Source organism: Hypanus sabinus, unplaced genomic scaffold (genome assembly GCF_030144855.1).
Source record: "Hypanus sabinus isolate sHypSab1 unplaced genomic scaffold, sHypSab1.hap1 scaffold_436, whole genome shotgun sequence".
In the NCBI taxonomy this organism is placed as follows: domain Eukaryota; kingdom Metazoa; phylum Chordata; class Chondrichthyes; order Myliobatiformes; family Dasyatidae; genus Hypanus; species Hypanus sabinus.
In genome coordinates, this window is record NW_026781311.1 from 2,746 (window position 1) to 146,924 (window position 144,179).

At 43.7% G+C, this 144,179-nt stretch overlaps 1 protein-coding gene across 1 annotated transcript; it reads right to left on the reverse strand.

The window, feature by feature from the left end:
- Positions 1 to 17,403: 17,403 nt before the first annotated feature.
- LOC132388931 (NACHT, LRR and PYD domains-containing protein 3-like) lies at positions 17,404 to 75,010 on the reverse strand. Its single transcript, XM_059961338.1, has 16 exons — positions 74,934 to 75,010; positions 68,548 to 68,607; positions 64,446 to 64,538; positions 61,404 to 61,496; positions 57,194 to 57,286; positions 56,169 to 56,335; positions 55,100 to 55,271; positions 54,952 to 55,002; positions 38,479 to 38,645; positions 36,410 to 36,581; positions 36,242 to 36,307; positions 20,100 to 21,837; positions 19,056 to 19,142; positions 18,730 to 18,900; positions 18,407 to 18,574; positions 17,404 to 18,242 (listed from the first exon to the last, which is right to left on the reverse strand). The coding sequence occupies exons 3-16, from the start codon at positions 64,504 to 64,506 to the stop codon at positions 18,125 to 18,127; spliced, it is 3,324 nt and encodes a 1,107-aa protein (XP_059817321.1). The 5' UTR covers positions 64,507 to 64,538; positions 68,548 to 68,607; positions 74,934 to 75,010; the 3' UTR covers positions 17,404 to 18,124.
- Between the last annotated feature and the right edge of the window lie 69,169 nt (positions 75,011 to 144,179).

The following is a 144,179-nucleotide window of genomic DNA, read 5'->3' on the forward strand; positions in this document are numbered from 1 at the left end:
ATTCTTACTTTGACTATAGGGTTAGTAAAGAAAACAAAAAAAAAGAAACAGAGCCCACTCTCTCCATTCGCATCGTCTCATCTCTCCCCAGCAAAAGACCATGAAAATCTCTCTTCCAGACTCACAAGAAGGAACATTTCTCTCATTGGACAGACCCACAATCCAAATCCCTGTTTGCTATAGTCGTAACCTAAACATTGTTATACTTGTGACAGACTACCGGGTTCACACTGGGGAGAAAGTTTCAATGAGCTGCATGCTGGATATTTGTCCATCACTGTTGCTGAATGCAATTTGGAGAGTGACTGTTGGTGCTGAACTCTGCAATTATTGCTGCTGCTCACCACACCCAGTTCTGCACCCTGATCACTGGGCATGGGAGGAATTTCTTCTGCTGCACATTCATCTTTAATGGGACTGGAGTTTAATATTCTGGTTCTGAGACAAATAAATCAGTTCTATTTTAAACTCTGTCTCCGGTACGTAATGAATTTATAACACACCTTGTGCACAGTGGAGGGTCAACTCATGCCGGCTGGACCCTGCCTGTGATTCTGTTCCAGGACAGTCCTTTTAAGTCCTCCCCTGTTGTTCACCTCTTGCTCTCCCTGTGGTGATGGGTTCCAAACAGTCACCATCCTGTGGGTGAAGTGGTTTCCCTGAATTTTCTGCAGACTGAAGAAATTGAGCTGACTGCAGTTCTGTCTGAGATGTTCTTTACCCCTGAAATCTCTGAGCTGAGGAAGAATGAATTTGGGAGTTACCCTCCTTATTCATGACTCATTTCCACATTATGGGTCATTTCCCCTGCTTCTAAAGTGTTGTTGAAAACACACTGTCCTCTAAAGACTGAAAGCAGAATGCGAAACCATTGTTTGGATGTTCAACGGAGCAGGGTCAGAAACCAGAGGCGGGTCTGCACAGGGCAGAGTTTGGGGCTCTGGACGACGGTCGGGGTAAGAACGTATGATAAGGAGAAGGGAATCAGCAGCGGGGCGTGTCAACAACATTTGGAAGCTGATTGATAGAGAAAATCTTTCGGTTGTCTGACTGATGACACAAACAATGCCTGTGGTGAGGTGCTCCACTGGTTGAGGAACGTATGTGTTTGGAATGGTTTTATCTATTGGGGGAGTTGTTCCTGCTTATTAATCCTGTAATATTATATCCGAATGGTTCGTATGGATTGTCCTATCTGAAATAATGTATTGATTATAAAACATAGAATAGTACAGCACATTACAGGCCCTTCGGCCCACAATGTTGTGGTGACCCTCAAACCCTGCCTCCCATATAGCCTCCCACCTTAAATTCCTCCATATACCCGTCTAGTAGTCTCTTCAATTTCACTGGTGTATCTGCCTCCACCACTGACTCGGGCAGTGCATTCCACGCACCAACCACTCTCTGAGTGAAAAACCTTCCTCTAATATCCCCCTTGAACTTTCCTCCCCTTACCATGTCCTCTTATACTGAGCAGTGGTGCCCTGGGGTAGAGGCGCTGGCTGTCCACTCTGTCTATTCCTCTTAATATCTTGTACATCTCTGTCATGTCTCCTCTCATCTTCCTTCTTTCAAAGAGTAAAGCCCAAGCTCCCTTAATCTCTGATCATAACCCATACTATCTAAATCAGGCACCAACCTGGTAAATCTCCTCTGTACCCATTCCAATGCTTCCACATCCTTCCTATAGTGAGGCGACCAGAACTGGACACGGTACTCGAAGTGTGGCCGAACTGGAGTTTTATAGAGCTGCATCATTACCTCGCGACACTTAAACTCTATTCCTCCACTTATGAAGGCTAACACCCCATAAGTATCATGTATTACCTACATATCTCTATGCACTTTGGGCTTAAGCACAATTGAAACATATTAAAAAAAAAACAAGACTACATTGAATAAAGTAAACTACGTTTTCCGTCATTGTCAGGCAGCAAAGATGGAATACAAAGATGAGCTGGCCCGCAATATTAAAGAGGATACCAACTTTTTCTTCAGGTACATATATTGTAAGAGAGAGGCTGAAGTGGATATCGGACCACTGAAAAATGATGCTGGACAGCTAGTAATGGGGTGGGGGTGCAAGGTGATGGCAGATGAACTGAATAAGTCTTGTACATCACTCTTATCTCTCGAAGACACTGGCAGGAATATGGAAGTCCCAGATGTTAGTGGTCAGAATGTGTAAAGTTACGTTACACGGGAGAAGGTTCTTCGGGAAACAGAGATGGTCTGAAGGTAAATAGGTCACCTGGACCAGATGGTGTACACCCCAGAGATCCGAAAGAGGTGGCTGAAGTGATGTGGAGGCATTAGCAATGATCTTTCGAGAATCGTTAAGGAAATAAAATCCAAAGAAGATTTTTCCTTCACTGCTCCCCGTCTCCCAGTTTCACCCATCACCTACCACGTCTTCCACCCCTTCACCCCCACACTGCTTCCTCTGACGTCTCATCTTCTTTGTTCCCAGTCCTGATGAAGGGTCTCGGCCCGAAACGTCGACTGTTTGCTATTTCCCATTTATGCTGCCTGGCCTCCCAGGTTCCTCCAGCATTTTGTGTATGAGTTGCTTGGATTTCCGGCATCCACAGATTTTCTCCTGTTTTTGATAAAAGCAAAAGCGGGGTCACGTAATATAGCAAGAAAACAGTGGGAAGTGAGAGGAATGGAAATCTTTTACATACCCAACAGGAGACAACAAAAAAACACACACACACACACACACAGGAGAGACATGATGAAAAATTACGGTAATTGAGCCAATAATATCAGGTATCAAGAGTTGTTCAGATATATAAAGAGTAAAAGAGAGGGAAGAGTTGATATTGTACCACTGGAAGACGATGCTGGCGTGTTAGTAATGGAGCAAAGAAATCGCGGCTGAATGTAATAAGTATTTTGTGTCAATCTTCACTGTGTGAGACACTCGCAGTATAAGACTATCAGACATAGGAGCAGAATTAGGCCAGTCAGACCCATTGAGACTGCTCCGCCGTTCTATCATGGCTGATCCCGGTTCTCACTCAACCCCATGCACCTGTCTCCTCGGCATATCCTGTAATGCCTCGACTGATCCATAAACTATTAGCTTTTGCCTGAAAAGTACCCACAGACCTGGCCCCCACCGCCGTCTGTGTCAGAGAATTCCACAGATTCACTGCTCTCTGACTAAATAAAATCCTCCTCAACTGCTCTAAAAGGTTGCTCCTCAGTTTTCAGGCTGTGCCCTCTGTTATGGCTACCCCCACCATAGGAAAAGGCCTCTCCTCATCCACCCTATCCGGACCTTTCCACATTCAGTGGGTTTCAGTGAGATTCAAGATTCAGGATGAGGTTTATTACCACCGGCATTTGGCTTGAAATTTGTTGACAGCAGCAGCAGTTCAATGCAATACAGATTCTGGCATAGATAATAATAATGAATGAATTAAAACAATAATCAAACAGCAGTTCAATGCAATTCATATTCTGGCATAGATAATAATAATGAATGAATTAAAACAATAATCAAACAGCAGTTCAATGCAATTCATATTCTGGCATAGATAATAATAAATTAATTAAAACAATAATCAAACAGCAGTTCAATGCAATACATATTCTGGCATAGATAATAATAAATGAATTAAAACAATAATCAAACAGCAGTTCAATGCAATTCATATTCTGACATAGATAATAATAATAAACTAATTAAAACAATAATCAACAAGTAAATCAATTATGTGTGATGAATATTTTATTAAAATGTGTAAAAACAGAAATACTGTATATTGAAGAGTGTCCAAAGCTTTCAAAGTCCATTCAGGAATCGGATGGCAGAGGGGAAGAAGCTTTTCCTGAATCACTGACTGTGCGCCTTCAGGCTTCTATATCTCCTACCTGATGGTAACAGTGAGGAAAGGGCATGTCCTGGGTGCTGGAGGTCCTTTATAATGGACGCTGCCCTTCTGTGATATCGCTTCCTAAAGATGTCCTGGATACTTTGTAGTCTCGTACCCAAGATGGAGGTGACGAGATTTACAGCCTTCTGCAGCTTCTGAACCCCTCCACCCACATTTACTAAACATAAGTCAGTGCAGGAGTACAGGCCCAAAGCTGGGAAACGCTTCTCATGCTAAACCCCTTCATTCCCGAAATCGTCTTCTTGAAGATCCTCTGGACTCTCTCCAATGACAACGCACATTTTCTAAGATAGAAGTCCCACATACTCTAACTAACGGAATGTTAGCCTTCATTGGTAGAGGGATTGAATTCAAGAGCAGGGAGGTAATGCTGCCACTATACAGGGTACAGGTGAGGCCGCACCTGGAGTACTGTGTCCAGTTCTGGTCTCCGTACACGAGGAAGGATATACAGTACTGGCTTTGGAGGCAATGCAGAGAAGGTGAACCAGTTTGATTCCAGGGATGAGGGGGTTAACCTATGAGGAGAGATTGAGTCACCTGGGACTTTTCTGTCTGGGGTTCAGAAGAATGAAAGGGAATCTTATAGAAATACCTAGAATTTTGAAAGGGATAGATAAGATAGTAGGAAAGTTGTTTCCTTTGGTAGATGAGACTAGAACTCGGGGACATTGCCTCAAGACTCCGGAGAGAGGATTTAGGACGGAGATGAGGGGAAACTGTTTTTCCCGCAGAATGGTGAATCTGCGGACTTCTCTGTCCAGGGAAGCAGTTGAGGTTTCCTCACGAAGTATATTTAAGATACGGTTAGATAGGATTTTGCAGAATAAGGTAATGAAGGGTTATAGGGAAAAGGCAGGTAGATGGACCTGAGTTTCCTGACGGATCAGCCATGATCTTATTGCATGGCGGGGCATACTCAGTGGGCCAATGGCCGACTCCTGCTCCCATTTCTTATGTTCTGACGTGCGGCCTGAGGAGTGTCTTGTAAAGAATCAGCATTATCTCCTTGCTAATATATTCTACTTCACTTTAAATAAAGCCAGCGTTGTATTTGCCTTCTTTACCACAACTCAGCCCGGAAGTTAATCTTCTGGGAGTCTTGCCCAAGGTCCTGGTGTCGTAGTGACGTCAGCGCCGGACTCCGTAACGGAGGTCCCCGGGTTCGAATACAGTCGGGCCTCTCCCTTGTACGCTTTCCATCCGTGCCCGGTTGAGTGTTGAACTCGCAATTCGACCTCATAAAATAAAGAAAAATACTGTAGGAGAAGCGCCCTACACAACCTTCCGATTCTCGCCTAGTAAGGCATGGAAATGCCCGACGCTGCCCTGAGTCAGTCCTGAGTCGAGGACATCATCATCATCATCATCACGCTTCCTTCTGTACTTCTGTGGCTTGAACCTTCTCCCCAATCACGTAACAGTTCACTGTTGTTCCTTTTGCCGAAATGCACTACCGTACTTTTCCCAATATTGTATTCCATCTGCCACTTTCTTGATCGTTCTTCAAATTTGTCTGTGTCCTGCTGCAATCGCATTGCTTCGTCAGCACTACCATCGCCTCCACCTACCTTTGTATCATCCACAAACCTTGTCACAAAGCCATCAGTTCCATTATCCAAATCATTGACAAACAATGTGAAAAGTAGCGGTCCGAATACTGACCCCTGAAGACCACAAGTCACTGCTGGCCAACCAGAAAAGGCCCCTTTTATTCCCACTCGCTGCCTCTTGGCTGTCAGCCAATCCTCTATCCATGCCAGTATTACTTCTGACTTTTATCCTGTTAAGCAGTTTCATGTGTGACACCTTATCAGAAGCTTTCTGAAAATCCAAGTAAATGACATCCACTGTCTCTCGTTTGTCCGTCCTGCTTATGACTTCCTCGAAGATCTGTAACAGACTTGTCAGGCAAGATTTCCCTGTACAGAACCTATGCTGGGTTTGACATTATATCATTAGTCTCCTAGTACACCAAAACCTCAACTGTTATCATGACTCCACACTTTCCCAGCCACTGAGATTAGGCTAACTGGACTATAATTTGCTTTACTTTGCCTTCCTCCCTTCTCAAAGAGTGGATTGACATTTGCAATCTTCCTGTCCTCCGGGACCATGCCAGAATCAAGTGATTCTTGACGTGTCATGACCAATGATTCTGTTACCTCTCCAGCAACCTCTCTCAGGACTCTGGGATGTAGTCCATCTGGTCCAGGTGACTTATCCACTTTAAGAACCTGAGTTTGCCCTGCACGTTTTCCTTTGTAATTGCAATGGCACTCACTCCCGTTCGCTGACAGTCATGGATCTCTGGCACACTGGTGGTGTCTTCCACAGACAAGATGGATGCAAAGTATCTATCAAGTTCACCTACCATCTCTTCCGTATTTGTACCCCATGAGCATCATTTTCCAGTGGTCCAATATCAACTCTCGCCTCCCTTTCGTATTTTTTATAACTAGTTTTTATTATTGTATATTTTGCTGACTTATTTCACCTTTCCTCTTATACCTTTTATTTTAAATTTGCCTGTTGTTGGATGTTAAAAGCTACCCAGTTATCCAACCTACTACTCAGTTTTGCTACCTTGTATGCTTTTATACAGTCCTTAACTTCCTTTTTCAGCCACGATAGCCGAGCCCCGCTGTTTGAGAACTACATCTGTGGGACATATCTATCCTGTACATTGTGAACTATTCCCAGAAACGTCAGCCATTTCTGCTCTGACGTCATCCCCACCAGCATCCTCCAATCCACCTGGGGAATCACCTCTCTCACGCCTCTGTAATTCCCTTTCATTCCACTGCGATACTACACATGTGACCTGTGCTTCTCCCTCACAAATTGCAGTAGGAATTCAATCATATTATGTTCACTGCCTTCTAATGGTTCCTTTACTTTAACCTCCCTAATAAGATCTGGGTTATTACACAACACCCAATCTAAGATAGCAGTTCCCCGAGTAGGCTCAACCATCAGCTGCTCTAAAAAGCCATTTCGTTAGCATTCAATACATCCCCTCTTTTGCGATCTCACTCCAATCTGACTTTCCCAATCCTCCTGCAGATTGAAGTCACCCACTACAGTTGTGTCATTAACTTTACTACATAAATGCCAAACTTTCAGCAGTACCTCGGGCAGAAGTGAGGATAAATGCTTTTACAAAGGAGAGAAGGTGTTTTTGAAGCTGAAAGGCCTGAAGGTAGATAAGACACCGCAGAGTTCAGGAAGAGGTAGCAGAAGAGATTGTGAAGGCATTAGAGTCATAAAACACTACAACACAGGAAAATGCCATTCGGCCAGTCCAGTCCATGCTAAAGCATTAATCTTCCGAGTTCCAACAACTTCCACCTGGACCATCGCCCTCCACATGCTTCTCATCCAGTGACCTAAGCAAACTTCTCTTAAAGATTACAATCGGATTCAGCGGGTGACGCTCATGGAGTGAGTACTGTTTTAGATTCGCTCCATAACCTTTACTTTTTTTAACCTTTGATCCCCCTTATCCAACTTATTTTTAACTACACCAAAAGATTTTGGAATTATCGTTAAGAGTTTATTGTGAATTTTTGAAGATATGCAAACAGAAATGTCTCTTAGATCTAAAGGACGACAACCTGGGCGGAACCCGAACGGTAATGGAAAAAAGCAAGCTCATCCACAACGCACTGAATTAACTTATGAGCTGTTTATGGAGGTTCTGGATAAAAAGTTTGATGAACTACAACAAATTTTTAAACATGATATGAAGGCTTTTCAAGATTATATGGTTAAGACGGATTCAGTAATTAACCAGCAGCAAGTTCTTATCGCATCTCTGCAAGAAACGAGCATTTTCTGCTCGGAAACGAGATTTGACAATTGAAAAATTGCAACAGGATTTAATTTCGACCACTAAATTGGAGGAAACTCTTAAAGCCAAGAGTGTCAACTTTGAGAATCGTTCCAGAAGACAGAACCTACGTATACTTGGTCTCCCAGACGGCATAGAAAAAGACGACCCTTCAAAATATTTCGCTCAACTTTTAAAAGAAACGTTTCCGTCGGTTTTTCCAAATAACCCCCTGTTACTTGATCGCGCACATAGAATTTGGCGTCGATCATCGAGTGCTCCAGCTAAACCTTTGGTTGTCATTGTCCGGTTTCATTATGTACACGACAAAGAACAACTTATTCGTGTGGCTCGGCGGGCAGGACTGTTTAAATTTCAAGATTACTATTTCCGTTTGGTTGAAGATTTTAGTCCTGAAGTTACGAGGAAAAGGCTTCTTTTTAAACCTCTGATGTCTGAATGTTATGAGAAAAATCTAAAACCTGCACTCTTATACCCTGCGAAGCTTAGAATCTCTCCGCCGAATGCTCCACGGCAAGTTGTCCTTTCAACATCTGAAGAGAGAAGTTATCTGGATGAGAACTTCCCTACTGCTACAGACACTAATCTCTAATAAATGAGTGATTCTGATCGTGTAAGATGGTTTTCGATTCCTCAAACCGGATTTAGTCTCTGGTTATTGGTGTAGATTTATCCTACACTTTATATTTAAGTTAAAGTGTGTTTTCGTTATTTTAATCGCTCTGTGTAATACACTTTAACCATTATACTATATTCTTGACCATTATTTTTGTTCCTTTGAAGGTGTATTTTTAACCCTGCGAAGGTGAATTTTTTTTATTAAGATGGTGGTTTTTTGAAAAATATTTTTTTGGTTTTGTTTAAGATGGCGGTATTTTTTTTCTCACTTGTCTTCTCCCTACAATGCATCGCTTATCATAGTTTAAAATTGTTTTGATTTGTCTGGGTTATAACCCGATTTATAAGCTTTTAGTGATTATATTCTTTTTTTTACAACTAAGTATATCAAGAAGAGTGGTTTTCGTAGAGTGATCATAATTTTTAAGGTCGGGGTGGATTTCTTTATATATATCCTAAATATACGGAGTGGTCTTCCGCTGATATGGGAGTAGAGTTAGTCTTATCTTTTCCTTTTTCAAGCCACAATTTGGCTTATTCTTGTCTTTTTCTTGTGGGGTGGGGGGTGGTCTGTTCTCTAATTTTATATTTTCTTTACTAGTTTGTTTCAGTTTGTTTTCATTTGGGCTGTTTTCGAACTTCAAATATGTCTACGATGTCGTCACTTCCGGGTCCGCTCTTTATTTTTGTTCCTCTTCCGGGTGCATGAGTTTAAAATCTGGTTAACCTCTTTTTATACCAAAGGGTTGATTTTAGAATTATGGCTCAGACCATTAATTTTGTGTCTTGGAATACTAATGGTTTAAACCATCCGATTAAACGAAAGAAGATTTTCAAAGTATTCCAAAGGCTTAATGCTCATATTATTTTTGTTCAAGAAACTCATGTGAGGAAGGAGGACAAATATCGCTTTTTTAGGTCTTGGCGGGATCAACAGTACCATTCGAATTCGAATGCCAAAGTAAAGGGAGTTTAAATTTTTATTGACTCCTCTATTGCATTTGTTCAACACGATATCTTTTCGGATCCGAATGGTAGATTTTTGTTAATTACTGGTTTGCTTTGTAATAAAAAGGTTGCTATGGTTAATGTTTATGCTCCAAATGTGGATTGTCCTGATTTTTTAAAGTCATTTACTTCTTTACCTAATCTAAATGAATATAAGTTAGTAATGGGTGGTGACTTTAATTGTTGTTTAAATCCTTTGATGGATAAATCTTTATCTATTCAGACTTTACCCAATAAGTCAGCCACCTGTATTAACTCCTTTTTGTCTGATAATGGAGTTGTTGATATTTGGAGATTTCGGTATCCAAATATAAAGAGTTTTCTTTTTTCTCACATGTTTATCATTCTTATTCGAGAATTGATTATTTTTTATTGACTCTTGTTTTATTCCATCGGTAATCGGCTGTAATTATGATATTATAGCTATCTCTGACCATGCTCCATTAAAACTTTCTATTAAATTTACGGATACAGTTTCTAATGTTAGACAATGGCGATTTGACTCTAATGCAAAATTCGGACTTTGTTAAATTTATGAAGGAACAGATCGATTTCGTCTTTTCAACCAATTCCATGGATGATATTTCTTGCGGAACTCTTTGGGACACTTCTAAAGCGTATATATGTGGACAGATTATCTCTTACTCCGTTGGTTTGAGAAAACGCATTAAGAAGGAAACTCTTTTTATTGGTCGATAACATTAAAGAGATTGACAAGAAATATTCGATTACTCCTGGTAAGGAGCTTTAAAACAAAGGTTTGAACTTCAAACGGAACATAGTTTATTACTTTCATCTCCGATTGAAAATCGATTAATGAAAACCAGATCTGATTTTTATATACATAGTGATAAATCAGGTAAACTGTTAGCTAGTCAGTTGAAGAGTGCTTTGTTTAATCTTCAGATCACTAAGATTCGTCAGCAGAATGGGGATTTGACAGTTAACCATGATGAGAAAAAATAAGTTATTTCAAGACTTTTATACCTCTCTGTATCAATCTGAATTCCCACAGGATCGTAATACCATATGTGAATTTCTTGGGAAATTGAATTTTCCAAAATGATCATCTGATGATCTTTCAATATTGGATACTTCTATTACGGACGCAGAAATCAAAGGGCTTATTTCCTCAATGAATTCTGGGAAAGCACCAGGTCCAGGTGGGTATACAGTAGAATTTTTAAAATGTTTTTCCCCTACTCTTTCTCCTTGGTTATGCAGGGTTTTTGAGGAAGCGATTAGATTGGGGAATTTGCCACAATCTTTTTATAGAGCTTCTATTTCTTTAATACTGAAGAAAGATAAAGACCCTACTGACTGTGCATCCTATAGACCAATATCTTAATGTAGACTCCAAGATCTTTTCCAAGTTACTGGCATCCAGGCTGGAAAAGGTTTTACCCCAAATTATTTCGGAAGATCAAACCGGTTTTATTAAAAATCGCTATTCTTTTTTCAATGTTAGGAGATTACTGAATATTGTCTACACTCCTTCACATAGCTCTTCTGAATGTGTTATTTCATTAGATGCGGAGAAAGCATTTGATAGAGTTGAGTGGCCTTACTTATTTAATGTGTTGGAGAAGTTTAATTTTAGTCCGACATTTATTTCCTGGATTAAACTGATTATCACATTCCAGTAGCCTCAGTAATCAAAGATCTCCCATTTTTCGTTTATTTAGGGGCACTAGACAAGTCTGTCCTCTTAGCCCATTACTATTTAACATTGCTTTAGAACCCTTGGCAATTGCAATCAGAGAATCACAAGCTATTTTGGATATTAATCATGGGACAGATATTCATAAGTTATCTTTGTATGCAGGTGATTTATTATTATTCATTTCTAACCCTGAGAAAACTATTCCAGCATTTGTGTCATTGTTGGCTCAATTTAGTGAGTTTTCTGGGTATAAGTTAAATCTTAATAAGAGTGAATTGTTTCCTTTGAATAGACAGGTCCCAATTTATGGAAATTTACCTTTTAAATTAGTTAATGACCCTTTTATTTACTTAAGGATTAAAAGCACAAAAAATCATAAAGAATTATTTAGGTTTAATTTTTTTACCCTTAATTAATCAGATTAAAGGTTTCTTTACTAAATGATCATCATTATCTTTATCTCTGATAGGCAGGATTAATGCTATTAAGATGATTATTTTACCTAAGTTTTTATATATTTTTCAAGCGGTACGAATTTTTATTCCGAAGTCTTTTTTACTAATGTTGATTCAAAAATATCCTCATATATATGGCAGAATAAAAATCCCACGTTAAGTAAAATACATTTACAGAAGACAAAGTAGAAAGGTGGATTAGCATTACTTAATTTCAGATTTTATTATTGGGCAGTTAATATTAAATATTTTTTATGTTGGTTGAAAGATTGGGATAGATCTTCTGCCCCTCATTGGGTGAATTTGGAAATTAAATCGGTACCAGGTTATGCTCTGGGTTCTATTTTAGGGACTTCTCTGCGTTTTGCTCTTTCTAAATTGCTGAAACGTATTGACAACCCGATAGTTAAACATACTTTACGTATATGGTTTCAATTTCGGAAATATTTCGGGTTGACTCAATTCGTTTGAAATAACCCTATTGTATCTAATTGCTTTTTCCACACTTCAATTATAGATCAAGCTTATTTGGCTTGCAAAACTAAGGGATTACTAAGATTTTCTGATTTATTTTTGGACAATTGTTTTATGTCTTTTGAGCAATTATCTAATAAATATAATTATCCTAGATTTCTTTTTTTTTAGATATTTACAGATTAGGCATTTTTAAGTACTGTACATCCTACGTTTCCAAATTTTGTGACTTCAGATATTTTGGAGAGTTTGTTTGGATTGAACCCTTTTCAAAAAGGGCTTATATCAAAACTTTATAGTATAATTATGAAGATACGTTCAGAACCCCTTTATAAGATAAAAAATGATTGGGAAAGAGAGCTTAATCCTATTATTCCTGTTGAGAATTGGGATAGAATTCTTCAATTAGTTAATACATCTTCTATATGTGCCAAACATTCATTAATACAATTTAAGGTTGTGCATAGGGCCCATATGTCCAAGGATAAATTAGCTCACTTTTATTCTTATATAAATCCTATTTGTGATATATGTCAATTTGAAACTGCGTCTTTAACTCATATGTTTTGGTCTTGTCCGCTTTTGAAAAAATATTGGAAAGATATTTTTGATATTATCTCTCCAGTATTAAACATCGATTTACAACCCCATCCTATTACCGCAATTTTTGGTTTACCAATGTTAGACTCACTGCATTTATCTTCTTCCGCCTGTCGAATGATTGCATTTCTCACTCTGATGGCTAGAAGATCTATTTTGCTGAATTGGAAGGAAATAAATCCTCCCACTGTATTTCATTGGTTTTCTCAAACTATGTTATGTTTAAATTTAGAAAAAAAAATAGAAGTGGTGTATTTGATACTTCTATTAAATTTGAAAAGATATGGAGACCATTTATTCAATATTTTCATATGATGTAATATGACCCTGTTCCAGGCTTATTTGATTCTACAGTTTTAATCTTATTTATGTTGAGAGGATTGGAGTTGATGACACTGATGACTATGTACTCTTGTGAGATATTATAGACAGCCCTTTTTTTCCTTTTTTAGTTTTTTTTTCTTTATTTTGCTTTTTTTTCTTTATTAGCTATTAGATTAGGTTAGTAATTTTTGCATATTTTTTTCTTTTTTCTGTGTTTTTTTCTATATTATATATGATGTAATACCTAAATTTACCTTGTTCATATACTGTATGGTTTATGTTTTGGGAAAACTCATTTATATTGTAATTATTGCTTATGTATTCTTTCATGTGTAATGGGAATTTGTATGTTTGTAATCGCTTTATTAATATATCAATTGTATTTTCTACTTATTATTAATGATAATAAAAAGATTGAAAAAGAAAGTAATTTTCTAAGTAGGACTGACTGTGGCTTTTCCATTAAGAATAACAGGATCCAGTAGCACAGAGAGTTGTTGAAATCCAACGAGGACAGTTTCCCTATCAACCTCTGAGCGATGATCTTCTTCAACGCCAAGCTGAAAAGCTGAAGATGAAGAACAGTGTCCTGGCGGATCAGTTACCATTTGGTGATGGCACGGGAAGGAGTGGAGGTGCAGACGCATCATCACTGGATCGAATTGAGCGATAAGTGAACTAGAAACCATGCAATAAAGATCGGAGTTAATGTCATCAATAATGAGCCACTTGAAGCAATTTATTTCTTTTTTCAGAGGTCGGCGTCACTGGACATGTACTTCTGTCAACCTCTTGGGAACCGCAATGATGGTGTCAGCTTAGCAGCGCGAGTGGACAGTGAACTGTTCCAGGGAGATGTTGAAAATATTTCTTAGAACCTGTTAACCGGCTGTCAAGTCTCTCAGAATGCTTCCATGTAAATTATCAGGACCAGCAGCTTTACCTGGAATGATCCTGGCTTGGGGTCTCCCTCACATCAGCTGAGGCCAGACAGAGTGCCTATTCCTTGGGGGTATTGGGGGCATTTGTTCCAGGCACGTCGTTCCGTGTATCAAACTGAGCAGAAAAGACCCGAGAGCAACTTATTTCCCCGATGCGACAGAAGCATCTCGATCTCTCAGCCGTGCTCAGACATCTGTTGCCAGCCATCATCCATGGTTTGTCCTGACGCAGATATGGTTAATAACGGTGACGTCATCAATGCCCTTCAGAGATCTCGCATACTCATTGCTGTTAATGTGGCCGCCTCTCTGAACATGACATCCGTATTTTCAAAACAGTCCCGAAATGCTGAGGTTCTTCCCTCTGGTCAAATCTTTATCTCCCTCTGAACTCGTTTGATTTGTTCCATCAGGGGTTGATATGCAGGAATCTGCAGAACAGATAAGATGTCAGAGAGGAAGACTCAGTGCCAGAGACCCGGCCTCTGCGACTTTTCCCTGTTATGTCGACACTCCACAACAGTATCCAAAGTGGCAACAGGGTTACTCTGCATTGGCTCCTTAAACCCTTTCCTCTTCCTGTTGGTCACACAGTTTCCTGTGTCCTGTACCTTGGGTGTAACTACCTCTCCATTTGTCCTATCCATCACCCCTCAGCCTCCCGAATGATCCGTTCATCCAGTTCCATCGCCAACTGCTGAACACGGTTTGTTAGGAGCTGCATCCGGATGCACCTCTCGCAGTTGTAGTGTTCAGGAACACTGAAGATCTCCCTGCCTACCCACATCCCTGACGAGGACGCACTCAACTATCCCGCCTGGTATCTCTGCTGTCCTAACTGAGCTGATGTAGTGGTCAGAGACACTGAAGATCTCCCTGCCTACCCACATCCCTGACGAGGACGCACTCAACTGTCCCGCCTGGTATCTCTGCTGTCCTAACTGAGCAGACGTAGTGGTCAGAGACACTGGAGATCTCCCTGCCTACCCACATCCCTGACGAGGAGCATTCAACTATCCCGCCTGGTATCTCTGCTGTCCTAACTGAGCTGATGTAGTTTACCACGAGATTTTATTTTTTTTTTCTCTCTCTCTTCTCTGAAACCTCGAAGAGCGAACGCCTCAAGATCACCACTCTCACTCTGTCCACTCAGACTATGGCCACTGCGACAATACACAGACACTGAATTAATTGTACATCCCACCATAGAGTTTTATAAATTTGCAACTTAACTTCCTGGCTTTTTCACTCAGTGCCTCCATGCCATTTGCCTTCTTAACCACCATATCAATCTCTGCAGCCACATTCAGGGAGCTGTGAACTTGGACTTCAATATCCCTCTGCTCATCAACACTGTCAAGACTGTTGCATTTAACGGAGTACTGTCTCTTTACATTTGACCCACCGAGTTGCCGAGGAGCAGGTCGAGAAGAGGTTTACAGGAATGATTCCAGGAATGAAAAGGTTATCATACGATGAACGTTTGATGGCTTTGCGTCTGTACTCACTGCAATTCAGAAGGATGATGGGGATCTCATTGAAACCGGCCTAGACAGATTAGACATGGAATGGATCTTTTCCATGGTGGAAGAATCTAGGACAAAATGACACAGACTCAGGATAGAGGGGCCACATTTCAAAACAGAGATGTAGGGAAATTTCTTTAACCAAAGGGTGGTGTATTTGTGGAATTTGTTACCACATGCAGTTGTGGAGGCCAAGTCTTTGGGTGTATTTAAGGCAGAGATTGACAGGTTCTTGATTGGACATGGCATCAAAGGTTACGGCAGAAGACTGGAAAGTGGGGTTGAGAAGGAGTAAAAAAGATCAGCCATGATTGACCTGGTTTTCTCAAGTCCTGTTGAATTTATTGCCAAATGAGCAAGTACGGGAAGGTACAGGGACAGAGAAACACTGACTTGTGGCAGTATCACAGGCAAGTACATTCAGATAACACACGGAACATAAATTATACAATTCTCTGTCAGTAACAATATAGAAACATGTTTTATGTCATGGGACCAGAAGAAACAGAGGATGAGCGGCAGCACAGGTCAGTAACAATCTGAGAATAGACGTTTTACACAATTTACAATAAATAAATATGCATTTGTGTCGTAATCAATATATAAATATATTTGTGTCATGGAAAATATATTAATATACATTTTGTGTCAATAACAGACTCTGAAATGTTGAATTTGGTCTCTCAGCCAAAGAGTTGGCACAGTTTGGAAACAACAGGGCTCCAAACACTGGTCCCCTACAACACCCAATTGATCACACTGTAGGCCCAAGAAGGGTCTGATTATTCCTTCTCTTTAAACTCACAGACAACAGGAGAAATGAGCAGGCCACAGAAGATGGGATGGTGCAGTTAGAGAATTACGTAATGACTGTCCTGTGAGAGTCTGACCTGGGAGTGTGTGATGTGATGCTGCAGAGGGAGCTTCTCTCAGTGCTTGACTTCCGGTGTTTGACGGGATGGTGTGGTGGGAACTGCTCTCAGTTTCTAACCCAGGGACTATTTGATGGGTCGGTGTCGAGGGAGTTTCTCTCTGTGTTTGAGCGGTTAGTGGGGTCGAGATGGTAGCTCTCCCGGAGATTGTGTAATATGCTGATGCAAATTGGGCTTTACTCTGTGTTTTAACCCCAGGAGTGTGTGGTGGTATGTTGAGGAAGAACCTTCAGTCTGTTTCTGACCTCAGGAATGTTTGACGGCTCTTTGTGGACAGTGTTTTGGTCTGTGTCTGAGCCAAAGGAGTGATTGATGTGAGACACTGAGGGAGCTTCACTCTGTATCTGATCCGGGGACTGCGTGATAGACGGTGCGGTGGGAGATTTACTCAAAGTCTGACACTGTGACTATGTGATGTGTCTGATGCAGGACCTTTGTCATGGTACGGCCCGGAATAATCTTTTCCCAAAGTCTGACCCTGGGAGTGTAACATGGAATTGTGTGGAGGGAATTCTCTGTGTCTGACCCTGTAAGATAAGTGTGTGATTATTTATTTTGTGTCCAATCCAGGGATTCGGAGATAGGACGGTGTTGAAGGAGTTTCACTCTGCATCTGAGCCTGTGAGTGTGTGATGTGACGATGTGGCGGGAATTTCACTCTGTGTCTGATTGAGAAATATTGAAATTCAACGTCCCGGAGTGACAATGAAGGGATGATGCACACCCTATGTTGATTGTTTTTTTTTTCCATTCTCTTGTTCGTGACCTTTGTAGACGCAGGTCAGATATTATACAGCATATGAGCTTCCAATCTCTTTTGTTGTTTTGTCTGTGAGAGCTGGAAGGTAGGAGTCAGGATAGTGCACGTATCTGGGGTGTGAGGAAGCGGTGGTCAGCCTGGATGGCGATGGGGAATGAAGAGGTCCTGGGGACCAGACACTATCAGACTAATATCCCTCAGCCTGGAGCTGAGACGCTGCTGTACCAGTGTGAGGAGCTCAAACCCATTATTGCAGTTCACCGGGTGCGGGGGGTGGGGGTGATCAGTAACCCCAGGTCACTGTGTCTCCTCTAATGAGACTCGAGTCCAACACCAGGACAGGAAGTTACAGTGGTTTATTGATTTCATCATGACAAATGTAAATTAAACAATGTGTGAGCTGCTGACGTGCGGGAATAAATAAGCTGCTCCCGACTCACTCACAGTCACACACAATTAACTGACCGGCGACAACGAGTGACAGTTTGAATAATCAGTCCCGTTTCTCACCGTCACTCTGCATCGGGGAACATCATAGATGACGATGAAATCGCACTTCAGGGCCGTATCCGAGATCGCTGCAGGTTTCTGCTGAAGGATTTGTCCATCTAACATTATTATATGGGTCACACTGCTGAATGCACCGTCCTCAGCAAAGGGAGCAAAAGGATTCTCTCCTGGGATAATCCCACCCCGGGACACTGACGTCCCAAATTGAGCCCTGGGCCCCAGACACTTCCTGCCTGTGTAATTACCAGGTTCTTACGTGAGGGAAGTCATGAACCCGGACATCCGGCGGCTGTTGCGACGCCGGACGACAGGCGGAAATACATCACTACGGAAACACTTCAGATGTCACAGAGCGTGAGACTGGAGCCACGTACGTTAGAATTAGATTTAGAATTAAACCTGGCGGGTGCTCATTAAAGGTAATTGCAGAAATTAAAGGTGAGGCCGGGCATAATCGGCCAAAATGTCGATCCCGCCGGCGGGGATGTTCACAGATCCAATTTCAGTCGGGGTTCGGGTTCCAGCAGAGATCTCAGTTCCTTCCTCCCGGTCTCACTGAACCGATTCACCACATTCAGATGTCCACAGATCCACTCTCAGTCCGGGTCTGGGTTCCTGCAGAGATCTCAGTTCCTTCATCCCGGTCTCACTGAACCGATTCCAGTCCAGCCTGAAACAGATGGGAGAATAAAGATGAAATAAACAGATCACACAACAGTGTCAGTAACAGGGGACTGGCGTTAATGTTTCAACAACACTCACAGACAAATATCACCAGAAAACCCGCGGATCCGCTGATATTTTATCACATTGAACATTAACACAAACACTCACCTGATCCACATCAGACTCCGGAGGGTCTGTATGAGGCGGCGGACAGTGGGGACAGATCGGTCTGTCAGCAAGTTTGATCCCAGGTTTAGCTCCATCAGTGATCTGTTCGTACTGAGAGCGGAGACGAGATCCTTAGTACCAGAATCTGTGAGACCGACATAGTTCAGCCTGGAGATGAGACAGAGTGAGAGTGAGGAACACCGAGAGACAGGAGACAGTACAAATCCACAGTGTTTATTAGTAACAGAAATACTGATCACATTAATGTTCAGTGTCAGACACCCAGTGACTGTAAACACAATCTCCCACAGTCTGGTACTTACTCCAGTTTCTGTATTTTACACTCCGGATTGCTCAGAGCCGCAGACACCAGTTTCACTCCTGAATCTCCCAGGTTATTATAACTCAGATGCAGCCCCATCAGTGAAGGGATCGTACTGAGAGCGGAGGCGAGATCCTCGGCACCAGAATCTGAGAGACCGACACGGTTTAGCCTGGAGATGAGAGAGAGTGAGGGTGAAGGACACAGAGAGACAGGAGACGGTACAAATCCCCGGTGTTTATCAGTAACACAATTACTGATGACATTAATGTTCAGTGTCAGACACCCAGTGACTGTAAACACAATCTCCCACAGTCTGGTACTTACCAAAGTTCCTGTATTTTACACTCTGGGTTCCTCAGAGCCGCAGACACCAGTTTCACGCCTGAATCTCCAAGTTTATTATCCCCTAGGCTAAACACAAATAGAAAAATTGAAGAACAAAGTGATTCAAACCGTGGGTCTGAGGGAATTTCACTCACTCTGATATTTCAGGAAACATTAAACCCTTCAGTAAATCACTGATCAGAGTTCCCATCACTGCCAATGCCCCTCACTGTCCAGCTCCAGGGGATTCACCAAATGTCAATAATTTAATCTGTCGGTGTGACCCTGTAAACTCCACATATTCTGTTTCATTCCCCAATGTTTAGAAAACCTTTCTTGACAGGAGAGGGTCGGAAGGGGCAGGGTTGAAGGATGGGAGGAAGTCCCACAGTGAGGAAAATTTGTGAATGATGAAATGTCAATGGGAAACAGTGGAAGAAACCCCACGTGAAGAAAACGGATAGGGAGACAGAATGTGCCGGAGGAGGGGGAACGGGAAAGGAAAATCCCTCAGGAGGAAGGGGAATGGGGATGAGAAGTCCCCCAGCAGTATACCGATGGGAAAAGATAATCCAATAAGATGAGATGATCCAGAAACAGATTGCAACGGAGTGGTGGATCTGAACTGAGGCCCACAATCGGGAGAGGAGATGTGCCCATCAGGTCTGGGTATCTAGTAGTGAGCACAGTCACACAGGTGGAGTTGATGGTGATAGTTACACATGAGGATAGACAATCTCACTGATGCATTTCTATCCCTCTCGTGGGGAAGTCCGCTGACCATTCTTGTCCCTCACCGGGAAGGGGGTGTGAATCTCTAACCCACCTGCTGCACTCAGTGTCGGTCTGGGTGTCAGTAACATCGAGACGAAACATTGTCAATGGACATGTCACAGGCCATTCCTGTGACTTACTACCATTAAACCAATGGCCGTTGTTCACCAGGTATTTGTCACAATTCTTCACAGTTACACAAATTCCTTTACATTGAAACAACACAATGGAACAGTTTCACAGTTCAGAGTGAGAGATAAATCAAGTTACCCCAACTCCTGGCACTTGTGCAGCCCGGGTCCCAGCCGTTGGATTCCTTCAGACTGAATGCGGCAGTTGTCCAGGTCAAGGTTTTTTATTGTATCACAGAGTCCAATGACATGAGACAGGACCGCGCAGTCAATAGGGGTCAGTGTCATTCCACTGAATGAAAGTGCTTCCACTGATCCCAGAGCAGCCTGAGCCAGTCCACGATTCTGAGACTCAAACAGGTAGTGCAATGTGTTCAGGAGGCTCCTTTTACCAGCTTCACTCTCTGTGTTTCCACTCTGGCGTTGAATCTCCTCCTTCACCCAGTCAATCACCCGGCAGGTTGTTTCATTGGGAAATGGACCCAGAAACTCCTCCAGGCCCCGAGCTGTCATTGGGTAGGAGAGACCAGCAACAAAACGGAGAAATACCTCAAATCGCCCATCTGTCGTGCTGTGGAGTTCAGTGAGGAATTTCAGGATATCCCCGGGATGTGGATTCAGGAATTGTGCGACTGCAGCTACAAACTCTTGGATCGTGAGGTGTGGGAATGTGTACACCACGCTCCGGGCAGAATCCTCTCTCTCCAAAAGCTCCATCAGGAACCCGGACAGGAACTGGGAAGGCTGCAGATTGTACTTGATCAAATCTCCATCTGTAAACACAATCTTCCTCTCCGACACCCCTCTGAAGGCCATCTGACCAACCCTGAGTAACACATCACGGGCGTTCTCAATCTCACGGCCGTGATTTTTCAGGACGTTGTAAATATAGTAGGTGTACAGTTGAGTGATGGTCTTGGGAACTCGCTGCGGGTCCCTGACTCTTTGTGTGAAAAAGGGGCCCAGTGCCAGAGCAAGGATCCAGCAGTAGGAGGGGTTGTAGCTCATGGTGTACAGGATCTCGTTCTCCTTCACATGTTTGAAAACAGCTTCTGCCACTGTCTGATCTTCAAAATGTCTGATGAAATATTCCTTCCGTTCCTCACCAACAAATCCCAGGATTTCAGCCCAGACACTGATATACGCCTTTTCCAATAAATGTAACGCAGTGGGGCGGGTCGTCACCAGCACTGAACACCCTGGGAGCAGCTTGCCCTGGATTAAACTGTACACAATGTCAGACACTTCACACCACCACTCCGGATCTGGACACTGGTGCTTGGGTTCTGTATCTCTCCGACTGTCAGCAAAATCAATTTTGTCTTTGGATTCATCTAAACCATCGAATATAAACAGCAATCCCTCTGGGTTCTTCCAGATCTCTCTCAGGATATTCCCAAAGTAAGGATACTGATCCAGAATCAGTTCCTTCAGGTTTATTCGACAGTTAATGGAGTTTAAATCCCGGAATTTGAAACTGAAGACAAACTGGAACTGTTGGTATATTTTCCCTGTTGCCCAGTCATAAACAATCTTTTGTACCATTGTTGTTTTCCCGATCCCCGGGACTCCAGCCACTGCTGCTGAACTACTAGATTTGGTTTTACTCCGGGAAAAGCTGCTCTGGAACAACTGATCAGTCCGGATTTTTTCCAGCTCTCCACAGAGATGTTTCTTTCTCCATTTTTCATGGTCTTTGCCTCTTGCCAGCAGCTCATGTTCCACCAGTCTCCGATCTCGAACAGTAGAAATGACCGTGAGCTCAGCGTATCGATTAACCAGCTGGAAAACCTTCACCTTCTCCCTCATCAGGGTCGTGTTCACTCTCAGTGTTTCAGTTTGTGCCCGCAGGGTCTCCTTGTGTTTCTGCTGAACATCTTAAATGGCAAAAGAAATAAAATGATAACCAGATTACACTTGTCAAAGACACAACTTGAAAACTGCAACCGGATCACTGTGCTGATATTGCAAGAACTCAACGTTCCTACAGCTGACGGTGTGGACAATAAAACCTGGTTCATGGACCAAGAAAATGTAAGACATAAAATTCAGCGATGAGTAAAGATGAAAGTTCCCACTGCTGATCGCTATCTCCGGGTATCTCTAACCTACCTCAACACCAAAGCTCACATGTAACCTCTGCTCCTTCAGTTCAGCCATTCTGCCTCTTCACACTTTCCAAACCTGCACTGATAGCTCGAGATCTGAAATATAATATCCACTCCCTTTATTTTTGTATTTGTTATCCTTGGTATTGTACGCATCAATTGGGACAGAATATGAAAAATATGGCATAGATTCCCTGAGAAAATCAATATTGAATATGCCAGGCAACTGCGCTCACCGGTTCTCTGGCAAAGGTTCCTGTTGCACTGCAGCTATGGACGGATGTATTGCAAAGTTATAAATAGAAAATGTTAAACAGGAAAAGTGACCATCTTACAGATTGCAAAAATATTTTGCAGGCAGTTGAAACCATGTAGCAAGAGGAGATCATAAGCATGTATGTCCCCCTACTATTAGGTCAACGGGACTCTGGCCAACCATGATACAGTTGATGAAGGGATGTAAAAAATGGAGTTGCTGGGAAGTGAATGAACTTTCATGGATACTGGAGTCTGAGACTGGGGAATATTGAATCGGATTTCTTCACTTGGAAACAGATTTCATTGGACCATGGCATGTTTTTATTCCCCTTTTGATTTCTGTCTCTGAAACTACGCCTGGATCCATAATATCCGTTTTAACTTATTAACCAATGACAAGTTAGAAACATTGAAAGCCTACAGCACAATACAGGCCTTTCAGCTCACAAAGCTGTGCAGAACATGTCCTTACCTTTGAATTTTCCTAAGCTCCATGTACCTATCCAGCAGTCTCTTAAACATCCTTATCGTATTCAACTCCAACACCGTTGCAGGCAGCCCATTCCATGCACTCGCCACTCTCTGCATAAAAATAATACTACTGACATCTCCACTGTACCTTCTTCCAAGCATCTTAAAACTGTGCCATCACATGTTAGCAATTTCAGCCCTAGGAAAAGCCTCTGACTATCCACACGATCAATGCCTCTCATCATCGTATACACAATCACGTTACCTCTCATCCTCATTTGCTCCAAGGAGAAAAGGCAAAGTTCCCTCAACCTATTCTCATACGGCATGCTCCAAAATCCAGACAACATCCTTGTAAATCTCCTCAGCACCCTTTCTATGGTTTCCACGTCCTTCCTGTAGTGAGGCAACCAGGATTGAGCACAGTTCTCCAAGTGGGGTCTGACCAGGTTCCTATATAGCTGCAACATTACCTCTCGGCTCCTAAACACAATACCACTATTGATGAAGGTCAATGCATCATATGCCTTCTTAACCACAGAATCAACCTGCGTAGCAGCTTTGAGTGTCCTATGGACTTGGACCCCAAGATCCCTCTGATCTTCCGCACTGCCAAGAGTCTTACCAATAATACTATATTCTGCCAACATATTTGACCTATGAAAATGAACCACCTCACACTTATCTGGGTTGAACTCCATCTAGCACTTCTCAGCCCAGTTTTGCATTTCATCATTGTCCCGCTGTAGCACTTGACAACCCTCCACACTATCCACAACACCCCCAACCTTTGTGTCATCGGCCAATTTACTGACCCATCCTTCCACTTTCTCATCCAGGTCATTTATAAAAATCTTGAAGAGTACGGGTCACAGAACTGATCTCTGAGGCACACCACTACCGCCGACCTCCATGCAGAATATGACCCATCTACAACCACTCTTTGCCTTCTGCGGGCAAGCCAATTCTGGATCCACAAAGCAATGTCCCCTTGGATCCCATACCTCCTTACTTTCTCAATAAGCCTTGTATGGTATACCTTATCAAATGCCTTGCTGAAATCCATGTACTCTACATCTACTGCTCTACCTTCATCAATGCGTTTAGTCACATCCTCAAAAGAATCAATCAGGCTCGTATAGCACGATCTGCCTTTCACAAAGCCATGCTGACTATTCCTAATCATATTATGCTTCTCCATATGTTCATAAATGTTGCCTCTCAGAATCTTTTCCACCAACTGATGAACCACTGAAGTACGACTCACTCATCTATAATTTCCTGGGTTATTTCTGCTCTGTTTAATGAATAAGGGAACAACATCCACAACTCTCTAATCCTCCAGAACCTCTGCTGTTTCCCTTTAATGATGCAAAGATCATTGCCAGAGGTTCAGCAATCTCCTCCCTCGTCCAGTCCCGGTGACTTATCCAACTTTTCAAAAGCTCCAGCACATCCTCTTTCTTAATATATAAATGCTCAAGATTTTCAGTCTGCTGTAAATTATCCCTACAGTTGCCAAGATCCTTCTCCGTAATGAATACTGAAGCAGAGGATACCTCTGCTATCCTCTGGTTCAATACACACTTTTCCACTGTTGCTCTTGATTGGTCCTATTATTTGATGTCTTATCCTTTTGCTCTTCACAGACTTGAGAATGCTTTGGGATTTTCCTTAATCCTGTTCACTATGGCCTTCTCATGGCCCCTTCTGACTCTCCTAATTTCCTTAAGGTCCTTCCTGTTAGCCTTATAACCTTCTAGATCTCTATCACTACCTACTTTTTTGAACCTTTGGTAAGCTTTTCTTTTCTTCTTGACTAGACTTATAGCAGCCTTTGTACACCATGGTGTGTACGCTATCTCATTGGAATGTACCTATGCAGAGCTCCAGGCAAATATCCCCTGAACATTTGCCATTTTTCTGCCGTACGTTTCCCAGAGAACATCTGTTCCCATTTTATGCTTTCAAGTGCCTGCCTGATTGACTCATATTTCCCCTTACCCCAATTAAACACTTTCCTAATTTCTCTGTTCCTATCCCTCTCTAATGCTATGGTAAAAGAGATAGAGTTGTGATCACTATCTCCAAAATGCTCTCCCAATAAGAGATCAGACACCGGGCCAGGTTCATTTCCCAGTAACAGATCAATGCAGCCTCTCCTGTTGTAGACTTATCTACATATTGTGTCAAGAAAGCTTCCTGAACACACCTAACAAACTCTACCCCATCTGAACTCCTTGCTCTAGGGAGATGCTAATCGATATTTGGGAAATTAAAGTCTCCCATCACGACAACTCTGTTATTAATACACCTTTCAAGTATCTGTCTCCCTAGCTGCTCCTTGATATCCCTGTTACAATTGGATGGTCTATAACAAAACACCCAGTAAAGCTATTGACCCCTTCCTATTCCTAACTTTCACCCACAGAGACTCCGTAGACAATCACTCCACAACTTACTTCTTTCCTGCAGCCGTGACACTATCTCTGATTAACAGTGCCACACCTTCACCTCCTTTGCCTCCCTCCCTGTCCTTTCTGAAACATCTGAGGCCTGGCAGTCAAAGTAACCATTTCTGCCTCTGAGCCGTCCAAGTCTGTGTAATGGCCATAACATCATAGCTCCGAGTAATGATCCATGCTCTAAGCACATCCGTTTTGTTTATAATACTCGTTGAATTAAAATAAACAAATCGCAAGCCATCGGTTGGAGCACATCCCTTCTCTATCACCTGTCTCCTACAGCCTGCTCCAATCCCCCAGCCACGCATTTATCCTCTACCTCATTCTATTCGTCTACTCACTCTCTCGTGGAACAGGCAGTAATCCCGAGATTAATACCTTTGAAGTCCTGCTTCTCAAATTCTTTCCTTGTAGCCTTTTTTTCAGGACCTCCTCCATTTTCCTGCCTATGCCATTGCTACCAATATGTACCACAACCTCTGGCTGTTCTCCTTCCCACTTCAGAATATCGAGGACATGATTAGAATCATCCCAGACCCAGACACCTGGAAGGCAGACTAAGATCCGCGTTTCTTTCCTGCATCCACAGAATCCTCTGTCTAACCTCGTAACTATAGTGTCCCCTATCACTGCTGCCATCCTCTTCCTTTCCCTTCCCTTCTGAGCCACAGGGCCAGACTCTGCACCAGAGGTGCGACCACTGTTGCCACCCCCAGGTAGGTCCCACCTCCCAGCAGTACTCAAGCAGGAATACTTATTGTTAACAGGGACAGCCACAGGGATGCTCTCTTGCCCTTCCCTCTCCTGACTATTACCAACGTATCTGTCTCCCAAGGCCCCGGTGTGAATACCTGCCTATAGCTCCTATCTATCACCTCCTCAATCTCCCTGACCAGATGAAAGTCATCGAGCTGCATCGAAGTCGGATTCCCAACCCCTGTCCATTAAATCTGTTGAAGTAACAAATCTGAGATAAAATCTCAATCAAAGCACCTATATTTTGAAGAGAATGTTCATCTCTTTAACCGTGAAGTGAAAGCCAATTTATAAACAAACTCAGTCCCTTGCAGAAAAAGTGCAACCACTTCAGACATACCGCACACCGCTGAACAGTTCTCAGGAGATACAGGAGTAGATAAATCATACAGAGCTGTTATGAATGGAAGTGCCAACGTAGAAGTGGATTCCGACTTCCCTAAAAATGAATCTAGATTGCCTTTATTAAGGGCTTGAAGAGGATGTAAGTTTTAAAGTGTGTTGAGGAGAGATCCTGTTCTTTCGTGTAGTTAAATATGGAAAATGAAACTAAGCTTCATAGCAGTCATGGAAAGGAGAACAGATGGATTGGACATAGATATCCTGAAGTAGGTGAGAAATTGTATACCACAGCACTGATTGAAGGTAATTCTTCATCCAGTTAGCCGGAGTCATTCAAAAGTGAATAGCGGGAGTATGGTGCCAATGTGGGCATGAAGAGCAAATTGTAAGGAACATTGAAAATCAAGGTATATCAATGGTTTTACTGATAGAAGTTGCTGTACTCAGATTAAAGCATATACAAAAAAACAAAGAAAATGTTCGGCGAAGAGTAGAGTAGAAGTTCTTAAAATGTATTATGAGACCAGTTTGGGACATGACATGATGATGTTTAAGAAAAATGCAAAAGTGCTTTGTAAATATATTACAGGCAAGAGAGGTTCAGTGTATTAGGACACTGCCAAGTGTACATTGGAGTTCAGTGTATGAGGAAATGTCTGAGGGGGAGCATTTGCTACTGCTGTTCAGGAGCATTTAAACTAATGTGGCAGGGGGATGCGAACAAGTGCAAAGAGACAGCGGTGTACAATGAGGGTAGAAGCAAGAAGTAGTAAGTGAAAAGTAAAAGTGGCAGGCAGGCAAATCCAGTGCATAAATCAAAAAGGGCCACTTTTCAACATAATTGTATAAGGGCTAAGAGTGTTGTAAAAACAAGCCTGAAGGTTTTGTGTGTCAATGCAAGGAGCATTCGTAACAAGGTGGATGAATTGAACGTGCAGATAGTTATTAATGAATATGATATATTTGGGTTCACAGAAACATGGCTCCAGGGTGACCAAGGATGGGAGCTCAACATCCAGCGATATTCAATATTCAGGAGGGATAGACAGGAAAGAAAAGGAGGTGGGGTAGCGTGGCTGGTTAGAGAGGAGATTAACGCAATAGAAAGGAAGGACATTAGCCTGGAGGATGTGGAATCGATATGGGTCGAGCTGTATAACACTAAGGGGCAGAAAATGCTGGTGGGAGTTGTGTACAGGCCACCTAAGTAGTAGTGAGTTTGGGGATGGCATTAAACATGAAATTAGAAATGCTTGCGATAAAGGAACAGCAGATATAATGGGTGACTTCAATCTACATATAGATTGGTGGAACCAAATTTAAGGGTTCTTGGAATGTCTGCAGGATGGAAAGCGGCCAGTGAGTGAGTGGGCCAGTGAAGGAGTGGAGATTTGAGGCTTCGACGAGAAGAGGCGTAAGCCCAGCTTGTTCCCAGTTAGTCTTTACAATGCCTCCTGAGATGGTGATGTGCCTCTCCTGTGAGATATGACAGTCTTGGGGGAGCTCCCCTCTCCCGCACAGTCACATCTGCCAGAAGTGCTTGCGGCTGGGCGATCTGGAAGACCGTGTGAGGAATCTGGAGCAGCAGCTAGATGAACTTCGACTAATAAGGAAGAATGAGGCAGTTATAGATGAGAGCTACAGGGAGGTAGTCACACCTAGGCTGCCGGAAGCAGGACGTTAGGTGACAGTCCGAGGGGGGAAAGTGAAGGAGAGTAGACAGGTCGTGCAGAGCACCCCTGTAGCCATTCCCCTGAATAATGAGTCTACCGTCCTGGATTCTGTTGGTGAGGACGACTGACCAGGTGTGAGCCACGGTGGCAGGGCCTCTAGCACTGAGTCTGACCCTGTAGTGCTGAAGGACGGGATGGAGAAGAGGAGAGATGTCGTCATTGGAGACTCTATAGTCAGGGGAGCAGATAGGAGATTTTGTGAATGACAGAAGGAAACCCGTATGGTTTGTTGCCTCCCGGGTGCCAGGGTCCGGGATGTCTCTGACTGGGTGCATGACATCCTGGTACGAGAGGGAAAGCAACCAGAAGTCATGATACATGTTGGGACAAATGACATAGGCAGGAAGAGGGATAGGAAGAGTTTCGGGAACTCGGAAGAGGGCTGAAGAACAGGATCTCAAGGGTGGCGTTCTCAGGATTGCTGCCAGTACTACGTGACAGTGATGGTAAGAATTGGAGGAGATGGCAGTTGAATGCATGGCTAAGGAGTTGGTGCAGGGGGTAGGGTTTTAGATTTTTGGACCATTAGGATAACTTCTGGGGAAGGTGGGACCCGTACAGATTGGATGGGTTGCACCTGAACTGGAGGGGGAGCAATATCCTTGCTGGTAGGTTTGCTAGCATGGTTCAGGAGGGTTTAAACTCATTTGCAAGGGGGATGGAACCTGGAGCGATAGAGCGGTGAAAGAAATGCATGGAGTAAAGCCAGATCCAATAAATAGAGAGGCTTTCAGGAAAGAGAAGCAAAATAAAGGGTGTAAAGGTAGTAACAGGGGGAAAGTGCGTGTACTTCAATGCAAGAAGCTTCAGGAACAAAGGTGATGAACTGAGAGCTTGGATACATACATGGAATTATGATGTAGTGGCCATTAGGGTGACTTGGCTGGCACCAGGGCAGGAATGGAATCTCAATATTCCTGGATTTCAGTGCTTTAAAAGGGATAGAGAGGGGAGAAAAAGGGGAGGAGGGGTGACATTACTGGTCAAGGATACTATTACAGCTGCAGAAAGGGTGGGTAATGTAGCAGGATCCTCTTTTGAGTAAGTATGGGTGGAAGTCAGGAACAGGAAGGGAACAGTTACTCTACTGGGGGTATTCTATAGGCCCCCTGCTGGCAGCAGAGATACCGAGGAGCAGATTGGGAGGCAGATTTTGGAAAGGTGCAAAAATAAAAAAGGTTATTATCATGGGTGACTATAACTTCCCTAATATTGATTGGCTCTTGATTAGTTCCAAGGGTTTAGATGGGACAGAGTTTGTTAAGTGAGTCCAGGACGGATTTCTGTCACAGTATGTTGACAGGCCGACTGGGGGGAATGCCGTACTAGATCTAGTATTAGGTAACGAACCGGGTCGGGTCACAGACCTGTCAGTGGGTGGCCATCCGGGGGACAGTGATCACCGCTCCCTAACCCTTAGCATTATCATGGAAAAGGACAGAATCAGAGAGGACAAGAAAATTTTTAATTGAGGAAGGGAAAATTATGAGGCTATAAGGCTAGATCTTGCGGGTGTGAATTGGGATGATGTTTTTGCAGGGAAATGTACTATGGACTTGTGGTCGATGTTTAGGGATATCTTGCAGGATGTTAGGGATAAATTTGTCCTGGTAAGGAAGATACAGAATGGTAGTGTGAAGGAATCATGGGTGACTAGTGAAGTGGAAAATCTAGTCAGGTGGAAGAAGGCAGCATACACGAGGTTTCGGAAGCAAGGATCAGATGGGTCTATTGAGGAGAATAGGGTAGCAAGAAAGGAGCTTAATAAAGGGCTGAGAAGAGCAAGAAGGGGGCATGAGAAGGCCTTGGCAAGTAGGGTAAAGGAAAACCCCAAGGCATTTTTCAATTAAGTGAAGAACAAAACGATGAGAGGAGTGAAGGTAGGAACGATTAGAGACAAAAGTGGGACGATGTTCCTGGAGGCTGTGGAAGAGAGCGAGGTCCTCAATGAATACATCTCTTCGTTATTCACCACTGAGACGGAACTTGATGACGGTGAGGACAATATGAGTGATGTTGATTTTCTGGAGCATGATAATATTAAGGGAGAGGAGGTGTAGGAGTTGTTAAAATACATTAGGATGGATAAGTCCCCGGGGCCTGACGTAATATTCCCCAGGCTGCTCCATGAGGCAAGGGAAGAGATTGCTGAACCTCTGGCAAGGATCTCTATGTCCTCGTTGTCCACGGGAACGGTACCAGAGGATTGGAGGGAGGCAAGTGTTGTCCCCTTGTTCAAGAAGGTAGTAGGGATAGTCTAGCCAATTATAGACCAGTGAGCCTTACGTCTGTGGTGGGAAAGCTGTTGGAAAAGATTCTTAGAGATAGGATCTATGGGCATTTAGAGAATCACAGTCTGATCAGGGATAGTCAGCATGGCTTTGTGAAAGGCAAATCGTGCCTAACAAGACTGATAGAGTTCTTTGAGGAGATGACGAGGCATATAGATGAGGGCAGAGCAGTGGATGTGATCTGCATGGATTTTAGTAAGGCATTTGACAAGGTTCCCCGTGGTAGGCTTATTCAGAAAATCAGAAGGCATGGGGTCCAGGGAAGTTTGGCCAGGTGGATTCAGAATTGGCTTGCCTGTAGAAGGCAGAGGATCGTGGTGGAGGGAGTACATTCCGATTGGAAGGTTGTGACTAGTGGTGTCCCACAAGGATCTGTTCTGGGACCTCTACGTTTTGTGATTTTTATTAATGACCTGGATGTGGGGTTAGAAGGGTGGGTTGGCAAATTTACAGACGACACAAAGGTTGGTGGTGTTGTAGATAGTGTAGAGGATTGTCGAAGATTGCAGAGAGACATTGATAGGATGCAGAAGTGGGCTGAGAAGTGGCAGATAGAGTATAACCCGGAGAAGTGTGAGGTGGTACACTTTGGTAGGACAAAATCCAAGGCAGAATACAAAGTAAATGGCAGGATACTTGGTAGTGTGGAGGAGCCGAGGGATCTGGGGGTACATGTCCACAGATCCCTGAAAGTTGCGTCACAGGTAGATAGGATAGTTAAGAAAGTTTATGGGGCGTTAGCTTTCATAAGTCGAGAAATAGAGTTTAAGAGTCGCGATGCAATGATGCAGCTGTATAAAACTCTAGTTAGGCCACACTTGGAGTACTGTGTCCAGTTCTGGTCGCTTCACTATAGGAAGGATGTGGAACCATTGGAAAGGGTACCGAGATTTACCAGGATGCTGCCTGGTTTAGATGGTATGGATTATGATCAGAGATTAAGGGAGCTAGGGCTTTACTCTTTGGAGAGAAGGTGGATGAGAGGAGACATGATAGAGGTATACAAGATATTAAGAGGAATAGACAGAGTGAACAGCCAGCGCCTCTTCCCCAGGGCACCACTGCTCAGTACAAGAGGACATGACTTTAAGATAATGGGAGGGAAGTTCATGGGGGATATTAGAGGAAGGTTTTCCACTCAGAGAGTGGTTGATGCGTGGAATGAGTCAGTGGTGGAGGCAGATACACTAGTGAAGTTTAAGAGACTACTAGACAGGTATATGGAGGAATTTATGGTTGGCGGTTATGTGGGAGGCAGGGTTTGAAGGTCAGCACAACATTGTGGGCCGAAGGGCCTGTAATGTGCTGTCCTATTCTATAGTCTATAATCTATGGTTTTCTGAACCAACATGTCAAGGACCCAAATAGGGAGCAGGCCATTCTAGACTGGGTATTGAGCAATGAGGAAGGATTAGTTACCATTCTTGTCGTGCGAGGCCCCTTGGGTAAGAGTGACCATAATATGGTGGAATTCTTCATTAAGATGGAGAGTGACATAGTTAATTCAGAAACAAAGGTACTGATCTTAAAGAAGGGTAACTTTGAAGGTACGAGACGTGAATTAGCTAAGATAGACTGGCAAATAATACTTAAATTGTTGACAGTGGATATGCAATGGCAAGCATTTAAAGATCGCATGGATGAACTACAACAATTGTTCATCCCAGTTTGGCAAAAGAATAAACCAGGGAAGGTAGCGCACCCGTAGGTGACAAGGGAAATTAAGGACAGTATCAAGTCCAAAGAGGAAACATACAAATTAGCCAGAAAACGCGGCACACCTGAGGACTGGGAGAAATTCACAGTCCAGCAAAGGAGGACAAAAGGCTTAATTCGGAAAGGGATAAAAAAGATTATGAGAGAAATCTGGCAGGGAACATAAAAAATGACTGTAAAAGTTTTTTATAAATATGTGAAAAGAAAAAAAAAATATTGGTTAAGACAAATGTAGCTCCCTTACAGTCAGAAACTGGTGAATTGAACATGGGGAACAAGGACATGGCAGACCAATTGAATAACTACTTTGGTTCTTTCTTCACTAAGGAAGACATAAATAATCTTCCGGAAATAGTAGTGGACCGAGGGTCCAGTGAGATGGAGGAACTGAGGCAAATACATGTTAGTAGGGAAGTGGAGTTAGGTAAATTGAAGGGTTTAAAGGCAGACAAATCCCCAGGGCAAGATTGTCTGCATCCCAGAGTGCTTACGGAAGTAGCCCAAGAAATAGTGGATGCAACAGTGATAAATTTTCAAAACACTTTAGATTCTGGATTAGTTCCCGAGGATTGGAGGGTGGCTAATGTAACCCCACTTTTTAAAAATGAAGGGAGAGAGAATCCGGGGAATTATAGACAGGTTAGTCCGACATCGGTCGCGGGGAAAATGCTAGAGTCGGTTATCAAAGATGTGATAACAGCACACTTGGAAAGTAGTGAAATCATCGGAGAAAGTCAGCATAGATTTGTGAAAGGAAAATCATTTCTGACGAATCTTATAGAATTTTTTGAGGATTTAACTAGTAGAGTGGGTAGGGGAGAACAAGTGGATGTGGTATATTTGGATTTTCAAAAGGCTTTTGACAAGGTCCCAGACAGGAGATTAGCATGCAAACTTAAAGCACACGGTATTGGGAGCATGGTATTGATGTGGATGGAGAATTGGTTGGCAGACAGGAAGCAAAGAATGGGAATAAACGAGACCTTTTCAGAATGGCAGGCAGTGACTAGTGGGGTAACTCAAGGCTCAGTGCTGGGACCTCAGTTGTTTACAATATATATTAATGATTTAGACGAGGGAATTCAATGCAGCATCTCCAAGGTTGCGGATGACACGAAACTGGGTGGCAGTGTTAGCTGTGAGGAGAATGCTAAGAGGATGCAGGGTGACTTGGATAGGTCAGGTGAGTGGGCAAATTCATGGCAGAAGCAATTTAATGTGGATAAATGCAAGGTTATCCACTTTGGTGGTAAGAACAGGAAAACAGATTATCATCTGAATGGTGGCCGATTTGGAAAAGTTGGTGGGGGGGGGGGGGGAGTGCAATGAGACCTGGGTGTCATTGTACACCAGTCATTGAAATTGGGCATGCAGGTACAGCAGGCGGTGAAAAAGGCGAATCATATGTTGGCATTCATAGCAAGAGGATTTGAGTACAGGAGCAGCGAGGTTCTACCGCAGTTGTACAAGGCCTTTGTGAGACCACACCTAGAGTATTGTGAGCAGTTTTGGTCCCCTATTCTGAGGAAAGCGATTCTTACCATAGAGGGAGTACAAAGAAGGTTCACTAGATTGATTCCTGGGATGGCAGGACTTTCATAAGAAGAAAGACTCGATCAACTAGGCTTATACTCGCTGGAATTTAGAAGATTGAGGGGGGATCTTACTGAAAGGTATAAAATTCTAAAGGGATTTGACAGGCACGATGCAGAAAGATTGTTCCTGATGTTGAGGGAAGTCCAGAATGAGGGGTCACAGTTTAAGGATAAAGGGGAAGCCTTTTATGACCGAGATGAGGAAAAACCTCTTCACACAGAGAGTGGTGAATCTGTGGAATCCTCTGCCTCAGAAAACAGTTGAGAGGCCAGTTCATTTGCTATATTTAAGAGGGAGTTTCATATGGCCCTTGTGGCTAAAGGGATCAAGGGGTATGAAGAGAAAGCAGGTACAGGGTTCTGAGTTGGATGATCCTCCATGATCGTACTGAATGGCAGTGCAGGCTTGAAGGGCTGAATGGCCTACTCCTGCACCTATTTTCTATTTTTCTATGTTTCTATGAAACCTCCAGGGGTGCATTCAGGAATCGACCATGTACCGGGACAGTCTAGGAACAGCATGGTGCTTCACAGTGTGTTAAGTCTAGCCAGGGCTGTTTGCAGTTTTACAGTGCTTCAACACCCTGCCAGACGTCTGTTCAGTCCATGGTCATAATGTGGATTAAATGAAGTATAGCTTAACATTCGTGCAAATTGTGCTGAGTGGGACTTGAGCTGAAGGAACTGCTTCATTAGTTTTAGGGATACAGCACAGTGACAGACCCTTCCAGCTCATGCGCCCAATTACACCGATGTGACCAATTAACAGAGTGACCTCTACATCTGGATATGGACTGATTAAGAATAGTCAGCATGGCTTCGTGTGTGATAGGTCATCTCGAACCAAACTTATAGAGTTCTTCGAGGAATTTACCAGGAAAATTGATGATGAAGGCCAGGCAGTAGATGCTGTCCAGATGGACTTTAATACGGCAAGGACCCGCATGGGTGCTTTGTGAAGAGGTTTCAGTTGCTCGGCATTCAAGATGAGGTATTAAATTGGACTTGACACTGGCTTTGTGGGATAAGCCAGAGAGTTGCCTGTCTGAGTTGAGGCAGGTGACATGTACTGCAGGAATTGGTGTTGGATCTGTTGTTGTTTGTCATCTATATCAAAGATCTGGATTATAATGTAGCTGACTGGATCAGCACATTTCCAATGACATCAATATTTGGGGTGTAGTGGAGAACAACGAAGTCTAACATGACTCGCAGCGGGATCTGAAACGTTAGGAAAAATGACTGAACATAGCAGATACAAATTAAAGCAGACAACTGCGTGATGTTGTACTTTGATAGGGCCAACCACGGTCTACACAGTGAATGTTGGGGCACTAAGGAATGTGATAGAGCAAAAAGATCTGGGAATACTCGTACATAATTAATTGAAAGTGGCGTCCTGGGTAGACAGGGTCATTAAGAAAACTTCTGGCGTATTGGCCTTCATAAACCAAAGTATTGAGTACAGGAGGTGGGATGTTATGTTGAAGTTGTGCAAGACATTGGTGAGGCCTAGTTTGGAGTATTGTGTGAAGTTTTGGTGACCTGCAGAAAAGATGGAAATACCTGTCAAAGAGTTCAGTGAACATATTGCACAGACGGTGCCAGGTCTGGAAGACTTGAGTTATAACACAAATTTGAATAGATTAGGTCTGTAAACCTTGGAACGCAGAAAATCAAGAGGAGAATTGATAGAGGTATACAAAATTATGGGGGATATAAATAAGGAAAATGTAAGCAAGCTTTTTCCACTGACAATATCTGGGTCTACAACTAGAATCCACGGTGAATGTTTAAGGGGAATACATGGGGAAACACCTTCACTCAGAGTGTGAAACACATTGCCAGCCCAAAGTAGTGCATATAACGTCAATTTCAACATTTAAGAAGGTTGGATAGGTACATGGATGGAGGTTAGTGGGAGTAGGCAGTTTAAGTGGTTCAGCAAGGAATAGATCAGCCGATGGGCCTGTTTCTGTGTTGTACTTCTCTGTGACTCCATCTTCAGAATGTGGGAAAAAACCTGAAAATCCAGAAGAAACCCACACGGTCACGGAGAGACAGTACAAGCTCCTTAGTCTGCCTCGGGAATTGAACCGAGATCACTGATGTTGAAAGCTGTAGTCTAACAGCAACTCCACAATGTCACCCTAACCGTGGAAGAACTTCCTGATTCTCCCACTCTCAAACAATCTGGGATATGCTGCTGTGTTACCAGCCAGCATTGTTGGGATTCACAACACCTCAGCCGACTGCCAGCAACGTCTAGGGCTTTCTTGGGCAGGAGGACCTTGCTGGGTGTAGATGCCTGAGTGACTTATGGCCAAACAGTCAAAATACTGAACTGAGTTATTTTACAAAATATCAGAAAAGGTCTGAAGTGTTCCAACTCAGATACCAATTCACTGATAGAGATTTCCAGTCAAGACCATCCCTTTCCACAAACACTGACAGTTGGATTCCTAGTTTCGGTAATCTATGAACAATCGCTGTTCAACATCATTTCTGTCAAGTAATCAGTTTGAATCATTTATTTCATCACTCACCCTTGAGTTGCGAAGATAACTCACAAAAGCCTCGGCTGACATTCATATGTTCATATGGATCAGGACCTGTTGACATCGAAAAACTTTCATGAAATTGAATCCAACATGCATTGTTAAATCTGGAAAGTTTCAATCTGATTTAGGTCAGAGTGCGTTATTTCATGGTACCAAATTCCTGGATTTCCTTCAGTATCCTTTCCAACTTTGGTAACTCCTTCCTCACTTCCACAAAGGATTCCCACATCATTCTCTGGGCCTTTGCGCCTTTCTCCGTCACCAGACTGAGGAAGAGTTTGGAACTCTCTGTCCGGTTTCCCCACTCCGCAAGCTCCTTGACTTCCTGTGAAGAACAACAGTGAAGATCGGATGGACAGACACAGAACGATGAGGAAAATATGCTCATTGATGGGACATTCAACTAGTCGTCTCATTGCCCAAGAGCACCGGGACAACCACCGGTCTGTCTCCTGGTCTATTCTGAAAATCTATGGGTTCAGGCAACGGAACCGAAACACGAACTGAACACAATTACAAGTCGGTATTATTATTGCAGAGTGACGTAATCACTTTTGCCACATTTCTTCATAATGCTTGTAGAGCTGTTACATGTTTTTGTTGGTGACGGCAATGTGAGGTAGGCATTGGCCATTCACCAGTGGATTATGGCTCGTTACAACTCTACTGTTCCTGCACAATGCATTGTCCCTCTCGCTGCTCTCTGGTCTGGGTCTGTCTCTTTCAGTGTGATGGAAGTGACATGGATGAGCTCAGTGAGAACATTTCCTACCCACAAACATTTGGGCTGATGACCTCTGTTGGCAGATACCACATTTGGAAAGTTGACTATGTTCGATTATATTGGATTGTGTCTTGATTGGTCTCTGGGACAACTCAACAAATCACTGTTCATGATATTGACTGTCCTAAAGGATCCTCCGGGCTGATGTGGCCTGATCTAAAGTGAATTTCCGGAGTTGGTTATCAGATTCTATATCATGAATACATTCATACTGTCCTGGAAAAATGGAGCTGGTGAAAAACAGTGAAGCTTTATTGGCAGCAAAGAAAACTCTAAATACTCATTCAATAACACTTTTCTGTGCTACCAATTATTGAAATGTTTTTCATTTGCAAGTTGTTATTTTTGAACCGACCTGGTGTATGTGTGGTGCTGTGGGGAAATTCGGCAAGCTGGCGTCTTGAGTGTACACTTCCACCACTGTCATTGGTAATGAGAACTTGGGGCAGATCAAAGTGGCAGGGAACGGGCCCGAAAGCGAGTAATCAGCCAATGTTTGGTCGATATCAGTGCTAGACCAGATCAAAAAGGTTCCGATGCCGCGGCTGCGAGCGAGGGTGTTTAGTTCACTGATTCACGAAGTTTACTCACATCTGCGGTACTGGTCTGGGCTCAAGGACTGGCTGCAGCAGTGAATGTGGCTCAGTGGCCGTGGACTCACTTTCCACGTTGGTGGTCTCTGCGGTTCATATTCTCGGTGTTAATTATTTACTTTTAGTGTTCGGACAATCTGTTCTGTTTATCAAACATTGGGTGTTTGGCGGCCTTTGTCATGTGAGTTTTTATCTTTTAAATGGGTTCTATTGTGTTTCTTCAATTTCTGTAAGAAAGTGAATCTCAGGGTTGTATACTGTATACATATTTCGATATAAGTGTTGTTTGAAACTATGGAATGCGGAAGATAATTTGAGAAACAGGTGATAGGAAAGTTTTAGGGTGATATGGCCCATTTTCCTGTTGTGTGATTCTAATTCTAGGGTCACAACACATTGGCGAAATTCCAGGCACCTGGCTGTGTTCGGGAGTAATGTGACCACATCGATGTGGTAGCCAGGTGTCCCGTCACACACGGCAGCAGCGAACTGGACATTTCCATCGTCCATGAGGAGAAATGAAATTAATCCCAATGTGACCAAAGGCCTTGATGGGTATTTTGATCAGGTTTTCATTTCTAATGCTGATTCATTGAATCACATTTCTCTCAGCATTGTGTTGAGCTCAGCCTATTTGGACTGATGAATTAAGTTTGAATCTGCAGTTCGGAATTTTCTAATTCACTGATTTTCACCCTGGTGGGAAGGTTTTGGTCACAAAATTGTTCAGTGATCAATATCATCACTGCAGTGTACAGAAACAAGAGGATGAGCCAGCCTGACCGTAGTCTCTCATCCCTCCTTTCACTAAAATGAACGGGATCCCAGCTGTTACTCCCAATCACCTCGTGTTCCTGTTCACTGAATTGTCCCTCCTGTCTCAACGTCCAGCTGAGTCCTTCTACCCGTTCTTCAATTGCAGGTTTCAGTCTCTCTCGGTAGAAAATAGTCAGGTGGAGCAGCTGATAATCTTCGCACTGCGTCAGGAGATCTGAGATCGTAGATTTGGAATCTGGGAATAGAAATATGAAAATGCAGTACTGTGCAACATGGAGTGGAGAGCGAGTTGGTAAAGATGATGGGGAGCAAATTATGTTGGAAAAGGTGATTATGGAGCATGCGCCGCAGGGAGGGCATGAGACCCGTGGCAAAGATGGTGTGAGGAGTGTGGGGCAGATTGCAGAGAGGGTGGGAGGGGTGTAGGACAGGTAGCAGTAAAGGAGTGCCTGGGGTGGGGTGTAGTGAGAGCATGGACACATTCAGCCCTGAGACACGAGACAAGGTCATTTGATTCCAAACAACTGGATTATTGATCATTACAGAATATCTCTCTGGTGTTCTTTCCCTTCTCGTTTCCAAACCATGATTCGCCTCGCTTTGACCCCTTCCAACATTGTACACAATAAAGACCCATATCAGAGTCAGGTTTATTATCACTCACACATGTCACTTTTTTTTTGTTTTGCAGCTGCAGTTACATAAAATTACTACAGTATTGCGCAAAAGTGTTGGAGACATATATACAGCTAGGATACCAAAGATGCAGCCAGTTAGAATGCCTTGCATGGTACGTCTAGAAATTTGCGCAATACTGATTTTGGTGACATACCAAATCTCCTCAAACTCCTGATGAAATATAGCCTTCTGAATAGCTGCATCGATATTTTGGGTCCAGGTTAGGCCCTCAGACATAGTGACACCCAGGAACTTGAAACTGCTCACTCTCTCCACCTGATCTCTCTTTGTGAACTTATGTGTGTTCCCTTGTTATACCCTTTCTGAAGTTCTTTGGTTTTACTGGCATTGAGCGCAAGGTTGTCGCTCGATCACTATCTAATGTATCTCGCTCCCGTTCGCCCCTCATCACCATCTGAAAGTCTGGCAACAATGGTTTTATTGTCAGCAAATTTATAGATGGCATTTAAGTTGTGCTGGCTACAAAGTCCAATTCTACATAAATCTGAACCCTCCACTCACTCCTCCCCCCTCCGCACCAGTTCCTTAGCTATGCATTCATCTGCCAAGTCATCGTATATTTATCCCCACGCTGGCCAGTAATCCTGAAATTACTACTCTGGTAGTCCTGTTTTCTACCTAGCTCCCTGAAATCTCTTACCAGAACCACCTCAGCTTTACTGCCTGTGCTACTCTCTCCTTCTGCACTTTTTAAATGATGTGGAACTGAACCGAATCATCCTTGGCGCCTGGGAGGCAACATAACATTCGGGACTCTGCATCGTGCCCACAAAATCTCATCTCTGTTCCTCCGACTAAGGAATCTTCCATCATCACTACATCTCTGTTCTCTTCTGAGCCACAGCAGAAGAAACTGTTCAAGATATTTCTGTATTCTCCAGCTAAGCTTTTTTTTTACTGCATATGTAGAAGTGCCAGCAATGATCTTTCAGGAATTCATTGATTCTGGCATGGCTCACAAGGAATGGCAAATTGCAAATTTTGCTACTCTCTTCAATAATGGACTGGGTCAGAAGAAATGAAATTATAGGCTTGGTAGTCTGAAATCACTGGCTGCAAAAGTTTAGATGTCGATTGTTAAGGGTACTTGATACTCTTAAGGGTACCAAGGGTAGTTGGTTTTGGGTACTTGGAGGCACATGATAAAAGTACACCGTGGTCAGCATGGATTTCTCAAGAAAAAATTGTGCCTGACAAATCTGTTGGAATTCTTTGTAGAAATAACAAACAGGATAGACAAAGGAGAATCCGTGGATAATGTGTGCTTAGATTTTCAGAAGGCTTTTGACAAGTTGCCACCCAAGAGGCTGCTGAACATGTTACGTGCCCACGGCGTTACAGGAAAAGTTCTAGCATGGATTAAGGATTGGCTGATTGGCTGTAGGCAAAGAGTGGGACAAAGGGTTTCTATTTCTGGTTGGCTACTGGTGACTAGTCGTGTTCCATAGACATCTGTGTTGGGAACGTTATACGTCAATGATTTCGATAACAGAATTAAAGGCTTAGTGGCCAGGTTTCCAGATGATATGAGGAGGAGAAGGTAGTTTTGAGGAAGTAGAGAGGCTATCCTCGGAACGCGGAAGTACTTGGACTGATTGGGAGAATGGGCGAAGATATGGCATGTTTAATACAGTGTCGGGAAATGTCTGATCATTCACTTTGTTAGAAGGAATAAAAGGGTTGTCCTTTTACTGAATGGAATGAAAATTCAATAACCTGAGGTACAAAGCGGCATGGGAGTGCTTGTGCAGGATGTCTTCAATGTTAATTTGCAGGTTGAGTCGGTGGTGATAAAAGCAAATGCAATTAATTTCGAGTGGACTAAAATATAAAAACAAGTATGTAACGTTGAGTCTTTATAAAGCACTGGCGAGGCCCCACCTTGAGTGATGTGAGGTTTTGGGTTCCTTATCGAAAGAAATGGTGTGCTGACATTGGAGAGGTTTCAAAGAAAGATCATGAGAATGTTTACGGGAATGAATTGCCATATGAGGGGAATATGAGGAGCGTCTGACGGCTCTGGCCCTCTACACAGGAATTCAGGAGAATGAGGGTGACCTCATTGAAACCTGTCTAATTTTGAAATAATGGATGTGCAGAAGACGATTTGTATGGTGGAGGAGTCTAAGAACAGAGAACACAGAGTCAGAATACAGGGACTTCTGTTTACAACGGTCATGAGGATGAATATCATTCACCAGAGAGTGGTGAATCTGTGGAATTCGTTGATATAGGCAGCTGTGGAGGTCAAGTCATTTGGTACGTTTAAGGAAGAGGTTGTTAGTATTCGTGATTAGTCAGGGCCTGAAGCGATAAGGCTAGAAGGCAGGAGACGGTGGCTGAGAGGCAAAATTGATCAGACATGGTTAAATGCTGGAGTGTGCTCGTTGAGCCAAATGACCTAGTTCTATTCCTGTATCTTATGGATCGATTCAAAACAGATTAGTATGAATTTATTCCCTATCGTGACTCCTTGAAATTCTCTTGCACAAACTGTTTAGGACTGGAATCTTAAATACATTCAAGGCGGAAGTATCAAAGATTCTGGAAAAAGAGCAAAAAAGTCATAGTGAGGACAGGTTTCATTAATTGTGATCTTAATCAATGGTGCAAGAGGATCAGCAGCCATTTCCCCACCTAGTTCCTGCTTGCATTCACCCTAAATATTCAAACCCACCAATGTCAAAAAGTACCTCTGGTCCTTGGCAGAAATGCACTGCAGATATTTGCTGGCCAGATTTCAACAGCATCTCTGAAACCCACAGTCAAAAAGATAGCAAGTGCAACACGTGCAGCACTGCCCTCTGCACGAAACACCACTTAGAGAAATAGCCTTCCCTTCCACATTACCATCAAAATTCTGAATCATCTTCGAAACTGCCCCGTTCTCATGCGGTTTGGCTTGATTGGAATCAACAGCTCACTCACCGGGCAACTGACAGACAATACATTTCATCCTTACCGGAGACACAGATCCCTAAATATTTCAATATACAAAGTTCCGATAAACAAAGCAAGAATGATCTGAGATATATATGCCAGAAATTCTTCAAATGATAAACTCTGGAAGAAGAAGGTTTAAGGAAACTGGGGTGGTTTCTTTGGAAATGTGTGATTCTTTCAAGGTATTATTTAGAGCAATTATTTTGAGGTAAATGAATTCAGACATGCCATGCTGAATAACTAGGTGAGACTATCCTTTGGCATTTCAGTCAAATAGCACGAATCAAGAGTTTCAGGCATTTGTGGAAGGATTAATGAGAAAACGAATATTCTGACTTTCCATTTCTAGGGTGGTACAAGTTTACATCCCTCTTTTCCAAGAATGAATATTTTCTATCTGATACACAGCACACTACAAATGGGAGTACATACACCGTCTCAGAGACACCACACTGTGATGGGAGGACAGCCCCTGTCTGAGAGACACCACCCTGTAGATGGGAGAACATTCCGTCTCAGCGACACCACACTGTGATGGGAGAACATTCCCTGTCTGAGAGACATCACACTGCAGATGGGAGAACATTCCCTGTCTGAGAGACACCACCCTGTAGATGGGAGAACATTCCCTGTCTGAGACACACCACGCCGCAGATGGGAGAACATTCACAGTCCGACAGACACCACACTGTGATGGGAGAGCATTCCCAGTCTGAGAGACACCACACTGCAGATGGGAGAACATTCCCTGTCTCAGAGACACCGCACTGTGATGGGAGACCATTCCCTGTCTCAGAGACACCGCACTGTGATGGGAGAACATTCCCTGTCTGAGAGACACCGCACTGCAGATGGGAGAACAGACCCTGTCTGACAGATACCAAACTGCACCTTCTCTATTTCATTCCCCATTTGCCCGGCTCACCTTAATTCATTGCCTGCCCATCACATCCTTCTGGTTCTCCTTCCCCCTTTTTCTTTCTTCCATGGGCTTCTGTCGTCTCCTATTAGATTTCCCCTCTCCAGTTCTGTATGTCTACCACCAAATGACTTCCCAACTCTTTACTTCATCCATCGCAACCCCTTCCCCACCCGATTTGACCTACCTCTTTGTGTTTCTCCAGTCACTACCCCATCCCTCTAACTCTGACTCCTCACATTTTCCTTTCCTCCTGTCCTGCTGATGGGACCCGGCCCAAAACGTCAACTGTTCTTTATTCTTAGTGGATTCTATATTGGGTTTCTGGGAAAAGTTAAGGGAGTGGTAGTACATGGTTACCTCTCTGAGTGGAAGTCGGGACCAGTGGAACGTTACGGTAATCAGTTCTGAACCCTTTGTTGTTTGTCATCTGGATGAAAATGTGGTTACCTAGGGTCACAAATTAAAGCATCCTGACTGAATGCATCAGTGCCTGGTATGGGAGCGGTACTTCCCTCAGTCAGAGGACACTGCAGAGACTGGTGCAGACAGTCCAGTGCATCTGTAGACGTGAACCTCCCACTTTTAATGACATTTATTAAAAAAAAACTGGTGTGTAAAAAGGACCCGAATGATCATTGGGGACCCGACTTAACCTAATGGCAAACTGTTCCAGCTGCTACCATCTGTGAAACAGTACCGCAGCATAAAAGCCAGGACCAACAGGATCCGGGACAGCTTCTTCCATCAGACCATCAGACTGATTAAGTCAGAAACGTTAAATAAACATTTTTACTCCTCTTTTTTCAAGGTAGTGCATCGGGTGCATATGTCATAGGCCAAATTAACCTGTATTTTTTTTCTAATATTAATCCTATTTGTGATAGATGTAATATTGAGGTGGCTATATTAATACATATGTTCTGGTCTTGGATCAAGTTAGATAATTTTTGGAAAGAAGGAAACTTTGTCAAAGGTTCTAAATTTGGATTTACAACCGAAATTACTTACAACAATTTTAGGGATCATTCCTTCGGAACCAGAAGATATTCCTGCTTCCACTCAACGGATGATTGCTTTCACAACTATATTGGCTAGAGAGCCATTCTGCGTAAATGGAAGGATTCTAATCAACCTACTGTTATTTATTGGCTTACCTCCATTATGTTTAAGTTCAGAGAAAGTAAGAAGTCGGTCATTTGATACATCCTCTAAATTAGAGGAAACTTAGAGACCTTTTATTCAATATTTTCATATGCTCTGAATTATAGCCCTTCCAGTTACTTTTTTGAAGTTTTGGATTTGATCAGAAATTATTCTTTTTGGCTTTCACTCAGTTTGAGCTTTCACTCACTTTTGGGTTTACGCCAATTATAAAGGTTTCTTTATCTTTGTTTTCCTTTTATGGATAAGAGGAGAATCAATTACCTTTCTCTTTATCATATACTATTAGATTAATACTTTGTTTGATCTTGATAATGTTTATTTTTCCTTTTATTCGAACTGACATTGATATAGACATTCGTGATCATTGTCCTCCCGTTTATATATATATATATATATATATATATATATATATATACACACACACAGATACATATATATATTTTTTCACTTAAATAATAAAATTGATAAAGAAGATTTTTTTTCACTCCTCATGTATATTGAAATTTAGCTACAAATTGGCATGTATGATGTTGTGGCCATCTCTGAAACTTGTCTAAAGGATAGCTGTCATAGGGATCACAACGTCCAAGGATATATGGTGTATTGGAAAGATAGGTTAGCAGGCAGAGGGGGTGGTGTGGCCTTGTGCATAAAAAAGTTATTGTATCATTAGAAAGGGATGACATGGGATCGGAAGCAGCAGATTCTTTATGGGATGAACTAAGAAATAGCGAGGGTAAGTGGACCCTAATGGCAGTTCTGTATAGGCCTCCATACAGCATCCGGGATATGGTTTACAAATTACAGTAGGAGATAGAAAAGGGGTGCGAGAAGGGCAATCTCATGATAATCATTGGGAATTTTAACATGAAATTGGATTTGGAAAACCAGGCCAGTACTGGACCTCAAGAAAGAGAGTTTGTAGAATGCCTAAAGGATGGTTTTTTAGAACAGTTTATTGTTGAGCCCACAAGGGCTATTCTGGACTGGGTGCTGTGCAATGAACTGGAGGTGATAAGAGAGCTTAAGGGTAAGGAGCCCTTAGGGAGCAGTGATCACAATATGATCGAGTTCACTTTGAAATTTGAGAAGAAGAAACTAAATTCCAGTATGTCGGTATTTCAGTGGAATAAAGGAATTTACAATGTATGAGATGACAAATGGCCAAGGTTGACCTGAAAGGCACACTAGCAGGAAGGACAGCAAAGCAGAAATGGCTGGAGTTTCTGAAAAATGTAAGGTAAGTACAGACAGATATATTCCAAATAAGATGAAATTTTCGAATGGAAGTAAGACACCACCATGGCTGGCATGTCAGAGCCAAAGTAAAAGTAAATGATAGAGGATTGGAAAGCTTTTAAAAATGTGCAGAAAGGAACTAAAAGGATCATTAGGGAGGAAAATATTGTTTATGAAAGGAAGCTGGCAACTAATACCAAACAAGATAGCAAATGTTTTCTTTAAGTATATAAAGAGTAGATATAGGACATTACAAAATTACGCTTGTGGTATTGTAATGAGAGATACAGAAATGACAGAGGAACTGAATGTGTATTTTACATCGGTCTCCACAGTGGAAGACATCTGCAGTTTACCAGATATTCAAGAGTGTCAGGGAAGTGAAGTAGGCGCAGTAAAAATTACGACTGAGAAGGGGCCCGGGAAGCTTTATGCTCTGAGGGTGCGTAAATCTCCTGGACCTGATGGAATGCACCCTCGGGTTCTGAAGGAAGTAGCGGGAGAGACTGATGAGACAATAACTAAGATCTTTCAAAATCGATAGATTCTGGTATTGTATCTGATGACTGGAAAAATTGCAAATGGTATTCTGCTACTTAAGAGGGTTGGGAGGCAGCAGAAAGTAAACTATAGACCTGTTAGCCTGACTTCAGTGATTTGAGAAGTTGTTGGAATCGATAGATAGGGATGACACTACGGAGTACCTGGAGGCACATGGCAAGACAGGCCAAATCCAGCATGGTTTCCTGAAAGGAAAATCCTGCCTGACTAACCTACTGCATTTTTTTTCTGGAAGTTACCAGCAGGGTAGACAAACGAGATGCAGTGGAAGTGGTGTACTTGGATTTTCAGAAGTACTTTGAGAGGTGCAACACAGGAGGCTGCTTAGCAATATGCAGACATCGCATCCTGCAGAAACTCATTTCAAGTCAAGTCAAGTCACTTTTACTGTCATTTCGACCATAACTGTTGGTCGAAATGAGGTCCAATACTGGCATGGTTTTCTCAATCCAATTTCATGTTAAAATTCCCAATGATTACTAAGCTGGTACATAGTAAAAATGAGACAACGTTTTTCAGGACCACGGTATTACAGGGCACAGTACAAAAAAACTAGACTGAACTACGTAATAAAAAAATACAACACAGAGAAAGCTAGACTACAGACCTACACAGGAATGCATAAAGCGCACAAAAACAGTGCATACATTACAATAAATAATAAACAGGACAGTAGAGCAAGGTGTCAGGCCAGGCTTCGGGTATTGAGGAGTCTGAGAGCTTGAGGGAAGAAGCTTGGGGACTGTCACATAGTCTGGTCGTGAGAGCCCGAATGCTTCGGAGCCTTTTCCCAGACGGAAGAAGGGAGAACAGATTGTGTGAGGGGTGCATGGGGACCTTCATAATACTGTTTCCTTTGCGGATGCAGCGTGTAGTGTAAATGTCCGTGATGGTGGGAAGAGAGACCCTGATATTCTTCTCAGCTGACCTAACTATCCGCTGCAGGGTCTTGCGATCCAAGATGGTGACATTTATGAACCAGGCAGTGATGCAGCTGCTCAGGATGCTCTCAATACAACCCCTGTAGAAACTGATAAGGATGGGGGGTGGGAGATGGACTTTCCTCAGCCTTCGCAAAAAGTAGAGACGCTGCTGGGCTTTCTTTGCTATGGAGCTGGTGTTGAGGCTCAAGGTGAGATTCTCCGTCAGGTGAATACCAAGAAATTCGGTGCTCTTTACGATCTCTACCGAGGAGCCGTCGATGTTCAGTGGGGAGTAGTCGCTCTGTGCCCTCCTGAAATCAACAACCATCTCTTTTGTTTTGTGCACATTCTAATACAGGTTGTTAGCCGCTGCACCTCCTATCTGTACACTGACTCATCGCTCTTGCTGATGAGACCCACCACGGTCGTGTCATCGGCGAACTTGATGATGTGGTTCGAGCTGTGTGTTGCAGCACAGTCGTGGGTCAGCAGAGTGAACAACAGTGGACTGAGCACACAACCCTAAGGGAAGGATTCAATTCAGGGAGCAATTCAGCGCGGTAGCACAATTAATTTGCGGTAGACTGCCGGAACTTCCGGCAGAGGTGGGATGTTTGCAATAGAGTAGCTCCTTAGCAGCTAGCCAGCTAGTTTAAATAACGTTTGCTCCGCTAATGAACGAATGACACCTGTTAAACTCACCTCAACAGTGATTTAACCCACCATGGGCAATAGAAAAGTCACTGTTGCAAACAGTGCCGCGTGAAACACTGTCATTATTTCTGACCCCTATTAGGCAGTGTCTAGGGTGAAGTACCTTTTGCATTTTCTTTTTTGGATACTCTGCCATGGCGCTCTCTCTCTCTCGCTCGCGCGCGCACTCAAAAAAAAAAACAATTTCTGGGATATCGTATATAATTTGCGGGCACCAAGAAGCCGCAATCAATATGCGGGACACTTCCAGAACTTCTGGGAGAGGTGGGATGTCTGAATATGAGCCCATGGAATTACACGGAAGCTACTAGCAAGGGTGAGCATTGGTTGATCGGCAGAAAGCAGAGAGTGGAAATGAAGAGATCCTATTCTTGCTGGCTGCCGGTTACCCTTGGAGTGCCACAGTTGTCGCTGCTGGGATTGCTGCTCTTTACGATGTATGTCAATGATTTGTACTATGGTATTAAAGGATTTGTGGCTAAATTTGCCCATGACACAAAGATAGGTGGAGGAGCGGGTAGTGATGAGGAAACAGAGAGCCCGCAGAGAGACTGAGATAGTTTAGGGGAATGGGCAAAGAAGTGGCAAATGAAATACGAAGTTATAAAGTGTATGGTCATGCATTTTGGTGGAAGAAATAATCGGGTAGATTATTGTTTAGATAGAGAGAGAATTCAAAATACAGAGATGCAAAGGGACTTGGGAGTTCTTCTGCAAGATACCCTAAAGATTAACCCCCAGGTTGGTGAAGAAGACGAATGCAATGTTAGCATTCATTTCTAGAGGTATAGAATATAAGAGCAGGGATGTGATGTCGAGGCTTTAGAAGGCAGTGGTGAGACTGCACAGAGTATTGTATGCAGTTTTGGGCTCCTTATTTTAGAAAGGACATACTGACATTGGCGAGGGTTCCGAGAAGATTCAGAATGAATCCAGGAATGAAAGGGTTAACTTATGAGGAATTTTTGGTAGCTTTTGGGCTGTATTCCCTGGAGTTCAGGAGAATGAAAGGAGGATTCCATAGAAATATTCTGAATATTAAAAGCTCTGATCAGATTAGATATGGCAAAGTTATTTTCCATGCAGGGGCGTTTAGGACAAGAGAACACGACCTCAGGATTGAAGAATGTCCATTCAGAACAGAGATGCAGAGAAATTACTTTAGTCATAGGGTGGAAAATCTGTGTAATTGGTTGCTACGAGTGGATCTTCTCTCCAATGTCAGTGTATCCTTTCTGAAATAAGGAGCCCAAAACTGCGCACAATAGTGCAGTCTCACGATTGCCTCAGAGAGCCTCAACATCACATCCCTGCTCTTATATTCTGTACCTCTAGAAATGAATGTCAACATGGCATTCGCCTTCTTCACCACCGACATGGAGATTAGCCTTTAAGGTACCTTGCACAAGGACTCCGATGTCCCTTTGCAACTCTGCATTTTGAATTCTCTCCTTATCTAAAAAATAGTCTCCCTGATTTTCTTCTTCCACCAAAGTGCATGACCATGCAATTTCCAACTTTGTATTTCATTTGCTACATCTTTGCCCATTCCCCTAAACTATCTAAGTCTCTCTGCAGACTCTCTGTTTCCTCAGCACTACCAGCCCCTCCACCTACCTTTGTATCATTGGCAAATTTAGCCACAAATCCATTAATACCATCATCCAAATCATTGACATACATTGTAAAAAGCAGCGATCCCAACATTTGACCCCTGTGGAACCTCACTGGTAACCGGCAGCCAGCCAGAATAGGATCCATTTATTGCCATTCTCTGCTTTCTGCCGACCAGCCAATGCTCCACCCACGCTAGTGACTTCTCTGTAACTCCATGGGTCCTTTCTTGCTAAGCAGCCTCATGTGAGGCACCTTGTCAAAGACCTTCAGAAAATCCAAGTATACCACACCTACTGCATCTCCTTTGTCTACCCTGCTTGTAATTTCCTCAATGAATTTAAGCAGGTTTGTTAGGCAGGGTTTTCCTTTCAAGAAACCATTCTGGCTTTGGTCTGTCCTGTCCCGTGCCTCCAGATATTCCGTAATCTCATCGCTAACAATGTATTCCAAGAAATTCCCAATTACTGATGTCAGCCTAACAATTCCATAATTTCCTTTCTGCTGACTCCCACCCTTCTTAAATAGCGGAGTAACATCTGCAATGTTCCACTCATCTGGTCCAATGCCAGAATTTATGAACTCTTGAAAGATCATCGTTAATACCTCAAATTACTCCAGCTACTTCATTGAGAGCCCGAGGGTGCATTCCATTAGGTCCAGGCCATTTATCCACACTCAGACGTTAGCCTTCTCAGTCATAATTTTCACTGCACAGACTTCACGTCCCTGACATTCTTGAATGCCTGGTATACCACAGATGTTTTCTACTGTGAAGACTGATGCAAAATACGCATACAGCTCCTCTGTCATCTCTGCATCTCTCATTACAGCATCTCCATCGTCATTTTGTATTGGTCCTCTGTTTACCCTTGACTCTCATTTACCTTTTATATACTTAAAAAAACTTTTTAGTATCTTCTTCGATATTAATCGCCAGCTTCCTCTCATAATTTATCTTTTCCCTCTTACTGACCTTCTCAGTTTCCTTCTGCATGTTTTTGAAACTCTCTAATCCTCTATTTTCCCGCCAGCTCTGACTTCCTTGCATGCCCTCTCTTTTGCTTTTACTTTGGTTCTGACTTCACTTGTCAGCCATGGTAGTGTCCTTTCTGCCTTTGAAAATTTCTTCCTATTTGGAATATATCTGGCTTGTTCTTCTCTCATTTTTCGCAGAACCTCCAGCCATTGTTGCTCTGCTGTCCTTCCTGCAAATGCCCCTTTCCAGTCAACATCGGCCAGTTCCCCTCTCATGCCATTGTAATTTCCTTTACTCCACTGAAATTCTGACAGATTGGATTTTATTTTTCCCTCTCAAATTTCAATGTGAACTTGATCATATTGTGATCACTGTTCCCTAAGGGTTCCTTAAACTTAAGCTCTCTTCACCTCCGGATCATTGCACAACATCCAATCTAGCACAGCCAATCCCCTAGTGGGCTCAACAACGAGCTATTCTAAAACACCCTCCTTTAGACATTCAACAAATGCTCTCTCTTGAGGTCCTGAACTGACCTGGTTTTCCCAATCCACTTTAATGTTAAAATCCCCAACGATCATCATGATATTGCCTTTCTGACATGTCTTTTCGATCTCCTGCTGTAATTTGTAATCCACATTCTGGCTGCTGTTTTCAGGCCGGAATACAACTGCCATTAGCGTCATTTTACCCTTGCCATTTCTTAACTCAACCCATAGAGACTGTACACCTTCCAATCCGATGTCATCTCTTACTAAAGATTTGATATTATTTCTTATACACAGAGCCACACCACGCCCTCTGCCTACTAATCTATCTTTCTGATTCTTTGTATATCCTTGGACGTTCAGCTCTAAAGCGATACTTTAGCCAAGTTTCAGAGATGGCCACAATGTCATATATACCTATCTGCAGCTGAATTTCAAGATCTTCCATTTTATTCCTTAAGCTGCGTTCATTCAAACACAACACTCTCAGTCCAGTATTTGATGCTTTCTGTTTTAACTGCACCATGCCTTTATCGCCCTGTAACTCATGGCACTGGCTATGATTAAGGCTCATTCCCTGCCTGCTCTTTCTTTAATCTCTGTTGCACGCTATATTTGATTTATTTCTGTTTTCCCCATCCTCAGCCCAATCACTCCGGTTCCCATTCCCCTGACAAATTAGATTAAACCCTTCCTAATAGTCTCAGAGAGTGTCCGGACCCTGCCAAGGATGTGTTGGGTCTCACACTGTGTCTAGACCTTGCCAAGGATGCACGGGGTCTCACAGTGTGTCAGGAACCTTTCAGGGATATGTGGGTTCTCAACGTGTGCAGGACCATTACAACAGTGTGTGGTGTTTCCCCAGTGTGTCAGGAACTGAAAAAGGAGTGCAGGTAGTTAGGAAGGACGAAAGCTGGGAAGCAGGTCCTCAGTGGTAGTAATATCCGGTTTGCTGTCTATGCCACGCGACAGTCAGGACAGGTATACGATGGGGTGGTAGATAAATGCATGCCTTGAGTTGGGACAGGGATTCAGTTTCCTGGAAAATTGGGACCTCTACTGAGAAACGTGGGACCTGTATAAACGGACAGGTTTCACTCAAATCCAAGGGGTACCAAGATTCTTGTGGCAGGTTTACTCGAGCTGTTGGAAGTGGTTTAAACTAGTATGGCAGGATGATGGGAACCAGTATGAAAGAGCTAAGGATGAGTCAGCAGGTGGATGATGGGTGCAACATGAATGTAAGGAACGACAAGTGCATGACTAAGTACAAATGCAGTCAGAGTAAAGGTTTAAATTGTACCTCAGAGGCAAAATTCAAAAGGGCGAAGAATGCAGGACTGAAATTGCTGTATTTAAATCCGGGTAGCATTAGGAATAAGGTGGATGAACTCGTGGCGCAATTAGAGATCGGTCGGTATGAAATTGTGCGCATCACTGAGTCATGGCTGAAAGAGTTAGCAGCTTAATCTCAAAAGATTAACTTTGTATCGATGGGAAGTCATGTGGTGATGTGTTTCTGTTGGTAAGAGATGGAATTACATCTTTAGAACAAGGTATCATACGGTCAGAGAGTGTTGAGTTTTTGTGGGTTGAGTTAATAAATTGCAGTGGTTAAAATGCCTTATGGGATTCTTACACAGGCCTTCAAATAGTAGTCAATATGGAAATGAAATTGGAAAGGGTGCTGGAAAACGCATGTTATATGGGGAATGACACAATTCTAATGGTGGGCTCAACATGCAAGTGAAAATTAGATTGATGTCAGATCACAAGAGACTGAATTTGTTGAATGACTATGAGGTGACTTTTTAGAGCAGCTTGTGCTTGTGCCTACTTGGGGAAAGGCTATCTTAGATTAGCTCAGATATTTGTAACGTAATGGGACCCATAGGAGGCAGTGTTTACAAGATAATTAAATTCATACTTCAGGTTGTGAGGGAGTTGCATAGCTCACATATATCTGTATCACAATGGAATGAAAGTAATTTCTGAAGCATGAGAGAGGAGCTTGCACCGGAGGATTGGAGAAGGACACTTGTGTGGATGACAGCAGAGTAGAGATGGCTGGAGTTTCTGGGAATAGTTCACAAGCCTCAGCATAGATATTCCCCACAGAGGAATAAGTTCTCAAACAGCAGGGGTAGGGAATCGTGGCTGACAAGGGAAGTTAAGGACTGCATTAAAGCCAAGGAAAGTACATATAAGGCAGCAAAAATGAGTGGAAAGTTCATTTACAGGAAAGCTTTTAATATCTAACATAAGAAGAATAAAAGTTAATGAGAGGCATTGATCACGTGGATAGTCAGAGGCTTTTTCCCCAGGGTTGAAATGGCTAACACGAGGGGGCATAGGTTTAAGGTGCTTGGAAGTAGGTACAGAGCAGATATCAGGGGAAAGATTATTTTACGCACAGAGTGGTGAGTGTGTGGAATGGGCTGCCAATGGCGGTGGTGGAGGCGGATAAGATAGGGTATTCGAAAAGACTCCTGGACAGGTACATGCCGCTTAGAAAAACAGAGGGCTATGGGTGACACCAGATAATTCCTAAGGTAGGGACATGTTCGGCACAGCTTTGTGGGCCGAAGGGCCTGTATGGTGCTGTAGGTTTTCTGTTTCAAAAAGGCTTCTAAAAAAGATTAAAGAAGGGAGGGAAGCAAAAGAAAGGAAATGATCGGCCAGTTACCCTAACCTCAGTGGCAGGAAAAGTATTGTGAAGGATGAGCTTTCAAGGTTGGAGACTAATGATAAAATAAGTAAAGCCAGCATGGTTTCTTAGATGAAGTAACAAGCACGGTAGACAAAGGAAAGACAATGGATGTCACTTCCTTACATTTCCGAAGGCGTTTGACAAGGTGTCAAATATGAGTCTCCTTAACAAGATAAAATTGGAGAATGAGCAAAGATGTGGCACATGGAATGCAGTGTTGTGGAAATTATAAGATTTCATTTTTGGTAAAAACAAGAACAATAGTGCAGACGAATATCAAAATGGGGAGAAGTTTCAAACAGCAGAGGTGCAGAAGGACTCAGGAGTCCTCATGGAAGGCTCCCGGAAGGTTGAGTCTGTAGTAAAGAAGACCACGCAAGCACATTGTCTCAGGAACTTGCCAGGGTTGTGTGGTGTCTCCCAGTGTGTCAGGTTTGCTCAGAGATATGAGGGGTCTCACAGAGTCTCAGGACCGTGCCAGTGGTACGTGTCGTTATCCAGTGTGTAGGACCATGTCAGGGGTGTGTGCGGGGTCCAACATTGCGTCAGGGTGCCTACCAAGGGTATCGGGGTCTCCCAGTGTGTTGGGACACTGCTGGGAGTGTGCAGGCTTTCTATTCAGTGTATTCGGTTGAGATAAGGAGCGTAGGAAAACGTTGATTGTTGAAATAGTTACTTTAGAGAATGTGACAGTGGTAAAAATGATGCTATTCAATAATCAGGGAGAGAAACTGTTCCGTATTCAGAAGTAGGTGTGGGTATTTCAATGCGGTGTCTGATCCTTCAGCAAATAACATAAAGAACAATGCAGAACAAGTTTACAGGTAAATTGCCGCAATCCCACAACACTCAGTTTCTCTGTCCTATTTCTGATCTCACCCTTCCACAGTGTCCATCACACAAACCAACACACCTGAATTTCAGTTTCTATGTACAGAGCTGAGGGTTCTGTTCCCCATCTCAGCATCTCTAACCCTGTCTCCGGATGGACTCCCCAGGATTATTGAGTGGGAAATTAAACTGGATAACTTTAGCAGTGTTTGCACTAAGGGAGTGCAGATGTGAACAGAGTTGGGTTCATTTACTTTGGGGTTGAACAGGGCAGTTGGGTTTTATCAGCTTTTCTCATTAAATGGATGCTCTCATTATTATTCTGTGACTTCAATGGACTTACGGTTCTAAAAATGATAACCTGTGTGTCTGAGGGAATTTAGAACAGTGATCCAGAATGAGGTCTGTTCCACAGGTTGTGTAGCTGTAGGGGAAGGATTTCACCTTTCGGAGTGAAGAATTTCTGAGAACTTCACTCCTCCAGATCGGCCTTTTCTCCACTCTGGCCACGGTTGAGGGGCCTGTCATTGCAGGACTCCGAGCGGAGTGATCCCTTTCGGAAAGCTCCCCAACTCTCCGAGTTGTTCCTCATACTATCCTGTGAAAACATTCCCTCCAGCAAAGATTTACCATGTGCCTTAATATGTTTTGTGTCACGCTGCCAACATTTACCTGGTCAAATCCCCATGGCTCTACGAAGATATGTCCCTGCACAATACTAACATTTGTTGGAAACAGCGGTTTCTTCACTTACCTTTCAGCTCTCTGGGAATCTCCAGTACGGGTCGATGGACCGGAACACAACCTGTTCGAATTTAAACAATTTAAAGAATTGAAATGTGTAAAATTATTAAGTGTATAGTTTGAATCCAAAATTAAATAAATCTCTGATATTATCTCACCATGTTCCTGTATTTCTTTCAGTATTTTGTCCAACTTTGGGACACCAATCCGCATTTTCACAAAGGTTTCCCACATCACCATCCGGGCGCGGGAGCCTTTCTCCATCACCAGGCTCAGGAGGAGTTTAGAACTGTCCGCCCACTCTCCCTTATCAGCGAGATCGGAGATTTTCTGTGAAGAGTAACGGTGAACATATTGGGGACTGACAGATTCACACAGAGAATGAGAAGTAAATGATGCGCTCTGTAACGGGATCACACTGAGCAGTCACCCGGATCCTGTCTAGACATGGACTGTACATTCTGTGTGCAGAGCACACAGAGGGACATTCACCGTGAACCTGGTCCACCAGTCAGTGAGATCCTGGCTCGTCTGTGGCCGCTCCATTGATGTGGCTCCAAATCCATAAATATTTCCTCATCGGATTTGACAGTGTAAAACAGAAATCAGAAAATAATGAATCACAAATGAAGAAAGAAGTCAGGAGGGTTTTTATAACAGAGTGAGCAGTCTCGGAGAAGTTGCAGAAAAGATGATGTGATTCATCTTCTCAGTCCGCCAGTGTCCAACATGACAGCGGATTACCGGCTGACACCTGATGCCTTTCCTTTGCCTTTTCCAGTGGAGGTTTATTCAGTAATTGCACATTACAACATAACAGTAATCACCGATCCACACTGTTTGCAGTTACAGATTGTAACACAATCATCTCCACCCAGAACAGAACACACTCGAGCTCCTGTGACACCCACTGATGATGTCCCGGCTCTCACTGACGTCCTGCCGCCATGATGCACGATCTTTTCAAAATGAAAATTCCTACTGTATTTCCATTTAAACTTTATTGCAACCGCAAACAATTGTTACCTGCTCCCCTCGCTATGAGCCTTAAGCTACCACTGGAATATTTACACCTCTTTCAATCATTCCGTCAGAGTCACAGTTTTAAGAATTATATATATTTATTTCTGATTTGTTTTTATGCTTTATGATCCGATGAGTGAGAGTTCTGACACCCATCAGTCCTGTGATGTGTGAAAATTCAAACCCATTCTCCCTCCCACTCACCCGATGTTCCTCTCCGCTGAACTGATTCTCGGCCGTTAACGCCAGGCTCACTCCGTGCACCCCTCCTTCCATCGCCTGCTCCAGCCTGTCCCGGTAGAAGTCCGTCAACCGCAGCAGCTGGGAATCGTCCCAGCTTGCCAGGAGCTCGGTGATCGCTGTGCTCGGAACTGTGAAGGAAAATGGGGAAAATTAAATAAATTATTGACCCACACTTTCCCTCTGGAGCCTAAAGATCACCAAACACAGTCCGAAATGTATATATATGGTGGGGTAGAGAGGTAATGGGCTTGGACTGGGGATGGGCGGCGCCGGGTGGTGTAAGAGGGGGTATACCTCCATCCGTTGAAGGCTGCTCTTTCGTATCCCCGGGAATATACCTCCCTGTTTTGAAAGGACTCTGCTTATTGCTGAGAATATAGTAACCCATCACCATCACTCTCCTGGTACTGCCCATCAGCACCGCTTTGCTCTGGGTTACTGTCTGCCTGCCTGGACAACCCCTTCCTCAGCAAATCTCTGGAATATCTCACAAAATGCTGCAGGTACTCAGCAGGTCAGGCAACATCTCTGGAGGAGAATAACAACCAACGTTTCAGGCCAAGGCCCTTCATCGGGCTGGAAATGAGGGTCAGAAATTCTAGATATTGTCACATTACTTTCTGTTCCCCGTCGTCCTGATCTGAAATGTTGACTGCTTATTCCTGTCCATGGATGCTGCCTGACCTGCTGAATTCTGCCAATATTTTGTGTGTCTTTTCGTTGCCCAAAACTTTCAGCATCTGCAGAATGTCTTGTCTCCTGGTGTAACTCGCTATTTTAATGCGCATCACAATCTGTCAGAGGAGCAGGAGCAGACGGTAACTGTACTCCTTCCACGTGTGACTGTGTTTCCCCCAGAGATGTTAACTCTCTCTCTAATCACTCTGGTCAGTTTTCACAAATATTTTGAGAATTGCCATTATTTAATTAAACCCAGACGGAGGATCCGCAGCGTATTTATAAATTAAAAAACTTCGCCAACATACCCGTGTCATTTCCTGATGTTGACGTCACTGGAGTTCCTCCCCTGCTTGAACCTTGATCCATTTTGTGGGCAGGAGTTTTCAGTTTTTGCTGCTCTGTAACAAAAAAAAAAAATGACAGGAGAGTAAAACATTAATTGGGTTTAAAGCAGAACAGTGTTTTGTTTTTAAACTGAGTTGAACACTTCCAAACATTTTGGGCCTATCCACTGAACACTTGTCATGTCTGGATCCACCTGCACCCATCCACCCACAGTCACACAATGTCCATCTCCGCTCTACATGGATTGTACACTGGGCCAGGATTCTCCAGGGTATCTACTCGCTGTATTGCAGGCAATTCCCTTTTAGGAACCAATCTTGTGTCTTGGACCAGGAGTGATGAGTCTCCGGAATGGCAATCCAGGTTGAGCAGACAGCGCCCACTGCTTTGGTCCTCCTACCGCTGGTGGCGCTGTGGTGAGTAATGGACAACTGTTCCAGCAGCGTGGGGTGAAACATTTCTGCTGATGATGAGACTTCTATTCCTCTCGTCACTGGATTATACAGATTTCTCAGCCACACCTGATTCTCACCGTCTCCTTTCAGGTTAACATCGCCTGGCATTGACACCTATGGCAATATATGATTTGTGTCTTTTCAGAAACACTCAGACAACCTGAACAATGCAATCTCACACATAGCACCATGACATCTTGTCCTGAACCACTATAGTTTTTCCGGCAGGACTTTAAAACTATTATTAGCACCAAAACTTGGTTAAGATTTCTTTGAGCACATCACCTGGCTATTATCAGATAGTTAGTTATATGACACCTTGTTAAACACAATGTCGACACGCCATACATCCGAAACAGTCAGTTCGGAAAAAATTGTCAATATAATTAAAACAGAATGATGGAGTTATTCAACAAGACGAGAGTATGTTAATATTTCATGTGGAGGACCCTGTATCAGAGCCGAGCCTGTGTGCAGGAGCCATGTATCTGTTCTCTATCAGCATTGTATTCTGCATTGTGTATTTATGATGCTTTTTTATGGTAACAAGTCGCATCAGTGGGGGTGTGATAAATGCAAAGGGAAACAGTTACATAGTTTGCTTTTTCCATGCAGTACACAGCTGGGGACTGACCGATGTCATATATTTTGTTACTATTAACTCAAATACAATTAATTTATGTTTGGGTACAGTTCAGTTTTATCACTTCAAGATTGTATGTTTACTGATTGCTAATAAAGGATGGAATACATATCACCAACTTTTGTAACAATCATTATTGGAGTTGAGGGAGCATCATGCAAGTACAACAAATCCACGGGGGGTCGCCAGCAATGGCAAATTAGCTTGGTTAAATTTCACCGTTACATTCTCAACAAATGTTTCTCAACCTGCCGATCATTGAAATATTCTGAGATACTGAGTATTTTGCTTCAGTTTTCACCAGTGAAAAGGACCTTGGCAATTGCGGGGATGTCTTACAGTGGACTGAAACACATGAGTGTATGAACTATAAGAAAGAGCATGTGCTGGATCTTTTGCGAGGTATTCAGTTAGATAAGTCACCGGGACTGAACGAGACATACTCCATGCTACTGTAGGAATCGAGGAAGGAGATTGCTAAGCCTCTGACGATGATCGTTGCATCAGCAATTAGGTGGGGAGAAGTACCGGAGGATTGGAAGGTTGCAAATGATGCTCTCTTGTACAAGAGATGGAGTAGAGATAATTCAGGAAATTACAGACCAGTTAGTCTTACTTCAGTGGTGGACAAGTTTTGGAGAAGATCCTGAGAGGCAGGGTGTATGAACATTTGGAGAGACATGGTCTGATTAGGGATAGTCAGCATGGCTTTGCAAGGGCAGGTCATGCTTATGAATTTGATTGAATTCTTTGAGGATGTAACAAAATGCATTGATGAAGGTAGAGTAGTGGAAGTACTGTATATGGATTTCAGTAAGAGGTTAGCTAAGGTTCCCCAGGGAAAGCTCATTCTGAAAATAATGAGGTACGGGATCCAAGGAGACATTGCTTTGTGAATCCGGAATTGGCTTGCCCACAGAAGGTGAAGGTAGGTTGTAGATGGTTCGTATTCTCTATGGATGATTGTGACTAACAGCGCTCCACTGGGATCTGTTCTAAGACCTTGATCAGACTCTGTTTGGGAGTACTGTGTTCAATTCTGGTCACCTCACTACAGGAAACAATATGGATGCTATTGAGACAGTGCAAAGGAGATTGACAAGGATGTTGCCTGGATTGGGGAGCAGGCCCGATGAGAATAGGTTGAGTAAACTTGGCCTTTTCTCCTTGAAGCGATGGAGGATGAGAGGTGACCTGACAGAGGTGTTTAAGATGAGAGGCTTTGCTTGTGTCGATAGCCAGAGGCTTTTTCCTCCAGGGTTGGAATGGCTAACAAGAGGGAGCATAATATTAAGCTGCCTGGAAGTAGGTACAAGGGGGATGTCAGGGGTAAGTTTTTCACACAGAGAGGGATGGGTGTGTGGAATGCACTGGCAGTGACGGTGGTAGTGGTGGATAAAATTCGGTCTTATAAAAGACTCTTAGACAGGTACACGGTGATTAAAGGTCTATGCTGCAAGGAAATTGTAGTCAATCTCTAGAGTAGGTTACACAATTGACACAATATTGCGGGATGAATGGCCTGTAACGTGCTTTAGATTTCTATGTTATATCTTCTTTACATTTTACCTACCGAGCTGCCAAGATGATCATCGCTAATCAAATCTCACAGAGATTTCTCAGATCCTGTTGAATTTATTCCCAAGTGCACAAGTACGGGAAGGTGCAGGTACAGAGAAACACTGACTTGTGGCAGCATCACAGGCAAGTACATTCAGATAACACACAGAACAGCAATTATACAATTCTGTGTCACTAACAATATGAGCATACAGTCTCCCACTGTTTGCCCACCGAAGAGGTGAATATCTCTGCTTGCCACCACTGTGGGCTCAGACGTTTCCATAGACGAGCCCCTCATTTCTTTTTCCCGCTGTCAATGGGCTCCTTCCCGCATCCTGCTCCTTGATCCCAAACCGGGGCAAACAACCTCTCAGACTCCATCCTACTCAACCCCTCACACCATATTTATCCTCTCAGTTAATTCACCCTCCCTCCTCCTCCTGCTTGGTTCCTTCCCTCCCCAGGGAGATGGCAGCAATCCAGTGGGACGAGTGGTCTCCTCATACCTCTCAACGATACATCAGACACCAACCGAAGGAGAAGGTTCTTAAAATCCCCCAGCTTCCCTCAGAGGGATATTGAAATAATTCAAAAAGTGGGGCATTTACTTTGAGATTTGTTCGCTTTGACAAATTTGTTCATGGCGGGAGTATGCGATGACCTCAGCGAGGGTAATGACCTCTTGGATGGTCCATCTCTGTTATTGGGTGTAACCAGTGACTGACATCGCTTCGGACCAATGGGAAGAGTGTAACTCCTCTGTAGACTGTGGGGTGGGGTGGATGATTGATGGAATTGTTACCTTAGACGGTAATGTTCAACCGTCTGTTGAAGGCTGTTCTTTCTAGTCCCCGGGAATATACCTCTCTGTTTGCAAAATACTCTGCCAATTCCTGGGAATATAGTAACCATCACCAACACTCTCCTGGTACTGCCCATCACTGCCGCTTTGCTCTGCGCTACTGTCTGCCTGCCTGGTAATCCCCTTCCTCAGCAAATTTCTGGAATATCTCACAAAATGCTGGAGGTACTCAGCAGGTCAGGCAGCGTCTATGGAGGAGAATAAACAATCAACGTTTCAGGCCAAGGCCCTTCATCGGACTGGAAATGAGGGGACAGAAATTCTAGATACTGTTACATTACTTTCTATTCCCCGTGGTCCTGATCCAAAACATCATACGTTTATTCTTCTCCATGGATGCTGCCTGACCTGCTGAGTTCAGCCAATATTTTGTGTCTTTGTGTTGCCCAAAACTGTCATCATCCGGAGAATGTCTTGTCTTCCGGAGTAACTCGCTATTTTAATGTGCATCACAATCTGTCGGAGGAGCAGGAGCAGACGGTAAATATATTCCTTCCACGTGCGACTGTGTTTCCCCAGAGATGTTACCTCTCTCTCTCATCTCTCTGCTCAGTTCTCACAAATATTTTGAGAATTGCCATTATTGAATTAAACCCAGACGGAGAATCCGCACAGGATTTATAAATTAAAATACTTCGCCAACGTACCCGTGTCCTTTCCCGATCCTGACGCCACTGGAACTCCTCCACTGCTTGAACCTTGATCCATTTTGTGGACAGGAGTTTTCAGTTTTTGCTGCTCTGTAACAAAAAATAACAGGAGGGTCAAACATTAATTGGGGTTTAAAGCAGAATACTGTTTTGTTTTTAAACTGAGGTGAACACTTCCAAGCATCTTGGGCCTATCCACTGAACACGTGTCATGGCCGGATCCACCTGCGCCCATCCACCCACAGTCACACAATGTCCACTTCCGCTCTCCATGGATTGTACACTGGACCAGGATTCTCCAGGGTATCTACTCGCTGTATTGCAGGCAATTCCCTTTTAGGAACCAATCTTAAGATATTAAGATATTAAGGGTTTCAGAGTTAAGCAGGAGGAATACAAGATTAACATTTGCTGATGATGTTCTGGTTTTATTTAACAAACCCATTGTACTCGTTGCATAAATTATCCTCTAGATTAGAAGAATATGGGAAAATATCAGGCTGCAAACTAAATTGGGATAAAAGTGAAATTTTACCTCTTACTGAAGGAGATTATAGTCAATGTCGATAAATAACTCAATTTAGATGGCCGATAAACGGTATAAAATATTTAGGTATCAGAGTTGATAATGATATAAAGAACATACAAATTAAATTATTTACCATTATTGAAAAAAAATCAAGAAGATCTTGATAAATGGATGATATTACCAATAACATTAGTAGGTAGAGTAAATATCATAAAAATGAACATATTCCCTCGATTACAATACTTATTCCAATCACTACCAATACAACTTCCCCAGAAGATTTTTCAAATAAATATGTGAGGAAGTTCCTTTGGAAAGGTAAGATGTCAAGAATATCATTGGAAAAATTGACATGGAAATTTGATCTAGGAGGGTTACAACTTCCAAATTTTAAGAATTATTATAAAGCATATCAACTTAGATTTATTGCATTTGTTTTTGAGAAAGATAGACCGGCGTGGATTAGAATACAACCAGATAAAATAGGAGAAAATACACCAGAAGATTTTATATATAAATGGGAATCTAAATGGATACGGGAAAAGAAAGTATCTCCTATATTAAAACATTTGATTGATTTCTGGGATAAGATAAATGTTGATGATGAGATATAGAAATCTTTATTAGCAAAGAGATCTTTAATTCAAAATAGACATTTCTTTAACAATGGTAATCAACTTTTATATAATTGATTTCAGAAAGGGATTAGATATATAGGAGATTGTTTTGAAGGAGGTATATTAATGTCATTTGATCAATTAAAGAATAAATGTAAAATATCAAACAACACTCTTTTTTGTTACTTCCAATTAAGGGCTTATTTAAGAGAAAAATTGGGTTCAAAAACAGGCAATTAAACAAGGAATCCATAAGTCAAGACAAAAATGGGAAATTGACTTGAATATTAAAATTGAAGAAACAAATTGGTCAAGACTATGTCTTGATAGAATGACAACTACAATAAATGTCCGGTTAAGATTAGTGCAATGTAATTTTTTACATCAATTATATATTACACCACAAAAAAATAAATTAATTAAACCCAAATTTATCTGATCAGTGTTTCCGATGTAACCAAAAAATTGGTACTTTCTGACATTCTACTTGGTCTTGTTCTAAAATTCAACCTTTTTGAACAAATTTAAGAGTTTTACTGGAACAAATTATTCGAACACAACTTCCACATAACCCAATAGTATTTTTATTCGGCGATATTGAAGGGATAAAACCAAAACCCAAATTGAATAAATATCAGAAAGAATTCATAAAAATTGCACTGGCAGTAGCCAAAAAGGCTATTGTAGTTACTTGGAAATCGGATTCATACTTAAGTATAGATTGTTGGAAGAATCAAATTTCCAGCTGTATTCCACTTGAAAAAATTACTTATAGTTTAAGAGATATATATGAAACATTTTTGAAAATTTGGCGCCTTTATTAACAAAAGACAGGATTAAATATATAGGTGCTCCGAAGATAAAATAATTGGTTATTTGGGGAAAGAAATTAATATATATATATATATACTAAAGTTATTATGAACTCCGTGGAGCATGTGGGGATCTTCTGTATCCAGGCATTCTTTCTTTCTTTCTTTCTTTTTTCTTCTTTTTCTTTTTTCATTTCTTGGATAGGGATGTTAGGGGGGAGGGGTAGATATTTTTTTTTCTTTCTGTAAACATTTGAAAACTCAATAAATTTTTAAAAAAAAAAACAAAACTCAGTCCGAAATATATATATGGGAGAACGGGTTTGGGCCTGAGGTTAGGGGTCGCCGGGGTGTAGAAGGTGGTATAGTTCCATCTGTTGAAGTCTGCTCTTTCGTGTCCCCTGGAATATACCTCCCTGTTTTGAAAGGACTCTGCTTATTGCTGAGAGTATAGTAACCCATCACCATCACTCTCCTGGTACTGCCCATCAACACCGCTTGGCTCTTGGTTACTGTCTGCCTGCCTGGACAACCCCTTCCTCAGCAAATCTCTGGCATATCTCACAAAATGCTGCAGGTACTCAGCAGGTCAGGCAGCATCTATGCAGGAGAATAAACAATCAACGTTTCAGGCCAAGGCCCTTCATCGGACTGGAAATGAGGGGACAGAAATTCTAGATATTGTTACATTACTTTCTGTTCCCCGTGGTCCTGATCTGAAATGTTGACTGTTTATTCCTGTCCATGACCTGACCTGACCTGACCTGCTGGGTTCTGCCAATATTTTGTGTGCCTTTGTGTTTCTCGAAACTTTCAGCATCTGCAGAATGTCTTGTCTTCTGGAGTAACTCGCTATTTTAATGTGCATCACAATCTGTCAGAGGAGCAGGAGCAGACGGTAACTGTCCTCCTTCCACGTGTGACTGTGTTTCCCCAGAGATGTCAACTCTCTCTCTCTCTCTCTCTCTCTCTAATTTCCCTGCTCAGTTTTCACAAATATTTTGTGAATTGCCTATATTGCATTAAACTCAGGCGCAGAATCCGCAGAGTATCTATAAATTTAAATACTTCTCCAACTTACCCGTGTCCTTTCTCGATGTTGACGTCACTGGAGCTCTTCCACTGCTCGAACCTTGACCCATTTTGGTGAGAGGTGTGATCAGTTTTTGCTGTTCTGTAACACAACAAAACAACAGGAGGGTCAGACATTAATTAAAGGAGAATACTGTTTTGTTTCTAAACGGAGGCAAACACTTCCAAACATCTTGGGCCGATCCACTGAAGCCTTGACATGGCCAGATCCACCTGCACCCATCCACCCACAGTCACACAATGTCCATTTCCGCTCTCCATGCATTGTACACTGGGCCAGGATTCTCCAGGGTATCTACTCTCTGTATTGCAGGCAATTCCCTGTTAGGAACCAATCTTGTGTCCTGGACTAGGAGTGTTGCTTCTACGGAATGGCAAGCCAGGTTGCGCAGACAGCGCTCACTGTTTTGGTCCTCCTACCACTGGTGGCGCTGTGGTTCGTAATGGACAAGTGTTACAACAGTGTGGGGTGAAACATTTCTGCTGACGATGAGACGATGCCGACGATTCCTCTCGTCACTGGATTATACAGATTTCTCAGCCACACCTGATTCCCACCGTCTCCTTTCAGGTTAACATCGCCTGGCCTTGACACCTACGGCAATATAGGATTTGAGTCGATAGAGAGACAGTCTGACATCCTGAACAATGCAATATCACCTATAGCATCGTGACATCTTGTCCTGAACCACTATAGTTTTTTTTCCAGCAGGACTTTAAGATCATTATTAGCTCCAAAACTCAGTTAAGATTTCTTTCGGCATATCACCTAGCTATTAACAGATAGTAAGTTATTTGACACCTTGTCAAACACAATGACAACATGCTATACATCCAGAACAACAAGTTGGGAAAAATCATTAAAATAAATAAAATAAGATGCTGGAGTTATTCAACAAGACAGAGAGTATGTTAATATTTCAGGTGGAAGACCCTGTATCAGAGCTGAGCCTGTGTGTAGGAGCCATGTATCTGTTCTCTATCAGCATTGCATCCTGCGTTGTGTATTTATGATGTTTTTTATGGTAACTAGTCGCATCAGTGGGGGTGTGGTACATGCAAAGGGAGTCAGTTATATATCTGTGCTTTGTTCCATGCAGTACACAGCCCTAACGCCCTTCCTTCAGACAACATTGGTGGCGTGGGGAGGGGAGACTTGCAGCTCGGGCTACTGCCGACCTTCCATAAAAAAACATACCTTGCCCAGGCTTGCGCCCTGGAAACTTCCCAAGGTGCAAATCCATGTCTATCGAGACTAACGGGGGCCGACTACACTACCCAGCTGAGGACTGACGGATGTCATATATTTTGTTATTATCCACTCAGATACGCTGAACTTAAACTTGGGTTCAGATCAGTTTCATCGCTTCAAGATTGTATGTTTACTGATTGCTAATAAAGGATCGAATACCTATCACTGACATTTTTTAACAATCATTATTGGATTTGAGGGCACGTCATGTAAGTAGAACAAATCTGTGGGGGGGTCGCCAGCAATGGCAAATTAGCTTGGTTACATTACACTGCTACATTCTCAACAAATGTTTCTCAACCTGCCGATCATTGAAATATTCTGAGATACTGAGTATTTTGCTTCAGTTTTCACCAGTGAAAAGGCCCTTGGCAATTGTGGGCATGACTTACAGAGGACTGAAATAAAAGTACAGACTTTAAGAAAGAGCATGCGCTGTATCTTTTGAGAGGTGTTAAGTTAGATAAGTTGCCGGGACTGAACGAGATATACCCCATGCAAATGTAGGAATCGAGGGAGGAGATTGCTAATCCCCTGACTATGATCTTCGCATCATTAATGAGGTGGGGAGAAGTACCAGAAGATTGGAAGTTTGCAAACGTTGCTCTTTTGTTCGAGAAATGGAGTAGAGATAACTCAAGAAATTATAGACCAGTGAGTCTAACTTCAGTGGTGGGCCAAATTTAGAGAAGATCCTGAGAGGCAGGGTTTATGAGCATTTGGAGAGACATAATCTGATTAGGGATAGTCAGCCTGGCTTTGCTGAGGACAGGTCATGCCTTATGACTCTGACTGAATTCTTTGAGGATGTAACAAAACACACTGATGAAGGTATAGCAGTGGAAGTACTGTATATGGATTTCAGTAAGAGGTTAGCAAAGGTTCCCCATGGAAAGCTCATTCAGAAAATAATGAGGGATGGGATCCAAGGAGACCTTGCTATGTGGATCCAGAATTGGCATGGCCACAGAAGGCAAAGGGCGGCTGTAGATGGTTCGTATTCTGCAGGGATGATGATGACCGATAGTGTTCCGTTGGGTCTGCTCTGTGACCCCTTCTCTTTGTGATTTTTACAACTGACCCAGATGAGGAAGTTGAAGGATGGGTTAGTAAGTTTGCTGAAGACACAAACGTTGGGAGTGTTGTGGATCGTCTACAGGGTTGTCAGATGTTACAGTGCAACATCGATAGGGTGCAGAATTGGACAGAGAAGTGGCAGATGGAGTTCAATACTGATAAGCATGAAGCGGTTCATTTCGGTCAGATTCCATGAAAATATAATATTAATGGTAATACTCCTGTCAATCTGGAGGATCAGTGAGATCTTGGGGCTAGTGTTGATAGAACACTCAAAGCTGATGCACATGTTGACAGTGTTGATAAGAAAACATATGGTGTGTTGACATTTATCAGTCACGGAATTGAGTTCAAGAGCGTGAGGTAATGTTACAGCTATACAAGACCTTCATTAGATCCCACTTGGGAGTACTGTGTTCAGTTCTGGTCACCTCACTACAGGAAACGATATGGCTGCTATAGAGGGAGCACAGAGGAGATTTACAAGGACTTCCTTTGGATCCAGAATAACAACCATTTTGTTCTCCTTTACACTTGTAAACAATCTTGAATCTTGAACCTTGGGGATAATCCCACGACCAACCACGTTATCTATGCTCCTACTTGATTTCATAAACTCCTACAATGTCACCCTCATTCTCCTGTGGAATAAAGATCCAGCTCGGCCAACCTCTGCCTATGACTCGGCCCTCTAGTCCAGGCAACGTCTTCAGCAATCTCGTCTGCACCCGATCCAACTTGATAGTATTTTTCCTACAGCAGGGTCAACACAACTGTACAGAATACTCTGTGTCGCCACACCAACAATATAACGCCCGAAATCCAGAACTCAATGCCCGAACTGATGAAGGCCAGCATGATTAAATCCTTCTTTTCCACCCTCTATACTTGCACGTCCACTTTCAGTGACTGTACTCTTGTACTCCCAGGTCGCTCTGTTCCACAACACTTGGTGCCCTCCCATTCACTATACCAGTCCCACCTCGTTTGACTGTCCACAATGCACCATCGCTCTCCTGTCCAAGTTGAAAACCACTTGGCATTGCTCAGCCCATCTCCATAACTGACCAAGATGCCTTTGAAATTCATTGTCACCTGTTGCGTGATAAGCCAGTCTCCTGAATTTAGTCTCCCTGTATGCACATGACTGTGTCGCCACCCACAGCTCTCATCTGCTAATTAAGTTTGTCGATAGCACCGCATAGATTGGCCTCCTCTCAAGCAATAATGAGGTGGCCTAAAGGCAACAGGTCATCCCCACTTCTACAACCACCCCGCTATAAACTGCAGTGTGAGGAGTTCTCATAATTTTGCCCTCTCCCAGCAGCTACCTACCGAAATGTCGTAACGGGTAGACAGATAGTGTCGATCCCGCCTGCGATGGAATAAGCAAAGCGAATCCTCAGTTCCCTCGGTCAAGGATCAGGAAATCCCCAAGTCTGGACGGATCGGCTTCCTGCTGTTGCAAGCAGTAGCCCGGGGTCAGTTCCGAGATGTGGGAAGCTCGCACCTCCCGAGGCTTTGCTGATGATTCGGAGCTGGGTTGAAAGTGTGGCATTTCCGATAACACCTCCAACTGCCCCGGTTTCCCCCGGGACATGCACAGGAAGTTGATGCATTCAATTAGATGCAGGGAATTATTAATTCTTTCAAAAGTGATTCGCTACAGTTCAATTGTTGAACAACCCAATAAGTTCTCAGTCTCATTTAAGTGGCTAACTGCCTTTGTGATGTTTATATATCAATATCCACAGCTCCTTACTTTGTACTGCGGCTTCAGGTTCTGTTACCACCCTGTCCCAGTGAGGCTGTGTTACGGGTTCTGTAAGTAATGAACACACCCTGGTTAATGTTCAATCAGCTCTGGGTGATAATCATTAACTAAACCCACAACATTACCAGCGGTTCCCTCCGCCTCCTGTTCCTTAGTACAGGGTACGTTCTGTCTCCAACAAACATCTCCATGGAGATGAAATGTGATCTCAGTGATTTTGAGAGTGGAATGTTTGTCAGTGCCAGAGGGAGCAGTTTGAATATCGCAGGAACTGCTGAACTCCTGGGATTGTCCCGTTCAACAGTCTCAGTTTTGCGGAGAATGGCGCGGAAGATCAGTGAGCGTCAGTTCTGAGAGGGAAAACGCCTTGTTAATGAGAGAGATCGAATGAGAAAAGCGAGATTGGTTCAATCTGCCGGGAAGGCGACAGTAACTCAAATAACCACGCTGCAAATGCATTGTGCAGAGAGGCGTCATTGGACGTGTAACATGTCGAACATTGAAATGGACGGGCTACAGATGTAGAAAACCACGGACATACAATCAGTGGCCGCAGTATTAGGTACGGGACGTGCACAGTACAGTGCCCACTGATATGTGTTTTTGTCAGCCAGAAGTTAGCGATGGGAGATTTGATTACAATAGCATCCCGCATTGACTGTGACCAACGCAGATCTGACTGTGATCTCGGCGCATCAATCCTGCCTCTCACCTGTAACATCTCACTCATTTGTGTATCAAGGGCCACCACGCTGCAGGATTACAATATTAATTGTATGTTGAGGACGGTCATTCCCATGACACACTAGACCCAGAGAGAGAGAAAATATCTCAACTGTCTTCAACTAGCAGTGCCTGGTTTCAGATCCTCACACAAGAGGAACTATTCTGTCCACGTCCCTGTCAAACTCCGCGGGATACTTTATGTCTCATCGAATTTCCCACTCATTTTACCAAATTTCCGCAGAAACAATCATGTACATTGTTATTTTTAAAAAAAACTGTGATGTATACAAACAGGTCTCCCCTGTTTTAAGTCACATCACAAGTCAAGATGACAACAGATTCTTCATAGAAAAACTCACGGGGGCAGACATCTGTCTGGTAATACTTCTTTGTTGGTGCCAGACGGTGCAGTTTTATAGACAATAGACAATAGGCTCAGGACTAAGCCATTCGACCCTTCACTGTGATCATGGCTGATCATCCGCAATCAGTACCCCGCTCCTGCCCTCTCCGCATATTCCTTGACTCCGCAATCATTAAGAGCTCTATCTAACGCTTTCTTGAAAGCATCCAGAGAATTGGCCTCCACAGCCTTCTGAGGCAGAGCATTCCATAGATCCACAACTCTCTGGGTGAAAAAGTTTTTCCTCAACTCTGTTCTACATGGCCAACCCCTTTTTCTTAAACTGTGGCCTCTGGTTCTGGACTCCCCCAACATCGGGAACATGTTTCCTGCCTCTAGTGTGTCCAATCCCTTAATAATCTTATATGTTTCAATCAGATCCCCTCTCATCCTTCTAAATTCCAGTGTTCCGGTGAAAACACTGTCATTCAAGCGTGAAGAAAGTTTAACTCTCTGTGGTACAGGGAAGAGTGATAGAACCAATGACGCAATGTAAACTCCATTAGCTGGGGTCTCGAAGGTCGACTGTTCTTTTCTCCATGGACGCTGCCTGGCCTGCAGAGTTCCTCCAGCATTTTGTGTGTGTTACACAAATTTCCAGAATTTACTGAATTTCTCTTGTTTGAGAGAGATCGGTGACGGGTCACTGCCCCGTTGGATATTTCATATGTCACTACCGGGGTGAAAGATGCTTTCAGCTCGCACTCAGCAGAAACCACACTGGAGAGTAACCACACAAAGACGTTGTTTCTGCATTGTTTCTCTTAATCCGTTTGGACAATAATTCACTCGGTAACATGAACATGTCAGGACTCCCTTCTCCCACTAAATTCTCTCCCGATCCCGACCAAAGCCGAGCCTCACTGTAAATGCTGAATAATAGACAATAGACAATAGACAATAGGTGCAGAAGTAGACCATTCGGCCCCTCGAGTCTGCACCGCCATTCTGAGATCATGGCTGATCATTCACTATCAATACCCAGTCCCTGCCTTGTCCCCATATCCCTTGATTCCCCTATCCATCAGATATCTATCTAGCTCCTCCTTGAAAGCATCCAGAGAATTGGCCTCCACCGTCTTCCGAGGCAGTGCATTCCACACCTGCACAACTCTCTGGGCGAAGAAGTTCTTCCTCAACTCTGTTTTAAATAACTGACCTGTTATTCTCAATCCATGCCCTCTGGTACTGGACTCTCCCAACATCTGGAACATATTTCCTTCCTCAATCCTATCAAATCCTTTAATTATCTTAAATGTTTCAATCAGATCCCCTCTCAATCTCCTCAATTCCAGCGTGTACAAGCCCAATCTCTCCAATCTCTCTGCGTAAGACAGCCCTGCCATCCCAGGAATCAACCTAGTAAATCTACGCTGCACTTCCTCAACTGCCAGAATGTCCTTCCGTAAACCTGGAGACCAAAACTGTACACAATATTCCAGGTGTGGTCTCACCAGGGCCCTGTACAAATGCAAAAGGACATCCTTGCTCTTGTATTCAATTCCCCTTGTAACAAAGGCCAACATTCCATTTGCCCTCTTCACTGCCTGTTGCACTTGCTCATTCACCTTCATTGACTGGTGAACTAGGACTCCTAGGTCTCTTTGCATTTCTCCCTTACCTAACTCTACATCGTTCACTGTTCCTGCTTCCAAAGTGGATAACTTCACATTTATTCAAATTGAATGACATCTGCCAAGTATCTGCCCACTCACCCAGCCTATCCAAGTCTCCCTGTATTCTCCTAATGTCCTCTTCGCATGTCACACTGCCACCCAGTTTAGTATCGTCAGCAAACTTGCTGATATAGTTTTCAATGCCCTCATCTAAATCATTGAAATAAATCGTAAAGAGCTGTGGTCCCAATACAGAACCCTGTGGTACCCCACTAGTCACCTCCAGCCAGTCCGAGAAACACCCATTCACTGCTACCCTTTGCTTTCTATCTCCAGTTTTCTATCCATGTTGAAATCCTGCCCCCAATGCCATGAGCTCTGATTTTACTCACCAATCTCCTATGTGGCACCTTATCGAATGCCTTCTGAAAATCTAGGTATACAACATCCACTGGCTTACCCTCGTCTAACATCCTTGTTACACCCTCAAAAAACTCCAATTGTACAGAAACACAGACAACACTTACCTCTGATGTTGTAACCGGACGGCGTTCAGTGTGGTCCCGGGAAATCACAGTCTGACTACCCGAGTGACCGACAATGTTCCTGCACCGATGTGCTCACCCTGTACGGAGAGTTGAGTCGGAGCTGCTGCTCCCGAGGCCACTCGGCTGTGATGTGTCCGTCGCTCATTACAGATGGACAGGGCTGGGTGAGCCGGGGTAGAGCGGGACTGCCGCAGTCCGGGTCACACTAACTCTCACCGGCTCAGGACGGATCTGACAGCGGGAGGGGGCGGGAGTGGTCACTCATTACAGATGGACAGGGCCGGGTGAGCCGGGGTAGAGCGGGACTGCCGCAGTCCGGGTCACACTAACTCTCACCGGCTCAGGACGGGTCTGACAGCGGGAGGGGGTGGGTGTGGTCACTCATTACAGATGGACAGGGCCGGGTGAGCCGGGGTAGAGCGGGACTGCCGCAGTCCGGGTCACACTAACTCTCACCGGCTCAGGACGGGTCTGACAGCGGGAGGGGGTGGGTGTGGTCACTCATTACAGATGGACAGGGCCGGGTGAGCCGGGGTAGAGCGGGACTGCCGCAGTCTGGGTCACACTAACTCTCACCGGCTCAGGACGGGTCTGACAGCGGGAGGGGGTGGGAGTGGTCACTCATTACAGATGGACAGGGCCGGGTGAGCCGGGGTAGAGCGGGACTGCCGCAGTCCGGGTCACACTAACTCTCACCGGCTCAGGACGGGTCTGACAGCGGGAGGAGGATTTCAGAAGGAAATGGAGATAAATAAAAAAGGGGGACATTTGGTTTGAAGTTTGTTCCACTTTGACAGTGAGTTCAGAACCGGAGCGGGAGACCCGTCTCCCAGTTGGTACCACCCTCTCGGCTGGTCCGCCTCTGCAGTTGGGTGTAACCAGTGATTGACATCTCTTCGCATCAATGAAAATAACGTAGATTGTAAATACTCTGTTGATAGTGACGGTGGGGGTGGAATGACGTGATTGTTACCTCAGCCGTTTACACGACTGAAAGCCCGCCAGGCAGCGCGGTTGAGTGAACTCGGCCTTTTCTCCTTGGAGAGACGGAGGATGAGAGGTGACCTGATAGAGCTATATAAGATGATGAGAGGCATTGATCGTGTGGACAGTCAGAGGCTTTTTTTCCCCCAGGCCTGAAATGGCTACAATGAGACGACATAGTTTTAAGGTGCTTGGAAGTCAGTACAGAGAAGATGTCAGGGGTAAGTTTTTTTTTTTTACACAGAGACTGGGGAGTGCGTGGAATGAGTTTCCGGCAACAGTGGTGGAGGCGGATACGATAGGATTACTTAAGAGATTCCTGGATAGGTACATGGAGCTCAGAAAAATAGAGGGCCAGGGGCAACTCTGTCATGGACAGGAGCTTGCCTGTCGGTCCAACACCGTGTTGTCCAACTCACCGAGTTGGTCATAAATTGAATTCCCTGACGTAGCTGGGGCACATACTTAAAGCACAAAGTTGGAGGTAAATCGTTCATCAATTTAATGCTTGTTTTCAGCTCACCATATAAATAAAATTATATCTCTCTTCGAATGCAGTCATTATACCAGCTTACATTATTTGAATGGTCAGAGCTTTTCCAGTCAACATACGAATACCGTACGTAGAACTGGACCACACATCCCTCAAAACTGAAACTGCAGGTGATGAAATCACAGCTGATCTGATCTGAAATTTCATTCCGTATTCACTCATGTCCATCCCTGTGGAATCTCGGCCTTCAACAGAATCAAAGGCTTTGCTTCCACTGGCCATTGAGGAGAAGAGTTCAGAACACCCTCAGTCAACACAGGAACAATACATGTATCCGTCTGAAATTAGAAATTCTGAAAACGGAACGGTGTTTGCTGCACCGATCCCGCATCCTTGCTTTGAAACAGGTGCCATTGTTCTAGAGATGTTCTTAAACTTTACTTAACCTGTGGAAAATGTCAATCGTGCAAACAAGTAACATTGGAAAACAAGGAACAAGAAAACCTGCAGCACAATACAGGGCGTTCGGCCCACAAAGTTTTGCCGAACGTTTACCCTACCTTAGAAATTACTAGGGTTACCCATAACCCTCGATTTTTCTAAGCTCCATGTACCTATCCAAAAGTCTCTTATATGAGCCTATCATATCCACCTCCACCCCCGTTGCCGGCAGCCCATCACACCACTCACCACTCTCTGCGTAAAAAAACAACTTACCCCTGACATCTCTTCTTACTGAATCCTAAGCACCTTAAACATGTGCCCTCCTGTGGCAGCCATTTCAGCCCTGAGAGAAAGCCTCTGACTATCCGCATCAAATATGCCACTGATTTTACCAAACTATTACGGATGCAATCGAGTACATTGTTATTAAAAAAAAAGAACTGCAATGTATATACCAGCCTGTAAACTTAGGTCATGTCAAATTCTTCTCAATAAATGAAAAAAAGTCAAGATGACAGACGTTTCCTCACAGGACAACTCACACAGTGCAGATTTCACTGTGTTAAACATTCTTTTGATCTCACAGCTATCCACACACTTCTGACAGAAAGGAATCAACAGGTCTCACCAAGCAACTAAATCATGGAGCCATCACATCTTTACACCCCTCCCCCGCTATAAACTGCAGTGTGAGGAGTTCTCATAATTTCGCCCTCTCCCAGCAGCTACCTACCGAAATGCCGTCTAGGATGGACAGATAGTGTCGATCCCGCCAGTGATGGAATAAGCAAAGTGAATCCTCAGTTCCCCCAGTCTGGGATCGGTAAAGCCCCGAGTGTGGACGGATCGGCTTCCTGCTGTTGCAAGCAGTAGCCCGGGGACAGTTCCGAGATGCGGGACGCTCGCACCTCCCGAGCCTTTGCTGATGATTCGGAGCTGGGTTGAAAGAGCGGCGTTTCCGATAACACCTCCAACTACACCGGTTTCCCGCGGGACACGCACAGGAAGTTGATGCATTCAATTAGCTGAAGGGAATTATTAATTCTTTCAAAAGCGATTCACTACAGTTCAATTGTTGAACATGCGAATACGTTCTCAGTCTCATTTAAGTGTCTGACTGCCTTTGTGTATTTTATATTTCAGCAAAAATAGCTTCTTACCGTGTACAGCGGCTCCAGGTTCTGTTACCACCCTGTTCCAGTGAGGATGTGTTACGGGTTCAGTAAGTAATGAACACACCCTGATTAATGTTCAGTCAGCTCCTGGTGATAATCATTAAATAAACCTATACTGTTACCAGCGGGTCTCTCCGCCTCCTGTTCCTTAGCACAGGGAAACATTCTCTCCAAACGAACAGCACCATGGAGATGAAATGTGATCTCAGTGATTTTGAGAGTGGAATGTTTGTCGGTGCCAGAGGGAGCAGTTTTATAGACAATGGACAATAGACAATAGGTGCAGGAGTAGGCCGTTCGGCCCTTCGAGCCAGCACCGCCATTCAATGTGATCGGGGCTGACCACCTGCAATCAGTAACCCGTTCCTGCCTTCTCCCCATATCCCTTGACTCTGCTGTCTTTAAAAGCTCTATCTCACTCTTTCTTGAAAGCACCCAGAGAATTGGCCTCCACTGCCTTCTGAGGCAGAGCATTCCGTAGATCCATAACTCTCTGGGTGAAAAAGTTTTTCCTCAACTCTGTTCAAAATGACCTACCCTTTATTGTTAGCTGTGGCCTCTTGTTCTGGACTCCCCCAACATCAGGACCATGTTTCCTGCCTCTAGTGTTTTCAATCCCTTAAAAATCTTATACGTTTCAATCAGATCCCCTCTCATCCTCCTAAATTCCAGAGTTCCAGTGAAAACACTGTCATTCAAGTGTGAAGAAAGTTTAACTCTTTGTGGTGCAGGGAAGAGCGAAAGAACCGATGACGTGATGTAAAGTACATTAGCTGGGGTCTCGAAGGTCGACTGTTCTTTTCTCCATAGATGCTGCCTGGCCTGTGGAGTTCCTGCAGCATTTTCTGTGTGTTGCTCGGATTTCCAGCATCTGCTGATTTCTCTTGTTTCAGAGAGATCGGTGACGGGTCACTGTCCCGTGGGATATTTCACATCTCACTACCAGGGTGAAAGATGCTTTCTGCTCACACTCAGTAGAAGTCACCCCGGGAGAGTATTTCTGGTTGACGGCAAAGACATCGTTTCTCTTAATCCATTTGGACAGTAATTGACTCGTTAACATCAACATGTCAGGACTCCCTTCTCCCACTAAATTCACTCCCGATCTCGACCAAAGCCGAGCCTCGCTGTAAACGCTGAATAGTTGTGCAGAATCATAGACAACACTTAACTCTGATGTTTAACCGGCCGACGTTCAGTGTGGTCCCAGCAAATCACAGTCCGACTTCCCCGGTGACCAACAATGGTCCTGCACCGGTGTGCTCACTCTGTACGGAGAGTTGAGTCTGAGCTGCTGCTCCCGAGGCCACTCGGCTGTGATGTGTCCGTCGCTCATTACAGATGGACAGGGCCGGGTGAGCCGGGGTAGAGCGGGACTGCCGCAGTCCGGGTCACACTAACTCTCACCGGCTCAGGACGGGTCTGACAGCGGGAGGAGGCTGGAGTGGGGTCGATGTAGCAACCCTAAAGAGGAAAACAAACAGGCTGCGTTAACCTTTCTGTCCGGGTTTCCGTGTGGATCTCTCCTTTTTCTTTCATCGCAACCAGTGGGGCCGAGTTTCTCTGTTTGACGCAGCGAGTCCCAGGCTGCAGATTTGATCCAGCCCGGGTTCAGGGAGGATCTGAGCTCCGCCCTCTGTGTAAGAAAGACTGCCCGGCGTGGATAAGAGTTTCAGTTCAAACCTCCCTCGCCTGTTCAGGTGCAGGGAGCTGCATTTCTGCTGAAATTAAAGCAAACACGTTCAACTATATATTTCCACTAACTGGAAAAAAAAACTGGGAGAGATGTTTGCATTTCCATCCGGACAATTATTGTCACAAGTACTCTCCTCGCCCACGATTTCATTCCACACCCCGCCGGAAATACTTGTTGAATTTATTTCTCTTAAAAGTCATTTATTCCAAATGGCCAGAAGTTTTACCGAGGGAGGGAGTGACGCACTCACTGAAAATCGTCAGATACGTTAAAATGATTGACAGGGAGGGAATGACGCACTGATTGAAATGAGCATGGGGGGGGGGGGAGTTGTTTGCCGATTAAAATGGGAGCCTCTCTCCCTTCTATCCCCTGACCTAACCCTCACTATCCTCATCCCTCTACCCCATCTCCCCTACCTATACCTCTCATGATTTTGTGAATCGCCATCAAATCTGCCCCAAATCTTCCGCGTTCCAAGGAACAAAGTCGTAACTTATCCAATCTTCCCTTATAACTCAGGTCCTCCAATCGCAGCAACATCCTTGTAAATTTTCCTTGTACTCTGTCAACCTTATTTACATCTTTCCTGTGGGTTGGTGATGTAAACTGCAAACATACTCCAAATTAGGCCTCATAACTGTCTTATACCATGCAGTCTCCTGTACTGAATACTTTAATTTATGAAGGCCAATGTGCCAAAGATTTCTTTACTACCTTATCTAGTTGTGCTGCCACTATCAATGAATTGTGGATCCGTATTCCCAGATGCCTTTGTCCTACCGCACCCCTCAGTGCCGAACCCTTCATTGTGAAAGACCCATCCTGGTTGATCCTACTGAAGCGTAACAGCTCACAAGCCTGCATTAAACTCCATCTGCCATTGTCAGACATTTTTACTCCTGGTGCAGATCTCGCTGTCAGCTCTGTTAGTCTTCCTCGCTGTCAAATACACCCCGAACCTTGGTGCCATCTGCAAATTTGCTGATCCGGATAATCTAATTATCATCAAGATCATTGATAAAGTTGACAAACAACAACGGATATCAGCACCGATCCCTGCGGAATTCCACCAGTCACGGGTCTCCAGTCAGAGAGGCAACCTTCTGCTACCACTATCTGCCTTCCTCCTCTATGCTAATGTCTACTCCCATTTACTAACCCAACTTGAATGCCAAGAGAATGAAATTTATAGGTCAACACCCTATGCGGGACCTTGCCAAATGCCTTGCTAAAGTCCATGTAGACAATATCCAGAGCCTTGCCTTCATCAACTTTCCTGGTAACATCCCTTGTAACCTCTTCGAAAAACTCAATTGATTGTCCAGAACACACAAAGTCATATAGGATGTCCCTAATCAGTCCTGTTTATTTAAATACTCCTATATCCAGTCCTTCCAATGTCTTCACACGACTGATGTCAAGTGCACCGGCCGATAATTTCCTGGTTTAATTTTGGAGCCTTTTTTAAACAGTGGATCAAAATTAGCTATCCTCCAATCCCTTGGTAGCTCTCCTGTCTTTGAGCATGACTTAAACATAATGGTTACATCCTTGCAATTTCTGCATCCGCCTACATCGGGGTCCAACGATTGAACTTCGCAGTCACTGGGGATTTATACACTCGAAGTTGCCCAATTTGCCCAAAACACTTACTCATCTGTAATTTGTATAACATCCGTGGCCTCACTTCTCCTTTGCCTCACCTATATAGATTCAATTTCCGATTCAACACAGGAGCAAAGATCCACTTCAGAACTCCTCTATCTGTTTTGGCTCCATGCGTACATTGCCATTCTGATAATCCAGATGATCAATTGTGTCTCCTGAAATCCTTTTGCTTTTAAAACATCTGTATGATCCCTCACCTTGTCTGTTAGGACAACCTTATGCCACCCGATAGCCTTCCTGGTTTCTTTCCTCAATCTTAGCTTGCATTTCCTCAACTCCATAAGTACCTCAAATTTTTCCTACCTGCCTACACCTGTTATGCATCAATTTTTTTTCTATACCAGGGCCTCAATACCACGGAGCAGAGCCATCGTTCTCCATACTTCCTTTGAATCTGATGGCATTGTGATCACCAGATGCAAACAGTTTCCCTACACAGACATCTGTTACATCTGTCCTGTCTCAGTCCCTAATGGGAGATCAAGTAGGACACTTGAGTCTTTGGGACTTCAATGTACTGATTAATGAAACCTCTGTGAGACATTTGTCAACTACATGAGTACATCTGCAGTATGAGAGTTCCAGTCTGTATGTGGAAGGTTAAAATCAAATTATAACAAATTATGTTTCTTGCAATATTCTCTGACGTCTACTAATTTGTTCCTCTAAATCCCACAGACTCTTGGGTGGTCTATAAGGCAGACCCATTAACATGTTTAAACAAATTTTATTTCTCCGATCTACCTATAAAGCCTCACTAGATGAGTTCTCCCATCTGCCCTTACTGCACACTGCCATGACAGTTTCTCTGAGTGAAACCACCCCTACCCCTTTAATCCCTCACGCTCTGTCCTGTCCAAAACAACAGATCCCCAGAATACTGAGCTGCCAGTTCGCTGCAAGCCAGTCTCAATAATGGTGAAAATATCATAATGCCATCTGTTGATCCATGACCTAAGCTCATCTGCCTTTCCTTCAATACAATACATCGTGGGAATTTTCTATGTATTTCTATCGATTTACAGAGAGTGAGGAAGTGGTGGGTGCTGTCGTCACACAGATTTACAAGGGATTTCAGACACCCCAGAGAAACAGGAGTTGTATTCTGTGAATGCTTCAGAGATGGGGTCATTTTTGCTGCAGTTGGAAGTTTCCACATCCCTTAGAAGGCTAACAATTATACCAGTGCCCAAGCTCTTCTCACAGTTGTACCGTAAAAACTGTTTTAACTGGCTGCACGTCGCTTGATATGGCAGGATGGGGGAAGTGGTGAAGCTACAGCACAGGATCGAAATACTCTCAGCAATGTTGTCAATTCAGTCAGCTCCATCATGGGCAGTAGCCTCCATAGCATCCAGGACATCGTCTTGGAGCAATGCCTCAAAACGGCGGCATCAGTCATTAGGGATCTGATTCACCAAGGAAATGCCCTCTTCTCGTTGGTATCACCAGGAAGGTGGTACAGGAGATTGAGGACGCACACTCAATAAGTCTGGAACTGCTTCCTTCCCTCTGCCATCTGATTTCTGAATTGACATGGAACCCACGAACCTACTTCACTGAATTCATTGTTGCAATACTTATTTAACTTTCAGTAACAGATACTTATTGTAATACAGTTTTTTCTCTACTATTATATATTGCATTGTACTGCTGCCACAAAGCCAACAACGTTCACGGTGTATGCCTGTGATATGACACATCCTCCTGATGACTCTACGGGGATTAATCCTGATTGGGCCTATCAGGCTGAAGATCCACTTCCCGTGTACTTCACTGTTTCCCAATAACAAACTGTGCAGACAGACGGACAAAGATCACATCCTCATCCCTGGGACGCAATCACAGCCGTCGTGGGGCAGTAATGCCACTGCTCCACTTGTCAGTGATGGGAAACCATCTTTCTCATTTCACTTTCCAGAGAGCCAGACTCTGAGCATTGCCGATTTGGGGCTGTGTTCACAAGGATACCCGAGGCTTTTTGAGGCAGACTCGCTCCACTGCCCTGAGAGGACACTTGCAGTGTGGACGGTCCTGCAGCAGCCCCGGGGTCATCAGCTCCTGGACTCAGACGCTGGGCCTTGGGCAACAGCGTAGCTCCGCATAATCTCCACCATAACTTACATGGTTAGTTTCTCCCCAGAGCAGTCAAAGTATGCAGCGCAAGAATGTTGTTGGTCAGTTATCAAACTGGAACAACGTGAAGAGAGAACAACGTGGAGAGAGAACAGTTAATTCACTGAATTAAAAATATATAGTTCAGTACAATGTAGCAAGACATTTGGCAGAGTCCCACCTGGGAGATTAGTCAAGAAGGTTTGGCATTCAGAATGAGGTGGTAAATTGATTTGGACATTGGTTTTGCGGCAGAAGCCAGTAAGTGGTGGAAGATGGTTTGACTCTCTGACTGAAGATCAGTGACTCGTGGGGTGCAGTGGGGGTCAGTGCTAGGTTCATTGTTGCTTATCATCTCGCTCAACGTTCTGGATGATTTAATTACTGCAATCGTTGTTTTTTGTTCAACAGTAGGTTATTTGCCGTGGTCCGCACTTGTTAACTTAGTTTACAGTAACTCTGTAGTCGGAGCTTTTCTTGTGCACAGACCAGGCAGAAATTGGCCACTCAGCCCATCAAGCCTGCTGCCCCACACAGTGAAATAATGGTGGTCGCTTTGCAATGCCGCCTGTCGCTTTCTGTAACTGGTCACCACCCCACCCACAATGTTTGTTATGTATCGAGACCTTGAACAGAATCAACGTCTTTTCTTTTAAAGGACGTTGAGGAAATCAGCTCGAAACACCAACAATAAACACAGTCATGAGAAAAACGACATGCATTCATCTGAAGTCACAAGTTTTGGAAACAGAAGCCGTGTTGACTAAACATCTTTTTGCACACTTGCTTTGGAATCGTAACCCCTGATGTAGGAACTGTTTTTAACCTGGACATGAATTGTGGAGAATCTCAACCATGCAGACAGGATAATGCAAGAACACAAATACCACGACCGCCAGAAGAGACAAAATAGAGCGAATAACTTCCTCCAATACACACAAAATGCCGGAGCAGCTCAGCAGGGCAGGCAGCATCTGGGAAAGGAGTCTTGCCGAAGGGTTTCGGCCCAAAACGTCATCTGTTCACTCTCTTCCTAGATGCTGTCTGGCCTTCTGAGTTACTCCAACATTTTGTGTGTGTTGCTCTAGCATCTGCAAATGTTCTCTTGTTTGCAAGCAACTTCTTGGTCACTGATCCAAAACACGGGTAACGTGTCAACTGGAAGTAAAGATCAGAAATAAAGAACAGAAGCTGAATTCACCTCAATTCACTAAGAATGTTCAGTCTCCCTGTGGGTATATTTTCAAGTTGTTTCCTTCTAACTTTACACCAGACCATCAGAGGAGGGTCATTTAGTAACTATGGGGGAGGGGCCGGTGTTGCTGCTCTGTGAGACTCACAGTGCAACTTTCTGTGTGCAAGCTGCTGCCTGTCTGCAGGACAAATTCTGACACGCAGGCATTCTTCGGAGCAGGGAGCGGCTTCTCTGCTGAAAACGAACAAACTACTTCAACATTTTGCGCTCACCTTCAACTGTGAAGAAAACTAATTTAACACTGAATTTAAATATTTCTGTAACATGAAAAAAAACACCGATATAGAAAAGAAAGTTCACCAGTGTCTGCAATCTGAATGCCTACTTATTACAATTGCTATTAGACTTTGAGAGTTTCCAGTAGTTTATTTTACTTCAAACACCCAATATCTGTGGTTTATATATATATATATATTTGCCATTTAATTAAATGAATCGATCTGTGGCATAGTCCACGACGATGTTCCGAATGCCAATATCTTACAGTAGTTCTGTATTCTCAATAGTTTTTCCTGCGTATGTGAGTGAGTGTGTGTCAGGGAGGGCGAAGAGGGAGAGAGACTCTTTCGCTGCCCTGTGGGGACATTTCACATATCACTGCAGAAAGGTTTTTCTGCAGAGTCTCAGTAGAAACCAACTAGAGAATGTTTGTAGTTGAAGGTAATTGTTTCTCTTAATCCATTTGGTCAATAATTAATTTGTTAATTTAAAGATTTCAGAGTTCCCTTCTCCCACTGACTTCCCTCCCGAGCCCGACAAAAGCCAAACCCGATTGTAAACGCTCCCTGGTTCTGAAGAATCGGAGACAACACTTACTGTGATGTTGAAACCGGACGGAGTTCAGTGAGGTGCCGGGTGAACGGTGTGCTCACCATATACAGAGATGTCAGTCTGAGCCGCTACACCCGAGGTTATTCGGTTATATAGTGCCTGTCGCTCATTTCAAAACACTCGCTTTCCCGCACTTTCCTCCCACTTGCCCCCTCCCCGCTCCGCTCTTCTCCCACCCCCCCGTCCACTTTTCCTCCCACCTTCCTTCCCCAAGCTCTCTCCTTCCCCATCCTGCGCTCTGCTCATCCCATGCTCAACTACCATTCCTCTTTCCCCATACCCTTCCCCGCTCTCTCGTGCCTTCATCCCTCTCCATCTCTCCTTCTTTTTCCTGCCCAGCTGCCGCCTGTCAATCCCTGTCTAACAATGTAGACTGTCATCTAAACGGGAGAATGTTCAAACATCAGAGTGCAGAGGGAATCAGGTGTACTCGGGTCTGACTCCTGGAAGGTTAATCTATAGGTTGAGTCTGTGATAAAGAAGGCAAATGCAATGTTGTCATTTATTGCAAGGGGAATAGAATATAAAAGCAAGGAGAAAATTCTCAGTCCTTATGAGACATTAATCAGGACATATTTCAAGTGTCATTAACAGTTTTGGGCCCAATATCTCAGGAAGCATGTGTTGTCGTTGTTGAATGACCGCAGGAGGCTCATGAGGATGATTCCAGCAATGAAGGGGTTCACATACAAGGAGCATGATGCAGCTTTGGGTCTGTACTCACTGGAATTTAGAAAAATGCTGGGGAATCTCATTGACACCTACTGACTGTAAAAAGGACTGGCTGGGGTGAATGTGGAGAGGATGCTCCTGTGGTGAAGGTATCCAAATCTAGGGGTTGCAGCCTTAAAATTGAGGGGCGACCGTTTAGAAAAGATTGAAGAAGGATTTGTTTTAGCCAGAGAGTAGTGAATCTGTCACAGACTGTAGTGGAGGACAATCCGTGGGTGTTTGAGGCAAAAGTTGATTGTCGCTTGATCATTCAGAACATCAAAGGATATGGTGAGAATGGTATAGGGTTGAGTGGGATCAGGGATCAGCCATGATGGAATGGTGGAGCTGAATCGACAGGCTGAATTCTGCTCCTGTGTCTCATGGTCCGGTGACTGTCACAAACTGATTTTTTTAAGGAATCATGAAAAGAATGTTTTAGAAACAAATATAGACAATGTGAGTCTGAAGGAAGAAATTATAAAATTCCAGAAACTCACAGCAAGCAGAGCATCAACTGTAATTGGTAGCGAGGTTTCTGAATCATCGGTAGTGTTCTTTATATCAGCTTTCACATTCATTGACCCTCCCTGCAGCAGAAATAGTTAAGCAGACTAATAATGTGAATGTTTCAAACCCAAATGAGAATGAAACTTCAAAGCAGTTGGATATGGTTTTAGCAGAATGGCCTAAAGTGCTGCTTTAAGAAGAGCTGCCTACAGTTCTGTGGAATGTGCAGGGCCAAACAGCTGCTTACACCAGACCCTGAGCTTTGAATCTCCCAGAAAAACAACCCGCACCTTTTCCCAGTACTCTTTCAACCTTATTTATTTCTCTTATAGATAGATGACCAAAACTGCAGTCAATACTCCAAATTCAAACTCAGCAATGTCTTATTCCTTTTACTCCACCGCACTCTTTAGTGCGCTATCGTTTACTGTGTAAGACCTACATAGTGCAACACTTTGCACTTGCTTACATTAAATTCCATCTGCAATTTTCAGCTCAGTATTTGCAGCTGCGCCAGATCCCACTGTAACCTGCCTCTCTGCCGACTACACCCCTGATATTGCTGTCATATGCAAATGTGCTTATCAAGTTAAACACATTATCATAGATAACAAACAGCAATGGCCCAGCTACCATTTCTGTGGCTCTCAGCCGGTCATAAACCCCCAATCAGGGAGACAATCATCTACTATCATTGTCAGCCTTCACCCAAAGCTCCACTGTCTATGCCAATTTACTTCCTTACGTTGAACGTGGAGCAAATAAATTTTCTGCACCAAACTCCCTTTCTGTCCCTTTCTCTCTAATCATATTCCCTCCCGCTGTCTCCCCATTGTGTCCCATCATCTACCCCCCTTCTACCTACTCCTCTGCCTCACTTTCATCTTAGTTGCTCCCTGTCCACCTCATAGACCTGTTATGAGTGATGAATAGACCTGATGGACAATGGGGTAAAGTTAACCATTCCCCTCCTGAGAAACACAAACTATTACTATTGCTATGCTGACCATGAGAAAGAGAGATGGAAAAACAAGCAGGAACATCAGCGACAGATCAGAGAGAGGGGGAAATTGCTGATTAACCATATTGTGACTCCTTTTTGAATTATTTACTGTTTCACTGCAAGGACAATATTTGCTCATAAACATTCCTCAGTGGATTGAAGGAGTGGCCTGATTTGATGGACACAGTCATTCAGGAGTGATGGATAGCTGAGTCCCCATGAGTAGGAATAAAAGATAGGTCTGGAGAGACACCCTCCAGACACGCCAGTGGACTCTGACTGAGTGTTGGAACCCACAAGAAAGGTGGGGGCTTCGGAGACCGAACCAGGAGGTCGGTCAGTAAGGCTATCAGTGTAAAAGCAGGGCCGGTGGGGACTTGTGTGTGTGTCCACTCATGCCAGAGTGACGAGTCCACCACAGAAGAATGGAGAGGTCATAACTGAATGACCACACCGATATGACGGATTAAGAAAGCAAAGAAAGGTTTGCCTGACTGTAGCTGTTACATCTCGCTCGCTCTCTCTCTCTCTCTCTCCAACCATTACAATACAGCAACTATAACTACATCAGCACTCATGAACTGAACTGAACTTTATCCTTTTCTATGACAATTTATTTACCCCTAGACATCAATAGAGCTTGTTTATTATTGATTATTATTATTATTCCTACACTTTTAGGTTTATTACTGCTAACTGGTTTTATATGTATATTTGCATTATTGATATGGTTTTGCTTATTTTTATTAATAAACACCTTCAGTATAGTACCACCAGATTCCAATGAATTCTTCTTTCTCTGCGAGTTAGACACCCAGTTACGGGGTACATAACAGACCCTCGCCCTGACTTTTTCCCCTCTCCCTGCTCAACCTCTCTCTCTCTGCCCCTCACCTTTACCCGTACATCAACAATATTTTAAGGGTTATTGGCAATTTTGGTAAAGACGCATTTTTCATACACTGTGTCGTGTCTTTGTATTAAGGAATGTCACAGTTGGGAATGGCATGCATCTTTTTTTTAGTATCATAAAAAAAGTTTTAAAACAATTGCAGATAATGAGAGTTTGAAGTAAAAATAATTAAATTCTGCAAACTCACAGCAAACAGGACAGCAACTGTAACTGGTAATGTAGCTCGTTCAAGCCCGTTGGCAGTGTCGTTTATGACATGTTACAGGTTCCTTGCAAACTATTAACAGTTTAGCACATTTGCATATGCAGAAATAGTTAAACAGAACACTGAAGTGACTTTGTTTATGTGATAGAGAGTGAAATGTCAAACCAGTTTGAATTGGTTTCAGCAGAAAGGCTGCTCCCTGTTCTGAGGAATATGCAGGCAGCTGTTTAAACACAAACCCTGAGCTCCGAGTCTCACACAAAAGCAACCTGCACCTTCCAAATCAATCAATGATATTGCCTCTTCGCTCTTCCTTTCCAGTTCCCCTGAAGGGTCCCGGCCCAAAACGTTCCCATTGTATTCAGTTCCATACATACTGCCCGGACCTGCTGAGTTACTCCAGCATTTTGTCTTTCCCTGGTTACGAAATATCCATGACAGGGAGCAGTTTAAAACCATGTCAAAACACATCCAGGCTGTTGAGTATTCTTGGGGAATTAAGGTGTGAATTATTCAAGTCTGATATTAATTTTGGATCTTTACTCAATCAAACTTCTGTCTGTGATCAAGGAGTCATGGTTAGAGAGTCATATCGAAACAGAACACAGTACAGGTGCATTGTCTGAGCCATTTAAACCACCTGTTCCCACCCACCTGCACAGTAGCCATATTCCCCCATCCATATTTTCAAAGGTGAAATCGTGCTCGCATGTACCACTCCTGTTGGCAGCTCGTTCCACATTCTCTCGACCCTCTGATTGAAGACTTATCCACTCATGTCCCACTAAAACTTCTCATCTGTCACCCATGATGCATGATCTCTGGTTGTCGTTCCACCTGACTTCAGTGGAAAAGGCCTGCTTGCATTTACCAATCTTTACCCATCTTCATGTTGCACTGCTCTATCAAATCTCCTCTCAATTTTTAGCATTTCAAGGATTGAAGTCCAAAACTATTCAACCTTTCCTTATCACCCAGGTCCTCTGGAAACATCCTTGAAGTTTTTCCCAGTACACTTTCAAACTTACACCTCTCCTGTAGGTAGGTGACCAAAACTACACACAATACTCTAAATTTGGACTCACCGATGTCATATACAACTTCAAAATAACATCCCATCTCCTGCAGTCAAAAATTTAATTGATGAAGGTCACAATGCCAAAAGCATTTATTAACCACCCTATCTACCTGTGGTGCTGCTTCCAATGAATTATGGACCTCTATTCCCAGATCCTTTTGTTCTACTGTTTACTGTGCAAGACCTACCATAGCACAACACTTTGCACTTGCCTGCATTAAATTCCATCTGCTATTTTCAGCTCAGTATTTCCAGCTGTTCCAGATCCCTGTAACCTATGATAGATAATTTCCCTCACTGTCAACTACACCCCTAATCTTGGTGTCACATGTAAATGTGCTTATCAAGTTAAAAACATTACCATCCCAATCATTGATATAAATGACAAACAGCAACGGACCCAACGATTAATGGAGACAATCATCAACCATCATAGTCCACCTTCTCCCAAAATGCCATTGTCTACTCCAATTTACTTCCTTACATTGAACGTGATGCAAATGAATTTCCCTGACCAACCTCCCACGCAGGATTGCTAAATGCTTGCAAAAGACCATGTAAACAACATTCGCTTCATTGCCTTTATCTACTTTCCTGGTAATATTCCCAATAACCTCATCAAAAAAAAAATTGTGTGTGTTGCCAGGAGTAAACAAAGTCATGCTGACTGTTCCAAGTCAGTCTTGTCTTTTCAAACACTTATATATGCAGTGCTTCGAATACTGATGTCAGAAGCACTGGTCTATAGTTTGCTGGGGGGTTTTTTAAGCCTTTCTTCAACAGCAGGTCTGTATAACCCATGGAGAGCGGGATTTTACATCATATCCCAGGTACAATCTCAACAAAACGCGAGTAATTGTTAATGTCATTTCACTCTTATACCCAATAACTCTTACAATAAATACAATGTACCTTTCACCTCCCTCTCTACCCACTGCACTTAAACTCTCCATTTTAACACACTCAGGATTGCAGTTTCTCCTGCAGAAGTGGGTGATCTCACATTTCCCACACTGGACTCCAGTGACCTGTTGTTCCCACTCATCCCTTTTGCCTCCATTACCCCAAAACCTCTCAACAAGAGACCCAGAACATAGAACAGTACAGCACAGTGCTCAGTCTAATCAATTAAGGAATATATATCGTTTCAACAACGAACGAGGAGATAAACCACCATACATGGGGGGGGGGGCGGCTGTGAGTATTCGCAGGGTGATTACTACGTCAGAGCGGAGGGTCTCCCCAGGGAGCAAATTCCAGCGACCGACCCAGCAGACTCGGTGAGGAACAACATACACGCCCCTCATATCTCCATTAACCTATCCCCTTTCACCTCAAATGAATGGCCTCTTATCTTAGACATTTCAACCCCCAGGAAAAATATATCGTCTGTCCACTCTATCTATTCCTCTCGTAATCTGATAAACGTCCATCCAGTCTCACCTCAGCCTGCGCCGCTCTGGAGAAAACAACACAAGTTTGTCCAACCTCTCGTTATAGCTCATGCCCTGTAATCCAGGCAGTGTCCTGGTAAACCTCTTCTGCGCCCTCTCCAAAGCCCCGACATCCTTCCGAGAATGGGGGCGACCAGAACTGAAGAAACACTCCAGATTTGGTCTAACTAGTTTTATAAAGCTACAGCACAACTTCCCGACTTTTGAACTCAATGCTTCAACTAATAAAGACAACCATGTCATTTGCCTTCTTAACCACCCGATCAATCTGTGCAGTCTCTCTCAGGGAGCGATGAACTTGGAGTCTAAGATCCCTCTGATCATCGACACTGTTCAGTGTTTTGCATTTAACAGTGTACTGTCTCATACATTCGACCTACCGAGCTGCCAAGATGATCATCACTAATCAAATCTCACTGAGATTTCTCAGGTCCTGTTGAATTTATTGCCAAGTGCACAAGTGCGGGAAGGTACAGGTACAGAGAAACACTGACTTGTGGCAGCATCACAGGCAAATACATTCAGATAACACACGGAACACAAATTGTACAATTCTCTGTCAGTAACAATATAGAAACATGTTTACGTTATCCTGCTAATAGGACCAGAACAACAGGGGCTGAGCGGCGGCTCATGTCAGACGGTTCGGTGAGAAGGTCTCACAACCCGGACCGACCCCGGCAGATTCTGAGAAGGAAGCGAGGCGAGGCCGCCAGTTCGGGAAAGTTTATCCCCTCCCCCTTCAGGTTTCACCGATCACCTTGTGTTTCTCTCTCCCTCCCCACCCCCACCTTTTATTATCCAGTTCTCTTGTTTGAATTCGGGACCTCCCCGCTCCGGACCTGTTTCAGTACTCACCGAAAGGAAACTGTTGTCGTCGCCCCGCAGAGAATAATCCGTCCCTGGCTCCCTGCCCCAGGGGGCGAGGGTGGGAACCCCCTCCCGATCCCAATCCCACGGCCGACCCGCTTCAACAAAGAACGAAAAACACTATCCTTCCCGGACTGAGCATGCGCGATGTCGCCGGCGCGTCACCAGGTAAGTGGGCGGGGCCTCTGAACCTTCCTTTCCAGGTAGACCCATTGTCTCAGATTGCTCCTGCCCCACCGAACTCATTTCTGCATACCTTGACGCTGTCTTATCCCCCCCCCCCTCCCTTGTACAATCCCTTCCCACCTATGTTCGTGACACTTCTCACGCTTTGAATTTTTTCAATGAAAACATTTTCGCTCCCACCGATTTATTTTCACCATGGACGTTCAGCCCTCATATACCTCCATCCCCCACCTGGACGGTCTCAAAGTCCTCCGCTTCTTTTTGGATTCCATACCTAACCAATTCCCCTCTACCACCACTCTCCTCTGCCCAGCGGAATTAGTTCTTACTCTCAATCATTTATCCTTTGGCTCCTCGCACTTCTTCCGAACCAAGGGTGTAGCCATGGGCACCCGCACGGGTCCCAGTTATGCCTGCCTTTTTGTTGGTTATGTGGAACAGCCCATGTTCCAAGCCTATACGAGTATCCATCTCCCTCTTTTCCTTCGCTTCATCGACGACTGCATTGGCTCTGCCTCCTGTACGCATGCTGAGCTCGTTGACTTCATTAACTTTGCCTCCAACTTTCACCCTGCCCTCAAATTTACCTGGTCCATTTTCGAAACCTCCCTCCCCTTTTTTAATCTTTCATTCTCCATCTGTGGAGACGGCCTATCTACTGATGTCTACTATAAGCCTACAGACTCTCACAGCTACCTGGACTATTCCTCTTCCCACCCTGTCTCTAGCAAAAATGCAATCCCTTTATCGCAATTCCTCCGTCTCCGTCGCATCTGCTCTCAGGATGAGGCTTTTCATTCCAGGACGAAGGAGATGTCTTCCTTTTTTAAACAAAGGGGCTTCCCTTCCTCCACTATTAACTCTGCTTTCAAACACATCTCTCCCATTTCCAACTCCCATGCCCTCACCCCATCCGCTCGCCACCCCACTCGGGATAGGGTTCCCCTTGTCCTCACCTACCACCCCACCAGCCTCCAGGTCCAACGTATAATTCTCCGTATCTTCCGCCACCTCCAACGGAATCCCACTACCAAACACACCTTTCCACCAACCCCCCCCTTTCTGCTTTCCACAGAGATCGCTCCCGACGCGACTCCCTTGTCCATTCATTCCCACCGATCTCCCTCCTGTTACTTATCCTTGCAAGCGGAACAACTTGGAAAGATCCAAGATGGCGGCGCGACGCAGCTTGCAGCGGCCACTCCGGAGCTGATTATCAGTTATTTGTGAAGTGGGGTGCCGTGCGCAATCATAATCGATTGAAAACGGACGTGGAAGTACGGAGAAACACCGGGAAATCCCAGGAAGACCTTCTTCGTTGTTGCTGTTGCTGTGAGGTCCAACACTCTGTTGGGAAGAACAGGCCCCCAGTCCTCGGGGTCGCATTGGCGGGGCCGTCTTGATACACTCGGCAGAGGATGGTGCTCTGAGAAGCTGTGCCGGAGGGGATGGTCTTTGGCTCGGAGGTTCGACGGACTCGGCGCATTCGGTGTGTGCTGCGTCTGCAAGGCTGAGTCGGGCGGCACCGTGGAAGCCAATAGCGGGGGTATTCCCTTCTGCCGCCGGCGTGGGATGGCGAGTCTGTCGGGACCCTGGGGACTCGTGGAAACTGTGGTAATTTATTTTGAACGTACAGTCCTTTAACATCTTGGACTATTTTTACTGTGCCCATAGTCTGTTTTTTTTTAAATCAATTATGCTATTGTTTGCACTGTTGTAACTATATGTTGTAACTATGTGGTTTTGTGCAGGTCTTGTAGCTTTAGTTTTTGTACTTGTTTTGTCTGGTGGATTTGGAGCTCCTTTCCGGGGAACGCGCTAAGATGCTAGCCTGATATTAATACGCAGCAGCCTCTGCGGACTCTGGATTGGGGATTGCCAAACGTTATGTGGATTTTCTGGTGTACTCTGTTTTGTCCTGTGCTTTTGTGATATAATTCTGGAGAACATTGCCTCATTTTTTAACTCATTCCATTTGTGGTTTCTAAATGACAATAAACAATCTGAATCTGAAGTGTGTTACGAAGGTGAAGCAACTCTGAGGGGCCGAAGGGTACAAAGTCGCCCCCTCCTTTTGGAGAATCGCAAGATCGCTATTAATTCGGTTCTGGGACGCAGGAAATGAGAGAGAATCCTCAAGGTTTGGAATGTGTCCTGGCCTCAGCGAAACGGAGCCACGGATACCGGCCATTGTCTCTGGGAGACGGAATTGTGTATTGAGTGCTGTACTATTCATTGAAAACACTCAGAACACAACCAGAGTGGTCTGGTTGAGGGATTGCATCATCCCAACCTGATTGACATCTGAGACCCCGTGAGTGAGGATAAAAGAGGGTCTGGGGAACAACCCCTTTAGACGCAGCAGGAGAAACGCTAGGAATCCCGTGACAGCGTTTAATAGCGACAGTCGGTGGGGGGTTCGTGTGTGTCCTTTCCCTTGCCTGGGATTGGCGGCCTCACCAATTAAGAACGAGAGGCCACAACTGAACGGCCACACCAACGGGACTCCCGAAGGATCGAAATCAGAAAGGTTAGAAAACCCGTAGCGGTAGCTGTTCCATTCTATTCTTATTTCTCTCTCTCTCCAACCAAGTGCAACACAGCGACAACCAAAAGACGGCAACTTGTGGAACTGCAGTGAACTGTATATTTCCATTGGACAATTCGTTATCCCCGAGACAACGATAGAGCTTATTTCTTATTGATTATTAATATACCCGCACTTTTAGATTTAGTATTGACGACGTATATTATCTGTATATTTGCATTGATATTATTTTTGTGCATTTTTACTAATAAATACTGTTAAAAATAGTATCATCAGACTTCAACAGACATCTCTATCTTTGCTGGTAAGTGACCCAGTTACGGGGTTCGTAACAAGTGCTACACCTGCCCTTACACTTCCTCCCTCACCACCACTCAGGGTCCCAGACAGTCCTTCCAGATGAGGCGACACTTCACCTGTGAGTCGGCCGGTGTGGTTTACTGCGTCTGGTGCTCCCGGTGTGACCTTTTATATATTGGTGAGACCCGACGCAGACTGGGAGACCGTTTCGCTGAACACCAGCGGTCCGCCAGAAAAAGCAGGATCTCCCAGTGGCAGCACATTTTAATTCCACGTCCCATTCCCTTTCTGATATGTCTATCCATGGCCTCTACTGTCAAGATGAAGCCACACTCAGGTTGAAGGAACAACACCTTATATCAGGCTGGGTAGCCCCCAACCTGATGGCATGAACATTGGCTTCTCTAACTTCCGTTAATGCCCCTCCTCCCCTTCTTACCCCATCCCTGACATATTTAGTTTTTTTGCCACTCTCCTCGTTTTTTTCTCTCTTTCTGCCCGTCACTCTGCCTGTTCTCCATCTGCCTCTGGTGCTCCCCTCCCCCTTTCTTTCCCCTGAGACCTCCCTTCCCCTGATCCTTTCCCTTCTCCAGCTCTGTATCAATTTCGTCAATCACCTTTCCAGCTCTTGGCTTCTCCCCACCCCCTCCGGTCTTCTCCTATCATTTCGCATTTTCCCCTCCCCTCGTACTTTCAAATCTCCTACTATCTTTCCTTTCAGTTAGTCTGACGAAGGGTCTCGGCCCGAAACGTCGACAGAGCTTCTCCCTGTTGATGCTGCCTGGCCTGCTGTGTTCCACCAGTGTTGTGTGTGTGTTGTCTGGAGAAGGGAAGATCTGATTGTGGAAAGAAGGAAAAAGCTGGAGAACAACACACACAAAATGCTGGTGGACGTCCTGACGAAGGGTCTCGGCCCGAAACGTCGACAGAGCTTCTCCCTGTAGATGCTGCCTGGCCTGCTGTGTTCCACCGGCATTTTGTGTGCAGCGGATCCGCGGTAAAACGGGATCACGTGACGGGTGGATGGTCTCCCACGTGACCCGGTGACTCCGCTCCTCGCCCCTCACACTCTGCCCGACCTCCCCACCGCATCTCCCTCATTATTCCCTATTTACACCGGGTACATGTTTCACATTTTCCCTCCGTATATTCCGGTCCCATCCCTCCACCTCCCTGGGTTAGGGGCTACGGGTTCGAATCCCATTCCGATCCGACTAACATTTTAGATCCAAAATAGGATTGTGCAGGTTTCATGTAAATCAGTCGATGTTTATAAATACTAATTCCTACTCACATTCCTCCTGCCTCACTGGACAGGAACACTGAAACATCAAGTGAGAAACAGCAGTAGGTGGCCATTCAGCCCCTCAAACCATCAACAAGATGGCGGCTGCTCTCCCATCTCAGACACATGTTTCTGTCCGATCCTAATTTCCTCAATCCCTCCGGTCTCCACACATGAGTCAGCCTCTGTTTTACGTGGGGACGATCACCGAGTCTTCAACAACCTCTGTGGTGGGGATTTACAGACATTCACCACCCTCGGAATGGAGACATTTCCCCTCATCTCAGTCCCGGACAGAGCACTCCTTTTTTCAGAGACTGTGATCCCTGGTTCAGCCGGTAAGGATGTTGTGCATTTCAATGTGTCTCAATCCTCGATTCTCTAAATGAAAGGGTTATCACATTTGATCTTTATTCATATGATGAGCCCAGCACCCCAGGGATCAGTCTGGTGAATCGGCATTGCACTCTCTACAAGAAATACTCTCTAACTTCTTTGTTAATCTTCTGTGGAATTAACTTCCATCTTCTGCAGCCCCATGTTGCCCCAAACACTCACCTCCCACCCCTGTCACTATTTCCACCTTCCCACCTCCCCCCTCACCTGTATCCACCTCTCACTCCCCAGCTCTTGCCCCATCCCCACCCCTCACCTCTTTTCTCTGACTATTTCCCGTCCACTCTCAGTCCAGAGGGAGGGTCTCGGCCCGAAATGTTGACGGTCCATTTCCCTCCACAGATGCTGCCCGACCCACTGAGTTCCTCCGGCAGTTTGTTCTTTGGTCTGTATAACCCATGTTAGTTTGGGGAGCGGGATTTTACACCATATTCCAGGTACAATCTCAACAAAGCACAAATTATTGTCACTTTGCCCGGACCATTGGCCCCGCTTGCAGGGCAACAGTCTGCCGGTGTTTGCCCCCAATGTGGTGAATCCCTCTGCTCGACACCACCATGGGCTCAGACATTTCCACAGATGAGCCCCTCCTGTCCCCACCGGGACAAACATCCTGTCCGCCCCGTCTCTCACCATCTTCATCCTGTCAATAAAATCCCTCCCCGGGGAACCGGCATCGAACCGACGGGCCGAGCGGACTCCTCCTACCTCTCAGCGATACATCAGACTCCGGCCGCAGGAGACGCCCCAACTTCCCTCGGAGGGAAATGGAAATAAATCAGAAAGCGGACATTAACTTTGAGGTTTTCTCCGCTCTGAGGAGGCGGTCGGCGCTTGAGCGGGAGACGAACTCAGCGGGGTAACTCCCACTCGGCTTGTCCGCCTTCGCGACTGGTTGTAAACAGTGATTGACATCGCTTAGCACCAATAGGAATAGCGTAGCTCCTGAATCCTCTGTTGACAGCGGTGGGGGGAGGGGCTGGTCACGTGATTATTAGCCCAGCCGTTAAACCGATAAAGCTCGAGCACAGCAGCGCGTGGGTGACGTAAGACACCGCGCACGTGAGGGCAAATCCCGGTGTGGGGAGCCCATGTGTGACGTCATGTGCGTGCGGGGAGGAGCTGTGTGACGTCACCTGTGGGAGAGCGCTGGCATTTAAAAGCACCTTAACGGACTTTTCAGTGGGACAACAACATTAATGACGGGTTTCATCACTGAATCCAGTGTTGTGGGATGTAAAGTCCCCTGTTATGTGTCCGGCCGTGTTGTTTGTGGAGTGGGCAGCGTGGTGTTTGTCTCGATTCGGGTCACAACACCAGAACTGCCAGCAGAGTCCACACACAGTGTATTAGTCAACAGAATACACTGTGTGTATTCTCAAGTGAGGAGTCTGTGTGGAGATGCAGCTTCCCTGGAGGTGGACGAAAGAGGACACACCAACAGGAGGAACCAGCTGCGGGAAGACATGATTTTTCAGGTCTGATGACGAGCTGAATGTACCAAAACCTTCAGACTGAATCAGAAAACCATTCTGAGGGTATTTGAAATGTCTGAATCAAGGAGATGTGATCCTATGTCTCCATCAGACCCTCAGTGAGATGGTTCCAGTTATAACGTGCAGGGATGAAAGCACAGTGTTTGGGGTCTGATTTAATCACTGATTCTGACACAGTGAGAGGGTTAGTTTTGCTGTAAGGAAGCAACATTAGTGCAAGAAGACACAGGAACTTCATCAGTTGCCAGTTGTTTAGCAGAAGTGACCAATCTCTATGCTACTTTGACAGAAACAGATATTCCCAGAGGTGAGAAAGGGGTGCAGTCTGGTTTATTTGAGGTTGGAGAGGGGTGTGGAGTTTTGAAATCAATGCCTCGTGGTGCCACCATTGTTAATTTACCATGTCCGGAGCGGTGGATCACACAGCACGGAAACAGGCCTTTGGCCGGCCATACCTGTCCTGACCATCCACTCACTGTCTACACTGGTCCCATTTATCAGCACTTGGTTCACAGCCGACTGTATCTCGGCAGTTTCAATGCTCATCCTCTTCGTAAATGTTGTGAAGCGACCTGCCTCCACCACCACCTCGGGCAGTGAGTTCCAGATTTCAGCTACCCTGGTGACACCGGCTCCTCCGCTGTTGTGCGGGGTAGGGTTGTTTTCTTTGGGGGGGGGGGCTCGATGTTATTGTTCCCTTTTGACCAGAGGGGTGGGGTTTGTAGATTGATGATCGGGATGCCGTTCTTTTTTTAAGCTGGGGTTGGGGGTGGGAGTTTGATTTTTCTCTCTAAACGACTTTCATGCTCTTTCTTTGTTTTTTGGCTCTCTGGAGCAGGAAAAATACTCAGCGTGTGTCGGGGTGATGACTTCTTCTCTATACGCTGCCTCGTTATTATTTGGGGTTCGGCCGATCAATGTAGTGCCGTCAGCAAATTTAATTCGCAGATTGGAACCCGGCACTGCAGCCCCACAGTGCTCTATGTACTGATTGCAAAGCTACGAAATTGCATGTGAATACCCTCCCCTCCCCCAACTCCACTCTTTCTGCGTCACCAGCAGACTGGGACATCTCACATCTCGCTCCCTCCGCCAGGACATTAAACTGTGAACAACTGTGATCAGGGGCTGCTCTCTGGGGTACTCCAAACGCTATCTCCTTCCAGTGTGAAAACGACCCACTCATCCAGCCACACACTACCGGCAGTTTATCGATCTCCAACGAAAAAGCCTAATCACCTACTCCTGATGTTCAATACCATTGCCGACTGAGTTTACCAGCGTCAAATGCCGGGAGGGTCATAATAATCAGAAAGTCTGCAGTCACAGCCGTGTAAATAAAATGTGATCTCAGTGGGTGTGTGGCGCATGCTCAGAATGCGAAGGAGACAGACAAACTGAGCCAAGTCACAGACTGATGTAGGGGAGGAATGATCCATTTTGATACAGAGAGGGAAGCAGAGAGTTTGATGCTGTGCCTGATGCCGGAACTGTGGCCAGTTTAAAGATGAAATCTTGTTCCTCTAAATTGTTTAGTGATGTGACAGTGTTTTAATCAGAAGGCATCATGGAGACTAAAATTATTTCAGTTGAAATGTTGTCCGTCACCGACTGACTTACTTTGTAAATGTTTAGCAGTGTAGGAAGTCAAAGGATTTGTGTATGGGAATCACAAACACAACAGCTTGTTAGTTCCGCTGTATCTGTCAGTTCACCAGCGCTTGAATGCCGCCGATGCTTGGATGTGGAGGCGGAGATGCTGGAGAAGATAACGACCCACTCGCAACAAGGAGAGCTCGAACACATGTCCATGTCCGTGATCTGATTGGATACATTGCCATGACGTCGCTAGCAGTGTGACGTCATTCACTGGCTCTCATTTTGGAAGGGATTCAGTCGGCCATCGCAGATACACCAGCAGCTTCTCTCTGGGAAGTGGCCGTTCACTTGCTCCGTGTGTGGGAAGAGACTCATTCAGATAACCCACCTTGTGATGCTCCGGTGAGTTCACAATAAATAGAGGCCACATTTCTGTCCGGAGTGAGCAAAGTGTTTTACTCAATCATCCCAGCTGCGGCAACACCAGCAACTTCACATCAGGGAGGAAGTTCAAATCAGCTCCGTGTTAAATGTTTAACCATCACGGTGACTGAAGGCAGCTGCAGGTTCATGAGGGACTGTTACTGTCAGATTGTGCAGTTCTTGCGGCTGCTCATCGCACCCAGGGCTGAACCCTGGTCACTGAGCATTGGAGGAGTCTGTTCTGCTGATGTTAGCCTTAAACTAGACTGGTGTTTAATATTGTGGAGCTGTAATATATAAATCACCTCTGTATCAAATTCCGTGTCTCACTGGAGAGGCCACTCGGCCCATCTTGACCCTGCCCATGTTTCTGTTTCATATCAGTATATGAAAATCTATCCCTGCCGTTCCCCTCTTGCTCTCCCTGAGATGACAGGTTGCAACTAGTCACCTCTCTATGGGATAGGAAATTTGTTACGTACCCCGTAACTGGGTGTTTAAACAGAAGAGAAAGAAGAATCCGGTGGAGTCTGGTGGTACCAAACTAAAGGTGTTTATTAATAAAAATAAGCAAAACCATATCAATAATGCGAATATACATATAAAACAAGTTAGCAGTAATAAACCTAAAAGTGTAGGAATAATAACAAGCAATAATAAACAAGCTCTATTGATGTCTAGGGGTAAATGAATTGTCATGGAAAAGTACAAAATACAGTTCAGTTCATGAGTGCTGATGTAGTTATGGTTGTTGTATTGTAATCATGAGAGAGAGAGAGCGAGAGAGAGAGAGAGAGAGAGAGAGAGAGAGAGAGAGAGAGAGAGAGAGAGAGAGGGGGAGAGAGAGAGAGAGACTGCTCAGAGATGGTGTTAAGGTTTCTCTGCAAGCTTGTTTCCACATTTACAAGGACACTGTCAGCTTCTGTGTTCTTACAGAGAGAGAAGGGAGGAACTGTTTGATGGACAGCTGGGGCTCAGCACGGTGCGATAAGTAGGAGGTCCGCTGATAGACCTCCAGACACATGGTTTTGGACACTGAATCAGCTTTGTTGTGTCCACAGAAAAAGGTGGGTTTTGGAAGATCGATCCGGAGCATCGATCAGTGGCTCTCGCAGTGTGAAAAGGCTGTGACCGGTGGGGAGTTATTCGTGTGTCCATCCGTCGCCTGGGTTAATCACCACAGAAGAACGGTCCCGTTTGTAGTATCACAGTCGGTGACTTCCAAAGGATTTCGGAGGACGACGTGACTATCGACGGCATCAGCTTACCTGAAGACTCAAACCTCTCCTCTCTCTCTCTCCATCACTGCTCGACTCAATCCCACGAACTGAACCGAACTTCACTCATCACCGTAAGACGGTATCCATTTACCCCGAGGCGTGAAGGAACTTGGCTTTCCTATTTCCACACACACACACACACACACACACACACACACACACACACACACACACACACACACATATATAAAATGATTGATAACCTGTTTGATATATCTGCATTTATATTGCTGTAGTTACTAATAAATAGCATTAGTTTACTGCAATACCAGACGACACGGTGTTTTATATTTCTGCTGGTTCCTTGACCCGTCACGGGATACCTAACAGTATCTACTCCAAATATAAAAGATTAAATGAAATAAACAGAAGTTAACAGTGTTATGCGTATATATAGCTCCCAAACTATCAAGCTTGGGAAACAATGCTTAATGTCTCCAGATGGTAAAGTGGAAAAGTTCAGTAATCCACAGAATAAGTGAGTGAGAGGAGAGATTTGTAAATCCACACGAAGATGTAGAGAGAAGGCAATTATGAAGAATTCCACACACATTCCACGCTGGGTAAACGAAATAACAGTCGCCGAAGATTAGAAATATCACCAGGTGACAATCACAGGAAAATCGTCTTCAAGTGGTTACCACAGAACACCCCGATTCCAGGTAAGGGACAACAAAAGTGATACCACTGGATACTCCAGCAAATCCACACATATGGATGATACGAAGTGACAGTCACACATCCGTTGTGCACTGCGTGCCGATGATCAGATCAACCCAACCTTTTGGGCATGGATGAGTTTCAGCCTATAGCAGGCACACGCTGAAGTTCCAACAGCTTGTCTCCCTCTCCCGCTCCCTCTCCCTCAGGCTACCGCAGCTTGTGTCTGACGTCACAGCCCTCCTCACTCAGGCACTTAAAGCGACACTCACAGTAAACGAACCTGCGGTCTCGCAACACAATGCACCTCTAAAGTCTGACAGCAGACTAGCGAGTGAATCTTCGATGGTGCAGAGTCAGAAACAAAAGAGTTGCCAGCCTGAATCAGGGGCTCCAGAGAGAAATGGGGTCCAGAGGAGGAGGACGAATAAGACCAGCAGGATGTGGTTAAAAGTGAAAGATTAGAAGCATTTGGAAACTGGTTGATCGAAAAAAAGGGGGGGGGGGTTAATTTCTGCAAAACACAGGTGGAAATCAACAGATCAGGCAGAAATTTTGGAGAGGAATAAATAGAAAACGTTTAGGCAGAGCCCCTTCCGCATGCCTAGCCTGTGTACTCCGCTGCTTAGTTGCTCTCTGAATTGTTTTGTGTGTATGCGTCTCTGTATTTCCAGCAACTGCAGAAACTCCTGTGTTTTATATCTGCATTTTACTTTGGCATTAGATACACGTTGATATTGAGTATATTGGTTATGGGAGCCGCTTTCTGCGTTAAAACAGCTGCAGATTTTTTCTATACCCAAGTTAAAAAAAAATGAGATATGGACATTGAACCGGTGCTTGCAGAAATCTTTAATGGCACCGTGATTACCCATAGGGCCATGCGTTAAGAATTTCGTCGGCGCTGAAGCGCTGATGAAATGCGCAGGCGTCAGGCTGAGGCCGCCCCTGAGTTTCACGCATGCGCGCAGTACACAGAAGCCTTTGAAAATGTCGGTTGCAGGTAAGAGTGATTCTCCGTGTTTTTATCTTAAACACCGATTTCGAGATAATTCCTCTGAATTTCGGACACCGTGACCAGCAACCCCGGGACAGTCCTGCCCTCTTCCCTCTCTCTCAGCCCCACGATCCGTACACGGGCCCCGGGGAGCTTCTGGCTGATGAGGGAATGGGAACCGATGGATCTCTCAGACAGAGCTGAGCTCCAGCTATCTAAATGCAAGGATTAGGAACTCGGAGAAAGGGAACAAAATCTTTTACATCAGCAATTGAGAAAATCGGCATTAGGACTCTTTTCCGTAGATGCTGCCTGGCCTGCTGAACTCCTCCAGTATTTTGTGTGTGTTGCTTCCTCTACCTCCTCTTGCTCTGGACTTTTCTACCGGTGAAAACATGTTTTGTCCCATTCTCTCTGGGTACTTAATGATATCAAACACCTTTGCCCTGGGCAACAAGTAGCTTTCACATCACAAATGTGCCAGACTCCAGTGAGACAGACTAGATGTTAAAATGAATACCTCTCTATATAAAATTCACTGTGCACGTCTTGTCACTGGGTAAAAAATGCACAGTGCAAGATATATCTGCACACTGGTTATTACAAATTAGAGGGGAGATTACTACAAATTAGAGGGGTATTGGAGGGAAGAGGGGAGACCTCCAGTGTCCCTGATGCCCTCACCTACAAGATGTGCAGCTTGTAACCCAGCACTTCAATGAGCTGCAACTTGAAATGGGTGAATTCCAGATCATCCAGCAGTTGGAGGGGTTGATAGCTATGACATGCAGAGAGGTGAGTTACTCCCAAGGTGCAGGACACAGGAAACTGGATGAGAATCAGGAAGGGGAATGAGGTTAAATAGGCATCACAGAGTACTCCAGTGGCCATCCCCCACAACAACAGGTGGAGCACTTTAGAAACTGTTGGGGGGGGGGGGAATTACCTGGCAGAGGAAAGTCAAAGGGCTGATAGGGGATTTGTCAGTTAGAGGAACAGAACAAGAGGGGACGAATATCCTAGTGGTAAGGCTTGCTAGTGGTAGTGAGCAGGGGAGGGGGTTAAATAAAATGTGGTTAAAATAAGTTGTAGGGGGAATGGGAGCCAGAGTGACAGAACAGATAATGGAGAGGGTGAATTGAATTGACTTTATTAGATACATACTTTATAAACATGAGGAGTAGAAAGATTTACCTTACATCTCCATCTAAATGGGCAATGTGTAATTTATAGTGATTTATAATAGATAGTTTGTACATAGGACAGTCAATATAACATTGAAATATAGCATGAATTAATCAGTCTGATGGCCTGGTGGAAGATGATGTGCCAGAGCCTGTTGGTCCTTTTGCTGTGATACCATTTCCTGGATGATAGCAGCAGGAACAGTTTGTGGTTGTGGTGAATTGGGCCTGTTTGTCCCTGATATTCGTTGGGACCTTTTTACACACCTGTCTGTGTAAATGTACTGAATCGTGGAAAGTAGATTGAACAATGTATAATTTCCTTGTTTATATTTAGAGACATTTTTTGGTGTATAAAATGATGAGGGGTATTGAGCGTGTGAGTGGCCAGAGGAGTGTTTTTTCCCCAGGGTTGAAATGGTTAATGCCAAGTTTCCACACTCCCAAAGACCCTTTGTCCATCTCCTGAGTAAATAGAGATGGAAAAATATTTAAGATCTCCCCCATCTGCTTTGGTTCCACACGTGGATTGCCATTCCGGTCTTCCAGAGGACCAACTTTGTGCCTTGCAATCCTTTTGCTCTTAATCTATCACTAGAATCCCTGAGGATTATCCTTCACCTTTTCTGTGACGGCAACCTCATGCCATCTTTTAGCCATCCTGATTGATTTCTTATGTGTTCTCTTGCATTTCTTATACTCCATAAGAAACTGACTGCCTATCCCTGTTATGCAATTCCATTTTGTGCTTTACCAGGGTCTCAATATCTCTTGCAATCCGAGTTTCCCTACAGTTTCTATCTTTACCTTTTATTCTGACATACCCGCTTACTACTTTCAAAATTTCGCTTTGAAGGCCTCCCATTTATCAAGCACACCTTTGCCATAAAGCAGCCTGTCCCAATCCATAGTTGCCAGATCCTAGTGTTGATTCCAGGTGTTGATCCATGTCCTGAACACATCCACCTTTCCTACGCTGCTCCTTGTATTGAAATATACAGGGCTCAGCATATTCACTGCATCATGCTCAACTTTTTCATTCCTGACTTTGTCTGAGGCCTGAACAACATCTGTCTCCACAACCTCTCCAATACCCGTTCTGTTATTCAGGCTCCCATTCCCCCTGCAACTTTAGTTTAACCCTCCTTACCCCCACCTCCCAGCATGCAGATCTATCACCCCTTTGGCTTTCCTCTCCCAGATCAATAAAAAGGAGGTGCATACCAGGTACAGGCAGATAGGAACAAATGGGGTACTTATGAAATACAGGAAATTCAAGTGAATACGGATAAAATAAATAAAAGAAGGCATGATGTTGCCCCAGCAGACAAGGTGAAGGAGAATCCTCAGGGATTCTGCAGATATGTTGAGAGCAAAAAGATTGCAAGGGAAAAAAATTAATTCTCTGGAAGATCAGAATGGTAATCCATATGAAAGTATGGCATAGACTTGGGGAGATTTTTTTTTGCATCCGTATTTACTCAAGAGATGAACACCGAGTCTGTAGAAGTGAGGCAAAGCCGCATCAACTTCATGGACCCTGTACAGATTACAGAGGTGGAGGGGTTTGAGGCAAATTAGTGTGGATCAATCCCCAGGGCCTGACAAGTTGTTCACTTGGACCCTGCGGAGGACAAGTTCAGAAATTATTGGTGCCTTAGCACAGATATTTAAATCATCCTCAGTGACAGGTGAGGTACTGGAGGATTGGAGGACAGACAATGTTGTTCTGCTGTTCAAGAAAGGCTGTAAAATAAACTAGGAAATAATACGTTGGTGAGCTTGACATCAGAACTGGGAAATTTATTGGAATGTGTGTGCAGGAACCAGGTATATACTGTAAGTATCTGGATAGGTGTGGACTGATAAAGGATAGACAGCATGGCTATGTGCATGGCAGGTCATTTCTAACTAATCTTATAGAGTCTCTCGAGGAAGTTATCAGTGAAGTGGATGAAGGCAAGGCAGTGGATGTTGTCTACATGGACTTTAGCAAGGCACTTGACAAAGTCTCATATAGGAGGTTGGTCAAGAAGGTTCAGTCACTCAGCATTCAAGATTAGACAGTAAATTGGATGAGACACTGTCTTTGGGAGAAGCCAGAGTGTGGTAGCAGATGGTTGCCTTTCTGACTGGAGGCCTGTGTCTAGTGGTTGCCACAGGGATCAGTACTGGATCTGTTGTTATTTGTCATCTATATCTGTAATCTGGGTGATAGTGTGGTTAACTGGATCAACACATTTGTGGATGACAACAAGACTGGGGGTTTAGCGGACTGCGAGAAGACTATCATGGCTTGCAGTGTGATCTGGACCAGGTGGGAAAATGGTTTGAGGAATGGAAAATGGAATTTAATGCAGACCAGTGTGAGTTGTTGCACTTTGGTATGACCTACAAATGGAGGTCTTTCACGGTGACTGGTCGGGCACGGAGGAGTGTTGTGGAAGAAAGGGACCTGGGAATACAAGTCCTTAATTCACTGAAAGTGGTATCACAGGTAGATAGGGATGGAAAGAATGATTTCAGCCCATTGCCCTTCATGAACCAAAGTACTGATAACAATAGATGGATGTTATGGTGACTTCTCGAAGACATTGGTGAGGCCTAATTTGGAGTATTGTGTGCAGTTTTGGTCAACTACCTACAGGGAAGATGTAAAAGAAGTTCAGAGATTTCAGAGAAAATTCACAAGGATGTTGCCATGTCTGGAGAACTTGGGTTATAAGTGAAGATTGAACAAATCAGGACTTTATTCCTTGGAATGCAGAAGATTGAGTGGAGATTTGATTGTGATAGAGAGGCACACATAGTGTTAATGCAACCTGGCTTTTTCCACGAAGATTGGGTGGGACAACAACCAGAGGCCATGGGTTAAGGGTGAAAGGTGAAATGTTAAGGGGAACATGAGGGGAAACTTCTTCACACAGACGGACATCCGGCTGTGGAATGAGCAGCCAGCACAAGTGGTGCATGCGAGCTCGATTTCAACATTTAAGAGGTTTGTGTTGGTACCTGGATGGTAGGGGTGTGGGAGTGGGCTGATTAAATAGTTCAGCACAAACTAGATGGCCCAAAGGGCCTGCTTCTGTGTTGAAATTTTCTATGATTGTGACAAGAACCTGAAATAATACAAAAATTCACTCTAACCCCTTTTGACAGCTGTGTGAACCAACCAGTCATTTCAGCAGGAATTTTTTATATGGCGTTAAAACTGTGGCACTTTAAGTTAATAATACATAAAAGCAGATCCCAGCTGCACGTCAAGAAAAACTATTTGTGTGAGACTGTTTCAGTTACTGTGGGGCCAGGAACCCATGCAGCTCAGTGGGAACAGGGAATAATACCAACGGAGAGAGTCAAACTGAGCCAGGTCACAGATTGGAGACGGCAGAAATGCCCCATTCTTATAGAGACAGGAAGAGCATCAGGGAATTGATGGTCATTCCAGGTTCCAGCACTCTGCCCAGTCAGGAGATGATTTCTCTGTCCAACTTGGGTTGAACATCACTGTAACAGTGTGATACCAGATGAAACCTTGGCAGCTCAAGTAATCTCATCTGAAATGTTGTCCTGCACCCATTGATGGATTTTGTAAATCTTTTTACAGGTTAAAAATGAGAAGGAATTTGTCTCCAGGAAGCTCAAACACGGCACACCAGTTTTGTTGTCTCTGTCGAGATATTTAAGAAGTGGAGCAAGGGATCCAATTGACCACCCTTCCTGCTCAGACTGTGGGGAGGGATTCACTCAGTCATTTGACCAACTGGCACTCCTATAATTTACACAGGAGAAAGGCCTTTCACCTGCTCAGACAGTGGGAATGGATTCACTCGGTTATCCCAATTGAAGGTACATCAGCAAGTTCACACTGGGCAACTCCATTCACCTGTCCTGTGTGTGAGAAGGGGTTCAGTCGGTCATCCCACCTGTGGACACACCAGTCAGTTCACACCACACTGGGCAGAGGCTGGTCATCTGCTGAATTTCTGGGAAAGGATTCACTCAGTCATCTGATCTAATGGCTCACCAGCGGGTTCACAATGGGGAGAAGCCATTCACCTGCTCAGAATGTGGGAAGGGATTCACTCAGTTATCTCACCTACAGAGTCACCAGCAAGTTCACGCCGGGAAGAAAGCGTTCACCTGCTCAGTCTGTGGGAAGAGATTCACTCGCTCATCCACCCTACAGAGACACCAGCGAGTTCACACTGGGGAGAAGCCATTCACCTGCTCAGTCTGTGGGAAAGGATTCACTCAGTCATCTACCCTACTGGTACATCAGCAAGTTCATACTGGGGAGAAGCCGTTCATCTGCTCAGTCTGTGCGAAGAGATTCAGTAATTTATCCAGCCTACAGAGACATCAGCGAGTTCACACTGGGGAGAAACTCTTAACCTGCTCAGTCTGTGGGAAGAGATTCACTAATTTATCCAGCCTACAGAAACATCAGCGAGTTCACACTGGGGAGAAGCCGTTTACCTGCTCAGAATGTGGGAAGAGATACACTGACTCTTCCACCCTACAGAGTCATCAGCGAGTTCACACTGGGGAGAGGCCATTCACCTGCTCAGTCTGTGGGAAAGGATTCACTTGGTCATCTGACTTACGGAGTCATCAACGAGTTCACACTGGGGAGAAGCCGTTCACCTGCTCAGTCTGTGGGAAGAGATTCACTCATTCATCTCACCTACAGAGTCATCAGCGAGTTCACACTGGGGAGAGGCCGTTCACCTGCTCAGTCTGTGGGAAGGGATTCACTCGGTTAGCTAACCTACAGAGACACCAGCGAGTTTACACTGGGGAGAAGCCGTTCACCTGCTCCGTCTGTGGGAAGGGATTCACTCATACATCCCACCTACAGAATCACCTGCGAGTTCACACTGGGGAGAGGCCGTTCACCTGCTCAGTCTGTGGGAAGGGATTCACTCAGTTATCCCACCTACAGAGTCACCAGCAAGTTCACACCGGGGAGAGAGCGTTCACCTGCTCAGAATGTGGGAAGAGATTCACTCGCTCATCCACCCTACAGAGACACCAGCGAATTCACACTGGGGAGAAGCCATTCACCTGCTCAGTCTGTGGGAAAGGATTCACTGAGTCATCTACCCTACTGGTACATCAGCGAGTTCACACTGGGGAGAAGCCGTTCACCTGCTCAGTCTGTGGGAAGGGATTCACTCAGTTATCTACCCTACAGAGACACCAGCGAGTTCACACTAGAGAAAGACCGTTCACCTGCTGAGAATGTGGGAAAGGATTCACTCAGTCATCCCACCTACTGGCACACCTGTCAGCTCACAATGAGGAGTGGCCATTGTTATGAATCCCAAGGTTTTGTTTGCTGTGGATTGTCATTTTAAGAGAGAGAGAGATTAAGAAGGCAAATGTGTCTGACTTGCAGCTTGTTTACATCGCGTGCAGCTTGCCAATTTAAACCGAGGACACAGACACTCAGAGTCAGATGGAGACGAAGGAGGAAAAATGGAAGCATCGAAACCAGGGAACCAGTGGCCAAGGGTCACTGTTTGGAATTTTCCTTTACCCACAAGGGTGGGCTAATTATCGATTCACCGTACATCGAATGTGTGGCTGTCACCTCATTTGATTCATAGGAGTGGATCTGATTTGGGGTATCCTGTGGAGACCACTTATGTGTTAACCATTGCCAGGCTGTGGTGTGGTAATTCATTGAGACGATACCAATCATGACAAGTCACTTAGGGTGATAATTAGTATGTGGATTTGGAAGGATGACAGATAAAATCTACAGCGACTGTTGGTCTCATTTTACCACCATGGAACCTGTGGAGTACGACATAATTGCCTTCTCTCAACATTTACCCTGGATTACAAGTATCTCTCTCTCATCACCTGTTCTGTGGTTCAACTGAACTTTCATACCTTACCACCTCAAGACTCCAAGCCTTGTTTCCCCCAAGCTCAATAGTTTGGGAGTTATATTTATACACATAACACTCACGAGGAAATCTGCAGATGCTAGAAATTCAAACAACACACACAAAATGCTGGTGGAACACAGCAGGCCAGGCAGTATCTATAAGGAGAAGAATTGTCGACGCTTCAGGCTGAGACCCTTCGTCAGGACTAACTGAAAGGAATGATACTAAGAGATTTGAAAGTGGGGGGGGGGGGGGGAGGGTGAAACGTGAAATGATAGGGGAAGACCGAAGGTGGTGGGATGAAGCTATGAGCTGGAAAGATGATTGGCGAAAGTGATACAGAGCTGGAGATGGGAAAGGATCATTGGACAGGAGTCCTTGGGAGAAAGAAAGGTGGGGGGGGAAGCACCAGAGAGACATGGAAAACAGGCAAACAATTAAATATGTCAGTGATGGGGTAAGAAGGGGAAGAGGTGCATTAATGGAAGTTAGAGGAGTCAATGTTCATCCCATCAGGTCAGAGGCTACCCAGCCAGTATATAAAGTGTTATTCCTCCAACCTGAGTTTGGATTAATTTTGACAGTAGAGGAGGCCATGGATAGACATATCAGAATGGGAATGTGACATGGAATTATAAAGTGTGGCCACTGGGAGTAGTCTGTTGCTGTTGGTTCGTTTCTAAAGCGTTACGGTTTGTACAAAATGGGGCCTGCGTCTGGGATATAGAGAAATTTAAGGATTGATTTAATATTGATTTCATTGGGGAAATCCCTTTTGATTTATTTGTGTGTGAAAATCAGCAGCAATGGATGTTGATAGATATCTGGAAGTGTGAACCTCTCAGGCATTAGAGGACTCCAGAAGGATTGAGTTGTTGAGTATTGCTAAAATGTTAATACTTGCTAAGGTGAAATTGACAATGAGGAGGGCACAGCTGCAGAGGATAATAGCTGAGCATTATGTATCTGAGGGTGTGTTTAAAGTGGAGGAGTTGGAGGTGTTTCCTGAAAGTAAACCTCATGAGCTTGAGCTCCAGGACAAGTTAGAAAAATTAAAGATGGAGGCTCTGGAAAGGCAGAGGCAGTTTCAGGCTGGAGTGGCAGATAAGCAGAAAGAAAATTCTCTTACAAAGTGTAATTAAGGGGAAGGCTTAGCATGCCTATTCTGCTTTGACAGTTGCTGAAGCAGCTTATTATTTATTTATTTATGCTGCCCCAATCATCGCCACCGGGCTATAAATGTGCAGGAGCAGTGTGTGGTTCAGTGCTTTGCTCAAGGACACACAAGCTGCCTCGGCTGAGGCTCAAACTCATGACTTTCAGATCGCTAGTTCAACACCTTAACCACATGGTCACACACCACACATTATGACCCAGTGAAACAGGCTGTGCTCAAAGCTTGTGAGTTGGTCCCAGAAGCAGACAGGCAAAAGTTTAGAAATTTGAAGAAATCTGTGAACCAGACATACGGAATTTGCTGATGAGAAATTTGACCTCTGGTGCACATCTGAACATGTAAATGATGATTTTAACAGCTTGAGAGAGTTGGTTTTAATTGAAGAATTCTGAAGGTGTGTCCCTGATGACAGAAAGATGTATTTAGATGGAAATGATGCTGTCACTATGCAGGAATCTGCTGGATTAGCAGATCAGTTTGCTTTAACTCATAAGGTTATGTTTACCCTGAATAAGAGTTTCCAAAAGGCACTTGTCAAGTTGTGGGTAAACCTAATGAGCTGGGGACGTCACGTGATGACGTAGGATCGAGACGGTGGAACACAGCCCTCCCGTAAAAAAGTTAATAAATCAATGTTTAAGTGAAGAAAAGTTAATCAATACCTTTTTAAGGTTACTTATAAACTACTCCGGATTGTTTTAAGCTATGCCTCATAAACAGAGGACGAAGAAAACTACTACCGTGAAGACAGCTCGAGTTGGAACAGAATCAAGGCCTATTTCTACTGAAGAACCACGGACTCAGGTACAATACACCACCGGTGAAACAGAACAGGAGACTGTGGCAGCATCGGCCATTTCTAAAGGAAAAGTTCAACGAGAACTGTGCAAGCGTAAAGGAATGAGCATGCGCAAACGAGAGCAACCAGAACTACAAAACCCAGCAGCGACTGAAACCGACAGTGAAAGTGAATCTGAGAGAGAGCCGGACTCTCTGGAAAAATCAGACAAAGATGAAGATGAAAGTGCCTCTGAAAATACAAAAAAGACTTTGAGGCAAATAATGCATAAATTAAATGCATTAAAAGTAATTAAAGAAAAATAATAAATATGGAAGCTATGTTTGATAAAATGACAAAGAGACAGCAAAAAATGGAAAAGAAAATTACAGATTTGGAAGTCAAAATGGAAGATATGGAAGGAAGAATGAAGAATATGGAATATGATAATAATGCCTGGACATAGAAAGAAAACAACTCATGGAAAAAATTGATGCTTGAAAATTTTGGTAGACGCAACAATATTAAAATTGTTGGACTTAAAGAAGATACCGTAAGAGAAGACCCAATAAATCTTTTCCAAAATGGATTCCTGAAAAATTGGAAATGGGAGAAGAAACTTCAATTGAGATTGAAAGGGTGCACAGAGCCTTAAGGCCAAGATCTCAAGATGATCAAAATCCGCGATCAATTTTGATTAGATGTTTACGATACCAGGATAAAGAAAAGATTTTGAGGGCAGCTGCCCAAAGTGCCAAAAGAAGAAAGGGTCCATTGATGATAGCAGAGAAACCTGTTCTTTTTTATCCTGATATAAGTTATAACCTTTTGAAGAGAAAGAAAGTATTTAATCCAGCTAAAAAAGTCTTATGGGAAAAAGGTTGTAAGTTTTTAATGCATCACCCAGCAACAATGATAATTTTTTTGGCGGAGGGAAAAAGATTTTTTTCCAGATTATCGAGATGCGGAGGTGTTCGCACAAAAACTTCCATTTATTCACTAATTAAACGTAGAGACTTCTAACTGTAATGGTTAAAGACGAAGACAGAGATAGTGAATGGAACTGATGGACATTTAAGGATGATATAAGGGAGAAAAGTAAAATTTTAGAAATATTAATTGAGAATAGTATTTTTTTTCTTTTTTTATATATATACTTTTTATGTTGTGGGGTGGGTGGCTGGGGAGCTTTGTATCGGTTACTACGGGATTCACGTGTGTAATCATGGCGATTGTCATGACCCGTACAATAGAGGGGGGATAATGTTGTGTTTTCTTCTTTCACAACATTAGTAGGGGGGTATTTTGTTTTTTTCTTTATATTCTATTTTTCTTTTATTCTTTTGCCTGGATGATTGGTGGCGACACACATAGCAACATGGAGACTTCAAAAAAGATTTCCCAGGATACCATGAAAGTTGAAAGATCAGGTATTATTATAGATTGGAGTAACATAATTAAAAATAATGACTAATTTATTGAAGTTTTTAAGTTTCAATGTTAATGGGCTTAATGGACTAATAAGAAGAAAAAGAATTTTAACATATATTAAAAAATGAAAATAGATATAGCTTTCTTACAAGAAACTCAATTAACGGATATAGAACATCAGAAATTAAAAAGAGACTGGGTTGGAAATGTTATTGCAGCTTCATTTAACTCAAAGGCGAGAGGAGTTGCAATTTTAGTTAATAAAAATTTACCAATTAAAATACAAAATGTATTAATTGATTCCGCAGGAAGATATTTAATTATACATTGTCAAATTTTTTCAGAACTATGGACTCTTATGAATATTTATGCCCCAAATGAAAATGATGTAAAATTTATACAGGAGGTCTTTTTGAATTTGGCTAACGCACGTGATAAAATATTAATAGGTGGAGATTTCAATTTTTGTTTAGATCCAGTTTTAGATAGATCAACAAAGGCTATTACAAAATCAAAAGTAACAAAATTAACTATCATTGATGAAAGACTTAAATTTGATTGATATATGGAGAAGAATCAATCCAAAAGAAAGAGATTATTCATTTTATTCAAATAGACATAAAACCTACTCAAGGATAGATTTTTTCCTATTATCAACGAATATTCAAGATAGAGTGAAAATGTGGAATAAAAGCAAGAATATTGTCTGATCATTCTCCTTTAATAATGACAATGATAATGATAGATGAAGAGGAATCAATTTATAGATGGAGATTTAATTCAATTCTACTAAAACGTCAAGATTTTTATGATTTTATGAAAAAGCAGATTCAGTTCTTTTTAGATACAAGTTTACATTCAGTTGATGATAAATTTATATTGTGGGAAGCAATGAAAGCATATTTGAGAGGCCAGATAATAAGTTATACTTCTAAAATTAAGAAGGAATATATGATAGAAATAAATCAATTGGAAAAAGAGATTATAAAATTAGAAAAGGGATCTCAAAGAAATATGACAAGAAAAACGAAGACAACTTATTAATAAGAAGTTAAAATACAATACACTCCAGACATATCGAACAGAAAAAGCAATTATGAGAACTAAACAGAGTTATTATGAACTAGGTGAAAGATCACATAAAGTCCTTGCTTGGCAGTTAAAAACAGATCAGACTTCTAAAACAATAAATCTAATTCGAACAAAAGTGAATGAAATTACTTATAAGCCTCTAGAAATTAATGAGGCTTTTAAGAATTTTTATTCTGAGTTGTATAAATCAGAATCAAAGAATGATGACGTTAAGATAGAAGGATTTTTATCACAAATAACTCTTCCAAAATTAAATACAGAAGAACAGAAGGGATTAGGTATGCCTTTTACATTGAAGGAGTTTGAAGAAGCTCTGGGATCACTTCAAAGTAATAAATCTCCAGGAGAAGATGGTTTTCCGCCTGAATTTTATAAGAAGTTTAAAGATTTATTAATCCCTCCTTTTATGGAGTTAATACAGCAAGCGGAAAGAACGCATAAACTTCCAGAAACTTTTCCAACAGCTATTTTAATAGTATTGCCAAAAAAAGATAGAGACCTTTTAAAACCAGCATCATATAGACCTATTTCTTTATTAAACACATTATAAAATAATAGCAAAACTCTTATCTAATAGATTATCTAAATGCTTACCAAAATTAGTGCATATGGATCAAACAGGATTTATTAAAAATAGACAATCAGCAGATAATGTAGCCCGTTTATTTAGTATAATCCATTTAGCGCAAAAGGGGGAGGAAACGAGTGTGGCAGTTGCTTTAGATGCAGAAAAAGCATTTGATAGATTGGAATGGGATTTTTTATTTAAGGTATTGGAAAAATATGGATTAGGAACATCATTTATAAAATGGATTAAAACCTTAAATACTAATCCCAAAGCTAAAGTAGTGACAAATGGTCAAATTTCAACATCACTTCAGTTAACAAGATCAACTAGGCAAGGTTGTCCATTATCACCTGCTTTGTTTGTGTTGGCAATGGAGCCACCAGCTGAATTAATTAGAATGGACTCAGATATTAAGGGTTTCAGAGTTAATCAGGAATAGTACAAGATTAACTTATTTGCTGATGATGTTCTACTTTATTTAACATATCCATTACATTCACTACGCAAATTATCTTATAGATTAGAAGAATATGGGAAAATATCGGGTTATAAAATAAATTCGGATAAAAGTGAAATTTTACCTCTTACTAAAGGAGATTATAATCAATGTCGATTAATAACTCAATTTAGATGGCCGGCAAACGGTATAAAATATTTAGGTATAAGAGTTGATAATGACATAAAAAACTTATACAAATTAAATTATTCACCACTTTTGAAAAAAATTCAGGAAGACCTTGATAAATGGATGGCATTACCAATAACATTAGTAGGTAGAGTAAATACTATAAAAATGAATATATTCCCTTGACTACAATATTTATTAAAATCATTACCAATACAATTACCCCAGAAGTTTTTTCAAGAGTTAAACAAATATGTGAGGAAATTTCTCTGGAAAGGTAAGATGTCAAGAATATCGTTGGAAAAATTGACATGGAAATTTGATCTAGGAGGATTACAACTTCCAAATTTTAAGAGTTATTATAAAGCAAATCAACTTAGATTTATTGCATCTTTTTTCGAGAAAGATAAACCTGCATGGATTAGAATAGAACTAGATAAAATAGGAGAAAACGTACCAGAAGATTTTATATATACATTGGAATCTAAATGGATACGGGAAAAGAAAGAATCTCCTATATTAAAACATTTGATTGACTTATGGAATAAGATAAATGTTGATGATGAGACAAAAAAATCTTTATTAGCAAAGAGATCTTTAATTCAAAATAGACTTATTCCTTTCACAATGGACAATCAACTTTTATATAATTGGTTTTAAAAAGGGGTTAGATATATAGGAGATTGTTTTGAAGGAGGTATATTAATGTCATTTGATCAATTAAAGAATAAATATAAAGTATCAAATAACACTTTATTTTGTTACTTTCAATTAAGGGCTTATTTAAGAGAAAAATTAGGTCAAACAATGTTATTGCCGAAATCTAATGAAATAGAAATTTTAATTCAAAAAGGAAATATTAAAAAAATTATATCTTGTATGTATAATTTAATTCAAAAACAGGCAATTAAACAAGGAGTCCATAAGTCAAGACAAAAATGGGAAAGTGATTTGAATATTAAAATTGAAGAAACAAATCGGTCAAGACTATGTCTTGATAGTATGACAAATACAATAAATGTTCGGTTAAGATTAGTGCAGTATAATTTTCTACATCAATTATATATTACACCACAAAAATAAATATATAAAATCCAAATTTATCGGATCAGTGTTTCCGATGAAACCAAGAAACTGGTACTTATTTACATTCTACATGGTCTTGTTCTAAAATTCACCCTTTTTGGACAAATTTAAGACTTTTACTGGAACAAATTACAGGAACACAATTTCCTCATAATCCAATATTACTCTTACTAGGTGATATTGAAGGGATAAAACCGAAACTTAAACTAAATAAATATCAGAAATAATTCATAAAAATTGCACTGGCAGTAGCCAAAAAAGCTATTGCAGTTCCTTGGAAATCGGATACATATTTAAGTATAGACTCTTGGAAGAAAGAAATCTATGGCTGTATTCCATTAGAAAAAATTACTTATAATTTAAGAGATAAATATGAAACATTTCTGAAAATTTGGAGCCCTTATTTACAAAAGACAGGACTAAATATATAGATGCTCTGAAGATGAAACAATTGGTTATTAGGGGAAAGAAATAAATATACATATTAAAGTTATTACGAACTCCATGGAGCATGTGGAGATCTACCAACAACCAGGCACTCTTTCTTTCTTTTTTTTTCTCTTTCTTTCTCTTTTTTTTTCTATAGGGTAGTCGGGGGGAGGAGTTAAGGGGAGGGGGGGAAGGGTTATATACATTTTTTTCATATTTTACTCTGTAATTACTTAAAAATGCAATAAAAAAGTTTTCAAAAAAAAATCCTAATGAGCTCACCCCAGTGGCCTATACCTGCATTCAGTGAACCCTTTTCCAAAGTTATAGTGGATTGTGTTGGCCCATTGCCAAAGACTAAAGCTGGCCATCAGTATCTGCTAACTATTATGTGTACTGCATCCAGATTCCCAGAGGCAATACCTCTCAGAAATATTAAAGCTAAAACTGTGGTGAAGGCTCTTACCAAGATTTTCACATTATTCGATTTGCCTAAAGAAATCCAGTCTGATCAAGGATGCAATTTTACATCTGGATTATTCCAGCAGGTAGTTTCTGAATTGGGGGCAAAACAAATTGCATCATCTGCGTACCATACAGAATCACAAGGAGGTTTAGATAGATTTCATTCTACCCTCAAAACAATGATTAAGACATATTGTGTTGAAAATGGAAAAGACCGGGATGAAGGAATACATTTGCTTTTGTCCACAGAAAGAGAGTCAGTACCGGCATCACTGGGCTTTACTCCATTTGAACTTGTATTTGGTCGCAGAGTGACCTTTGACCTTGTTAAAAGAAACGATGGATTGATGTTAACTCTTTAGACTATGTTTTGAAGCTCAAAAATAAACTACACCAAGCCTGTTGTCTAGCGAGACAAAACTTAAAGATTTCTCAAAACAAAATGAAGTGTTGGTTTGATAACAGGGCTCGCGAAAGAAAATACCAGGTGGGAGATAAGGTGCTTGTCTTATGTTGACGAATCCACTTCAGGCGAAATTCAATAGACCGTATGAGATAGTCTCCCAAATTAATGATGTGAATTATGTAATTAAAACACCCAACAGACTTGAACTAACACAGGTGGTACACATAAATATGATACAGCCTTTTTTGACAAGCAGGTACCATCTGTGAGTGTTGTCAAAACATATGAATCTGGCAACCCTGAGAATGAAACAATTGACTCGTCTGAGACTTTTCACAAGCCAAACATCGTCCCAGTTAGGCTAATGAATCGGTTGTTCCAGAAAACATTGATAACAAGTTGTCTCATCTGCAGCCAAAGCAACAACAACAGATGAAGGAATTCATTCTGAAGTTTAAAGATTGATTTCCCGATGTTCCCAAGGAAACCACGGTCGCAGTACACGATGTAGATGTTGGTCAAGCCAAACCGATTAAACAACACCCATATCGCATGAACGTAGAAAATGTAAATTGGCTGACCAGGGAATTGAGAACATGCTGGAGAATGGTATTATTAGGCCTTCAAAATGAGATTGGAGTCACCCTGCATTATTGTGCCCAAACATGATGGTAGTGTTAGATTGTGTACTGATTGTAGAAAGGTAAATGCAGTAACAAAAACTGATGCCTATCCTATCCCTAGGGTGGATGATTGCATCGATAAGGTTGGAATAGCTAATTTACAAAGATTGATCTGTTGAAAGGGTATTGGTGTGTTCCATTGACGGACAGAGGTAGAGACATTTCTGTGTTTGTGACACCATCTGGGTTGTATGGATACAATGTTTTGCCTTTTGGAAGGAAAAATACTCCAGGAACATCCCAGAGAATGATTGATTTTGTAATTCGAGGGTTAGAACACACAGATACCTATATTGATGACTTAGTCACAGGGAGTGACACTTGGGAAGAGCATATCTCTGCAGTAGAAAAGCTATTTGACAGGCTTTCCTAGGACAACCTTACAGTTAACTTGGCTAAGAGTGAATTTGGCAATGCCAGTGTGACCTGTCTTGGCTATGTTGTCGGTCAAAGCAAGTTGGCTCCTGTTCGGGCAAAAGTCCAGACAATTTCTCAAGTTCCTATTCTGACTGCTAAGAAGGCTCTTAGAAGGTTTCTGGGAATGGATGGATAGTATCGTAAGAACTTTGCTGCTATCACTCTTCCTCTGACCAACCTCCTGAAGAAGGGTGAAAAGTTTGTTTGGACCGAGCCTTGTCAGAAGGCATTTGATTGATTGTTATCAGTATTTCAGATTAGGCCAATTAATGTAGTGTTGTCAGCAAATTTAAATAGCAGATTGGAGCTGTGGGTGGCAACACAAGTCATGGGTGCACAGAGAGTAAAGGAGGGCGCCAAAGAGACAACCCTGTGGGGTATGTGTGCTGAGGGTCAGAGAGACAGAGGAGATGGAGCCCACTCTTACCACCTGCTGGCGATCTGACAGGAAGTCCAGGATCCAGCGACACAAGGCAGGGTGAAGGCCGAGGTCTCTGAGCACCTTGTCAATACTTCACGCCTTCGTCTAGCTACTGCTCTGCCCATGACTGCAAGGAACTGCAGAGAACATCGGAGAAACAAGCCTCCCCTCCATGGACTCTTCCTACACTTCCCCTGCCTCGGAAAAGCAGGCCATGTAGTCAAAGATCCTCACAACCACAGACATTCTTGCTGCAAACCTGCTCTCCCATTGGGAAGAGATACAAAAGCCTTAAAGTGCGTAACACCAGGCTGAAGGACGGCTTCCTGTCTGCAGTTATTAGCCAAATGAATGATAAAATGGACTCAACCTCACAATGTAACTGGACGTGACCCTGCACCATATGTCCATCTGCACCGCACTTTCTCTGCAGCCATAATGCTTTGTTACAGTGATTATTTTGATGTATATCAGCTCAGTGTACAGTTGAAATGTATCCATCTGTCTGGATGGTATGTCAGGCAAGATTTTCACTGTAGCTCAGTACATGATGATAATAAACCAATTTCCCAGTTTAATTGTGTGGAAATATTAGACAGACTGAGCTTCTGCTCTGGAACCACAGAAGGAAACTGAACTGTTGTAATTTCTGTGGAAAGCAAATATATGGAAAATGCTTCAATCTCACATTACGATCTGCAGTAACTGGGATCAGGTGACCGGTGGTGGGTCTCCCATATCAATATCAGAATCAGGTTTAATAGCACCGGCATGTGTCATGACATTTGTTGTCCCTGCGGCAGCAGTAGAACCTAATTCATAACAATAGTTTTGAAAAATTGTGATTTAAAATAAGAATATACATATATATAGTACAAAAATAGAGAAAAAAAGTGATAAGCTATTTTAATTGTGTGGAGCAATTTGACCGACTGGGTGTTGCTTTGGAAATTCTGAAGTGAAGCTGAACTAAATTTTACACATTTATGAGAAGCTCAGATAAATACAAATGGCTAAATTCTCACATAAACGGGTCAGACACCCAGAAACATTGGCAGCACTTCAGCACCTCAAAACAGTGGAATGAAACAACAGAAAGTGTTGCAGAGAAATAAACATTGTCCACCCACAACGAGAGGACGTGACAGATCCGGATCTCACTGCCTTGTCTGAACGGGTGAAAGGTGAAGCTACACGTACACATAGAACAGTGACCCGCAGATGCTGCAGATCTGCAGAAATATGTGAACAGGAACCGGGATCAGGTGACGGGTGGAGGGACTCCCTCCTGAACCGGTGACTCTGCTCCTCGCCCCTCACATGCTGCCCGACCAATCCACCGCATTCCCCACATTATTCCATATTTACCCCAGATACATGATTATTTTTCCACACCGTATCTTCCCCGATCCTTTTCCCTCCACCTCCAGGTCACAGAGTCACCGGCTCAATTCCCATCCAGGTCCAAAACATAATTCAGACGCAAAAAGGAAATGTTCACGTTTCATTTAAATCAGATCTGTGTTTATTCACATTCCTCCAGAGCCTTGCTGGACAGGAACACTGAAACATCAAGTGAGAAACAGCAGGAGGCAATTCAGCCCCTCTAACCATCAGCAATATGGCGGCTGCTCACCCATCTCAGCCACGTGTTTCTGCCCGATCCTCATTTCCTCCATCCCTTCGGTCTCCACACATCTGCCGGCCTCTGTTTTACGTGCGGACGATCACTGAGTCTTCACCGCCCTCTGTGGTGGGGATTTATAAACATTCACCACATTCGGAATGGAGACATTTCCCCTCATTTCAGTCCCGCACAGTCTATCCCTGTTTCAGAGACTGAGATCCCTGGTTCAACCGGTAATGATGTTGTGCATTTCAGTGTGTTCACCTCTCAGTCCTCGATTCTCTAAATGAAAGGGTTATCACATTTCATCTTTCTTCATATGGTGACACCACCACCCCAGGGATCAGTCTGGTGAATCTTCATTGCACTCTCTATAACAAATACTCTCTAACCTCTTTGTTAATCCTCTATAGAATTAATTACCATCTTCTGCAGCCCCGTGTTGCCCCGATCACTCACCTCCCACCCCGTCACTATTTCCACCTTCCCACCTCCCCCTCACCTGGATCCACCTCTCACTCCCCGGCTCTTGCCCCATCCCCACCCCCCACCTCTTTTCTCTGACTATTTCCCGTCCACTCTCGGATCTCGGCCCGAAATGTTGACGGTCCATTTCCCACCACAGATGCTGCCCGACCCACTGAGTTCCTCCGGCAGTTTGTTCTTTGGTCTGTATAACCCGTGTTAGTTTGGGGAGCGGGATTTTACACCATATTCCAGGTACAATCTCAACAAAGCACAAATAATTGTCACTTTACCCGGACCATTGGCCCCGCTTGCAGAGCAACAGTCTGCCGGTGTTTGCCCCCAATGTGGTGAATCCCTCTGCTCGGCACCACCGTGGGCTCAGACATTTCCACAGATGAGCCCCTCCTGTCCCCACCGGGACAAACATCCTTTCCGCCCCCTCTCTCAGCATCTTCATCCTGTCAATAAAATCCTCCCTCCCCGGGGAACAGGCATCAAACCGACGGGCCGAGCGGTCTCCTCCTACCTCTCAGCGATACATCAGACTCCGGCCGCGGGAGACGCTTCACAAACGCCCCAACTTCCCTCGGAGGGAAATGGAAATAAATCAGAAAGCGGACATTTACTTTGAGGTTTTCTCCGCTCTGAGGAGGCGGTCGGCGCTTGAGCGGGAGACGAACTCAGCGGGGTAACGCCCACTCGGCTTGTCCGCCTCCGGGATTGGTTGTAACCTGTGATTGACATCGCTTAGCACCAATAGGAATAGCGTAGCTCCTGAATCCTCTGTTGACAGCGGTGGGGGAGGGGCTGGTCACGTGATTATTAGCCCAGCCGTTAAACCGATAAAGCTCGAGCACAGCAGCGCGTGGGTGACGTAAGACACCGCGCACGTGAGGGCAGATCCCGGTGTGGGGAGCCCATGTGTGACGTCAGGCGCGTGGGAACTGTGTCTGACGTCACCTGTGGGCGAGCGCTGGCATTTAAAAGCACCTTAATGGACTTTTCAGTGGGACAACAACATTAATGACGGGTTTCATCACTGAATCCAGTGTTGTGGGATGTAAAGTCCCCTGTTATGTGTCCGGCTGTGCTGTGTTGTTGGTGGAGTGGGCAGCGTGGTGTTTGTCTCGATTCGGGTCACAACACCAGAATTGCCAGCGGGGTCCACACACAGTGTATTAGTCAACAGAAAACACTGTGTGTATTCTCAAGTGAGGAGTCTGTGTGGAGATGCAGCTTCCCTGGAGGTGGACGAAAGAGGACACACCAACAGGTGGAACCAGCTGCGGGAAGACATGATTTTTCAGGTCTGATGACGAGCTGAATGTACCATAACCTTCAGACTGAATCAGAAAACCATCCTTGCGGTGATTGTTAATAAATCGTTAATTTACCATGTCCGGAGTGGTGGATCACACAGCACGGAAACAGGCCTTTGGCCGGCCATACCTGTTCTGACCATCCACTCACTGTCTACACTGGTCCCATTTATCAGCACTTGGTTCACAGCCGACTGTATCTCGGCAGTTTCAATGCTCATCCTCTTCGTAAATGTTGTGAAGGGACCTGCCTCCACCACCACCTCGGGCAGTGAGTTCCAGATTTAAGCTACCCTGGTGACACCGGCTCCTCCGCTGTTGTGCGGGGTAGGGTTGTTTCCTTTGGGGGGGGGGGGCTCGATGTTATTGTTCCCTTTTGTCCAGAGGGGTGGGGTTTGTAGGTTGATGATCGGGATGCCGTTCTTTTTTTAAGCTGGGGTTGGGGTGGGAGTTTGATTTTTCTCTCTGAACGACTTTCATGCTGGGACTCACAAACACAACAGCTCGTTAGTGCCGCTGTATCTGTCAGTTCACCAGCGCTTGAATGCCGCCGATCCTTGAATGTGGAGGCGGAGATGCTGGAGAAGACAGCGCCCCACTCGCGATAAGGAGAGCCCGAGCACGTGTCCATGTCCGTGATCTGATTGGATACATCGCCATGACGTTCCGAGCACTGTGACGTCATTCACTGGATCTCATTTTGGAAGGGATTCAGTCGGCCATCGCAGATTCACCAACAGCTTCGCACTGGATAGCGGCCGTTCACCTGCTCCGTGTGTGCGAAGAGACTCATTCAGTTAACCCACCTTGTGATGCTCCGGTGAGTTCACAATAAATAGAGGCCACATTTCTGTCCGGAGTGAGCAAAGAGTTTTACTCAATCATCCCAGCTGCTGCAACACCAGCATCAGGGAGGAAGTTCAAATCAGCTCCGTGTTAAATGTTTAACCATCACGGTGACTGAAGGCAGCTGCAGGTTCATGAGGGACTGTTACTGTCAGATTGTGCAGTTCTTGCGGCTGCACACCGCACCCAGGACTGAACCCTGGTCACTGAGCATTGGAGGAGTCAGTTCTGCTGATGTTAGCCTTAAACTAGACTGGTGTTTAATATTGTGGAGCTGTGATAGATAAATCAGCTCTGTATCAAATCCCGTGTCTCAGGTTCTTATCGTCTCCACCACACTCACAATGTACACTAGAGTGGCCACTCTGTCCATCTGGTCCCTGCCCATGTTTCTGTTCCATATCAGTATATTAAAATCTACCCCTGCCGTTCCCCTCTCACTCTCCCTGTGATGACAGGTTACAACTAGTCACCGCTCCGTGGGATAGGAGATTTCTCTTGAATTTCAGAGAAGCATAGAAACCTACAACACATTACAGACGCTTTGGCCCACAATGTTGCGCCGACCATGTAACTTACTCTAGAAACTGCTTAGAATTACCCTACCGCATAGCCCTCTATTTTCCTAAGCTCCATGTACCTATCTAAGAGACTCTTAAAATACTCTATTGTATTCGCTTCTGCCACCATCGCTGGCAGTGCATTCCACACAAACACCACTCTGCTTTAAAAAAATTAGCTCTGACATCTCCTCTGTACCTACTTCCAAGCAGCTTAAACCTATTCCCCCTCGTGTTAGCCGTTTCTACCCTGGGAAAAAGCCTCTGACTATCCACACGACCAATGCCTCTCATCATCTTATACACCTGCATGAATTCCCTGCATGATTTTCTCCGGGCTGAACAAGACGATGAGCTCACTGTGGTTGTGACGTTGTTCAGGGCTCCGGACGAAGTTGGTTAAACTCCTTCTTCTCCGCTCTTTTCAATGTTTTGTGTCATTTTCACCTATTTTAAAGGACTGTGCCTCAGACAGCTGGGTTGTTGCAATTTTTACGTACCAGCAGCAATAGATCACTAACGGAGTCTGGTTTCGATGTTAAAACCACTCTCTTCATTAGTATCTACTCCAAATCTAAAAGATTGAACGAAATAAACAGCAATTAACGGTGTTGTACGTATTCCAAACTATTGGGAAACAATGCTTAAAGTCTTAAGATGGTAAAGTGGAAAAGTTCAGTAATCTACGGAACAAGCGAGTGAGAGGAGAGATTTGTAAATCCACAGGAACATGTAGAGAGAAGGCAATTACGAAGAATTCCACACACATTCCACGCTGGGTGAACGAAATAACAGTCGCCGAAGATCTTATCCGTCGATTAGTTCCGAAATCCACTTAGAAATATCACCAGGTGACAGTCACAGGAATATCGTCTTCGGGTGGTTACCACAAAACACCCCGATTCCGGGTAAGGGAAATCCACACATCTGGATGATACGAAGTGACTGTCACACATCCGTTGTGCACTGCGTGCCGATGATCAACCCAATCTTTTGGGCATAGCAGTGACAAGCTGAAGTCTCTCTCACTCTTCCTCTCTTCGTCTCCCTCTATCTCTCTCTCTCCCCTCCCTCTCCTCCCCCCTCTGTCTCTCTGTCTCTGCTGCAGCGCCTGTCTGACGTCACAGACCCGCCTCACTCAGGCACTTAAAGCGACACTCACAGTAAGCGAACCTGCGGTCTCGGAACACAATGCACCTCTAAAGTCTGACAGCAGACTGGCGAGTGAAATTTCGATGGTGCAGAATCAGAAACCAAAGAGTTGCCAGCCTGAGTCAGGCTTTGCGGCTCCAGAGAGAGAATGGGTCTGGAGTTTAGGAGGAGGAGGAGAGGGGAGAAACAGACCTACAGGATATGGCTACAAAAGGAAAATCAGAAAAAATTGGAAACTGGTTGACCGAAAAAAAAGATTGTTAGTTTCTGCAAAATACTGGTGGAAATCAAAAGATTAGGCAGCAATTGTGGAGAGGAATAAATAAACAACTTTTAGACCGAGCCTCTTCAGCATGCCTAGACTGTGGACTCCGCTGCTTAGTTACTACCTGAACTGCAGAGCTCCCCCAGCATTTTGTGTGTGTGCGTCTCTGTATGTCCAGCCACTGCAGAATCTCCTGTGTTTTATACCTGCATTTTACATTGGCATTAGATACACGTGGATATTGAATACATTGTTTATGTGAGCCGCTTCCTGCGTTAAAAAAGCTTCAGATTTTTTCTATATACCCGAAAAAAATGAGATATGGACATTGAACCGGTGCTTCAAGAACTGTTTAATGGCACCGTTATTACCCTTAAGGCCCTGCGCGAATAATTCTTATCAGGCACTGAAGCACTGATGAACTGCGCAGGCGTCAGGCTGACGACGTCCCCGAGTATCACGCATGCGCGCAGCACACGAGGCCTTGAAAATGTCGGTTGCAGGTAAGAGCGATTCTCCGTGTTTTTATCTTAAACACCGACTTCGGGATAATTCCTCTGAATTTCGGAGACCGTGACCAGCAACCCCGGGACAGTCCTGCCCTCTTCCCTCTCTCTCAGCCCCACGATCCGTACACGGGCCCCGGGGAGCTTCCGGCTGATGAGGGAATGGGAACCGATGGATCTCTCAGACAGAGCTGAGCTCCAGCTATCTAAATGCAAGGATTAGGAACTCGGAGAAAGGGAACAAAACCCGTCTGTGGACACTCTCTGGAGGTCCAAGATTCGTATGTTACACGACCGCTGGACTAAGTGTGTAAATGTAGGAGTGGACTATGCTGAAAAATAGATGTGCTAGATTTTCTAAAATTGACTCCTTCTACCTTAGGCCACAACCTTATCTGTCATTCCTTATTTATTTATTTATTTATTTATTTATCTATCTATCTATCTATCTATCTATCTATCTAATATGGAAAAGCAGTATAACATTAGATGATCATCAGCATAAGATGAAAGTTTAAACCTTAGCCTTTGTTTTAAATTAGTACTTAGTCTTTTCTGTGATTAGAAAATCGGAATCTTGGTTAAATTACTGGACATAAAGTATGGTGAGGTGCAGTGCTAGCATTGTAGATTAGCAAAGATTCTACTTTGGATTGGACTTCCAGAGCACAGTTACTGGATATCCACAGGACAGTACTGTCGAAGACTAAGACAGTACTTCCAAATAGAATTGGAAAGGATATGAGAGTGAATTTTTGCAGTGATGCAGGGCAAGAGAAAAGGATTGGAGTTGAAAGGATAGTTCTGGTTGATGATCTCCATTCATGCCAACAATAATTTTATAATAATTGTTCTGTGATTCTGTGTGAAGCTTCCCTGGTCATTTGCCAGCTCTTCTTGTGATTCTGCTCCTAAATGTGAAGACATGGAGAAGTGAGTTTAAAATTATGCCATTGAACTGGCAAGAATGGACCACACCTATTGGTCCTCATTTGCTTTATTCGGAGCCTTGTCAATAGCATGAATAACTGAATAAACATTTCATTAGAACGGGGTAGATTAAACTGAATATAAACGATCTTTAAAATTATACCCCTTCCCACTTATTATTTTCGCTGGAAAAGAGATGTTGAAATTCTAAGTAATCATGACTACAGTGTAATATGGTTAAAAAAAAGCTCAAGGTCAAATTAGCGTGAAACATTTGTAGAGCATTTTATAGGAAGGGACATTAAAGACATTCATCATTCATGCTGATTTTTCCTCCCAGCACTGCCGCAAATACACAAACCACCCCACCTCCCTTCAGATCCACTCCATGCTGTGCCTGATGAACCAGCCAAGATTAGCAGTTCACCATCTGTGGGAAAAATTGAGTACAAATACCTAATAAGATTGGGATGTGTACATCCGTCTCCCAGTTTATGATGTAGGAGCATTGATATTATGCTGCTTTGTGCGTAAAATATACAATCCTCTTTGTTCAATTCTTTATTAGCTAGTGAACTTACAAGTTTGCTTCAGGGAGTTAAGCAATTTAATTTTAAACAACAGCATGAATTGATCAATGTTACCAATTTTAAATAGCAAAAAGGTTATAGTCTTTTTTTCCTGGGAAAAAATAAAAGGGGGATAAAGAAGACTTTTGGTCTGAAGTTTGAATAGTATTATGATGTGACTGCATTTTTCGAAAGAAAAGAACAACAATTGTAGTTATCCAAATGCAGAAAGGTTAATCCTACATTAAATGTGAATTAAGATTAAGAGATTCAAGATAATGTTTATTTAATAAAATAAAAATAAAAGCACAGGGGAGAAATCGGCCTCTGCAGCAACTTTTTTTTTCAGAGTGCTCAGTGGTTCATTGAAATCAGGTCCAGAATTTACCTGCACTTCTGATGGGAAATCTGTTGGATGTGTTTCTGACAAGCATACACCCAAAAAATGTTATGAGTCAATGCACGAAGTGGACTGAACGCCAGCACTTATGAACAGTGTGTTTCAGCCCATTCTGTTTCAATCTTTATGAAATGTGAAATAATATGAAAGGTCTAGAACTTGATAGAGGGCTAAAAGATTATGAGAGGCATAGACAGGGTGGATAGTCAGTACCTGTTTCCCAGGGCACCAATAGCAAACACCAGAGGGCATATGTACAAAATTAAGGGAGGGAAGTTTCGGGGAGACATTAGGGGTAAGTTTTTTTACACAGAGGGTTGTGAGTGACTGGAATGACTTGCCAGGGGTGGTGGTGGAGGCTACAACATTAGGGGTATTTAACAACCTCTTGGACAGGCACATGGATGAAAAAAAAATGGAGGGTTACGGGGTAGTGTGGGTTTAGTTCTTTTTTTTAAGGTTTATATGGGTTGGCACAACATGGAGGGCTGAAGGGCCTGTACTGTGCTGTAGTGTTCTATTCTATGGCTCTAAAATCTTTTACATCACCAGTTGAGAAAATCATCTGTGGTCTACCTCCAATCACAAAGAGGAAATCTGCAGATGCTGGAAATCCGAGGTACACACACAAATTGCTGGAGGAATTCAGCATTAGTACTCTTTTCCATAGATACTGCCTGGCCTGCTGAGTTCCTCCGGCATTTTGTGTGTGTTTCTTGTTCTACCTCCTCTCGGTCTGCATTTTTCTACCAGTGAGAACATGCTTCCACCAATTCTGTCTGGCTACATAATGATATCAAACACCTTTGCCCTGGGCAACAAGTAGCTTTCACATCAGAAATGTGCCAGACTCCAGGGAGACAGAAAGACTACTGCCCTTCCTTTCATATTCATTGGCATTACCATCACTGAGTTCACCACTGTCAGTCACCTGGGTGAGACTTCAGGGGAAATACTTATGTACAATACTGTCCGTATTGTTGCTGGAGAATTTTCAAGTGGGAAGAAGTGGAGTGATATTTGGAAATTTGAAATTTAAAGCATCATTTAGCAAGAAAATCACAAATAGGTGTTTTGCAAAAGCTGTGGCGAGTAAATCCTTCATTAACCTGTTACATAGGTTGTATGAGAGTGCAGATGAACTCAATCAAGCCCAGAGGAGATTAAAGTTCTTACTGACAGTGATTTGCTCACTGTTGAAATGGATATCTCTCTATATAAAATTCAGTTTGCACATGTTGTTGTCACTGGGTAAAAATTGTACAGTACAAGGTTTTTGCACACACTGGACATTACAAATTAGAGGGGATATTGGTGGAAAGGCGGGGAGACCTCCAGTGTCCCTGATGCCCTCACGTAGAAGGTGTATATCCAGCTGCACTTTAAGGAGTTTGAGCTGGAAATGGATGAATTCCGCATCATCCAAGCATCGGAGGGTGTGATAGGTATGACGTGCAGAGAGGTGAGTTGCACCCAGGGTGCAGGACACAGGAAACTGGATGAGAGTCAGGAAGGGGAATTATCCCACACAACAGGTGGACCACATTAGAAACTGTTGGGGGGGGGGGAATTACCTGGCAGAGGAAAGTCAAAGGGGGTGATAGGGGATTTGTTAGTTAGGGGAACAGAACTAGAAAGGGACGAATATCCTAGTGGCAAGGCTTGCTGGTGCTCCCCTGTGGGGTGGGTGGTTAAACTAAAGTTGCAGGGAGGATTGGAGCCAGAATGACAGGACAGAGAGTGGAGAGGGTGAATTGAATTGAATTGACTTTATTACTTACATTCTTTGTACACGAGTTGTAGAAATCTTTATGTTACTTCTCTGTCTAAATGTGCAATGTGAAATTTATAATAGTTTATAATAAATAGTATGTACAACAGGACAGTCAGGATAAATAAAAGTACAATTGTATCAGCATGAATTAATCAATCAGAGGGCCTGGTGGAAGAAGCTGTCCCTGGGCCTGTTGGTCCGGGCTTTCAGGCTGTGGTACCGTTTCCCAGATGGTAGCAGCTGGAACAGTTTGTGGTTGCGGTGACTCTGGTCCACAATGATCCTTTTTACACACCTGTTTTTGTCAATGTCCTGAATAGTGAGAAGTTCATATCTGCATATGCGCTGGGCTGTCCACACCACTCTCTGCAGAGTCCTGCAATTGAGGGAAGTACAGTACCCATACCAGGCAGCGATGCAGCCAGTCAGGACACTCTCATTTGTGCCCCTGTCGAAAGTTCTTAGGATTTTGGACCCATACCAAACTTCTTCAACCATCTGACGTGAAAGAGGCGCACGGCCACCTACCACACAGCCACATGTATGTACAGACCACATGAGATCCTCGGTGATGTTTATGCCAAGGAACTTAAAGCTGTTCACACTCTCAACCCCAGATCCATTGATTTCAATAGGGGTTAACCTGGCTACATTCCTTCTGTAGTCCACAACCAGTTCCCTTGCTTTTGTGACATTGAGGGAGAGGCTGCTTTCTTGACACCCAGACAGACGTTGTTCAGACATCAGATAGAGTCAGCAGACAAAAGGTTGAGCGTGGTGCGATGACTGTGCTGAGCTGTGTATATCACAATGCAAGAAGCATCGGAGGAACGCCCAATGAGCTCAGGACAGGGAATTATGATATTGTAGCCATTTTCGGGACTTGGTTGCACCCAACACTACAAGAGATTTAGAGGAACAAACTTTATAGAGATCACAGACTGTGCTACGAAACAAAGGTTGATATAGTAAGTGATTATAACTTTTTATATATTGAGTGGAACTCCCATACTGTAAAAGGACTAAATGGGGTAGAGTTTTTCAAATGTGCCCTTAATCAGGGTGTAGAATTCCCAATGTAGAAGTGTGCAATAAGCTGTTAGGAAATGATCCAGTGTTAGTGACTGAAATTAGTGTTTGGAAACACTTTGTATCTAGCGATCGTAATAACATAAGATTCAAAGTAAATATGGAAAAAGAGAGGGCTGGACAATGGGTTGAGATTCTAAATTGGAGAAAGGTCAATTCTGATGGTATCAGTAAGATCTGGCAATTGTGGATTGGGACAGGCTGTTTTTCCAGCAAAAGAGTACTTGTAAGTGGGAGTTCTTCAGAAGTGAGGGTGTAGAGTTTATATGTGCCTGCCAAAATACAAGTTATAAGGTAAATGGTGCAGGGAACCTTGGTTTTCAAGAGATCTTGCGACTTCGGATATTTTGTTCCCCTAAATGCCTCAGACCGTTGGGTGCTACCAAGATCCATTAATGACTACAATATCATGATTCCACACCCTGAGCTCATCTGACTTTTTGTTTAGTCGTCTTCTGTTGGTTTCTAAAAGCTTCCCAATAGTTCTTGCTCTTCTGTTTGCTCTCTTTTTGACTTTTATGTTGGATTTGGCTTCTCATTTTAGCCCCAGTTGTGTCCTCCTGCCTTTCAAATGCTTCCACTTCTTTGGAATGTATCTAACACTCAGCTCTTGAATTGCTTCCAGAAACTCCAGCCATTGCTTCTCCTACCTTTTCCCTTCCAAACTATTTTGGCCAGCTTCTCCGTCACAGAAACATGGAGAAGTTTAGTACAGAAACAGGCAATTTGTCCCATCTAGTCAATGCTGAAAAAACATTCAAGCTGTCTAATGCAACTACCTGCACCGGGACCATCACCCTCCATACACCTACCATCCAGGCTCCCATCCAAACTTCTTTTAAATGGTGAAAGTGAGCTAGTATGCACCACTTGTGCTGGCATCTCATTCCACACTGTCACGGCCAATTCAGTGAAGAGGTTTTCCTCATGTTCCCCATAAATTTTCACCTCCTCACTTATCCATCCCCTCTGGTTGTTGCAGCACTTAATATCAGTTGAAAAACCCTGCTTGAATTTACCCGTTCTATGCCCTTATATTTTGTCTACACAGAAACACAGGAAACCTACAGCACAATACAGGCCTTTTGGCCCACAAAGCTGTGCCAAACATATCCTTACCTTAGAACTACTTAGGCTTACCCATAGTCCTCTAATTTTCTAAGCTCCATGTATCCATCCAGGAGTCTCTAAAAAGACCCTTTTGTTTCTGCCCCCAGCACCGCCGCTGGCAGCCCACTCCACGCACACCACTCTCTGTATGAAAAAAACTAACTTCTGTACTTCTAACTAATCCTCAAAGCAATGTATTATTTCCTGGTTTATGTTTAGAGCCTTTGTTAGGTGTATAAGATGATGAGGGGCATTGATCGTGTGGATAGCCAGAGGTTTTTTCTCAGTGTTGAAATGGCTAACATGAGGGGGCATAGTGTCAAGGTGCTTGGAAATAGATACCGAGGGGATGTCTGTTTTACACAGAGAGTGGTGAGTGTATGTGGAATGCGCTGCCAGCAGCGGTGGTCAATGCAGATACAATAGGGTCTTTTAACAGCCTTATAGATAGGAATATGGAGCTTAGAAAAATAGAGGTCTATGCACTACGGAAATTCTACGGAGTTTCTAGAGTAAGTTACATGGTTGGCACAACATTGTAGGCTGAATGGCCTGGAACATGCTGTAGATTTCTATGTTCTACGTTGAACAGCAAAATAATTTTTCTTCTTTAATCTGTACAGTGTCCACGATTTTAATGCTGCTTTTCGACACTCCCATAGACCCTTTGAGCATCTCCTGAGTAAACAGAGATTAAAAAATATTTAAGATCTCCCCCATCTGCTTTCGTTCCACACGTCGATTCCCTTTCTGGTCTTCCAGAGAATCAACTTTGTGCCTTGCAATCCGTTTGCTCTTAATCTATCACTAGAATCCCTGAGGATTATCCTTCATCTTTTCTGTGACGGCAACCTCATGCCATCTTTTAGCCATCCTGATTTATTTCTTATGTGTCCTCTTGCATTTCTTATATTCCATAAGAAACTGCCTGTCGATCCCTTTTATGCAATTCCATTTTGTGCTTCGCCAGGATCTCAATATCTCTTGAAATCCAAGTTTCCCTACAGTTTCTATCTTTACCTTTGATTCTGACATACCCGCTTACTACTTTCAAAATTTTGCTTTGAAGGCCTCCCATTTACCAAGCACACCTTTGCCATAAAGCAGCCTGTCCCATTCTACTGTTGCCAGATCCTAGTGTCATAATTCCAGGTGTTGATCCATCGCTGAACACATCCACCTTTCCTACGCTGCTCCTTGTATTGAAATATACAGGGCTCAGCATATTCACTGCACCATGCTCAACTTTTTCATTCCTGACTTTGTCTGAGGACTGAACAACAACTGTCTCCACAACCCCACCACTATCTGTTCTGTTATTCAGGCTCCCATTCCCCCTGCAACTTTAGTTTAACCCTCCTTACCCCCACCTCCCACCGTGCAGTTCTATCACCCCTTTGGCTTTCCTCTCCCAGATCAGTAAAAAGGAGGTGCATACCAGGTACAGGCAGAGAGGAACAAATGGTGTACATATGAAATACAGGAAATTCAAGTGAACACTTATGAAAGAAATAAAAGAAGGCATGAGGTTTCTCCAGCAGACAAGGTGAAGGAGAATCCTCAGGGATTCTGCAGATATGTTAAGAGCAAAAAGATTGCAAGGGAAAAAAATAATCCTCTGCAAGATCAGAATGGTAGTCCATATGAAGGGATAACATAGACTTGGGGAGATTTTTTTGTGCATTCTTATTTACTCAGGAGATGGGCACAGAGTCTATAGAAGTGAGGCAAAGCAGCAACAACTTCATGGACCTTGTGCAGATGACAGAGGTGGAGCTGTTTGCTGTCTTAAGGCAAATTAGCGTGGATCAATCTCCAAGGCCTGACAGGTTGTTCCCTGGGACTCTGCGGAGGACAAATGCAGAAACTGTCAGGGCACAAGCAGAAATATTTAAATAATCCTCAGTGACAGGTGAGGTACTGGAGGATTGGGGGACAGCCAATGTTGTTCCGCTGTTCAAGAAAGTCTCTAAAAATAAACTAGGAAATTGTGCATTGGTGAGCTTGACATCAGTAGTGACATTATGTGCAGGAACCGGATATACAAGTATTTGGATAGATGTGGACTGATCAAGGATAGACAGCATGGCTTTGTGCATGGTAGGTCATGTCTAACCAATCTTTCTCGAGGAAGTTATCAGGAAAGTGGATGAAGGCAAGGCAGTGGATGTTGTCTACATGGACGTCAGCAAGGCACTTGACAAAGTCTCATATGGGAGGTTGGTCAGGAAGGTTCAGTCATTCAGCATTCAAGATGAGACAGTAAATTGGATGAGACACTGTCTTTGGCAGAAGCCAGAGTGTGGTAGCAGATGGTTGCCTCTCTGACTGGAGGCCTGTGACTAGTGGTTGCCACGGGGATCAGTGCTGGATCTGTTGTTGTTTGTCATCTATATCAGTAATCTGGATGATAGTGTGGTTAACTGGATTAGCAGATTTATGACCACCAAGACTGGTGGTGTAGTGGACAGCGAGGAAGACTATCATGGCTTGCAGTGCGATCTGGACCAGCTGGAAAATGGTTTGAGAAATGGAAAATGGAATTTAATGCAGACAAGTGTGAGTTGTTGCACTTTGGTCTGACCTACCAACGGAGGTCTTTCACAGTGACTGGTCGGGCACGGAGGAGTGTTGTGGAAGAAAGGGACCTGGGAATACAAGTCCTTAATTCACTGAAAGTGGTATCACAGGTAGATAGGGATGGAAAGAATGATTTCAGTCCATTGCCCTTCATGAATCAAAATACTGACAACAATAGATGGATGTTATGTTGACTTGTAGAAGATGTTGCTGAGGCCTAATTTGAAGTATTGTGTGCAATTCAGGTCACCTACCTACAGGAAAGATGTAAAAGAGGTTCAGAGAGTTCAGAGAAAATTCACAAGGATGTTGCCAGATACGGAGGACTTGGGTTATAAGGAAGGATTGAATGGGTCAGGACTTTATTCCTTGGAATGTAGAAGATTGAGGGGAGATTTGATTGTGATAGAGGGGCATAGATAGTGTAAATGCAAGCTGGCTTTCTCCACTGAGATGGGGTGGGACAACAACCAGAGGCCATGGGTTAAGGGTGAAAGGTGAACATGAGGGGAAACTTCTTCACACAGATGGTCATCCGGGTGTGGAATGAGCAGCCAGCACAAGTGGTGCATGCGAGCTCGATTTCAACATTTAAGAGGTTTGTGTTGGTACCTGGATGGTAGGGGGGTGGGAGTGGACAGTTTAAATAGTTCAGCACAAACTAGATGGCCCAAAGGGTCTGTTTCTGTGTTTAAATTTTCTATGACTATGACAAGAACAAAATTACAAAATACAAAAATTCACTCAAGTCCTTTTAACAGCTGCGGACCAAACATTCATCTCAGCAGAAATTTCTTATATGGCATTAAAACTGTAGCACTTTAAGTTAATAAAACATAAAAGAAGACCGCAGCTGCATGTCAAGAAAGACTATTTGTGTGAGACTGTTTCAGTTACTGTGGGGCCAGGCACCCATGCAGCTCAGCAGGAACAGGGAATAATACCAATGGAGAGAGTCAAACTGAGCCAGATCACATATTGGAGACGGCAGAAATGCCCCATTACTTAGAAACATAGAAAATAGGTGCAGGAGTAGGCCATTCGGCCCTTCGAACCTGCACCGCTATTCAGTATGATCATGGCTGATCATCCCACTCAGAACCCTGTACCTGCTTTCTCTCCAAACCCCTTGATCCCTTTACCCACAAGGGCCATATCTAACTCCCTCTTAAATATAGACAATGAACTGGCCTCAACTGTTTCCTGTGACAGAGAAATCCACCGATTCAGAAGAAGTTTCTCTTCATCTCGGTCCTAAAAGGCTTCCCCTTTATCCTTAATCTGTGACCCCTCGTTCTGGACTTCCCCAACATTGAGAACAATGTTCCTAGATCTAGCCTGTCCAATCCCTTTAGAATTTAATTCATTTCAATAAGATACCCCTCAATCTTCTAAATTCCAGTGAGTATAAGCCTAGTTGATCCGGTCTTTCTTCATATGAATGTCCTGCCATCCCAGGAATCAATCTGGTGAACGTTCTTTGTACTCCCTCTATGGCAAGAATGTCTTTCCTCAGAGTAGGGGACCAAAACTGCACACAATACTCCAGGTGTGGTCTCACCAAGGCCTTGTACAACTGCAGTAGAACCTCCCTGCTCCTGTATTCGAATCCTCTTGCTATGAATGCCAACATACCATTCACCTTTTTCACCGCCTGCTGTACCTGCATGCCCACTTTCAATGACTGGTGTACAATGACACCCAGGTCTCATTGCACCTCCCCTTTTCCTAATCAAACATCATTCAAATAATAATCTGTTTTCCTGTTCTTGCCACCAAAATGGATAACCTCACATTTATCCACACTAAACTGCATCTGCCATGAATTTGCCCACTCACCTAACCTATCCCAGTCACCCTGCATTCTCTTTGCATCCTCCTCACAGCTAACACTGCCACCCAGCTTCGTGTTATCCGGAAACTGGGAGATGCTGCGTTTAATTCTCTTGTCTAAATCATTAATATATATTGTAAGCAACTGGGGTCCCAGCACTGAGCCTTGTGGTACCCCACTAGTCACTGCCTGCCATTCTGAAAAGGTCCTGTTTATTCCCACACATTACTTCCTGTCTGCCAACCAATTCTCTATCCACATCAATACCATACTCCCAATACTGTGTGCTTTAAGTTTGCACACTAATCTCCTGTGTGGGACCTGGTCAAAAGTCTTTTGACAATCCAAATATACCACATCCACTGGTTCTCCCCTATCCACTCTACTAGTTACATCCTTAAAAAATTCTATAAGATTCGTCAGGCATGATTTTCCTTTCACAAATCCATGCTGACTTTGTCTGATGATTTCACCGCTTTCCAAATGTGCTGTTATCACATCTTTGATAACTGACTCTAGCATTTTCCCCACCACCGATGTCAGGCTAACTGGTCTATAATTCCCCGGTTTCTCTCTCCCTCCCTTTTTAAAAAGTGTGGTTACATTAGCCACCCTCCAATCCTCAGGAACTAATCCAGAATCTAAAGAGTTTTGAAAAATTATCACTAATGCGTATACTATTTCTTGGGCTACTTCCTTAAGCACTCTGGGATGCAGTCCATTTGACCCTAGGGATATATCTGCCTTTAATCCCTTCAATTTACCCAACACCACTTCCCTACTAACAAGTATTTCCCTCAGTTCCTCCATCTCACTAGACCCTCGGTCCCCTACTATTTCCGGAAGATTATTTACGTCCTCCTTAGTGAAGACAGAATCAAAGCAGTTATTCAGTTGGTCTGCTATGTCCTTGTTCCCCATGATCAATTCACCTGCTTCGGACTATAAGGGACCTAAATTTATCTTAACCAGTCTTTTTCTTTTCATATATATATAAAAGCTTTTACAGTCAGTTTTTATGTTCCCTGCCAGCTTTCTCGCATAATCTTTTTTCCCTTTACTAATTAAGCCCTTTGTCCTCCTCTTCTGGGCTCTGAATTTCTCCCAGTCCTCAGCTGTGCCACTTTTTCTGGCAAATTTACTATCCCTAATTTCCCTTGTCAGCCTCGGGTGCACTACCTTCCCTGGTTTATTCTTTTACCAAACTGGGATGAACAATTGTTGTAGTTCATCCATGCGATCTTTAAATGCTTGCCATTGCATATCCACTGTCAACCCTTTAAGTATCACTTGCCAATCTATCTTAGCTAATTCACGTCTCATACCTTCAAAGTTACCCTTCTTTAAGTTCAGAACCTTTGTTTCTGAATTAACTATGTCACTCTCTATGTTAATGAGGAATTCCACCATATTATGGTCACTTTTACCCAAGGGGCCTCGCACGACAAGATTGCTAGCCCTTCCTCATTGCTCAATACCCAGTCTAGAATGGCCTGCTCTCTAGTTGGTTCCTCGATATGTTGGTTCAGAAAACTATCCTGCATACATTCCAAGAAATCCTCTTCCTCAGCACTCTTACCAATTTGGTTCACCCAATCTATATATAGATTGAACTCACCCATTATAACTGCTGTTCCTTTATTGCACGCATTTCTAATTTCCTGTTTAATGCCATCCCCAACCTCACTACTCCTGTTAGGTGGCCTGTACACAACTCCCACCAGCGTTTTCTGCCCCTGAGTGTTACGCAGCTCTACCCATATCGATTCCATATCCTCCAGGCTAATATCCTTCCTTTCTATTGCGTTAATCTCCTCTCTAACCAGCAACACTTCCCCATCTCCTTTTCTTTCCTGTCTATCCCTCCTGAATATGGAATATCCCTGGATGTTGAGCTCCTATCCTTGGTCACCCTGGAGCCATGTCTCTGTGATTCTAACTATATCATATTCATTAATAACTATCTGCACATTCAATTCATCTACCTTGTTATGAATGCCCCTTGCATTGACACACAAAGCCTTCAGGCTTGTTTTTACAACAATTATGTTGAAAAGTGACCCTTTTTGATTTTTGTCCTGGATTTCCCTGCCTGCCACTTTTACTTTCCACCTTACTACTTTTTGCTTCTACCCTCATTTTACACCCCTCTGTCTCTCTGCCCCTGCCACATTAGTCTAAATCCTCCTGAACAGCAGTAGCAAATACTCCCCCTAGGACATTGGTTCCAGTCCAGCCCAGGTCCAGACCGTCCTGTTTGCTTCAGTCCCACCTTCCCCAGAACTGGTTCCAATGCTCCAGAAATTTGAATCCCTCCCCCTTGCACCATTTTTCAAGCCATGTACTCATCTGAAAGATACTCCTATTTCTACTCTGACTAGCACGTGGTCCTACTTTTTAGTTTATCTGCTAACTCCCTAAATTCATCCGTTTTTTTTACCTATATCATTGATACCTGTGTACACCACGACCACTGGCTGTTCACCCTCCCACTTCAGAATGTCCTGCAGCCGCTGAGGGACATCCTTGACCCTTGCATCAGGGAGGCAACATACCATCCTGGAGTCTTGTTTGCGGCCGCAGAAATGCATATCACCACCCCTTCCCTTTCTGCCTGTGTAGTCTTTACCTGCGGTGTGGCCAACTCACTGAACGTGCTATTCACGACTTTCTCAGCATCATGGATGCTCCAGAATGTATCCAGTTGTAGCTCAAGCGGCTCAATGTGGTCTGTCAGAAGCTGCAGCTGGACACACTTCCTGCACACATAGTCGTCAGGGACACTGGAAGTATCCCTGTTTTCCCACAAGCTGCAGGAGCAACAAACCACGGGGCCGATCTCAGCTGTCATGACCTACCCAAATAGGTTGCCTCAACTTTTGAAATGTTCTCCTTCTAAAGGAAATTACCTGGCCTTACCTCACTTGGAGTGAAGCTCGTCCTCAGCCTCTGCTCTCTGAAGCCTCTGGAGAAAAAGCCTTCCTACTCTGTCTCCCTCTATTCTTACAGAGACAGGAAGAGCATCGGGGAATTGATGGTCATTCCAGATACCAGCTCTCTGCCCAGTCAGGAGATGATTTCTCTGTCCAACATGGGTAGAACCTCACTGTAACAGTGTGATACCAGTTCAAACCTTGGCAACTCAAGTAATCTCATCTGAAATGTTGTCCTACACCCTTTGATGGATTTTGTAAATCTTTTTACAGGTTAAAAACAAGAAGGAATTTGTCTCCAGGAAGCTCAAACACGGCACGCCAATTTTCTTGTTTCTGTCTCGATATTTAAGAAGTGGAGCAGGAGATTCAATTGACCTGCTCAGACTGTGGGGAGGGATTCACTCAGTCATTTGACCAACTGGCAAGCCCGTCATTTTACACAGGAGAAAGGCCTTTCATCTGCTCAGACAGTGGAAATGGATTCACTCGGTTATCACAATTGAAGGTACATCAGCAAGTTCACACTGGGCAAGACCATTCACCTGTTCAGTGTGTGAGAAAGGATTCAGTTGGTTTTCCCACCTGTGGACACACCAGTCAGTTCACACCACACTGGGCACAGGCTGGTCATCTGCTGAATTTCTGGGAAAGGATTCACTCAGTCTTCTGACCTAATGGCTCACCAGCGAGTTCACACCAGGGAGCGGCCGTTCACCTGCTCAGTCTGTGAGAAGAGATTCACTCACTCTGCCACCCTATGGAAACACCAGCGAGTTCACACAGGGGAGAAACCATTCACCTGCTCAGTCTGTGGGAAGGGATTCACTCAGTCATCCCCCTTACTGATACATCAGCAAGTTCACACCGGGGAGAGGCCGTTCACCTGCTCAGAATGTGGGAAGAGATTCACTCGGTTATCCCACCTACAGAGTCATCAGAGAGTTCACACTGGGGAGAAGCCATTCAACTGCTCAGTCTGTGGAACAAGATTTACTCGGTTATCCAACCTAGAGAGTCACCAGCGAGTTCACACTGGAGAGAAGCCGTTCACCTGCTCAGTCTGTGGGAAGAGATTCACTCGGTTATCCCGCCTACATAGTCATCAGCGAGTTCACACTGGGGAGAGGCCGTTCACCTGCTCTGAATGTGGGAAAGGATTCACTCAGTCATCTGACCTACAGAGTCATCAGCGAGTTCACAGTGGAGAGAGGCCATTCACCTGCTCAGTCTGTGGGAAAGGATTCACTCGGTCATCCAACCTACAGAGTCATCAGCGAGTTCACACTGGGGAGAAGCCGTTCACCTGCTTAGACTGTGGGAAGAGATTCACTCAGTTATCCCACCTACAGAAACACCAGCGAATTCACACTGGGGAGAAGCCGTTCACCTGCTCAGAATGTGAGAAGAGATTCACTGATTCATCCTACCTACTGGTGCATCAGCGAGTTCACACTGGGGAGAAACCGTTCACCTGCTCAGAATGTGGGAAGAGATTCACTGACTATTCCACCCTGCAGAGACATCAGCGAGTTCACACCAGGGAGAAGCCATTCACCTGCTCAGAATGTGGGAAACGTTTCACTGATTCATCCTACCTGCAGAGTCATCAGCGAATTCACACTGGGGAGAAGCCGTTCACCTGCTTGGTCTGTGGGAAGAGATTCACTGATTCATCCAACCTACAGAGACATCAGCGAGTTCACACTGGGGAGAAACCATTCAGCTGCTCAGTCTGCGGGAAGGGATTCACTGATTCATCTACCCTACAGAGTCATCAACGAGTTCACACTGGGGAGAAGCCATTCACCTGCTCAGTCTGTGGAAAGGGATTCACTCAGTCATCCAACCTGCTGGTCCACCAGCAAGTTCACACTGGGGAGAGGATGTGTACATGCGCATGGTGCGGGAAGGGATTCACTACCTCATCTAAACTGAAGGTACATCAGAGAGTTCACACTGGGGAAAAGCCGTTCACCTGCTCAGTCTGTGGGAAGAGATTCACTGACTCTTCCACCTTACAGAGACATCAGCGAGTTCACACTGGGGAGAGGCCATTCACCTGCTCAGTCTGTGGAAAGGGATTCACTCAGTCATTCACCCTACAGAAACATCAGCGAGTTCACACTGTGGAGAGGCCATTCACCTGCTCAGTCTGTGGGAAGGGATTCACTCAGTCATCCACCCTACAGAAACATCAGCGAGTTCACACTGGGAGAAGCCGTTCACCTGCTCAGAATGTGGGATAGGATTCACTCAGTCATTCCAACTACTGGAACACCAGTCAGTTCACAATGGGGAGTGACTGTTGTTATGATTCCCTAGGTTTCGTTTGCTGTGGACTGTCATTTTAAGAGAGAGAGAGAGATTAAGAAGGCAAATCAGTCTGACTTGCAGCTTGTTTACTTCGCTCGCAGCTTGTATAGTTTTAACTGAGGACACAGAGTCAGACGGAGAAGAAGGAGGAAAATCGAATGTTGTTGTCACCTTGTTTGATCCGTAGGAGTGGATCTGATTTGGGGTATCCTGTGAAGACCACTGATGTGTTAACCCTTGCTGGGTGAAGTGGGGTAATTCACTGGAAGACGATACCCCTTGTGACAAGTCACTTTCGGTGATAATTCGTATGTGGATTTGGAATGATGGATGAAATCTACAGGAACTGTTCTCGCGTTTTACCACCTTGGAACCTGTGGAATTCGACATAATTGCCTTAGCATTACAAATATCTGCGTCTCATCAACTATTCTGTGGTTGAACTGAACTTTCATACTTTACCATCCAAGCCTTGTTTCCCCTGAGCTCAATAGTTTGGGAGTTATATTTACACACACGTTTATACACATATCACTTCACTTTTGTTTAACTTGTTTAAGTTGCAATATTAAAAGTAGTTACTAATAAAGCTAGTGGTTTTAACATGAAAACCAGTCTCCAGGTGCAGTCTATTGCTGCTGGTTTGTTTCTAAAGCATTATGCTTCATAACAAAATTGGGGCCTGCGTCCGGGATATGAACAAATTTGGGGGCTTATTGATTGATTAATTATCGATTTGATTGGGGAGATCCTTTTTGATTTAGTTGTGTGTGGAAATCAGCTGTAATGGATATTGATAAATTTCTGAATGTGACAACCCCTGAGGCATTAGGAAAAGCCAAAAAGCATGAATTGCTTACTATTGATAATGGGCTGAACCTTAAGGAGTTAAGAATCTGTGAATGACCAGGGGACACATAAAACTGGGAGAGCAGGTAAGGGTGAACAAAATAGGGGTTTTATTACCCAAAATGTTTATAAACTCAACAGAACTGTTCTCGAGTCTAAACCTGAATCAGCTAAACAGAACAGAACTGGGTTCGAACAACATAGAGAAATACTCCTCAAACCAAGAGACACCACTCAGCTCCTGACTGTAGGCTTATATTGGATGCTGGCCAGTCCATAGTAAATTGCAGGGGAGAGAAAACTTTCCTCTCCTTAAAAAGATACGGCATAAATGAAGTAGCTCCAGAGATCGTCCTTCTGGCTGTAGCAGAATGGCATGACCCAATTATCCAGCCCCATCTACTTAGGTAGATGGTGTAATGCAACAGCTCAGTCGTTTACCAGATTATCAGGAGGATGGGCGGCTACAGGACACTTTAATATGGCCGGTTGATGGTGCAACTGGGAATTGCAGCCGCCACAGGGGGGCTATATGAAAGCCAGAAGAAAATAGTTGAGCACTATATATCTATGAAGTTGTTTGATAAGGAGATGTTAGAGTTTTCCCGTGAGTAAGGAGGAGATCCAGTTAGGACCGGAACAATTGAAGGTTCATGTACTTAAATTAGAGGCTGAAGAGAAAGAGAGACAGAGGTGGTTTGATGCCAGAGAGGCAGCCAAACAGAGGGAAGAGACAGTAAAAAATGCGTTCTGAAGCTGAGGAAGCAGAAACACAGAGGGAAGAAGGAGAAAGACAGAGGCTTTAAGGCTAAGTTAAGGCTCGGGAAAGAAGTTGCTGCCTCAAAGGAGTTGGTTGTACCATTTATTGCCAGCCAAGAAGTTAAATTTGTCCCTCCATTTGATGAGACTGAGTTTGGTAAATACTTCCAGCCTTTTGAGAAAGTGGCTGAAAGTCAAAAGTGGCCGAAAGGAAGCTGGACTCTTTTGTTACAAAGTATAATTAAGGGTAAGGCTCAACAAGTTTATTCTACCGTATGAATTGAAAATGCAGCTAATTATGACATTGTGAAACAGGCTGTGCTGAAAGCTTATAAGTTGGTTCCAGAAACTTATAGACAAATGTTTAGAAATTTGAGGAAATCTGTGAATCAGACGTATGGAAATTGCTTATAAGAAGTTTGTGTGTTTTGACCGCTGGTGCACATATAAAAATGTAAATGATGATTTTAACAGCTTGATAGAGTTGGTTTTAATTGAAGAATTCAAAAGGCCCTGATGACATAAATATGTATTTAGATGGAAATGTTGCTGCCACTATGCAGGAGTCTGCTAGACTAGCAGATGAGTTTTCTTTAACTCATAAGGTTCAGTTTACCCCGAATAAGAGTTTCCAACAGAGTAGCAGGGATAACCAGGGAAAACCAGAAATTAAAGCTGGGACTAGTGACAAGAGTAAGGATGAAGGGAAACAGTTGAAGGAGAAATATTCTGGTCTCACTTGTTACTCTTGTAAGAAAGCTGGTCATATGATGGCTAATTGTTCTGTCCTGAAGAAGAAAAAGGAAAAGGAGACAGTCCCAAATCCCTGTGTTCAATATGTTAAAGCACCTATAAACCCACAGGGTTCTGAACATTCTGTTGAGGTTCAGTTCAGGACTGAGAGGTCTGACCGAGTTAAGAAGGGATACAATTATTTTATGTCAGATGGATTTGTATTAGAAAAGGAAGGGTCTACCCCAGTACCAGTGGTACTGGGGCTTCACAGTCACTTATATTAGACAGCGTTCTAAAGTTTGGTGATGAGACTGACACTGGTGAGGTAAATCTTATTAAAGGTATTGGGGGCGGCATGTTTTCTGTGCCGTTGTACAAAGTAACTTTACAGTCAGGGCTGTTTCGGGACCTGTTGAGATCGGATTGTGCTCCAGTTTACCGGTGGAAGATGTTACTTTGCTGTCAGGGAATGACCTGGCAGATGGTAAAGTTGTTCCTGCAGTGCTGTTGACAACTAAGCCAACCACTGACGACCCACAGATGGATTTTAACATTAATCCTTCCTGCGCAGTAACTCGAAGTATGGCTAAAAAAGTCTGCCGACGCAGATGGTTCTGTGCAGCATGATTCTGATACCAATGATAGCCAAAATCGGGATTCAGGCTATGATGACTTGTCAGGGAATTTTCTGCCTTCAGTGTTTCAACGAGATTCAGGTAGTAAGTCTGATGAGAAAGATTTATCCCTGTCTAGGAAGGAGTTTATAGCAGAAAAGAACCAAGACCCTGAGATTGAAGCTTTAAAAGAAACAGCTCTCTCAGATGTTGAGATTAAGAAAGTGCCAGTAGTATATTATCTCAAGGATGGAGTGTTAATGAGGAAGTGGAAGCCACCTGCTGTGCTTGCGAGTGAGGAATAGGCAATTGTTCACTAAGTTGTAGTTCCTTAAGTTTATAGGGCTGAAATTTTAACTATGGCCACAGTATGCCTTTTGGTGGCCATATTGGAGTGAATGAAACTGTAAACAGGATTATGATAGAAGTTTGCTGGCCTAATTTGAGGACAGATGTTGTGACCTTTCGCAGAACCTGTCACACTTGTCAAATTGTGGGTAAACCTAATCAGGTCACACCAGTGGCCCCACTGTGGTCTAAAACTGCATTCGGTGAACCCTTTTCAAAATTTATCGTGCATTGTGCTGGCCCATTGCCAAAGACTAAAGCTGGCCATCAGTATCTGCTAACTATTATGTGTACTGCATCCAGATTCACAGAGGCAATACCTCTCAGAAATATTAAAGCTAAAACTGTGGCGAAGACTCTTACCAAGTTTTTTACTTTATCTGGTTTGCCTAAAGAAATCCAGTCTGATCATGGAAGTAATTTTACACATGGATTATTCCAGCAGGTAGTTTATGAACTAGGAACTAAACAAATTACATCATCTGCGTACCATCAGGAATCACAAGGGGCTTTGGAAAGATTTCACGCTACCCTCAAAACAATGATTAAGTATGTCTTGAAAATGAGTATGTGTTGAAACAGTATGTGTTGAAAATGGAAAAGACTGGGATGAAGGAATACATTTGCTTTTGTTCGCAGTAAGAGAGTCGGTACAGGAAACACTGGGCTTCAGTCCATTTGAACTTGTATTTGGTCATAGAGTGAGGGGACCTATAACCTTGTTAAAGGAACAGTGGATTGATGGGGATGTACATGTTATATTGTTAGACTTCGTTTTGGAGTTCAAAAATAAACTACACCAGGCCTGTAGTCTACCGAGACAAAACTTAAAGATTTCTCAAAACAGGATGAAGTGTTGGTTTGATAAGCGGGCTTTCAAACGAAAATAGAAGGTGGGGGATAAGGTGCTTGCCTTATTTCCAATGTTGATGAATCCACTTCAGGTGAAGTTCTATGGACCATATGAAATAGCCTCTCAAATTAATGATGTGAATTATGTTATTAAAACACGTGACAGACGTAAACTAACTCAGGTGGCACACATAAATATGACAAAGCCTTATTTTGACAAGCAGGCACCGTCTTTGAGTGTTGTTGTCAAAACATAGGTTTCTTGCAACCCTAAGAAGGCAACAGTTGTCTCGTCTGAGCCTTTTCACAAGCCAAACATGGTCCCAGTTAGGCTAATGAACTCGGTTGTTCCAGAAAGATTTGATAACAAGTTGTCTCATCAGCAGCCAAAGGAACAGCAACAGCTGAAGGAATTAATTCTGAAGTTTAAGGATGTTGTCCCGATGTTCCCAAGCAAACCAGTACGTGACGTAGATATTGGTCATGCCAAACGGATTAAACAACACCCATATCGCATGAACATAGAAAGTGTAAATTAGCTGAACAATTGTTGTAAGTGGGGAAACATTCGGTAGGTCTCAAAGACAAGGACTTTGGACACATAGTCTTGGTAGTAAAGGATTTTATTTACAGAAGGAAAACGTGGGAATAT

Bases quoted from the DNA above. Each gene is read 5' to 3' on its own strand.
- LOC132388931 (XM_059961338.1), bottom strand. From the start codon at position 64,506: ATGGGTCAAGGTTCGAGCAGTGGAAGAGCTCCAGTGACGTCAACATCG. The intron at 61,497-64,445 runs GTAAGTTGGAGA...TTTTTGTTACAG, and splicing joins AACATCGAGAAAGGACACGG to AGCAGCAAAAACTGAAAACT. The intron at 55,003-55,099 runs GTGAGATAATAT...AAATTCGAACAG, and splicing joins GAAAGAAATACAGGAACATG to GTTGTGTTCCGGTCCATCGA.